This window comes from Coloeus monedula, assembly GCF_965178545.1.
Source record: "Coloeus monedula genome assembly, chromosome: 7".
Classification (NCBI taxonomy): Eukaryota; Metazoa; Chordata; class Aves; order Passeriformes; family Corvidae; genus Coloeus; species Coloeus monedula.
In genome coordinates, this window is record NC_138787.1 from 22,392,694 (window position 1) to 22,536,872 (window position 144,179).

Genomic DNA, 144,179 nt, shown 5'->3' on the forward strand with positions numbered 1-144,179 from the left:
GGCCCGGCTGGGAGCCCAGCCTCCTCACGAGCCGCTTTTCTGACACAAGGTAACTGGTCTGTCCCCCGGCCTCGGTCATTCCCTATTTCGCCAGGGCATATCCAAAAATTCCCGATGCCCAGAGGGATGTCACTTTAGTTAATGATTTGTCAGGCGCTGAGTCCCGTGCCGGGCCGTCCGGCGCTGTGAGGCTGGAGCCCGCTGCTCAGCGCGGGGCAGGAGGTCGCCGGTCATGCCGGCGGCAGCGCTGGCCGCGGTGCCCCCCTCGGGCGAAGGCGCCGAGGCGCAGGGGGGGCAGCGCCCGCCGGCCCCGGCCCCACCGGGTTACGCCGCGGCCTCGGGTCCCGGGCCCGGGCCCGCGCACCTGCCGGGCCCGCCCCGCCCCGCTCCGCCGCCCGGCCTGGCGGAGTAGCCGAAGGGCACCGCTCGGCCCCCGCCCGCCCCGCGCTGCCTCCCCGTCGCAGCGCGGAGCCGGCGGCCGCCCGCCCCCGCCGCCGCCCTCGCACGTGTGCCGGGGAAGGCGCTCGGTGCCGCCCGGGCGGCGCTTCCCCCCGCTCCCCGTCGCCTCCCCCTCCGCAGCGGGAGAGAGAGCAGCCTCCGCCCGGCAGCGCCGGGGCCGCTCGCCGCCGTGCCGCCCCGCCAGGACGTCGCCGCCGCCGATGGCCGCCCCGCTGCCCGGTGCGCACGGCGCAGGGCGGGCGGCGGAGCCCGCTGGCGGCGGCCCCTGCGGCTCCCCCCGGCCGCCCCCCTGGCCCCCCGGGGGGGACCCGCCGCCCTCGCCCCCCGACAGGTAAGGCCGGAGCCCGGCGGGCGCCGCCGCCCTGCCGCTCCCTCGAGGGCCGCCCGCTGCCGTCGGGGGGCGGGCAGCGCCCTGCGGGCGGGACGCGGGGCCGGGGTGCGGCGGCCTGGGGAGGGGGCGAAGCGCAGGAGAGGGGCGGCCTGGCTCTGGACCGGCCCGCGCCTTCCTGGAGCTCAAAAGTTGTTTCCCGGCCCTGCAGACACTTTCCGCCGCTGCGGATGCGTGTGTGTGTCCCACCCCCCAGCCCCTTTTTATTTTTGAGGTTTCCCAGTTTGAGGTGAAAGGAGCCGGCGGTGCCGAGCCTGTCTTGTCAGGCTGAGCCAGCCGCTTCTTTATCCTTGCAGTGTCTTTCTCAGAGTGTTGGTGAGATAAAACCGCTTCACCGGGAGCGGTGCCGCTGTCAGCGGTGTGCACCCCGTTTGTTACCTCTCAGGCTGTTCTTAAAGGCATTGGTCTCTATTCTTAGTAAAGGGAGCTGTGAGCTGGGTTTTTCATGAAGCATCTGATGAGTTTTGGTAGACTGAAGTTTACAAAATCTTAAAATACTGCATTACAGGATTTTTTGCTCCTCCTAAAGCAAAATATCTCTTTAATCATTTTAATGAATGTTTGGTGAGGATTTTCAGTAAGTAAAGCACCTTTATTCTGTATTGTTACCTTATTCTGATGGTTTTCCCTACTTTGTACCAATTACTGTATGAAATCTGGAATGATAATAAAAAAGGTAATAAAGTAAAATGTTAAGCTTGGAGGCATCAACTCACACATGTAGAAAAATCTTATTACGTGTTGGCAGATGCAAATACATCGGGTGCTTTGGGTGCAGGTTTCCAGATGAAATCAAGTAGACAAAGTGCTCTTCAATATTTTATGTGAGAACACCATGCACTGTAATGTACACAGCAGTCTAAACAACCACATCATTAATGTGATACTTTAAACCGCTGCATAACTGAGCTCTTCAGCAACTACACTAGTGATTACCTTCACTACTCCTGCAAATGCTGCTTGGTGAGACTTCTGACACAATCCTGTTTCAGCAGACAGCAACAGCTGAGCCATTTATTTTATGATGGAGCTGCAGAGATTCCAATACAAAACGAACTGAAAACAGAAATGAGTGGATTGCTTTGCACTGTTTTGCCTTGTCAGTTACTTTGATTTGATTCTGGTTGAAAAAAGTTTCCATTTGTTTAAAATACTGTTGTGATGTACTTGGGAAGTTTTGCTGAGAAGTTACATGCATCTACTGTTGTAATATGTGTACATAGGGAATGGCATAAACACAGGGACAACAAAATATTTACTAATGTCCTTAGAAGCCAATATAAATATATCTCTGCTCTTACTCTGCAAAGACTTACGCATATTCAAACAACTTTATATTCAGAGCTGAATACTTGGATTGCTTTCAAGTAGTGTTAGGCACTGTATGTTAATATATTCAGCCTACTGATTAAATAAAATAACTGCAAAAAAAAAAAAAAAAAAAAGGCTAATTGCTGCAACCAGGAAGCATCATGGTATTAGTGCCTTAGTAGTTCATGTATTGTGGTTGGATATTGCAATTTTAACAGCAGCTGTTACAATTATTGCTTGATATTATGTATTCTGTTGAAACAGGAGAAAAAAGAAAGGTGACAGTATTTTGGAGAACCCATCGATTCCAAATCCTTTTCCTGAGCTATGTTGCTCGCCGTTTGCATCAGTTTTGTCAACCAGTCTGTTGCCCAAGGCAACTTCAAGAAAAAAGCAGGTAAGATTTATAAATTATTATTTGACAGTTTCTAAATTGGTTAAATGAAAGCACGAGGAAAAGCTCAGTTACGTATTGAGTTATTTTTCTATTAGAGGTGTTCCGTATTTCTGTAATTTGGTGAAATTTTCTCTGTAGGTCATCAATGATTGTAGAAAATGAGGTTTTGGAATCTGTGACTTAAGACATGACTGTTGTTTCATGGAGTTTGTGTGTGGCTCTGCAGATTTTTCAGTTTTAGTAGAACCAGGGCTAGGCAGGCAGTACTTTATGTCCTTAAATGAGAAGTTAATTTCTTTTTTCCCTTCCTCCCCACCTCCAATTACTGTCATCAGTGTTATAGAACAGAGGATTTTAACAGTCACTGAACAGCTTTTCTGAAGTTCTGATTTTTCCAGGATAATGGAAAAAACCTAAATTGATGGGGAAGGAGCAAATGCTGTGTACCTGGCTATATTTTATACATGTGTGTGTTTATCTGTGTATGGCTGATGCTACTGTATTTCCATAAAGACCTTAAACTGTAAGCCAGGGGAAGATCTGAGTGGGCAGACAGACTTGGCACTACTATTCAGACACACTGTATTTGTTATCCTGAGCAGGGGTAGAGGAGGAAGGGTTTCCAGTTAATGGAGGTTACTGGTGTCAAAGATCAGTTTCAGTCTTTGAAAGCTTACCTGTCTCATTCTCTCTTCTCTTCTTGAGATTGGGAGGAGTTCTGACAAGGAACATCTGTGGGATTAAGAGTACTCCCTCCTTCACACTCTCTGTTTTGGTGGTCTGCAAGATCCCTGTCTTAACAGTTTTAAAGGGATATTGGAGGTGTAAGAACTTAAACTGCTGTTGGTTATTCAGCTTTTAGATTTTCATGAAGAATATGCCTGGAAGTTGAAGTTTCTTGTAGTTGTATTAACTTTTCTGAAGCTAACCTGCCACAGCTGTTTCTGTGCACCTGCCAGAGAACTTTGTTAGCCAGTTGTGGCTAGCACCTTAAGGAGGAACCTTCTCCCCACTTCTCCAGTGAAAAACATCTATGTGTCTGGGAAACTGCACTGATTCTATCTTGCCATATTTTGCACGTACTCCAAGGTGTCTCTCTATAAGCTATGGTGTCTTTCTGGACTACTTTTATTTATTTCAGTTCTTCTCCTACAATAGCAATACTAATCCAAAGCATTTCTGGTCAGGGTGCATCTGAGTGTTGCTAATGCAGTGGGATAAAATTGTGCAAGTTTCGTCTTCTTGGGCAAGGTGGAAGCATTGACTCTCTGCAGAGGCAGGAAAAATGCTGGATTGGTAACATTATCTTTCAGAACAAAAGGACTGAAGATCACATTTTTAAAAAAATAGTTTAAATTAGTCACATTGCAGACTTAAATTGTAGTCATTGTGGTAATCTTTGGACTTGCAGTTGGTAAGCATGATTTAACACACAAAGGTCAACTGCTTTTTGGCCAGTCATATTTAACATTACTGACAGACTTGATCAGTTAAACCAGCTAAGTGTTAGCTTCAGTCTTCCAGAAGCTGAAGTTCATATCTTCACTGACTTCTGGTTCTTCATAAAGGTTCATGTCATACTTTTTGTGGTCATTTCTGCTCATAGTCCGTCCATTTCTCCTGGTTTTTCATTTAAGAATGTAGTGCTCTCTCTGGTAAAAGCACGAACAAGAACAACTGGTTTCCTGACAGAAGTGAGCTAACATAATGCTGCTGTCTGTGGAGGGCCTGACCTGTTTTTCAGCTACCAGAAAAATGGAGAGAAATCTTCCTGTTACTTTTGTGGAGGCATTTTAACAAGACCACGGTTTCTGTCACCTAGGTGTCTGTTTATGGCCACTGCAGGAGAAATGAGACTAGGCCAACCAGAACATTTGTCAGACTCAGCATGACTGTTGTTACATTCTTCATCTAAATTTATTAAAGTTAAGGCCAAATGACAACTGTCAAATTAAACTTTTATATTTGAAATTAAGGTTGAAGTCTTCTAATAGGTTAATAAAATTACTCAGATTTAAGAAGAGAGGGAATGCTAAGCAGGTGTGCAAAGAGAAATGAACCGGCTGTGACTTTGACTTCCCATAGTCACATGTGGGAACTGTGCTCGGAAATGTCGCATTTCCAACCCCTGTCCTTATTTTGTCAAGTTTGTAGCAGCTCTGTGTGCAAATACATATCTGTATACAAATATTTCATGAATATTACTGTTACAATTTGATAGTTTACTAACTCTTAAGAGAAACCAGCTACTCTTAAGAATTTTTTTTTGTGCATAGCGTTGACAGCTGCCAGAATTTTTTCTGTTGCCTCTCTGATGATCTACATATGTTTTCAGTGATTCTTCTTTTAGATTGCTTGCTTTTGATTTAGTTTCTTTTTCTGCTGTGCTTTTAATTTCAAGCATAAGAAAGAAAAATTGCAGAGTGAATTTCTACTTATGTCTTGTAGGTAACTATTATCAAAATGGGTGTTTCTAAAAGAGGAAAAAAAAGATGCCTCTTGTGTCTTGTTTTTCTCTCCAGAAAAGATTTTCTGCTTCTATTGAAGCAAGAAGTTGTCATGAATATCTGCTCTTTTATTCATAGCACTTGTGACATCTGAAATCTTTCTGCTTTGAAATAGATTATTAACATTATTTTGAATTCTTGTTTTTCTAAGCTGAAATTCTTACTGTCCTCTGCTGATCTTTTATCATAAGTCTCTCAAAACGTTGAACATGCTGCTTGAACAGCATGTTTGTGGGGTTGACTCACTGAAAATAAGTTTATAAAAGCAAATTTGTAAAAGCCACGTAGCAGAATAGTGCCTCTGTGCTTGGGAAGTAGTATGTCTATGTCTCTGAACATTATTCAGTCTGCCTTATCAACACAGCTGTCCATCTCCTTTCCCCCCTTGCAGCTAGGAAGAGTTTTGTATTCTATCTTAGAATCACAGAATCATTAAGTTTGGAAAAGACCTTCAAGATCATTGGGTTCAATCTTTGACCAAACACCCCCATGTTCAATTAACCATAGCACCAAATAGTTGTTCTGAATACTGCCAGGGGTGCTTAACAACCCTTTCACTGAAGAAATTCAGAAAAGCTGGCGGCCCGTGGCTTGGACAGGTGCACTCTTCCCTGTGTTAAGAACTGTCTGGATGGTTGTGCTCAGAGTGTGATGGTGAATGGTGCGGCATCCAGTGGGTGTCCGGTCACTAGAGATGTCCCTCAGAGATCAGTGTTGGGCCCAGTCCTCTTTAATATCTTTGCTGATGGTCTGAATGAGGGGACTGAGCCTACCATTAGCAAATTCAACTTCCTGGGAAGTTGGGTCAGGTTTTGATCTGCTGGAGGGTAGGAAGGCCCTGCAGAGAGACCTGGGTCGTCTGGATCGATGGGCCAGATGAATGGCATGATGTTCAACATGACTAAGTCCTGTGTCCTGCACTTGGGTTACAACAACCCCATGCAGCACTACAGGCTGGAGGCAGAGTGGCTGGAAAGTGGCCCAGCAGAAAAGGTCCTGGGGATGCTGGTTGACAGCAGCTGAACATGAGCCAGTGTGTGTGCCCAGGTGGCCAGGAAGGCCAAGGACATCCTGACCTATATCAAGAATAGTGGTTCCAGCAGGACCAGGGAAGTGACTGTACTTGGCAATGGTGAAGCCACACCTTGAGTGCTGTGTCCAGTTCTGGGCTCCTCACTTTAAAAAAGGATGTGGAGATACTGGAGAGTGTCCAGCAAAGGGCAACAAGGCTCATGAAGGGACTAGAGAAGGTGTCTTGTGAGGAGTGGTTGAGGGAGCTGGGTTTGTTTAGTCCCAAGGAGTCTCAGGAGGGACCTCATTGCTCTCTACAGCTCCTGAAGAGAGAGGCTGGAGTGAGGTGGAGGCTGGTCTCTTCTATGGTGCCTGCAGTGAGAGGACACAAAGGAAGTGTTCTTAAGATGAGAGAGGGGAAATTCAGATTAGATAATTGAATTTTTTTTTTCCCTGTTAGGGTGGTCAGGCATTGGAGAAGGTTACCCAGGGAGGTGGTGGAGTCACCATCCCTGGAGGTGTTTCAGAGGCATCTGTGTCTGGTGCTGGGTGATGGTTTAGTGGTTTAGGGGTTACAGTGGTGGTGCTGGGTTGACCATTGGACTGGATGATTATAAAGGTATCTTCCAAACTTGATGATTCTGTGATTCTATGGAATGTGTTCAGATAAACTGAATTTCATGTTCCAGGGTGGAAGACTTTTATCTGAATAGGCCAAAAAAAAACATCTTTCCCCTTGTGTCCAGCACAACATGGTCAGCTTGGTGGATAGTGGGAAATGTTGCCTTCCTCTGAGGAATCAAGCATCTGCTGCTATTAGGTGTAATTCATAAACTCATATGGAAAATCTGATTGTGTCTCAGAGACTGTGTTCTCTTAGAAATGATAAGGAACTGAAAATATAAAACACTGTACTTTTGTCTTAAATTATGATCAAAATAAATATTACTAGGGAAAAATATGAACTGTAGGAAAACTTTCTCTTTCTTATTGTCTTTGGTCAGATAAACTAAGAAAAGATTACTGTAGCTTTATGGAAGCTTAGTTTCTAATGCTTTATGAAAACAAAACCTGAATAATTTGCACTGCAGTGATAGTTCTTGCCCTGCTCAAGGATAAGCCAAAAAGTGTTTCATGACAAAAGTAGTTCAAGGTAATTAGTGCCTTGTTTCTTTAAATTAAATTAGAAGTGCAAAAATAAAGCTCAAGTAAATCTCAAGGTGAAGAACACTCAAATCTGAAATTTTACCTTGCCTCTTTTGTCTTTCTTGATGTTCTAAACAAGTAGATATTTTTATCATGTAGAATCCAAATATACTCCCACAATGTTCTTTCCAGGAAATCAGTTGTATAGAGACCTCAAATACTTGTGATTGTAGTGGAATGTCACTTTGCTTTTTGTATTCATAGAGATTTTCATGTAAAGCTCTTTGACAAAGAAGAGCTAACAGGAACTTTATGTTGAAGAGCAGATTTTTTTTTTTTTAAATGTGTGCTGTTCTAAGTTTATGAATATTGAGCATTGACTGTTGTAATTGGAGTACCATTTTTTTTACAACTATAGTTCATGGTCTTCTTATGTAAGCCTCATTCTTCAAAACTGATTATAATTCTATCAGCAGACATATAGGGCTAAGTCTTTGGTACTTAAATGTTTCCATGACAGATTTTTTGGCTGAAATATCTGTTTACTCTTGACTTTTAAACAATGCAAAAACAAAAAGGTTTTTTTTTTTTTTAAATGCAATGATTCATAAATTTCTACTCAATTTCCAAGGGTTGAGACATCTTTTCCAACCAAAAGAGGGATTACTTGAATTTACTCTGTAATTCCAGTCTTCCTTCCAAGCTGGAGACAATTGCACATATCCTCCTTTATCAGTTCTCTAGTCTTTTCTTCTTTACAGCCTCTAAACATATATCAATTTTCCCCTTAAATTACACAAGAAAGACTTAGAATGTGAAATTCAGAAGGGAAAGGAAAAGGTTCTTCCAACCGGTTATAGATTAACAGTAAAAATATTTTGTGCAGAACCAACGTAAAGAGCTCAATGAGGTCTCTGATATAAGAATTGCAAAAAGGTTTCAGTGGGATTCCTTTTTGTGGTGTTTCCTTTGGTAGTCTGCTCCAGTTTCTGTGCCCCGTTCTTCATTGATATGGCTGTACCTGCCCACCAAGGAAAAATTTACTGATATTTCAGTATATATATTCAGATTGGAATTATTTAGAGACATATTAAAACTTGCTGTTTTAATGCAGGTACCTTTGTACTTTGATCAGTCATCTTAACACTGTGACAGAAAGTCACTTGTCTGCACAGGCAAAATCAGGAGGCAAGGTTGAACAATTTCTCATTTTAGCAATCAGGAATATTGGCTGGTTTATGCAGGAGGTGCCCTATCACAAGCTGTCTGATACATTGGCCTGGGGAAACTTCAGAATAATCACCTGTTTGTTTCTTTCCTTTTTTTGTTTTGTATTTTACTTGATCTTCTTTACATTGCTTCATTTGTTAGTGTATCTTTCTTATAGAGATGAGAAATTAGTTGCTTTCTGTCGAACTTCACATCAACCCTCAATGTTTTCTTTCACATATTAACCTTGAACTTTGTTACTGTCCAAAAACAACCCAGACAATGACTGTAAACATTCCAACTTCACAAAAATAGCATGTCTTCTTTTTTTTTCTTTCTCCTTTCTAATAGGCAAGAAAACAAGGTCACTCTAACTTTTGTGGTTACTAAGATATTGCCTCTGCAAACTTGTTGCTTAATTGGGTAAAATCAGGAAGGTGTTAAGCCTGAAGTTTTACAATTTTTACTTATATACAATAAAAAAAAAATCATCAGTATTGTCAAGGATTTTTGTAGGCATTTTGCCAATGTTTGTCAGATTGGAATGATTTTGATAATCCTTTGGATTTTGATTGTTTTGGATTCATCAGCCTAAAAGTCAAACCTGAAGTTGCTTATCTTTTCTTTTAGGCCCATTTTCTTAGTACAAGAAGCTGCCTCTTCTGTGCCATTTGGGAAGTTCTGTTTTGAACAAGAAACCTCTGTGACATTGCAGTAGATCTAATAACTTGTCTAGAGAAACCTCTGTAAATTTGGAAACCTTGATTTTCCAAAAAGTGAATCTTTAATATTTATCTCTTAGTTTCTGCGTTGACTGTCTGGTGTTTTGGTGCTGTGGTGTCTCTATGTCAATACAAGGTGTCTAGGGCAGATGATGATACAAACAGTATCAGCTTCTTTGAATATACAAGAGACTCTTCAGTTAAAGTCAGGTGAAACTGCAGGGAACTTTTTCTCTAATGCTGCTGAGTCACTTTTGATAATTCAGTTTTATTGAATTTGGCATTAAAAGATTAAACTCCCATGAATGGGGCTTGAATCCTCATAATTTTCATAAGGAAATGAGATGTGATAACTAACTAACTGTTACTTAGTAACACTGTTCTATTTACAATTGCTAACTAACACTGTTCTTATTTACAATTGCTGCCAGGGATGGGTGCTTTTATTTAGGGTTAGACTGGAGAACTGAAAAGTTTGGGTCATTTTGTAGTCTCTCCATACCTGCCATAGACAGATCCATGATTAAAGAAATATTTTATTGACAGATCTTTTTCAAGGTTTCTTCTCATTGATGGCATTGTCAGTAAGTGATGCTGTGGTAAGGAGGGGATGGAAGAGGTCAGTATGGTAACAACAGAACACTATTGACATCTTCCTTTTACAGACCATTGTCTGAACTGTCTTTTGATCAGAACAGATACATGTTCCCCTCTGACTTCCTGGGGGACACAGTCCAGATTAATCAGAGCAGTTTTTAGTAATATTCATAAAATTAGATCAAGCCTTAAGTATTTTTGTGTGGTTTTTTTTCTCCATTTTGTTTTTTTCTCAGTGTTCTTTTCTGGTCTTATAAAACCTCTGTAGTTCTTTTCTGATCTACTTTTGTTGTCTCATTGCCCAGTACTGTAAACACCTGCTTTATATCAGGTACTGCTATTTTTATATCATACACAAGTTTATAGTTGCATAGAGTGAGATTAGGGTAGTCAATGATTAATAGTTAAATTACCTTAAATGCTACAAGTTTGGTAAAGTTGACAACTTAGATGATTCATAATAAAAGTTTACAACCACTTTTGAATGAAAAGGTGTGCAACAGAAGGAGAAAATACAAAGTAGTTTACTGTACATTTTACAGTACTAAAAGATGATAGAATTTTTATGATTTTATCATCATAAAACTTTGTTATTCTAGTGTTGGGGCATTAACTGAAGAATGGAGCTCAAACTCAGATAAATTTTTACTCGGAGTTTTGGTGCAGTTTTTGGCATGTCCTTGGATTGCTGCATTTCTGATGTTCTGAGAGTTATTATCTTCTCAAATAAGAACTTGAGAACTATAGAAACAAGCAGAGGAATATTTCCATCCTGCTTCTGTGCATAAATGTTGACACAATAGGTGTAATTTAGATTTTACATTGAAAAAACCCTGTGCCTCCATATAAACACCACTGTTGAACCTGGTTAGTTTTCACCAGGTGGAATGAACTTGATCGTGCATGTAGAATAGTATTGAATATTTGTGATTGATAAAATAATTTAATATTCTTTATACATTCATCTTTTCTTGTATCTATTTACAATAAGTAACTGAGGACTTACTTGTTCTTTCACATGATAATTCCAGAGCCACTAATACAGTATGGTTGTTCCCTCATGATTTTTGCTTCATGATCTTTTTAACTCTTTGCAGTGGTAATCTTTATGCTGTGCCAGTGTAATTAAGAGATCAAGCTAGAGTTGTAATGAAAACTGGATCAATTGGAGATGTCACTGTTAGGACAGGAAAAGGACTCCTCATTTTTTAAGGTGCCTGCTTATATCATGCTTCACTTTCTGCTTTCAGTTTCCCTATAAGAAAAGGACAGAAATAGAAATAGAAACTGACAATAACCCTGAGATCTCTCACCCGTGTTACCATGTTGTGTAGTAGAGGACAACAGATATCTGTCTTACTCATCTAAGTGATCTGCAGATGTTATCTTTAGGATCATAGTTTTCTGTTGGTGCTTTCACAGCAGGAATGCCGATGCCCAGGCAGTGGAAGGGCATCCTGTTATGGACATTCATGCTGATCTCCTTTTGTGTGTGTGCAGAGGCAGTAACTGGTACAGCTTCCAGTTGGGGATTTCAGGGCTCAGTTTCCAAACTTTTCTAGCGGTTGATTATTCCTATTAAAATGATGGCACATGTATCTCTAGCAAGTGGTGAAATTCAGCAATGATAAGTGGGAGATAATAGTTGACCAATGCCCATATTCTCCTTGTTTGTCTCCATATTTAAAGCTGCTACTTCTAAAGGCATTCACACCTTTATGACTGCTTTTGATTTGGGAATGAACAGAAGGGGAGACCTTCAAGACAGAGTATTTAAGCATGCCTCTCATGTTATAGTCCTGATGGGAGTCACATCAAATGGGAAGATTTAAAAAAAATTCTAATCAGGCCAACAAAAATTTTTCAAGAAGGGCAGTTGTGGAAGGAGAAACTAAGAGGGAGAAGAAATTAGACCTCTGCTCTAGTAACAATGTGAACTTGCTTTTCTCCTGTTTCAGTCACAGAACATTCATTTGCAGCTAATCAGCTCATATTTTAGCCCAATCGTGTACATGATATTTAATACTTAAGTCTCAAGAGAGAAATGTATATCGGTTATCTTAGAGGTGTGCCTGTGCTGCTAATTAGGATACTGATGATGTGTTCCTGCCTGTTTCTGGTATGCTTATACTGCATACTGGTAGGTCTGTCTTTTAGCTTCTTGATATTATACCCACAGGAAATCAAGATACACTAGATTGTCCTGTGATCAGAATGGGATTTTTCAGTTACTGCATTCTTAGGCTATAAATAGCCTTTTTATATTAGTTATGTTATGATAACTCCTGTTGCTGACTACATTAAGACTTGGTGTTTATGGACAGCTGCAAGCTCTTGATAATGGCACAGAAATGGTATCAGCTGTTGAGAAACAAGCTGGAAGTTTGCAAGAATTTATTCTCATAATCGCTAGAATTTACTGCTATGTAGTGAGAGGGAAGGCCATGCCATATGAGGGTTTTTTAAAATAAGTCAGCTGACAGAACTTCATCAGTGTGCTTTTCTATCAGGCTTGAACCTATTGATTACAGAAATAGGCAGCTGAAAAGCTTTCCAAGGAGCATGCAGAAGAACGCTGTAGGATCCCCTAAGTTTGTGAGGAAAATTCGCGAGGATAGAAAACTGCATTATGTTCCTTGTGGCTCAAACTTCTTTGTGAAGTTCCTAGGTACATTATGATGTCTGTGTTGCCTTACAGGTAATGCAGTCTGTTTTAGTGCAACTGAATCTGCACCAGTCCTTATTGACCCTCCAAGAGGGTGTACAGTATGTTCTGTGTGAAGACTAAGACCTATTAGTTTTCTTTGCATTAGGGATGATATGAGTAGAACAACAACAACTCAATCACTTTGAAAACTCTCTTTTTTGGGGTGGTTTTAAAGAAAATAATTATTTGTCAAGTGTATTTAAGTGTACCTGTGCAAAAAACACCCTCTGTGTGTTTCACATATTATTGGGCTCTTCTTCTGGTAAAGAGCTAAAGTGACTGTGCCAGGCAGACAGGAGCACTCTCACAAGGAAGTGCAAATAGCACCACGAATAACTTACCTGATTTATGTTGGTATTGTGTAATAAACTTCTGCCTCAGCTCAGACAAGTATAAAAAATAGCATCAAAGATTTTTATAAACCTTACTGGATTTATATTATCTAGATTTTTTTTCATCTATGGAAGCAAAAGCTGAGTCTGATTTGCTCTTGTTACCTATCAATGCTCATATTCCTGCATACTATCTGGCAAAGCTAGGAATAGATCAGCTCCTGTGACTCCATATTCAGTGCCTTAAGGACATCACTGACCTTCCTCTTCTAGCAGGATATCTCTATTCCATATGTTGTTATAAAACCCTTACTTGGAGTTACTAATTTACTAAGGGCATTTCAATTCTTGCCCACTCCATTTAGTCACGCTTTCTTAAGTGGCAAGAAGTAGAAGTGGTTTATATTTTGAAGTATCTAAAAAGTATCTGCACAATGTTTTCACAACTGTATCTGGTAGCTTAGTGACAAAAATAGGAGTGAAAAGCTGCATAAACATAGTCATTTCACAGAGCTCTCAAGCAAGTGAGCTGGATCTGATTTCCTTCCTGTCCACCAGCACCAGTGAAATTCTTGCAAACCTGCCATGGACAAGTGAAATCTTTTATCTATAGAAAAAAAAAAGTGGTTATATATGTTCCCCTGAAGGCATACTTGGCTTTCAAAGCCTTTCTGTATCTCACATTTATCAATAGAACTCCTCTTGACTTTCACATGGTGAAGTGATTCTGCAAGGCTTGCACTTAGAAGTTGTGTTTTATTCAATTTATTTTCTTAAATGGCTGTTTGTGAAATTTAAGAAAAGAAAATATTCCTTAATGTTAATTTTAGTACTCTTGGGTGCAGCCATATTTGCTGTCAGTAGTATACATAAATTACTGTAGTATTTTTTGTTTAAAACCTTTTCATTATTCGAATATTGGATTTTTATTACCAAGTCAAATTCAGCGCTTAAGGTTTTGGTTACTTTCTGAATGGGTCTTGTCTGTACATCTGATTGGAAAAGATACAATACAGATAATTTCACTGAAGAAAATAAGCCTTTGCTTCACCTTGCAGACAAATAGGTCAATTTTATTCATAGAGCAAAAAGCTGCACATGCTTTCAAGAGCCAAGGACCTTCAGTACCCAGGGGTAAGGAAAAAAGGCTTGGGTTATTTTTGTTTCTTTCCCAGTAAAGTCACTAATGCAAGGCTGCAAGTTCTGCAGTCGCTATTACCCGAACATTTTTTCCTAAGATCCAAGGATAAAAGAGTAGAGGGAGTTTTTTGTCCTGGTGCTGCAAATATATGCATGTGTAATGTTCCTTGAGTAAAATGCCTATGGGATCAGGCTCTGGTACCACAAGTTTTTTTCTGACTCTTACAGCAAAATTTTGGAGCTATATTATAGAATTTTAGAAACATGTTCCCACAGGAAATAAAAACTGTGTGCCTGAAAGGTAAAAACCTAATTGCAAACACTTGACATTTATCATAGCTATCTCTAGTAGAAAAGGATGTTAATTCCAAATGTTACAGAATTAACACTTTAAACTTGATCTCAGAAATACTTTTTTATTTTATCCAAACAATCGTAAGGATCTTGGACTGGAGTTTAAGAGACAAAAATAAAATTAAATAAATACCTTAAACCTAAAGGATTAGTTGCTATGGATCTCTTGCTGCTATAAACTGAATGTAAAAGGAGTCAAAGTTAAAACTGAACCTTTATTTTGAGGCAAGGAAATGGGTAATATCTGCTGTATTTTAATTGGTTTATGGTTTTATTAGAAGCTCTTGTTTCAAAGCTAACAACGAGGATCAAATGTCTATCTAAAGAAATTCTCTTTGTGACTTGGCATCAGTTTCTTATCAGTTTTTTTCCATCCTGTGTGTCTCAGTCAAGGACAACAGGTTTTGAAATTTTAGGAAAATATTTGTCTTTACTTCCTATTCCTTGGCAGTATTTTATTATTATTTGAGAGCTGCTGATGAAATGCCAGTGCAATGCAGGTTTTAGTTTTTGGAGGGAGCTGTATTTTTTGTATTTATGGTCCTTGCTCCTGTTGTTCATCAACACAACTTACTTAAGCCATACTGATTTTAGGATTTCAGGAAGGTGATTTAGCATGAAAAGAGATGCTTTGAATGCATAGATTCGTAAGTATCTTACTGGTGCCAGAGACTTGTTATGTATTTGTCACCTGGAAAACTCAAAACAGAAAATTACATGAAATCAAATTGTTTATTTTTAACTTGTCATTGTACAGTTACTTATTTCTTGGAGATGAGATTCTTTTCTAGATACTTTGGGATTACTAAAGAATGTTCTCATTTCCAATTACAGAGGGAAAAAAACTATAACTACGGTCTAGTGAAATTTAGTATGGATTGTTGTAATATTTACCAAGTCAATTCTGAATACTTCTAGGACCAATACATCAGATTTATTATCAATAATATACTGCGGTGACTGCCTATGAAATAGAGTACCCTGCATATCTGACATGTTATTGTTTAAGATGCTATGAATACTTAATACAAATCATTTTTTCGGAGTATCTGCAATCTTCAACTACAATGAGCAATGTTTCTGATGAGAAATGTTTGTCTGAGAGTTATAAAAGAAATACCCAATATCACAGTTCTAACATCTGTTTAATAAGTTGGTTTACAACAGGAATATTGCTTAGTCATGCTGCATAAAAGCAGAAAAAAATTCTGCTATTAAGTGCATTATGAGACCTTTAAAAAAAGATTATAGCTTGCCTTACCTTTTAAGCAATACAAAATGTTACCTTTTTTGACAAAGGAGGAAAGACAAAAAACAGATTTCCTTTGTCAAACCATGTCAATGAAAACAGATTTGTTATGCAGATATTTGATACATAAAATAATCATGTGAGTGGGGGTGATCAAAGACTTGGGTTCATAAAACAGTCTTAAATGTCACTCCTTGTAACATTTTATGTGCCACTTTTTCAGGCCGTGGTTGCATTGAAAAGGTAGTAATTGCATTACTTAAAGTAAAAGTCGTATTTTTCTTCTGCTTTGAATAAAGATAGTTAAGAATTGTATAATTAAACTCCATGGATTCATTAAATCTATTCTTAAGCTCAGTTACTTTCCTGAAACCCTAAGATCAGAAGTGCTGAAGCATATTTTGTTTGCTGGAAAAAGCCAGGGAAAAAGCCCCAAGACTGTTACCACTCAGTCTTTAATGATTTGCTTTTTGTTTTGACAGTAAAGTCAAAGCTCTGAGTGATAGAAATGCATGTTGTTCTGCTTATTTTTATAGCAAGAGATAGTGTGGGCATTTCCAAGGACAGAACAAAAGTTTTCAAGCTCTTTGGTTGGTTGATTTCTGGTTTGTCCTACCCCGGTGTGTTCTGTCATTGGCTTTGACTAGGACTGAATTCACATAAATGGAATGACATTGCTAGAGCCTTAGTCTTTTCTTTGTGCTAACCGTCCAATATTTAGGTTATGAGGAATTAGGTTTCAAGAAATATTGCTAACTACTTTGTTCTGCTTCATATTATCACCTGGATGAAGGTTGGTGAGTTCTGTGAAAAGCAGACATGAGTTTGTCTTCCAGAAGAGTAACATTGCCTGCAGTTATGCCAATAACTCTGCAGAAAAGGGTATGGCATTTAAATAAGTCTTTTAATTCTGACATTAGTAAGGGTTGATAACAATGTTTAAACATGGCTATATTTATTTTTTAACTTTTAAAAAAATTTCTCTAGTGTAATAATAATGTTTCTTTTCTGATAAATGTAGATTTCAAAAATTTCATTATGTGAAATATGTTTGCTTACAAATATGTGTGTCCATAATTGACTTTTTTTTACCAGTGCTCTTTTCTCTGCTACTGTAATTTTGTACTTTGTGCAGGAAATTATTTTTCTTACAGATTAATGTAGTTTTTAAAGTGTCATGATTCCATTAAAGTATGCCTCTGTTGAAGGCTACGATACTGTTCCTAACAGATGATTGCTGGAGTCTTCTTCCACAGGTTTTTTGCATCAGCCTTAAACATGACATACTTTTCCTCACCTTTTCTGGCTAATGCCTTAATAGTGGATGGCCCATCATGTATTTTGGGAACCAGGGTGACATTGTACAATGTTTTTCCATGGCCACTGTAGCTTGCCTTGTTTTTGTTATCTCAATAAAAAGTGTAAGCAATGCAAAATGATTACATCTGTATGCTCTAGGATTGCCTAGTGTAACTCAATGCGTTGGGGGTATCTGTGAAGTTAAAAATACACACGGAAATGAAGTACAGAAATATTACTCTCTGCTGAGCCAGATATATTAACTTATGAGAAGTTATTTCAAACAAGCTGTAAGTTATTAATTAGTTCGATTTATTTTGTAAATGTGTAGATAATTTTCAAAACTTCATTGCTGCATAATGTGCTTGACTCATTGTTAATGGACTCTTATGTTACTCAGTGGGTTTTAATGTCGCAGCATTGTGAAAAATGAAAGTTCACTGAAATACTACTACAGTATTAAATGGTTCTCATGAGCAGTTGACATGGAATGCAGCATATATTTATGGCATAAGTCCAGTGGGTCTAAAGTAGTATATAAACACAGAACTTCCATTGATTTGGTATATATAGTATTCATTTATATTATTTCATTGTTTGAGCTGGAGCGAGAGCCAGTGAACATACAGTTTTATTGGGATTGATTGGTACGGATTAGATTATACTGCTGTCTTAATAGCATGATAACATACTACTTTTCTGGTATAGCAACTTTTAGATACGTGCAAGGTGTGCTCTTACACAGTGTTATCTAACAATTCGCAATGTTGCTGTTACATGTCTCAAAAAGACTCCTTTAAAAATTGTGGTTTAACTTCTCAGATCTCATCCTCTCAGTATTGTGGTTACCTGCCAGTCCTCTCTTCCTACCCCTAACGCAGATCTCAAATCTTCAGTTGTCATAGTTATTTTATTTTTGTCTGGGTTTTGTTATTGTATATTAGAAGAGGAAGGTCTTTGTTCTTGCAGCATGTAGTTGTGTTAGACTCCTCTGGTATGCACACAGCAGTACTTGGTGCTGTGTGGGAGGAGAGAGGTGTAACTTTGCTCAATCTAGCATTCAGAAGGCTAGGAAACTCATTTTTATCTGTAGTGTATATTTCAATGGATTGATACTTCTTTTTTTGATGTCGAAATATAAGAATCATTCTCTGAGAAAATACGAGAGTTTTTCTCTTTTGACAAATTCACAGTAAGATAATTTTCTGCACATTCTCTCTCTTTTTTTTTTCATGCTGCTATCAAATTAGCTGCCAACAGTTACTGGCTTTACTTCTCTTTATCTATGTGCTTTGTAAGCCCAAAATAAAATTAATGGAAGCAGTAGGAGGAAGCAGCATAGGGTGTTGCTTTAGGTTGGTAGCTATTGGGTTACACACTCTTCCAAAAAATTCTTGAAGGCATGTGTCCTCACTGAGGTCTCACTGTGTGCCAAATTTAATAGGTCTGTTAAGGCTTGTGATAGTTTTATCTGTGCACATAGAATTTCCTTCTGAAAGTATCTTTTTTCCCTTTTCAGAAGGGGCTTTGTTATTTGTGTAGCAATACCTTTATTTCTAGAACTAGAATACTGGAGGAAGAGAAGGTAGAAAGGTAGGCAAGAAAGAGCCATGCTGGTAAGGGGTGACATATATGCATGTGTAAGTTTGTTCTTGTTTCTCATGGACATTAGAATATTTGACTTAAAGTAGTGCAATTTCTAATTTTTGTTGCACTAGAAGGACCTGGAAAACTAGAATTGTTATATTAACACTACATAGTCAAGAGAAACTTAAACATTAGCTCATGAAGTATTGTTTTAGAGTATCAATCATTCCAAATAATTATTTCTTAAATTAATGAAATAGGTAATTGTGTAAGAAGTCTAGTTTAATTACGGTACTGCAAAAATTACAGGTCTTTCTTTTTCCATCTCACAAAAGGTAAAATTTTGCATTGTCAATGTGCTAATCTGACTGTTCTACCAACTTCTTGAACACTTAGGTTTTCTCGTTTTCATTCAAAATGTCTAATATACTTTGTCCAATACTTATCAGAGTTGATGCGTTTTATTCTTAAGTAATATATTTTTAACTAAAGCTACCAGGCCTTGTTTAGATTCCAAGGGGTCTTGTAACACAGATGGGAAAATTACATGCTTAATGAGCATGTGGAATTATGTATATTGAGTGCTATCACAACCAGATTTATGGTATGGATAGACCAGACATATAGTGAATCCAACACAGAGTAAATGTTTTTATCTTTTGTATGAATAACATTGTACTCCTCTAAAAGTACTTAAGAAAAATTAGATTTGAAAGGTCATAATGCATTCAAGACATTGTTTTACAGTCAAAGACCAACCATTTCTTCAATATAAACACTCACAAGTCTATTAGATTTGTTACGTGGTAAGTAGAAGATTTAGGCACCTGATGTTGTATACAAGGCATGTAAACAGAGAACTGTAGTATTTTTCCACAACAGCTGAGAAGTTTGTAGCACACTAGGTCAGATGCTGGTAAAAAGCATCGTGTACACAGTCAATATGTATTGCTGCTGAATAATTTCCAGCAATTTTTGAAGAGATTTTATTGTGTCTTTTAAGTGGAAGAAATATTGATCAGAAAATGAAGATGTGATTTTAGATTGCTCAAATCTAGGACTGGTGTAAGCATGCAAATTTCAAGATTCTCTTGCATCTTTATTCCATCTATGTTTCTGGCCCAAAATCACATGCTGCTTTAATCAACACTTATCCCTCCCTCAAGGAAAAATGGTCACTTAAGCCACATTGTACTGAGAATTGGTAATGTCTGTCTGCAAGGCTAAGAGCATGAAAGTAATTTTTCAGTTTTGCGTTTGGATCCCTGAGATGAAAGGCCAATGTGCTAATCCAGGAATTTTACATAAGGCACTTTAAGTGACATGATAATGGTATCATTAAATGGATACCTTTTATAAAATTATTGGATGCAGACCAAGCATTCATGTATGAAACATCACTTCATAAGGACATTTTGAAAAATAGTAATTTAAAAATGCAAAAGCAACACCAGTGCCCTCTTTTTTCTTTCGTACAATAATAGAAATAAAAGAAGTACAATAATAGAAATAAAAGAAATACAATAATAAATAATATAATCCAAGATCAGGTTGGATGGAGCTTTGAGAAATCTGGTCTAGTGGAAGGTGTCCCTGCCCATGGCAGGGGGATTGGAACTAAATTATCTTTAAGGTCCCTTCCAACCCAAGCCTTTCTAGGATTCTTTGATTCTTTAATACAGTAATAAAATATTTCTATAGTACAGTAATAAAAGGGCAGCATCCTGCAAAGTTTTGAAGACAGCTAAGAGGTTTCTTAGAGATGGAGAGAGTGGGAGATGGACTTGAGTGAGCTTTAAAGGCTTAAGGAACAGTGGTCAGAAAAACTGTTGTGGTTGAGGTGAAATATTTGAATTTAAAGTCTTTATTCAAAATGGAATATTTTCTTTAATGAATTATTGAGGGATCTGAGAGAAGGTAATGGGGAAAATTACAGGTAAATTATTAGGATGGGTGCGACTCAAAATTCAGTGTAGAATTATGTCTTAGATATAAATTACTAGGATAAAGCATCACGATAGGCTACTTCTGTATCTTCAGAGTTTGATACAAATTTAATAAGGGTTTGAGCCAGAAAAAGAGTTGAGGCAATTTGAGAAGGAGGAATATATATGGGAATGGGAAGAGACCCAAACTGCATTCAGAAGAATGGTAGTGTGTTTTTTGAAAGAAGTTTATGTTTAAAATTGCTAGAAGGCCCAGCCAGGATGTAGGCTTACAGAAAGGTCTTGCCACCTTTGTGTATCTAATGTGTGCTAAAATAGCTGCAGTTTATTTGGGGAGATCAGGAATTCCTGCTGTCTCCTAAAACATTAAACTCTGTGAAACTATCTTTGTAAGCATCTACCTGAGATACTTGTTTGAGGGAGCCTGTTAGCTCTGAAAGGATTGATAAACTGCCTAAAATTGAGTCTTCTGTGGTACAGTACTTGCAGATATTAAATTAAGTTACCTACTTGTGACAGAGGATGAGGAGAGGCTAGTGATTCAATTATGGATGAGAGGGAAGAAGGAGGGTGGCAGACCAGCATTTTCTGTCATTGTGGAAGAACTCTGGTTAGGTCCAGGGACTGTTTAGGAGAAAACTACTGACAGGGCCTCCTCAAGGGAAGGTATTGCAGCACTCATCCCCTTCCTTACGATGTAGACCAAATAAATCTAGATCCGATACTGTTCTTAAAAAGAGTTTTAGACCAGTTTTTGCGCTGAATATGTAGTCATTATACTCAAGCAGGCATCTAAAAGTGGATTCTGGTATAGCCATCACATATTGGTTGACCAATCATAGTTCCTGCTTTGACTACCATGAAACCAGTAAAGCTTCCTACTGTTTTTATTGTGTATAAAAATGATCTCACATGCATAAATGAAACCAAAATGGGACTAATTTTAGCAGATCCTATGGTTCAGGTGCAGGCAGGGAAAGGGAGGTTTTTTTCTATCCTTTGACATTCCAGTCTCTTCAAGCAATCAAATTTTTCAGAGTATTTTGTACACTAAATCATCAATGATCTTGAAATTTCAAATGTACAGCACTATGCTGCATAGTTGCCATGAAGGGTAGATAGAGATGTATGTGTGTATGGCAGGGTGAGTAGTAAGTGCACAGAGCTTTTTAAAAAGTCTTTTAAAATCTCAGTGGTTTAATACACTTGGCCATTACTTGTCCTTTGTATAGTTTGACAAGGTTTAGTGGTACAATTAACGTTGCACTTTGTCTCCTCTCTGTCTTCAGTTCTTGAACAGATCTTTGATATGTTTTTCAGTTTCTTCTTGCTTTCTTTGAACATCTAACATTCTTCATATAGTAACCAAGGAAATTGGCAGTGTTTAGTGCCCTACTCTGCTCATAATCCTCTTCTGTGGGCAGAAATCCTTTGGAAAAAAACCCGGCTTTTTCATCAATTGAAGAAAGTGCTTGGCCATTTTCTAGCTCTAGTACTTTAGTCTCCTCTTGAATAAATTAGGCTTCAAGAAGTCAGAACTTGACCTTCAGACTGTGTTATCTAGCCTTGAAGTATATCAAGAGCTATTGCTGAATAGCTATTTCTGCTAAAGTAAACCTCATACTGATTTTGCTGCATTGCTGTATGTGAAGGGAGAAACTCAACAAACAGCACACAAGGTGTTGGTGTGAGTCTTATGCAAAAGATCAAATTTCCCTTATTTATATGTGTGTTACGTGTTACTTTCAATGTGCTATAATACATAAGCAAGTACCTGAAAAATTAGAAAATTTTCTTTACTTTTGATAAACTGAAGCTACATCAGTGAATGCAAAGAAAACTCACTACGTTGAACCAAGGGATTATTCATATTTAAACATGCTATCTTCCTCATTTTCATGCAGTTGCTATAGGTACTGCCCATGCCCCATTCTTCCCCACTCCTTTTTTTTCTGCCTGTTGGTCAGGAACAGAGGCAAAACCAACCCAACGAAACGACAGCTACCTTAATGACCTAAAGAAGTTATGACTGTTTGATCATGTATTTGGTTTGCATGGCACGGTTTTGGTAGCAGGGGGAGGGGGGCTCTACACAGGTGGCTTCTGTGAGAAGCTTCTAGAAAGTTCCCTCTATGTCCAATAGAGCCAAAGCCAGCTGGCTCCAAGGCAGACCTTCATTTCCCAAGGCTGAGCCCATCATCAACAGTGCCTCTGGGATAACATATTTAAGAAGGGGAAAAAGGTTGCTGTGCAACTGCAGCAGAAGAAGAGAGAGAGAACATGTGAGAGGAACAGCCCTGCAGACACCATGGTCAGTGGAGGAGAGAGAGGAGGTGCTCCAAGCACTGGAGCAGAGATTCCCCCACAGCCCATCGTGCCAACCATGGTGAAGCAGCTGTCCCCATGTTGGGACCATGGCAGTGCAGAGATCCACCTGCAGACCCTTGGAGGGGTGCCAGAGCAGGTGGATGTCCAAGGAAGGCTGTGACACCTGTGGAAAGCCCACAGTGCACAGGCTCTGGCAGGACCTGTGGGCCTGTGAGAAGAACCCACACTGCAAGAAGTGCAGAGTGGGAGGAGTCTTCCCCCTGAGGATGCAGAACCAGCAGAGACAACGTGTGCCGTATTGACTGCAACCTGTGTTCCCTGTTCTGCTGCACCAGTGGCAGGGAGGAGGTAGAGAAAATTGGGAATGAAGTTGAAGTCTGGGAGAAGGGAGGGGTGGGGAAAGGTGTTTTAAGATTTAGTTTTATTTGTCCTTGCATTTCTGTGGTTTGATTGATAATAAAACTGGTTTCCCCAAGTTGAGTTTGTTTTGCCTGTGATAGTAATTAGTGAGCGATCTCTCCCTGTCTTTATCTCAACCCACAAGCTTTTCGTTATATTTTCTCTCCTGTGTCCAGCTGAGGAGGGAAGTGATAGAGTGGCTTTGGTGGCCACCAGGTGTCTAGACAATGTCAACCCACCACAGATCAAAACACCTGAACCAATATAATTCTGAGGTAACACTGGAAATTTTAGCCCACTTCCAGTCCATCTAAGTCTCTCACACTAGTGACTTCCTAAAATTTCTGTTTTGATGTTGTCCTTATTCTGTTGCTTTCAACCCTTTATTTATGTTTACATTATTTCAAGGCAACCAGGTTTTCACAGTTTAAAGTAGTTATATAAAAACAAATTTACTCTGCCGCAGTACAGTTTATAATGGGTGCCTTGGGAACAGTACAAAGCAAGGTGAGTCAAACTTCAAGTTACACTTTCCAAGAACACACGTTTCACCTTCTTGACCCAGAGTTGATAGGCTCTTGGCATGTATCTCATATTTCATCATAGTTCTCGTATTTCATCTCCTTTTTCTGGCAAATCCAAATGGCTGTCTTGGACTGCTGATCAATATCTTCACCAAAACTCATGCTTGGGCATCAAAAATGTTAACTTGGAGAGATATCTTTGGTTCCTTTCTTTCCCATGCTTTGCACATCCCTGCAGTTGCAACTTCTTGCAATTTGTGTTTTTGCTGATACCTTTTTTGTTTGGCACCACTAAAATTCATATGAAGGACTGAGATTTGGGAGGAGGTGTTCAGTTGACACCCTTAATACTTTTCCTTTATTTTCTACTAGAATCCTTTTTTTTCCCCCACTATTCTTTATTGCATTCTGATTTCTTCACAATCTTTTCATCACTCTTGTTGCCTATTGTATTACTTCTACTGACAACCTTTGCCCTAACATAGTGTTGTGCTTTTTTCTTAGACCACTGAGACTGCTTTTCTGAACTAGTTAATTCCCTTCTCCAAGAGGTTAGCAATTAAATGATATCTAGACTAAATAGCAATTGGAGCCCTCAGCTTGTCTTGTATTAGCCTGACAGCCAGACTTCAATAACTCATCATAACCATCAGCTGCATATGCAAGCCCTCAATGTTGTCATTTTTCTTTTGGTCCTGTTGACTGTAACTTGTTGGATTGGTGTCTGTCACCGTTTTTTTGGGTATCCTGTTTGACAAGACTTGTAGGATGATCATAACAGAAATAAAATGCATGCATTTATGGTAATATGAACATGGCTTGTGTGTGGGCAAGCGAAGCAGCAGCCAGACAACCCAGCAGACCTCTGAATGTAGGGTATCACAACTTGCGTAGAGATGGGAAATGTGCTGCTGCCTTCTCAGTTTTCCTGTAAGACTGAAGACTGCTCAGTCTACATATCTCATTTTCATTTTAGAACAAATGATTAGAGGTAAACATTATCAAAACAGACTAAATTTCTGAAATTATTACCCCCTTTTTACTACATCACCCACTTACTATCTTCCTATTTCACTTTTTCACTTGTTTTAGTCTGCTGCATTTGGTGACTGTTACATTTTCCCCAACAGTTACAGGGCCTGATTTCCATGCCCAAATGCCCCTCATCTCTTTTTCTGTTCCTTTAGGGGTTTGGATTTGTCCGCAAAATACAGACAAATCTGTAATAACACAACAGTGTATAGTTGAAGGTTGTACGTGGTTTGAGTAGACTTACTAGCTTTACTGCAGGATTTATTCTTTATTTGGATTTTATGCTTTGGCGAGAGGGAACAGTGCTATGTGAATGAAAAAAAAGGTTCACAAGCACTGAGAAATAACATGTTCTGTCAGAATAGCTATCCTACAACAGTTAAACCTTGCTCTTCTATTCCACTGGTGACTAGAAACAGATACCCAGAGACGACAGAACTGGACTGGAAGGATGTTGTAGTCTGACCCAGCAAAGCAAGTTTTTTTGTCTTGTACCGAGTGGCAAAGTATTTCAGCATTGTAAAACAACCATTTATTACAGTGGGTAGCCCTACATGACCTTTACCATGTTGGCTCTGGACATTCCTTGTACCACTCCAGGAATACAGAGAAAATTTCCAAACTGTATCTTCTTTAGCTAAAAATCTAAACTTCTCTTAGTCTTAGAGTCTACGCTATTTTCGTCTCTAGTGACCTGCATGGGAGTACACAGTTGATATAGTTGATGACAAAGGCATTTTTCTCTTTGAAGCTGTGTTACAGTTCAAGCCAAAACTTCTCTTTAAAATGACCAAAGTGAAAGAGAGTTTTAAGGAAAAAATCTGTTCTCCTTTTTTTTCTTATTTAAAAAATCTATTTCAGGACTGCTGCAAAGGAAATAGAAAGCTAATTGGTCTCTTAACAGTGTTATTCAGAGACTTGGTCTTTCTCAGCTTTGCAAGAGATCTGCTCTACTGAGAAACCAGCAACATGGTGTGAAAAACCTGGTAGAAACAATAGGTACTTCTTTTTATAGCTGGTATCTCTTCAGAAACATAGACTGCAGCCAGAACGCGGCAGTAACAGATTTGCTTTCTCTTGTGCTGGAACACAGCATTCTATTTATCTCTGACAACCAAAGGATATGTTGGACAAACTGCACTATTAAATACGGAAAGCCTCATTTAAATAATGTTAGTGCTTTAACATAAATAGGGACAAGCTATTCAAACATGAGGCTGATAACATTTTGCCCTCATCTTGCTTGTACACAGAAAACAAAAACCAGAAGTGTATTTTAGTGGCTTTGTATTTAAATTTTTTTCTCCCTCTATCTTCAGACATGAGTTCTTTGGAAAATAGAGAAGTGTGTGGATAATTTCTACCATATTTCTAGGTTGGGGGATAAAAATACTGTTGCACTGGTAACTCTTCTCATTTTCTGTTCACTTTCTATTTGACAAACTTTGTTTTTTTAAAAAAAGAAATACTGAAGTGCCTTCTTAAGTCAGATTTTTTGAATCCACACTATGATTGTTCCATCTCTCTTTTTAAGTCCAGTTAGCCTAACTGGATATTTTTCCATCTGTCTATGGTAAGTGCATTCTAAATATTCCTATTGTGTATAGTAAAATGTAAACCTATGTATTACTATTAAATATATAAAAGCTCTTTAAAGTTAAGACTTAGCAGGCAGTGTGGAAATGAAGGACTGAAGATAGTAATACTGTAAGTTTACTAATAAGGCTAATAAGCTGATCACCTCCACTAAATTAACTTTTCATGAAGAAAAGTTAATGTGAACATACACTTTTATTAACCTGAATAATCAAGTTTGGTCTGAATATTAATCTCTTTAAGTCAAACAATAAGTTTTTTTAACTTTTATCAGAAAGGGCTTGCTTTGGGGGCAAAATATGAAACCCTTAGGCATGACCAAGACAATTTTTGTACCTTGCTGGTCATTTTCGCAATCTTCTGTGGATTTAATGATAAATAATAAGGTAGCTCTGAGGGAAGATAATGGGTCATAAAGCATGTACATTTAGCCTAAACAACTGAGCTGTATTGGGTGGACTGTATAAGCTGAACTATATGAAAGAGTGTTGTGATTCCAACACTAAGAAGTGGTGATGCTTGGCTTGAGGGACAATAGCTTGTGTACACTTACTCAGTGGTTGGATTACGTTATGGTCTCAAATGAGTTTTGAAATTACTTCCCCTTGTATAAAGAATTTTACCCATGTTTCACAGAAATTTCACCATTAATTATTTTTAGTGGTGAGGAAGGTGTAAAACTCTCTTGCCTTCCTGTTCATCCATATATTGGGTTTAGATTAATTGAAAAGTCATGCATACTGTGCACTGGAGTTGAGAAGGGATGTTGGATTAGCTCTCTTTAACTGGTACTCTTAAGAAGACAGGAATAGGGAATCATTTGCCTTTCCCAGCACCAAGAAGTTTTGCAAATAGCCTTGTGTCAGGTGTTAATGTATGAAGTTAGCATTAATAATGTAATGAAAAGTAACTATGACTTATTTTTATCGTGGCTAGTAAGACATGATAAAAAATGTCTTCCACTCTGATTTAAGGGTTAATATGAGTAAGAGTCTGAAATTACTTGGCTATAGACAGCTATTCTAAAAATGAAATGTGCATTCCAAGTTCATCTTTATTTTGAAGTATCTTTCTTCATAACTGTTTAATTTTCATTATAGCTCTTCTTTTGAAGGTCTTGGGAAAAGTTATTGATACCAATCAGTGTAAACTGCATTACCCCACTGAGATTTTTCAGAATTATGATGATTACTCTAAATCACTCTAGGAACTGCTATAAACAAGATGGAGAAAAGTTTTCATAAATTTAAGAGTAGATTTTCTTCTAGGAAGAGACGGATTCAGGTGATGTTAGTGGATTCTTTCTTACCTGCCTGTGGACAGGCACTGGTGGCTCACAGATTTACAAAGCGATATCCCAAAGTTAATCTGCTGAAATAGCCCTTGGGCTTTTCCACTTTTTCAGATCTGAGCAGATGTTAATACTCAGTGCACATCACGTGAAGTGATAGATGGAGCCTAAGCCTCCATTTCTACTGGTGCTAGGATAGGCTGATGTTTGCCATTTAAGTTTCTTTAAATGTTAGACTGTATAACCTCCTGTTAACTATTTGCTTTTTGATTTCCGTGTTCCCTCTATTTAAACTGACAATTTTATTTCACCTAGAAAGACTAGATCTGGGAGCCTATTCTTCCATATCCATTGTGAATAATTAATACAAATAAATGATTTAGCTGCTCGTGGTGTGTTTATCTTGTATAAGTGCTCCTTTGACAGCTTAATCATTTGACAAGTCTGCTAATTTTCTTTCATTTCTGCTGTTCCATGGAAGTGTATTATTTTAAATTTATGCTGACAATATTTAAATTTCCTCACAACTTCCTAGTTATTTACACACACCTTAACAGCTGTATTTAAAATATCTCTTACACTGCTTTTGTTTGGAGTCCCCATAGTCTGAAAAAAATTTTGGTAAGGTAGATTAACTTGACACTCTCTATTTAAATAAATTGTTTGATCCACACCTAACTTTCCTTATAAATAATGTGCATTCTTTTTAAGGAGTTTATTGTGGGTTTTACCTCTATAGATCTCTTTGTATTTCTCATTCCTTATTTGGTCCTTTGTGATAATGGCTGTTGATGGGGATAAATCTTTCCCTTTTAATCTATTTATTACTGCTATTTCTATTTACAGGATGCTGAACTTCACAGTTTTGATGTTGTTATTTAATTCTTCAGTTATCGTAATTTTTTGGACCAAGGGTCATCTAATTTTCATATAGTTTACAATAATCTCACTTTCTGCTCTAAAAGTAGTTGTACTAGGAGTTAATTTTCCAAAATGTGGCAGTGACTTTCTCTAGACTTTGCCTTTTTGTTCAATTTTATACAGGGAAATGAAATCTTCTATAACTATTTTATTGCTATTTATAGCTATATTTTGTTTCTGTTGACCAGTATTGTAAAATTGAATGTATCAAATTCAGGCTTAAATAATGATATTTGTATTTTAACTTCCCTGTTGTGTCTTTCAAACTCTGTTTCTCTTCAGTTTTACTGACATTGTCTTTGCCGTGATTGCACGTCAGTATTGTCCTCATTCTGCCATTTTCTCCAGTATCACGATGTGATTGTCATAACCTTTGTTTGAAAGAACTTTGCTGGTATATTTTTACACATAGCCTATTACAATTTGGAGATCTGCATAATTTAACCTCCCTTTTTATAACACAACATATTTACACATCTAAAGCAGTAGTTATGTGAGGAGGTATAAGTGCTTTACAAATCTTAACAAGTTCAATCTCTTACCTTGCTGTACAGGAACAGATTTCAGTTCCCCCACCCCATTTTGCAAAAACGAAACTGAGGGACTAATGCTGACTTGCCCAAAGTGAGGTGGCAAGTATGTCCTTTAAAAGTAAGAATTGGACCTTTTTTACCATAGGTAATATAAAGTAATTTTTGTTACTTCTTTGCATTGCTGTTCAATTTCTATTTTTGGTATGATTTTTTCATTCATGGGATTGTCATGGATGGTTGGATTAGGCAGGGCATGGAGCTTGTACCAGGAGTCTGAGGGAAGGGAGTGACTCTGTGGGCTGTGTAATTGTGCCATAGTAAATATAGTGCCACAGAAGATTATTACAGAAAAAAAGTAGAAATGGTTTTAATTGATAATACATGCATACAGTTAACGTGAAATTTAACGAGTTTTTTAATACCTTCTAAAAGAATATTTTGGTCTAAAAAAATTCTTTGTGTTTTGAAGTAACAAATTTATTAATTGCTAGGGAATCTGACCTTGGTCTTTGACTGGAATAAAGGCTGGAAATTAACAATATTTTTGCTCTTTGACATGACATTTTAAAAAAGGTTAGATTATGGAAAAAGTATGAGGTTTTTCTAGGTTGTGGAAGGAAAGGTAGTCAATTTTCCTAGACTTTGCTCTTCCTTCTCTTGCACTTTGGTTTTGTTGCAAGACAGAATATAGATAGGAGCGGTGTTCCTTCTGCCTCTTAAAGCTATACTGTGTTCCAAATGAGAAGCCAAGACGTCTACAGTTAAACATTGTATGTACCTTGCTTTAATGACAGATTTAGATTTCTGCATACTGTGTGAATCCTTTTGGCCTGGAAATCTTCCCTTTGGAGGAAATATTGGAAGCTGGCAGTTTAACTGCAGACTGGGATATTTAAAGGGAAAATCTTGCATTCAGAGCTGATAAAGAAAACAGTAAACTTTACTAACATACTATTTGTTTCTAACAAAAGTAATGAGTTAACCTCTTAAATATTTTTATGAATGCAGAATTTTGCTGATTTTCACTAAAACCGAGACAGATTATTGCTAGAAGTCGTAAACAAGTTCAAAATGCTAGAAATTTCCAAGTACCTCCATTGTAGTTAAAATATACTCCAAATTCCCCTACCCTTTGCCAATACTACTAAGCAAAAAACTTTGTCTAGCAGGCAGCAGGATTGGGAGATGGAGAACAAATGCTGCAGGCAAATAGCCTGGTTGGTGACACTAAAGGGAGGGGTTAGCAGAGTATCAGGCAACATTTCAGAAGTGTGATACCCTGGAGTGTACGACATTTTAAGGCCTGATTTTGCATACAATAACTCTGCATTTAACAAAAATGTGACTGAAATGATAATGAAAGTACAAAAATGTGCAGTGTTTTATTTGGGGGGAGGGGGGAACAATTTTAGAAACCATAAGCTAAAGTTAGGTGCTTTTATCTTTATAAATAAAAGTAGCCTGATTTTTTTTTTAAAGGTGCTGACTACCCACTGTGTCAGTGGCTATACAGAAGCATTAAGAATCATATAAATGTCACGTCATATTGGTGTAGGCACCTAAATATGGAGCCTGTGTGCTAGTGGTTCTTTTTCTGTGGTTCTACCTGGCTTTTTTCACACGTTAGGACTGGTTTGAAATTTTAAATTCCTCAGTGCAGGGCATATGTTTGTGCTGTTTCTGCAGATTGGAACTTCCGAAACAGATGGCATGAAGATTCTGAAGAATCAGACTTGGACATCCTCTCTTGAAAGACTATGGACAGATTATTTAATTATTGTAGTGGAGGTGATGGTTGAGTGTGGAAGAAGACTCGGGGGAGTCCAGCCTTGCTTCTCTTTCTCCTCCCTCCTCCCACACTACTTACCTTATGTGCTCTTTTACTTATCCTTTGAAACAATTTCTGATTTTTTGCTTCTTTAGGTTATTTTTTATTGGAAAAACTACGGTCTTCTTTTTCTTTTCCTTTGTTAAATATTAGATTGTATTTGTCAACATTTATTTTACATTCTGAACTCATTTGATTAGTGAAATACAAACAATAATTTATTTTGAAGCAACAGTTCTTATAAAAATAAGTTTTGGAGGAATAAAGATGCACTGCACATAATTCTGGGATCTTGGCGGATTTTCAGTACACTGAAAAACTGAAAGAGAACATGTAGAAATGCTGTACCTCTTTGCCTGCTCCCCTAGGCAGTGAAAATGATTAATGCTTGTCATGCTGAGCTTGGTGTTTTCCTCTTTTTGGAAGATCTTGGTGCTGCTTATTTCTTACTTCCAGTGACTTAAATAGAAGCTATTGAGGTGTTTCTTTTTTACCCTTGGGAAGAACTGAAGTCATGTATTTATAAACTAGACCGGAAAGAAGATTTTAGTGCTGCTGAGGTAACTTTTTCTGTCTACTGATAGGTATAGTCGAGGGAAGTAAAACAGCTTGCTTTGGAACAAAGTTTGAGAGTGCAGGGTAATGAAGACTGTAAGGAGAGCTTGTTCTCAATTAGCAGCTCTTTTCTTGTGTGCTACTTCTCAGAGAAATTTTTGAGGGGAAAAAAAATGGAAGAAAGTGGAGATGACAGGCCAGCCAAATGCATAGTGAGAACCACTAATAAAAATAAAGTGATCACTCAAGCTTACTTATTTCTATAGGAGGTCAGCATAGCTGCATCTTTAGCATAGCTCTGCCATGCTTTAATTCTTAGAGCATCCTCTGCTTCTAGGAAGAGAAGTATTGCAACAAATTTCCAAGGAAAAATGGGGTTTTGAGTTTATCTTCTTTCATCTGATTCACTCCCCTTGGAATAAGTACATTCCCAGCAATCTTACAAGAGACTTTTCTTCAAACACAGCACAAAGTGCATACTGAGCAACTTCTAATTAAAACAACCCTCAGAGGTCACTCTAACTGATGAGATTTACACCAATTCATTAAGCAAAATGTGTGACAGAAGTTGATAAGAGTCTATTAGGTGACTGTTGTCTTCTGTTGCATCTGAATCCCTTGCAAGGAAGAGAAAAATGTCACAGCATTTGAGTTTTACAAGGTACCATATCACAGCTGTGAGCTGGGGTGATGTGTTACCTTAGACTTGAGCAGGATTTGTTTCTCTACACTGAGAAAGCTGAGTGAGAATACTCACAGAGAATATAAACTGGGTTTTTTTCTCCTTGTTTTTTTGTTGTGTTGTTTTGTTTTGCTTTAGCTGAGCTCCAGTAGTCCAAGGCCACCTCCAAGGCTTCCCACTCCCCGAGGTGAATGGCCACAGGCAGCTCATTATCATGACTTGCATTGCCGTCTTCAGCATTTTAAAAACTCTTTTTCTATTTCTTTGGCAATAAGAGTGAAGTCATCTGCACTGCGACTCTTAACCCTTTTAAAAAGAATTCCTGTTAAAATATCCGTCAAGAGCCTCAGCATGGGCTGTACGTGCTCTTGCTGTAAAACAAGCATATCACTGAACTTGATGAGTGCCTGGGGAAAACTGCAGTTGCTGCTCTGTGCCATAGAGTCCCTAGCCAGCGTGCTCACATGGATTCCCACCCTGGCTTTATTGCAAGAATATTGGGAAACAGAATAGAATATTTCAGCTGGAAGGGACTTAGAACAATCATCAATACTTGGAAAGTTGCTTCAGTTCTTTCCTTTGCTTTCCCCTTCTCTACTGTGTCTCTCCTTTCTGGCATTTCAGTCTGTAAAATCCTTTAGGTTCAGCCTAACAAAGACCTGCTGGAGAGACAATGAAGCTGTCTCTGACCTTCAGTGCTGCCCAGAGCAGGACCTATTTTAAGGTGATGGGACACTGTTTTGTCTAGTCACCCCTACAGCCCTCCAACCCATTCACTCTGCACCCTGCCACACACATCTTTTGATTTCATCTTTGAATCATTGTAAATACTTCAGGAATTTAAATAATTCATGCTGGTTTATCCTGAATGGCCAAACATAATTTCTGTGTGCCTGGAGTAGGACTTTAGGTTGTGTGTGTGGAACCAGACTCTGCTGCAAGCAGGCTGCATTGCTGCTGGTCTCTCTTGCTTAGCAGTGGGAACACTGACAAAGCATAGACATCTTGCAAAACCAACCATAGCCACTCCCCATGGCTGCTTTGGCAGTATTAAATTCACTAGCAATGTGGTCTTTTTGCCTTTTGTATTAAATGGAAGTACTAGGCTGCAGCTTAGGCCCATGGAAACCTTGGATCTTCTTTCTTCGAGGTCTGCCTAATTCCCTTGAAAGACTCAGCTCGAGGTGGTTGATTCGTGAGTAGGGAGAGATTTTCTAGCACTTCAAGAGCATGAATTTAATGTTTGCCATATCCTGAAGATTGGTGTTGTGGCAAGGGTGGCTGCATATCGTGTGGAACTCTTGACCTGTCTACATTTATTAGATGCAATATTAAAGCAAATTATCATGGACTTCATGCTCATTTAATGTGCAGGGCCAAAGTTTGGAACCAAACTGCTGTATCTGTTTAGTTCCACTGACAAAAATAGGTTTTTGGAGAGGAGTAAGGCCATCGGTGTGCTTCAAAATCTCAGTGTAGTTTACAAATGGAGTCCTTTTTCCTTGATCTGCTGTTTGGAAAGCATGAGTGAGAGGACCTGATTTTTAAAAATTATTTTTGGATTTTTTTTCTGTTGGTGGGAGAGATGCAGGTGGCAGGAGATACAGTTGGAGTTCCTTGCTCACTTTCCTACCAACTTCAGCACAAACCAGAGAAGGAGCTGCCTTGACAAGTTAGGGCACAATACATTGCTTGTTGTTTATTAGATGCTTGAAATGAGCATGTATTCAGTAAGTCAGCTGTTAAGAATGACTGACAGTAACAGGCTTGTTGTCTTTACAGTAACGACTTGTATCTTTCTGTTTAATGAGGGCTTTACAATGGTATTTAGGTTTTGTGCATGAATTTCAGGAGAGTTGTGTCTTGCATCCTCATGAATATGGATAAATTCAAAAACTGAGAGGAATATTTTGTCAATTAAAAGCATCTTGGACACCCTTTATATTGAGGATGTGTGTGCAAGAACTCCAGTTCTTGCTTGTCAGAATTTGAAGCCACTCTGTAACATCTCCTGGTTTTATTGTCTACAGGACTGAGAGCATCTCGAGTCCGACTGCCATTCTCTGAACTAACTCCTTTATCAAATCTTTCTACAGTTCTGCAAGCATAGAGTTCTTGAGTTTCACTGTTTATGCTCTGTGGTTTCTTTTTCAGCTTACTTAAGAATGAACAGTTTCACTACATTTATTTATCTCTCCATTAACCTTTTTTTTTAAGCTAATGCACCAGTCTGTCCAGTGGCAAGGGATGTCTGGTAGCCAAATTTAGAAGTGGAATATACTTTGCTTGGATGTTCTGTTCTCAATTATGCCATTGCACTAGAGAGGAATGGCTGCCTTTCTTGTTACATTCTGTGTGTGTGGGTTCTTGCCTCAGTCATGAAGTTGAAAGAGCAACATATATGGAGTAACCAAAGCAAAGATTAAATTTATGGGTAGAGTTTTTGTTTATTGCAGGTAATCAAAGTGTATAGTGAAGATGATACTAGCAGAACTTTGGAAGTACCAAGTGATATAACAGCCAGGGATGTGTGTCAGCTCTTGATATTGAAGAACCACTATGTTGATGACCACAGCTGGACTCTCTTTGAACAACTTACCCACACAGGTTTAGGTAAGACTAATATTATATGGTGGTATGGTGGTAAATAAGGTGTTTGGTTTTCATTTTCACATGGAAGTACAATTCCAATAGGAAGGCTTGGAAACAAAATGATGGGAAGTCTTGTGTGAATTTGTTCTTTTGTAGGGTTGTTGCTTCTGATTATTTTTGAAAGCATAGGTATAAAGTAGATTTTTTCATGGTACATTTGCTTCACACTGCTTGATCTACATCTGTAAGAATGATTTGAAAGACACTAATAGTAGTGAGACATAAATGAGAGTTAAAATTCTCACTGTAAATTCTTCCTTGCTCTACCTTGCTTTTCTTTGGCAGTTCTTCCCCTCTTATGGGTATTTCCTGCTTATCTCTAGAAAGACTTGGATTATTTTCATTGCAAATAAAATCCTGTTTGTTCTCAACACACCTGAGTGAAATCTCTGACATCAGGGACAGAAAGAGGTTACACAATGCTATTTTACCTTTACTATAGGACTCGGTCTTCAGAAATAGTATCAGAGTGGGCTGTCAGTATTTTCCTTCACTACATTCAGTTTGACTAAATTTATGGTGAACTCTGGGGCAGGGCTACTTTAAAAGGAAAACAAAACCCTTCCTCTAAACTTCCAGATAGAACCAATGAACTGTGTTGAAATGATACCATGTGTAGTATTTTAAGTTGCTGATTGCAAGACATTCTGAAATCCCTTCACATCATCAGTGTTCCTCTAGTGTAGTAAAGCCCCTCTTTTTCTATTATACAGTTTAAAATGTGTAATCTCTGGTTGCAAAATATAACTTCTGATCTCTGTTCCTTTTTGAAGTGTATAGGTATACTTTTGCAGTATGAAAAAACATAAGGGAAATTAATTTTAGGGAGAAAGGGGATGTTTGCAGAGATGTAAAATATGCAGAACACAGGAAAGACTTTACTCAGCAAGAGATGAGTGTAGAAGCCCACTGGTAGGATGTAATATTGAACCGAAACTCAAGTTAGTGTTACTTGCTTTTACAGCACTGTGTTTCACTGCTGTATTGTGTATGGTTTTGATAGGAAATTATGTTAGAAAAAATCTACCAGAAGACAAATTCCATAAGAAATATGGTTATAATTTCATCACTCAAAATTTCCATATTATTCTTGAACTTTGGCACTGTACTAGAGCTAAAAAAGATAGTACTTCTGCAACTTCAAGGGCAGTTCCATCTGCTAGTGCAAAGTGTGGCTTGAAAAAGGGGATGTTCTGGATGTCTTCCTGCTTTCTAAAATACATAGAAAGCTCCATGGAGTTCCTAATTCTCAAAAGAGACTGTACTGGTACCTGGTAACTGCGGTGCTGTTTAAAAAAAAAAAGTACACACCACAAACAAAAATCACACACCCTCACAAATATGTCCCCTGGCCGCTTCCTCCCTCCCCCCCAGATATTTAAATATGGCTAAAAGCTATTGTTAGAGTCCCTTTCTCTGAATGTATCTAGGCAATCCAGACTTGTGCATTTGTTGAAAATAAACTTGACTGTGCATCTCTGACTCAATTATGTTTAACAGCTGTAATTTAAGATGAACTACAAAAGCTAAAACTATTTTCTGCCCTTTTATGCTCCTTTATCCTGTGAAGGCAGACACAAACGTTTTTCAAATTTCTTTTCTTGCTTTGTAACATTTCAAAGATATTTGTAACCTTTTGCACTGAATGTAGCAGCTGTAAGATGCTTCCAACTTAGAGTAAGGTCAGAGTTAAATCTGGGCTGAGGCTGTAAATGACTGCTGTAGAAGAAGAGGTAGCAAAATGGCTTTAGTAAACAGTACTGTATAAATAGCAGAAGTGTTTTCTGTATTTTATAGTGTAGCTGGTGTTAGTGTAGTAACTATTGAAGAAGACACCTTTGACAAACCATGCCAGAACAACAGTGACAGTTTCTCCAGCTTTCTGTATTTGCATAGTACACTTTTTGACAAGTAGTGTGTTTTCTTCAATCTGAAGGATTTCTTGGAAGATTTCAATATTTCAATTAGTGAAATTGATTTTCCTAAGATTCTGATATCCTCAAAATTGCTGAAGACCTTAATTCACTATGCAGTTGTCTAACTGTTCCAACTGCTTTCAGTGTAGTTCTAGAAAAAGGTGAATACTTCATTTTAAAAGTAAAATTATTTCCTAGATGATGAGGTTGGCAATTCAGCATTACTGGTCAAGGAAAGAAACAATTTGAGATATCCTCTATATTTTTTTTAGACTACTGAACAATAATGGAATTATTACAATATTGTTAGATCTGGTTTTGTTAGAAAGAATTAACATATTCACCTTGACTTGCTTTAAGTAATTCTTAAGAACTGGATGAGTAACTTGAACAAATATTTTTCAAATGATGAGTTATTTTGGGATTGTTATGTTTGTTATTGTTGTATATTTTAGGATTGTTATGTTTGTTATTGTTGTATATTTTACCCTTATAAATTTGGAAAGTCTTTTTTATCTCATAGGTTAGGTGAATTGGTATTGGAAGGAGAAGTGCTGTGAGCAAATGTGTGTGTCTGTGTAAATTCCAGGATGATGTGGATTAATAATTCATCCATCAATTAGTGAACATTTTCTTTAAAATCCAACAGCTGTCTGAATACTCCTGAATTAGATATAATTGCATGAATCTTAGTGAGCTGAGCACAGTGTTCTACTTTTAATCAAGACAGACATTAATTACATCACTGGATTGTACTTTCATTTCTGTGTGGAGGTATCTGCTGTGAAGGTTTAAAAAGGAAAAAAACCCAACAAAACTCCCACCTAAACCAAAGCATAAACCCACGGTCTCTATATTTCAGTTTTCACAAACATGTATGCCCTTGGTGCAGTGCTCTATTGTTGAGCATTAGGGATGGTTGTGTCCTCACTGCACCCTGCCCACTGCTGCTGCCCTGTCAGCCACGAAGCTCAGCCTTCCTCCCCACGTCCAAAGTTTTGCAGTAGCAGGGGTTCTATTTCAAATATCTGAAGTTCAGCAGTTCTTGCAGCTCTATAAATCAGTATATTTTAGAACTGTGTGTTTCTGGTATGTGTTCTCTTTATCTTAACATTTGAATTCAAACACATTTTTGAACGGTTTTCACAATGTCTAAGATTATTGAAAGCAGCTGAAGTGTGCTAGATTTGGATGATGCCATGTCATGCCTACCACCATGTACCTTGGTGCTGGGAGTCCCGTACTTCCACTGCAATTCCCCTGAGCAGGGCAGGCTCTGAAAACACAACAGTTTTCCATAACTGCTCTCCTTTGTAAGGGAAGTACTATCTTCACCTTGAAATTTTTCCTTTTCTACTGAGAAATTTTTGTGCTGTCTGTAAACAGTTATCTGTTCGCTTCTGCAGCTGAACACACATGTTCTAGGGCTCCTCTTTTGAGTACAGGGTAGTGCCTTGGCTAGGCACATCATCAGTGTCTTTCAGTTACATTTTGATTTCACTCTCTGCATTCTTTCAGGTAGGCTTGTAAAGCACTACCTGTGAAATAGTGCTGAGCAGTGTCTCTATTTTATATTTAGTTTAAATTTTTTCCCCACTGGGTGGTTAGAGAAGAGGCTTTTTGAAATGTGTTCTGTCGTATACTTCAATATTAAATCTTCCATGTGCATTAAATACTTTCCATTCGTTAAGGAGACTGTTTTGGATTGTAACAGGTACTCCTCATGTTAGAGATAGCAGTAATAAAGAGATGATAGAAAGGGAGGTAGAAACTCTCCAGTCTAGCTGGAAGACAAAAATGATCTACCTAAACTGAAGGGCAGCTTTTTCATGTCACCATTTAGGGATTTGATTCCAGGGCTTTTTTTTGGAGGGCACTTAGTGTTTACCTTCAAGAAAGTAAGTTTACTCAGTTACAAAATATTTTTTGATGTGACACCTTAAAAATAAAGAAATAGCAGCATCTTCACCCATCCTTTGAGGTGAGCACAATGTCTTATTTTTCTACCAAGAAGTAAGTCTTGAGGAAATGGTGTTTTCTTAAATGTCACAATGCCAAGCATTTAAGAGTTTTAAATGTCATCCCAGAGGAGCACTTTCTCTCTATAAAACTGAAAGGAAAAAAAATGCTGTTTTTAACTAAGGGCTTCAGTTCTTTACTGTATCCTTTGCCTTTGCATCTGAAGAATGAGTTTTGGAGTAGAGCAACCTGTACAAGGTTTTAAAATGGTTTCTTTTCTTTCACTATTTTTGGGTATTTTTTGTTTTCTAAATTTCTTTATGGTTTTATTTGCTTCATTTAATCTGGTTACAAAATGTGATTTTCATACAGCATCCTTAATCTCTGTCTTTATGGACTCAAGAATTGGTTAAATTCAATGAAGAATGAGTTAAATTCAATGAAAGTTTAACTTTGCTCCACTTTATCTGTAAATCATGAGAGTTCTTTGTCTTCTGCTAGTCATGAGATTGATATTTGCTTTTGCTTTTTTTAAAGATTTTTTTGTTTTTCTTATAGGAAGAGCTATAGAAGACCATGAATTAGTGATGGAAGTCCAGTCAAATTGGGTAATGGAAGAGGAAACCAAACTGTATTTTAGAAAAAATTATGCAAAATATGAGTTTTTTAAAAATCCACTGGTAAGTGCTGATATTGTATCTGTGAAGCTGTGCAATTGCTGTTGCTAAAAAAGTCTTTTTTGTTGAATCCAGATAGTCAGAGTTTAAATTTTTTAGTGTTAACATGAGTCAAAAGGAATAATTGAGGGGGAATATGTGAGATACAGGAATGTATTGTAGTGCATGTAATGATTGGCTGGTCCCCTTGTTACAACTGTAAAATATCCATGTTCATTTCTTATTTTTGGGCGTGATGGGAGCAGCAACGGTTTTAATTTTATTGAAATTTGTACACGGACCTAAATCGAGATAAAATTTTGCAACTCGGTGAACTTTCATCAAGTGACAACATAATATAAAATGAAACAGTGTGAGGAGGGGCACCTGTAGCAAAAATGATTATATTGTTGAAGTTAAAATTGAATGTTCTGGCCCAGGACTGCCCAATTGCAGCTTCTCCCCGCTGTAGCTAAGTGACAACGGACACAAGAGGCCATGAACAGCCATAACCTATTAGGGGTAAGTGAAAGTGAAGCCAAAGTTAGTGTACATAAGGAATGGAAAGAGAGCAGAGATATCTTGTAACTCAGGGATGTTGCCAAAGGTTAATGCTGCTGATTCAGACCTTGGCTGATGGCAAAGGCCATGGAAGCAGTCCTGGCTCAGCAGAAGGGACTTGCCATCTGGTTGCTCCATGGTGTATTTGGACCACTCCTAATGCTGTCTCTTACAAAGCCAGCTTGTTTCAGATGTAAAAAGGAGAAATACCAGAATTGTTTGAGGGCTTAAAAAGTAAAAAGTGAAAGGGAATTCAAGTTATCTATCTGTGAAAAGGATAAAAAGGTAAATATAAAGATAACAAAAAATGTAAGAGTTTTGAGAAGTTTTTTTTTTTTATTCACCTGTGTGTCTCTGGACAAATCATGATAGATTTTTCCCAAATATGGAGATATCTCTGTACCAGTGAAAAATTTTTAAGCTTGAAATGGTCTGCAGTTAGTAAAGAGGCTTTCACAAAATCACAGAATGGGTCAACCTCCCTGCTCAAGCAGAGTTATCCCAGAGCACATGGCACAGGATTGCATCCAGAGGGTTCTTGAATATCTCCACTGACAGAGACCTCACAACCTTTCTAGGAAATCTGTTCCAGTGTGTGGTCACCCACATAGTAAAGAAGTTCTTCCTCATATTCAGGTGGAACTTCCTGTGTATCAGTTTCTGTCTGTTGGCTCCATAGATTAAGTTTATGTATTGTTAACCAGTGAGTGGAACTGGCTGTGGAGCGGGGCAGACCTGCAGCTGCACCAGCTCCAGCAGCTGTAGCTAAGCAGGGTTCTTCTGGGTGTTCTGGTCCCAGCTGTAGCAAGAATGCTTTATCAGAATGAGTTAATATGAATTAACCCTACCAGCAGTTCAATTTCATTGAAAATGGAAATTGCTGGACATTGGGTGCTCAAGCTTGTCCAGGCCTTGAGAAAACATTGTTTGTGATGATCAAACCCTTGTCTGGTTCATATCTACATGACTACACTGAACACCACAGCTACAGATCTGTCCCATAAATTATCCCTTGAACTTTCCTTGATAATGAAACTGGCATTTTAAATCTAGACTTTTAAACCTAACCATGTTGATGTAGTCAGATTTTTTGTCAATTTGTACAATACAAAAAATTGAAGATTAAAAAAAACCTGAGATGACTTTTTCTGTGTTAGCAGATGTTATTCCAAAATATTTTACTGGGTTTCTAGTGTAATGAAAACAATGGAAAACAATACACTTTTCAGCATGTTGGCATATAGCCTCCTTACTCTGTAGCATATTGAATCCCCAGGCAAGTCTTGTATGTCAACAGCAATAGAAATTACTACTAGGGAAAAACCCACTAAGGGCCAAATATTGCAGTGTGATTTACACTGGTGTCTGAAACCCTCTTCCTGAGACTATCAGTGTTTTCTCAAAATTCTAATTTTTTCAGCAAACAATTTGTAGCATGTGTAAAATTTTGGGATGATATTAAGGTAAGCTTAAATTACTGGATCCAGGAACCTGCAGTGTCTTGCACTGCATTGAGAACTTAAATTGCACATCCAAAAGAGATTGAAAGTTTTATTTATTTTTACAGAACTTTGATACAAATTCTTGTCGTTACAGAGCTTTTTTCCAGATCATATGATATCTTTTCCAAGTGAGACCAATGCAGCTCTAAGCCACTCTGGGATATTACAGGTATATAATCCTTGAATGAAGATGAGCCAGCACAGCTCAGAATTTCCCATTATCTGTGTTGTGTGAGCATAGTTCCTTATTGCTGTTGGATCTGTTGCTAGGTTTTGAATAACTCAAGACATGGTTAATAACATTTTTCCTCATGAGATATGAAATGATGTGTTCCTTCCAGGCAGCTATTCTATGTCCACTCTTGGAAACTTGCACATCCTTTAAGAATCAAGAAGCAACAAAACAGAAAAAAATACAGTGAAAACATTAAATACCTTTATTGGGTATTTCAGGTGAAAGACCCTTTTTCTTCCTTAAATAGGTGGAGTGCTGAACAAACGTAGCAGCAGGCTATGGTAGAATACTGAAGAACTGGTGATGTGACACAAATGGATATAAAAAAGAGTTAAATGGTCAAACTTAACAAGTAGGAAATTTAGACTGACTAGTATGATTTGTTAGCTTGAAGGCTACTGTAGCCTTCCAAAAAAATTATGGTAGGTCACTCAGTGTTAGTCATCTTTTAAGCAGACACAGGATTCTAATTTACAGTGGGAATAATGAAATGATAATACAGAATGACCATATCAGGGATCATTGTCTTGCTTTCAAAGAGGGGAAAAATGAGTAATAAAGGTGGAAACATACACATCACTCTTGTTTGCTTGTCATTAGAAAAATTAAATAATAGAAGAGGAACTTTCCCTGGTCTTAGGACAGCAACTCTATGCATGAGTTTTGGGGATAAAGAATGATTGGAAAGGCAGCATGATAACACAGGATATTTGGGGAAGAAGTAAAAGAAACATAGAAATTGCAACTTTAAAAATCTGTACTATAAGGTCTACCTTAGCATCAACCAGTAAATGAAAATAATTTTAAATAACTAATTCTCAAAGCATTTCTACATATTAAATAGTTATATCCTTGTGAAAGTGGATGTTAATCAAGATGTTTAGATTATCCCAAATATAGTAAGAATTTTTGCAAATTAAATTTGACACACTAGATTCTCTAAGTAAATTTACAAACCTAAATGAAATTTTTGCAATTTCAAAACTGCTGCAAGTCCAATGAAAATTGTTTCACTTTTGCCACCTACATAACACAGATTTTGCAGTCTAACGTAAACATTTAATTCAGAAAATTTTGTCCCCTATGTTAATAGAACTTGATATTTTTTGCTCACAAATGTAATTTAGTAGTTCAAAAAAGTAATAGACTTTTATAAGAGAACTGTTTGCCATATATTCTTGTGCAGAACTTCTTTAAACCCATATTGTGAGATCTAGAATATGTTCAAAGCTGGTAGGTAAGATTAAGAATCATTCTAAATGTATCTAGTTACTTCCCATTTTGGTAGCTTGAAAAACATGTTGCAAACTCTCCTCTGTTGCTATTTTGTATTGCATGGTATGTTTAATTGTATTTCATCTAATAAAACTTAATAGGTACAAAGTAGAGAATACCTTGGTGGGTTGTTCAGCCATTGTGCACATTTCAGCAGAAGCGGTTGGGTAAATTGTTTACAGTGAGTCACTATTTCCTTGGAAACTTTCATTAAGACAAGTTAATGGGCTTGCATTATTATTTGTGATGTGCTTGGTTAAGTATCAAAAGAGACATTAGTTTGACAATTCAATGCTTACAAGTGATTAAAAAATCACTTCTGATACTTTTACATCCTTTTGTGGATTGAGCTGTAGGCAGGTAAAATGTTTTTCAGGTATGTTTTTCTTAACTCTCATTGAAAGTGGAAGAGTGAGTATTTTGGCTGATGATTTTGAATCAGAACATCTTTGTAGAACAGAGCCACAAAAATAAAGGAGAGGTTCATCTGTCTCCTAGCCATTTAGCATGTGCTAAGTAAAATTGCTAGTCTGTGTATACCAAAGAGAGAGGTTTAATTGCTGCCATGAAGATCTTTAGCCTACAGAAGTGTGTCACTGTATCGATCAGGGTGTAACTGCTCTGAGACACAGCGCTGTGTGTACATGTCTAATGGTAGGCAGTCTGGGTCATTTGGAACTTGCTTTAGGCTATTTTTGCAAATTGGATGTTTTAAAATATGTCAAAAATGAACATAGTGTGAAAATTCTATTATTAAGAGCCAGGATTTCATTTCTTTAATCTCCCTGCTGTAGCAAGTCCCTCTTTCCCTAACCAGTTTCTCACCTGACTGCCATTCTGGGCTTCAGGCTGAAACAGACCTGCACTGAATTTCAGCCTCTTGTCAATCTCCTGGATGTTGTTTTAATCTCCCCATTCCTTACTCTGTCTTCCATTCTAGGTTTTGTTGGCCTCCCAGTCTTAACCTCTCAAGTGGACTGAAGTCTATAGGAGACAATATTGAGATTCAGAATCAATTCTTCACTAGAATTACTTGGTGCCCCCAAAATTTTTCAGCAGGTTCAGGGTAAAAATCCAGCTCATTCCTAGTAGTATTGGTCTGGATCATGGCTGTAATCACATCTTTGAAGAAATCAGTCATAAAATTCAACATGATTCACAAAGTCTTAGTAAAATGATGGCTTCTTTAACTCTCCAAACCACTGTGTAAATGCTCAAGAAGCATCCACCTTAGCAGATGTCGTTTCTGCTACTGCAGCCATTCTTTCATTGAAAATGTTTAACATGTAGACAAATAAGTTTTATAGTAAGGAATGCAGCTCTCAGTCTTTATTGCATTCAGTGACATCTAGGATTTCTGTGGTTTTCATTATTATTATATTCATCTGAGATAGTGCAATGTTTTTCCCATTCTGTTGTTTTTTCACTTTCTGATTGATTCCATTTGTTGTTTATTTGGTTGGGGGGGTGGGGTGCAACACAAGACTTTTATTTGCTTTGTTTCCCGTTCAGATTGGTTTTAAATGAGTTGGTTTACAGCTAATCAAATGGTAATCTAGTCCTTAGTGCTGTCTATATCACTATCTGCCAGACATGGTGGCTTTTGACACCACTCTGCCTATCAGGATATGTATTTCGCTGTGTGGGGAAGATGGTGCAAGTTTATTTCTGCATGTTGTGTGATCAGTAGTCCCTGTCTGCACCATACTATCATTTAGCTTTCCCCTCTTCTTCCAGTATTAAGGATTTTTCTTATTTTTGTCCTATTATGATTAGTTCTTATCTGCATAAACAGGGATCCATTCCCTCTTATAACAAACTTGTATGTACCTTCATTAAAAAAAAACCCAACAAAACAAAAGAGCAACGAAAAACCCCCAACAAAAACCAACCTGAAACAAAAAACAGCCCAAGGAAATTTTCTTTTCTACTATCATTCATTTTTGGCATTTATTACAGACATTCAGTTCTCACTGAAATATTTTTACTGCTCATCCTTCTGACAGTTAATGGTTTTGACTACAGCTTGTTCATGTTCTATTTTCTCACTCAGTCCTCAGCTGTCTTAGAGAGGAAAAGATGGATTTAAGATTGCCTTTTTCCTAGCATTACTGCTACTTTATTTTAATTGATAGCATGGGTACAACAGTGACTGTCGAAACTTAGCATTGTATTGCTCCTCCACTTTGGTCTGCTGAGTAAGAAAAATGTTTTTCATGACAGCATTTCTGGTTTGAAGCTCTTATGGCAGAAATCCTGGGGAAGACACTTGTGCAGGCAGGAAGCCAACCACTCCTTTCAGCTTCAGCAGAGACATTAAAGCCTAAAGAGATGCTCTTTTGTTTTTGCATACATTGACTCGTTTAGATTTTCCTAAGGCTTTCATTTGACTTTGTTTCTGGATTTTATGCTTTTCCAGTTCAACCTTTATATTTCCCACCTGTAAACCTGTTAGTATGTGGCAAATGGGAAGATTAACAGCCAGAACATGTACCAAGACGAACCCATCTGCTTCAGTGTGGCTAAAATAGCTTAAACTGCATTTGCACACAGCTGTGTGCCAGCAGCACGTGTAGATAGATGTACCTAGGCTTACTGTAATTAAACTGTTCAGGTGAATAGCAGTGTAGCTGCTCATAATGCAGTGCTGGTGGTGGGCTGGGGCACTCCCCTGGCCTGTGGAACCTGCTCGTGTTACTGCATTCACACCAGCTCAGGTTGGTCTGCAGGTGGTACAGTCATGCATCTCACTGCAAGGCAGGAAGATAATAAAAGTCAAAGAAACCTTGTGTATCTTGGTTGGACTGCATTATCTAGTGGCCAGAGAACTCGGTGTGCTTCCAGAATCACGTTCACTTTTTCATTCTGCTGGAATCTAGTACTGGCCAGTCCATCTCTTGCCTTGTAATCTGTTGTTTCACTCCTCAAATAAGATTTTCTGGAAATGGCGGTGGATAGGAGGAAAATTCAGCAATGAAAACTGCAGATATTGACCAGAAAATCCTTTTTTTCATACCTCTTTATAAGACTTGACAGAATTTATGATACCACAGACCAGTCCTGAGGGAAGGTTCCTCAAAGAGCTCAGTAATAACAGATTCCTTTGCATATATGGAAATAGAAGAATTCGGGGTTAATATGTGTAGAGTCATAGTTCTGAGTAGTGTTATTGGAAGAACAGTGATAAAAATGAATGCATTACATGGAATGAGAATAAAGTTAATAACATGGTTGCTCACTTTTAGTGGTACTTTTGCAGACTGAGTAGAACTGTCTAAGCCTCAGCAAGGTAAAAGCTGTGTTGCCCTCTGGCAATGTCTGATGAAATGGCTGAAGAGAAGCCACTGGATGTCTTGGGTGGAGGCAAGAGCTGTCTTGAGGACTGGCCCAGTCTCTCTGGTTTTGGCTCTACTAAAGCTCCTACTTAAGCACCTTTCAGGTGCAGAGACCTTTATTCCCTCTTTTTATGCTAATATCTGCCTGACCTGCATGGTTTTGTGATTCAGAGTTTGTGGTTTGCTGAGATAATTTTAACTCAGATCAGTTCTTTTCTCTGGTTTGTAACATGGTGGGTGAGGGGAGGGATGTAATTTTTTTCTTCTGTTGTTAGCACTGATTAGCAGTTTTATATAAATAGGGTCTGAAGCATGGGATTCTTACACTGGTTTAGTTGCAGAAGTTCGCATATTGCAGAAGTAATGCTCTCATTTCAAACCATATGGTTCCATATAAATATGTAACTTGCTTAGCATACCTTGGAGTTGTGTAACATTCTACATGCCTTAAATCAGAGGTACTGTTAATGGGATTAGATGCAATCATAACTGAATTACTGTGGTGTGATAGTGTATTTAGGAGTTATTCCCCTTAGCCCTGAGTATGTTAATGAAACACAAAGCTGGTTTCAGAGGAAAAGAAAAATGTTTGATTCTTTCTTTCAGATGTTTGTAAGCTCCAGCACATATCCTGAGATTCATGGTTATTTGTATGCAAAGGAACAGGGAAAAAAATCATGGAAAAAACTGTACTTTCTCTTGAGAAGATCTGGCCTGTATTTTTCCACCAAAGGTACATCTAAGGTAAGGGAGGAAAACAAAAAAGAGAGAGCAAGAATTGTGAAGTGAGAGCAAATATGGATGTATTTATCATTTGCTGTAATAATAACAACCAAAATTTATAACCAAATAATTAAACTTGTAGTGATTAAAAAAAAAAATCTAGCTATTATAGATAAAATCTAGAGAGATATGGATATACAAAACTGGGAAGGTGTTGTCTTAGAAACTGTAGTTTCTTTTTGCCTGGTAAGTTTGCTTCATTCTGGTTGATATTTCTCATAACAGAGTACCCTGTTAAAATAAATTTTCAAATACTAGTTAAAATTCTGAAGTATAAGTAGATGTTCTGAAAAAAGGATATAGTAATGAATTATATAAAATAAGAATTTTTACAGGATAACTTTAGGAATTCTCAAAATTTGTCACTGGACAGTTTTTCATTTTACTAGTTCAAATTTTTAATGGTGGTACTTTAAGCTTTATCATATTAAACATTGGAGTTGAGAAACCTTTTACATAAACTACTTAAACCAGCGTTTATTGTTGTTTTGGATTTTCTGTGATTACCTGCCAAAGTTTGCATTGAGCTGGTTTTTATCCTTAGGCAAATTTCTTTTGTTTGCTTCCTTGACATAATTAAGCTTAGCTGGTAGAGATAATGGTTAGAAGTGGTACTGAGTAATAATTATAGCAGTATGTTGTTTTTCAGATTATGAAAGTTTAGTTTGTTTTGATGTTTGAAATGCATACTGCTCTCAAAACTTGTCTCCTCTAATTTTATTATTGCTTGAATCTAGTGGAAGTTTTCTCAGAAATTATATAACTTGTAGTTTGGGGTTTTTTCCTCTCTGGAAGAATAAAAGTTTTAACTAATTTGATTTTTTTTCCCCTCTGCATTATGAAATGAATATTGAGTTGCCTCTTTTTAGATTTCATGATGTCATGGTTAAAACTGCAGTTTGTAAAACTGTATTTTGGAACAGGATAACTGTAACCTTCCAAGTTTCTTATTTGGAGAGGCTGGTTAAAAGTAGTCTAACTGTATTACATTGCTTTTCTTTTTAGGAGCCAAGGCATCTGCAGTTTTTCTGTGAATTCAGCAACAGTGATATGTACATGTCTTTAACAGGCAAAAAGATTTCTGGAGCACCAACAAACTATGGATTCTGCTTTAAGGTACAAGCTTATTATTCTGATACATATTAAAGCAAGCCACAGTTTTTAGGTAAGCTTAAGTTTCTTTAAGGCTTTGAAAGCAATATTCAGCTGTCTATTATAAAATAGGAGAATTAGTGGCTTTTATTTCAACAGGTATTATCTTCAAGATATGCTTTAATGCTAAAAAAATGTGCTGTGGCCTTCTAGCCTAACAAATCAGGAGGAAGCAGAGACCTGAAACAGCTCTGTGCAGATGATGAACAAAGTAGGACCTGTTGGATGACAGCAATTAGGTTACTCAAGGTAATTTTTCTGTGTGGAGTTAACTTCTTGCTTAAGTGTGGTATGTGATATTTTGATGCTGTGAGTAGAGAAGTAACATAATTTTTAGGTTCCCATGCAACAGCAATATCAATTTTTTACTTTGAAAGCTTTTTTTTTTCATCCCAACAAGTAGAGAGAGACCAAATTTCTGGAATCATTTTAGGGGAGGCAATGATGCCTCAGTCCTGAAAATACTTAACATTAAGCATATGCTTCTGTGTAACCATGTTGAATTCAGTGAGATTGCTGAGTACTGTTGAACAAAGCGACAAGAATGTACAAGAATGGAACTTTAATGTTTTTAAAATGTGACTGTTTGTGACAAAATAGGAACGGGCCAGTTAATATATTAAATGGGTAGTATTTAATGCACAAGTGTACATTTATAAAGGCAGCAGCAACAATGATGATGTACATTTCTTTAGCTTTTGTCCCTGGTTTTTAATGGTAAAGTAAAGCCTGTGCTATCTTTTACATCTGAAAAAAAACCTTACTTGGCTTAGGTTTGTAATTTAAAATGCTAACCATGTTATTTTCTGGTTTTAGTATGGGATGCAGCTCTATCAGAATTACATGCAACCATATCAAGGTAGAAGTGGCTGCAGCCCTTTGAATATAACACCTATGGTATGTCCCACAGTAGCTCCATGAATAAATACATGTTTCTGCTGTTGTGCTCTTTTCAAGTAACTTGTGTCAGTTATACTACTGACCTGCTCCTTCAAAACCTTGCATGTGCGAACGCTTGCCAAAATATTTAGGGCTGCCAGGGCTGACTAGAGAGCTAATTAATTAATTTCCTTACTTAGAACAAACCAGTTAAAAGGCTCTTCCCTTAGTAAAGTCTTCAGTATTTTGGGAGTTCATTGGCTTATTACTGTTGAATGGAAAGAAGATTTTGAAAACAAAGCAGCAGAACTGTAAATGCATTAAAAGAGAAGCAAAGTGTTTAAGGTTACACATGCTGATGAATAAGAAGGTTGTAACAAATCCTTTTCAGTATACTTCCTCTTTTAAGTTTTAAAAAAATATAAAATATTTACTTGAGATGAATTTCAGCTGGTGTAATACTGACTGGACTTCAGAGGAAGGCCATAATTTGGCAGATAGTCTGCCCTGTTTTGGAGAAAAAACAGCCTGTACTAGATACTGTGTCCATTTTCTAAGTCAGATAGTTGGGATTGGGTGAGGTTGTCCTTTTCTTAGTATCTTATGTTATCGCAGCTCTTTATGAGTCATTTAATTTCAGACTTTTTCGTGGATGATTTATATCCATTTTGTGGTTTTTGTTGGCTAAATTGGATAAAAATTACTTGTTGCTGAGATCTGTGACAGTGATTTTATGGTGGATTTTTTTAGCTTTTATTACAGTTCTTGCTGATAAAATGCCTAAGAAATGCATTTGCTATCACAGGTATTCACAAAGGTAGTTTTCAGTGACCTTGCTAATAACCATGTCTTATTAAGCATGTGCTTAATATGCTGCCCATGTCTTTGGTTTGTGTCATGTGAAGCTACTGCAATAGCCAGCAGCTGCTCTTATGATGGATCTGGGAGCTGTCACTGATTCTCTCCTCTTTCACTGTTGTGTGCATTTTAGCTCCCATAGCTTCTAACAGGCAGAATCTATACCTGCTGCTAACTGTGGCACTGTTTTTCTACTTGTGTATAAATCATGAGTTAAACAGCAAATTGAATAATCTGGGGATTAAGTGCACATGCTAATGAACATACTTCATAAGGAAGCTGCTTCCACATTTCACATTCCTTAATTTCTCAACCATGTCAGCTACAAAGAGTTCCCTCCATTCTGCTAGAGGCAAACATTTGCTCTTATTTTGCCCTTGTTTTTTTACTTTTGCAAAGTTCTGTACAGGTTACAGTTACTCAGATAGACCTAAGTCCAGTGAACTACAGTATTGCTGTCTTCCATTTCTAGTTATATCCATGCTTGTAACCAAGCAAGAACAAAACAGAGCTGCTCTGGTTTTGGACTGGGAAGCTTTGCTAACCCTACAGAAATCTGGGCCTCTTGTGTCCAGATGTTGCTTTAATTTATGGAGTGCTAGAATGCTCTTTTATTTATTAGATATTCCAGTGCCTGCCAACATTTGAGCCATTGCAATCTTTATACAACCTGATTTTGTAAACCTTGGTTTCTGAGAAACATTTTGGTGATTTTTAGGACTGTTTTGTCAAATTTCAGTGTTCTTATTCAGTTGTTACAAATTTGATCTTCACTGAGAGAAAAAAACCCAAGCATTTTTTTGTAACAGACTGTGCCGGTTTGGACAAATTTGGAAATATATCCTCTGAGAGAGGGCAGATTCCAACCAGCCCTCCCCCACCAGGTTCGGGAAAAAATAGACCCCAAGTCACCCCAAGACACAGATGCTGCTGTTATTGAGTCTGTGATTAGAGTTAGAAGGCATATATTAAAATAGAAGTTATACTCCATAAAAATTGCTATTTTCAATGCTTAAATATGGTAAACTGAATGGAAGTTTATATAGCAAATAAATAAATTTGACATATTTCTAATGAAATATTTTGAATATTTTTTCATTTGATCATTATATATAATAATTTTGTATTTTACCTATTTTTCCCTGTTACTTGGACATCTTAATAACAGTTCCCTGACTTGTTTTGACATGCAGAGGGCTAGTTATAGTTAAAAATATAAATACAGTTTATGGTAAGGTGATGTATTTATCATCCCTTGCAGTAATGCAAAAAGATGATCTGTCCTGCCAGACTGTAAAATTGAGCTTTGCAGCAGCATACTGGAATTACAAATGCTCCCTAGGGTACAACGAGTTTGGCTCTGATGGGAAACACTGCCAATACTTGAAATATCACTTACAAAACATAATGTTTTCTCAGAAGCTCGCTATTAAATGATGAATCTTATAAAAAATGAGAAAACTAAATTTATTTTTCTTTGTTGCAGAGAAGCGTTTCAGAAAATTCTTTAGTAGCAATGGATTTCTCAGGACACAGAAGCAGAATTATAGAAAATCCAACAGAAGCCCTCTCAGTTGCAGTTGAAGAAGGATTAGCATGGCGGGTATAAACACTTTTGATTTATCAGAATAGTATTTTCTGGTTTGGAGGTTTAGTTTTTTGGGTTTTTTTTTAATAAAAGAGCTTTGAAGTCATGTTTTTGCTTCTTTCTCATGCAGAGGAGAGGGTGTCTCCGACTCAACTCACATGGTAGTCCTATTGCCATGTCTAACATGGGTATGTGTGAGTTAATTCCTTGCCAGAGAAACGCAGTAACTGGTTCTTTCAATAAAGGGAAAGTGTTTTTTCACTGCTTTTTTTTTTCTACAGCTATACACAGATCTCAGTCATGGTTTCATCATAAAATCTCTAGAGAAGAGGCTCAGAGACTTATTTTGCAGCATGGACTTGTAGATGGGTAAGTTAATTCTTTGCATAGCTTCTCTGAGACATGTTTCTAACCAACAACTATTTTCATGTGCCTGTTATTGTGGGGAGGTGAAGGCAGGAGGAGTTTGCACTTCCCTAATAGGAATAAAAGTTCGTTTATATAGGGCTATCTGGGGATCAGTTGGTTCCTATTTTATATCATTTGGAAGCAATGAAGTGGTGATCTAAGACTTTGATTCTGTCACTGACTGATTACTTACATCTGTTCAGAGCTAAGCACTTGAGCTGTGCCTTTGCACAGTATTCTCTGGGAACTGTCAACCTTGGCACCACTGTCATTGTATCTCAATTAGTGATGAAAGAATAAAAGGAAGTCTGAAAAAATTATTCTAAGATAATGTGCTGGGACAGACATTGGAAAAAAATATGCTCTTTTCTCATGAATTGACTAAAAATTGTGTCATCCTTTAATAGTAAACAGTAAGTGTTAGGATAAGACTTTAAATTTTAAAATATTTCATTTAAATATTAATTAAAAATGCCAAAGCAAGTAGGTATTCTATGTTCAAATCCTTCTGCTTTTCATTTCTGCATTTTTATCTTTAGTCCTGTATTAAATGTAAGCTTGGGCCTCCTTCATTCAATGAGTAATTCCATAAAAATCTCAGTTTCTTTGAGTCTGTTTCCAGTTAGATACCTGGAACATCAGATTCCTGGTTGAATTCCTTCCGTTTTATATTTTTTAGATAAAGTATGTTGTAGTACTGTTTTCTACATCTACAGAAAGGGCTCCAGGAAAAAAAAAAAGTGAAGGGGAGGAAAGAGAGACAAGCCCAGTCATAATCAGCACAAGGATGGTTAATTGGACTTCCACTTTTGTGAAGAAAGAGCATTACCAAAAGGCCCATGAAAAAGTGCAACTGGTGATTCAGAGAATTTTATGAGGGAGAAGTTGACTGGCGTCATCCAGCATGTCTAAAAAGCTCCTTCCAGCTAACATTTCTGAGATTATGTGAACTACAACCCTTTCTTCATAATAAAGCTTTTAAAGGTTCTTTGACAACTAAAGTAGGTCTATTGTGATTATGTTAGAAAAGAATAAAGGTCTTTTTATCTGAGGGAGAAGAAATGTTGCTTATATGTGTGATAAAACAAGGAAAAAAGTAAGAAAATGTACTTTAAAAGAACTGATGAATGGGAACATAAATCCTCATCAAAGTTATTACATTGTGTATCCTTTAATGTGGATCCTAGTAATTGGGTGTAGAGACCCCATTTTGAATATTTGCAAAGTGGCACATTTTTACAGTGTCATTTTTCTGAATAAAATGAAGCGCCAGTCATTAATGACAAATACATAAAATACTGAATTAATGCACAGGATCTGTGGGATCTGTGGTAGCTGCTGTGAAGAATCGCGTTCGTGTCCGGGGAGGGTGAGAGCCCACTAGGTGGTGGGAGCGAGCCGGTTTGAGCAGAGCCCGCGCTGCCGGCGCTCCGACTGTCCCTGCCCGTGCCGAGCGCTGAGCTGGCAGCAGCCCTCGGAGTGACTGCATTGGTAACGGGGCTCTAACTAGACTGCACAGGGATGGTAATGATTATATGGACTCCAAATGTCTTAATTCCAGATAGCTTCTTACTTCGTAAAAGTAGAACTCTTGAAAACTTTAAGAATGAAATTAGTATTTTGAATCTATGCCGGTAGTCAGTGAAAATCCACTGCAAACCTTTGGCTGTTTTTTTTTATCGCCCTTGAAATTCTTTCTTTTCATGTAGTAGCTGGGCTCTCATTTCTGGTGTGTGGTGGGACAAACAGTTACGATTAGGTGGTCACTAGTGCTCGCTTGATTGATACCTGCAAGTCCATTTTGCCCATTCCCTTTGTGTCCTGAAAGAGGAGCATGCTTGCCTATGGCTGTCCCTCCATTTCCCTTGTTTGGTACATTGGTCAGCTATATCTGTTCCACACCTGCACAGTACAAGCGGTTCGGACTGTCTCCACTGCAAATCTATCAATCAGGTTCTTCCCTGTCCTCCAAAATGTTCTCTGCCAGTATTCCAAATCAGGCGATTCAATGCAAAGTGTCTCATGCTGGTAATCATTCTTTGCTTGTACCAAATTATTCTACCAGGACTATGGCAAAAAAAAAAAAAAGTTATGTTTGTCCACGTTCTGACTGGAATAATGTATCAGTGAATAAGTTGCAGTGGCACTGTTGGCCATTCAGTGTCATGATTTCAATAATGATTCCATAAAGCAAGCAGTGTGTAGCTCTGTCTTGTTGGGAATTTTGCTACTGTGCAGAAATGAGAGTGCATTTATGAGGATTGGCCAGATGTGAAAAACATTCTGTGTGTCTTGCATTACCTGTTCTGTCAGATTCCTGTTTAACTACCTTTTGATTTTTCTTATAATGCTTGTGATTTAGAAAACTCAAGTTTTCTCAAGTCAGAGTCCAAAGAAAAATTTTGTTCAAAGCACAAACTTTGAGGGTGCTTTTCTGTCTGAAGAGATGTATTGTAATTCTATGCAGTGTAAAAACCAACGCCTACAGTGTCATTTATTCTGAGAATGCATGTTTTTCACATAATAGACAAGGTGAAGAAGAATTTAAGAGTAAGTATTCCCAGTGACATATTTGCAAAGAAATACTGATTAAAAGCCTAACTTATGTAATTGATATTATTTATGCTTTTCACTAGTACTTACTGTAACAAATTTAGAACAGTTTTAACTGGATATTTACAAAAGGATTTCAAATGGTCTTACTTTGAAATTTTTCAATCTCTTCTAGGGTATTCCTGGTACGTGATAGCCAAAGTAACCCCAAAACATTTGTATTGTCACTGAGTCATGGATTAAAAATAAAACATTTTCAAATTGTACCAGTAAGTAAGTTTTTTCAGTTTACAAATGGAGTTGTAAAACCAAACAATTGAATAACTGTGATAGAATATTGATGGATTTTTTCTTCTTTTGCTGTTTTGTAGAAGATGTAAACATCATACCTGTATCATAAATACCGAATATTACTAAATATAATTAGTATTCTTTAGCAGATTTGAACATTTTTGAGCTTTGCTGTTTGATTTGTTCTAAAGCTTGACTAGTGTTATGAAATCCTAAAAAGTTTCTTGAAAAACTAAACAAATCTATTTCAACTGGAATAGAAGCAACCCTGATGACATGGAAATCGTGTATTAACAGAGTTCATGTTTCCTTTTAAATTTTCAGTATGTACACAACTCCTTAGTCATCTCTTTTGGACTGCCTAAGATGTGTGTCCGTATCTCACTGACTCTTCTGTTCAGGATAGTATCAATATTTGTAGTCAAACATATTTTGTTGACTTCTCTTCTTGTTACTGTGGTATAGTCATGTCCAGGTCTTCTTCAGGGGAACAAAACAAAAAAAAATCCTTATTTAGTCCAGCTGTTTTATAGGTAAGCTGAAATTTCCTAAGCTGAAATCATATTTCTGTTAATTTTTATTTAACGTACTGTCCAGTTCTCCTGCCAGAATGGTGAGCCATCCCCATTGCTTCCACTCTCTCACAAGGTGGTTTATGTGGGTTTCTTTACATGCTGCTTCTCTTGAGATGAGAAACACTTGAGCATTTTGTGTTTTGGCCGCAGATACTTGACATAACTGAGCAGACCCAGAGCTTTTTCATCTCTCTTTACAAGAACCTTTCTTCCAGACCACATAATACTCTAGCCCTCCATGTATCTTCCTGCTGAAGTTTCTGGCAGATTCCACTATTTCTCAGTAGAAATTAGTTAAGTGGCACTTTTTTTTCTGTTTTTGATCTGTTGATACCCTATGATCATTCACTAAATTTCTGTATGCCTTACCTAGGGCTTGTAGCTGATATCCTCCCCTAAAAAAAGTTCCTGTAGAATAAAATGGAAGGAATTATTTGAGAGGACGAAAGAAGTGGATCAGTGTTAGCTAGAAGAACTGTCCAGGATTTTGTTGTGTTTAGGTACAGACAATGGAGGAGTCCTTCATCCAAAAGTGATAGCTATGCCCTGGATTCCATGGGATCATCAACATATAACCATGGTAAGAATCCCAGGTGTAAGATCTCTATGCATCTATTGACTGTAGTTGCTTCTAGTATTTACATTGGTATAACTGCTGTGTGGCTTAGAAAACCTTCTGAACTCCATACAAAGAGTGTATGGTTCTACTTTATTGGGATGTCCTTTAACTCTCAAATTTAAGAGACAATTTTCTTTCCCTATCAGGAAACAGACCCTCTCTTCTAACCACAGATGTAGCAGGAAGTTATAGTTATCTTCAGTTTCCTCTGAAATGGATGATTCTCTTCTTTCCTTCAAAAGATTGTGCTAAAACCTTGCTCTCCTGTTGTGGGATCTTTGGAGGCACTAGGAATTCTTTGTTTTGATATCATTGTCTATAGACTTGGGTCATATTTTCCATGCTGTTCATCGAGAAGACCTGTACCATTTCATTGTGAAACTTGACTTACTTGAAGGAAACATTTTTGAATTGTTTTTTAAGTAAAGCAATTTCTCCTATGCTAGTAACCAGAAAAAATAAATCTGTGATGAGAACAGCTTAATCCAGAGAGAGTATGTCAGCATGGAAGCTGTTTGTCCCACAAATATCCGCATATTTCAGTTCCTTTCTGTCAGTTTCTGGTTGCATTCAGTACCCTCATTCCATTCTCAATACCCTGACTTAAACATGCTCTGTTTTTGCTAGAACAGTGCTCTTTAAAGATTTCAGAAAATTGTTGTTTGAGGGAGGAAGGGCTTTAGTTCCAGTTGCTGCTGATCTAAATGTAGTATTCATTTTCTAAGAAACAAGGCATTTTGTATTACTGTAGTAACTCCATAGCTTATTAGTTGGAGATCAAAAATTCTCTTTGAATTTCAAATTCTACTTTTCTTCTAAGCTCTTACTTGTTTCCAGCCATTGTGAAGGCAAACTTTCCTACAAAATGTAAATAAATAAATGTCATTTAGAAAGCAGTTTTACAGGTAAAAACAATTCAATCTCTAAATACATTATTTTTCTCTTGTATTTTAGGTTGCTTCATGTTATGCTGCACTTAAAAATGTCTCCTTTTAGATAGGGTGTGCACCCTGCTAGTTCATGCCTCACCCATGTTAACAGGTGCCTCATGTTAACACTGGTAACCTGTGCAACAGGTATTGCAGGTGGGTAGTAGGGAATTGATTGTAAAAAGTTCAAAAGGAAACCTTTGGGATACTTTTGGGATCCTGTACTGTGAAAATTGAAGAGCTTGTTAGTTTCAAGGTATTTTTCAGCCTTTATACTCTGAGCTGATGCAAGTTCACTTCAGTGTATTCTATCCTGAAATTTTGTCCATATGAAAGATGAAGAGTTGATACACAGTTCTGGGACTGTCTTTTTCTAATAAATGTTCTCTCATAACAGCCTTCTTGGCTTGCAGAAGGTGCTAGGTTCTTGGGCAACAGAACTTCGATGTGAGTTTTTACTTTGCAAAATATTGATAGCTTTAGAATTAGCAATCTGTCTGGTATTTATTTCAAGGTTTGGAATTAACTTGTTAGGAGGATAACAGACATTTGAATTGTTAACTCTCCTCGCCTGTGTTGGAAGGAAAATTGCATGCATAAAGAAAGTCCAATGAATGATAATCCATTTTCAGGTTCTTGGCTGGAGCACAGTAGTTTACACATTCACACATTGGTAATTCCTTAACTAGCAGTGTTTGACCTGGTTTGACCAAAATCTGAGAATAAAGAAATTACAAACTACTTCCAGACATGGTAGAAAGGGGTAGAATAACCAGGAGTCATAAGCAGTTCAACAGCTGTTTCAGATAAAACATCTTAATTACAGGTAAGACAGCTAATTATATCTTCTCCCTTCCTCTGTATTCAAGTAGGGTAGTTGCATCTTCCCCTAGCACACCATCTGCTACTCTGTGCTAGCCCTACTTCAGGATCCTCTGTTCACTACTTTTCCAATCTTATAAAATATCTTTTTTCCCCTTTTCTTTTTAAAAATAGTTTAAATATGTTTTTTCACCCTATATTTACATGAATACCAATTAGTCACTATTTCACTAATCCTCTTGATATTAGACAAATCAGCAGTAGAGGAACTAAATCAAGAAATTATATAGTCAGCAGTGCAATACAAATTATGCAAGAGCTAACATTCAGTAACTTAGAAGAGGGAAATACTGATTGCAAATTTTTAAGCATCTAAAAGTCAAAAGGAATGGTATCTATTGAAGTTTCTTCTTTCTCTTCTGTGTCTGTGCTAATACGAGTGTTTGGAGCTGCAGCAATTCTTCCTCCTGCAACCAAGAACATACTACTAGAGCAAGCATGTTACTCTTGTGATGGGCAGTGTCTTGTGTAGCTAATACCACCCAGCACACCGCTGCACTGGTGTGTAGCCTCATCACACCTTACAAAAGTGATAGAAAATCACGGAAGTGAATGGAACAAAGGTTGAAATCCATGAGTAACTTCAAACTTGGTTGTTTCATGTCACTCTGTAAGAACTCAGGGTTCATATTAACTCCATCTATAATTCCAAAGCAAAGGCATGGAGTAGTATTGTTAGTGCAGAAAGAGTATTCCTATACTGATTTAACTGTTCTTTCCTTTAAGGTGTGTACTTGAAGTCAAATAACACAAAAAACCGTTTTTCTGTTGTTTATTTTTTGTGTAAATGATCACTGTATTTTTCCTGCTCATGGTATTCATAAGATTATGAATACATTGGTCTGTAAGGACACGTGTCAAACACGTATTCCAGTCAGAAAGAAATACCATAGCAAAAGAGGATTTTACTGAATCTTGTTTTTCCATTTTTACAGTTGGAAGATGATGGGAAGCTGTTCTATACCCTTGATGATGGTCATACCAGATTTACTGATCTCATCCAGCTAGTGGAATTCTACCAACTTAATAAAGGAGTGCTGCCTTGCAAGTTAAAACACTATTGTGCGCGAATTGCTCTTTAACCAAAGCGTTTGTTGTTTCATCTGAGGGAGAGGAAGATACTAGTATACTTTTTCCCCTAAAGGAAATTTGTATAGCAAAAAGGGGGAAAAATCCCATTACATTGTAAAGATTCTATGTTTAAGCTGCAAAAAAAATTTATATTCTATGTAGATAAGAACTTTGCTTTGTGATTGTCACAGCAAAATTAACTTTATGGTTTTGAAAAACCATTCTTTCCAATGTAATTCTTTGGTGTTGTCTTGGACTTTCTGGGTTTTATTTTCAACTGAAAACACCTTTGAAAAATATTGTGTAACTCCTGCAAAAATATAACTGAAAGAAGGTCTTTGTTCTTAGGTTTAAAATTAACTTTTTTCTCTATGAATGGTTCTCATAATTTCTGTTCATCACATAAAAGAATAACATTTACTGTGGCAAGGATAAGAAGCTGAACTGCACATTTTATTTGTAAATAAAATGAATAAATATTTTGCACTATATTTTTGAATGCTACTTTGAGGATTATCATATCCAAAAAGTGAAAAATCATTAAAACCACTTATAACTGCTCAGTTGTATTGAGTTGTGCTGTTCTTGTAATATTTTAAAGGATTTTCTTCTCTAATCTAATGACTAAATCTACATCTTTATACAGAGCTGGACTGTCAGTTACTTGGCTGTGAAATGTATAAACATGCATAAATTATTATGTAGTGCATAATGTGGTTCAGTGTATACCTATAATCTCTGGCACAAAGAGAGGCAGAAAGACTTGTTGAGTACTGTGGATCTCTGCACAGTTGAGGAGGGAATTGATTTCAATTGCCCTTAAAAATAAAGGTAATGTTATAATAGTTGCAAATTAACAATAATTTACAATACTTATGAATAAAGGTAAATCCAGTGGACTTTACTCTGCTGAAAACCTCATGAAAGTGTATTTGCAGTGAGTTCCTAGCTTATTTTATTATTTATTGCATAAAAAAACTCAATGTAGCTACCAATGAAGCAGTCTTTACAGCTTACCAAGTGTCTAACATTCCAGCTAAAAAGAACCGTGCTAGTAGACCAGGTCAAATTTTGGACCACAGCATTAGAAGTCATTTTTGATAATTTGAAAGAGAGTTGATACTGCTGCATCCTTGAACAAAAAGTTGAGTGGAATGGTACTTGGACTGAAAGAGGCATCCCCATCCTGATGCTTTGCTGTCCAAGAGATTTGATCTTCTTGTGATGGCTCAAGAAGTTGTCCTGGGTATCTTTACATAGGGTAAAGGCTGGAGTAAAAGTGGTGTTTGAAGATGGGCTGTCACACTGAATCCAGCTCCCCCTTCCTGTGCTTGCTTGGGTTCCCTGACTGTCAGGCATAGCAGCTGTTGTGCTGTAGGAGGTGGTGGGAGAGAAGGTAAAGGAGGCCTGGGCGAGGGATGGAGCCAGTGGGCCCTGAGGCACAGCGGGGCCAGGATGTGTCAGCTGACAAGGTCATGGAGATGGAAGCATTAGAACAGTATGGTAACTGTAGCCTGTGGTTTTGTTATTGTGTGTCTCTGGAAGGCAAGCATAATAACATAATACTGTGATACTTAATTTACCGACTTGATCCACACATCACTGACCTTTTCCTCTGGTATGCAAATGCAGTTTTTAAAGCTCATTAAAAAAGCAACTCTTCCTAATGTGTACCAAAGATGCAACATATGTGGTGCCTAAGCTCATTACATTAGGAAAGCCTTGTAAAACTCTTTACAGTCTAATAAATTTAACTCTTAAACCTCAAACCTAATTTCAAATTATACTCTAAAAAAATAATTTTAATTAAAACCTCTTCAGGTTGAGTTTAATAATGTGATTGCTTCTCAGGTAGCTTTATTTCAGATGTTGGTATAGAATAAGAACAAACATTCTCTGCATCCTTTTTCTTTTAATCATCTCTTGACAAATGCGTTGTCTATTGTAGTCCATTTCTACTTGGACATGTGAAAGCTTTGCTGTAAGTTTTATTTTATTTGTATGCATGCTTGACAGAGAAGCCAATTCAGCTCAGTGAGTGAGTACCTGCTACCTTTGGACCTATAAGAAAAGAAAAGAGAATGTAGGGATTATGTCACATGGTGGAGAGACATGACCATCAAGAAGCTTTGCCTGCTTTTTCAGTTTTTGTCTCACAAGTGAAATTGAAAAAAATGAAAAACCAAAATAATAATAATAAAAAAACCCAAGTAAAAGGAAGTATTTCTTAATGAGCATGGGATTTGGACATTTGAAATTTTTTAACTGTCAAGTTCAAAACTTTCTTACACTGCAAAGCATTTCCTCCTGCATTTTGACAGCTCCCTTAATTAAAATCTAAACTGAAATGTTGCTGAGAATACATAATCTCTTTATATAAATGTGTATACCTTTCCTGAACTCCGTCGTTGTTTGTGACTATGCCAGAAAAAAACAAGCCCATAAAACTAATAAAATCTAGTTTGGTGTTTAAATGACTTCACAGGCTACCTCCTTGTTTAAATATTACTGAAGAAACAAACATGAAGGAGGTAGTCTTAATGTGTAAAAGCAAAGACCCAAACACCACCCCTCAAAAGAAAAAATATTCTGATATCCCAGACTTCTTCCAGATGTACTAAATGGTACAAGTGGTTGATACGTGACGTTCAAGATCCTTGCTAGCAACCTGTCAGAAAAAACAGCAGGGAATTTCTATGATGAGATCACCCATGAGATGTCTGACCATAAAGTTCTTTGGGGGTGTAGGCAATGCTATTTAGACAGAATTTCAGTGTGTTAACTGTCACTTCTAATTAGGAATACTACACTTAGTGCCCACCTTCACAAAGAGAATTGGCTAATCAGGAACTGTTAACAGCTCAGGAAGAAATCAGTACTATTTTGGGCAAGCCGGTCTATCTGTCTCCAACATTTGCTTCTCTACAAAATGTGGACAAAGTTATATCTATGTTATATCTACCTCACAGAGTGTTAAGGGCAGAATTTTTTTTTTTTTTTAACAGAACAATAGAAAGTGGTGTTATTTGCAAAATGTTTTTTTTTTAATACTTAAAGAAATGGTATGTATTTACCTTGATGGAAAGTCAGTGTGAGAGCACCTGAGGCATGGTATTTGAAAAACTCTTCATGCTTTCTTCAGTTTTAAAATGTTATGCTTCTGTGAGTGTTTATGTGTAGTGCACTGCCAGGAAGAGAGAACTGAGCTTGCCATGCAGAGGTACCAGAAGCAGCATAAGTGCACAAGCCTAGCTTGCTATCTGGGGTAATTAGCCCTGCAGGGGTATGCTCTGTGAGATGAGAGCTATTGCAGAGATTGTGCTAAAGCTCAGCATTGTATTTGTTGGTATGCCCTTTGTGCCTTAGTTTCCAATCTTAAAATCTTGGCTCAAAGGAGATTAAAAGTTAATTCACTGCTGTTTCATAACGCATATATATACACGGCCGGAATTAAGGTTGCATGGGCAGCATTAAATGACATTTTTAAACTTCTGAGTGTTTTTACTTAACAATCTTATTAAGTCACTTAATGAATTATTTGAAATGTAGTAAGTCTTCGAGCCATCCAACTAAATGTTTTGAAAGAGAGCTTTAACCCATTAAATAAAAGAGGATTATGTATGTAACTAGCTACAAGTGGGATCTTTCAAGGATAATTGAATTTCTGTCAAATGTTGTCTGTTACATCCTGGTTTAAGAATGGTAGCATTTTGTGCTTCCCTGGGGGTAGAATTATTCTATAGTGAGCTTGGGGTATCTCAAGTTAAAATCAGCTTATTTCAAGAGAATAGCCTTTTTTTTAAAGTTGTAACATTGTTTAAAAGCTACTCATCTTCATCTAAACAGAAGCCACTCATTCACCGATTAGTCTTAACTGTTTAAACCTATTTATTAGCTGTGGTTTGCAAATCCATCTAGCATTTGTCTTTAAGAAAAATCTAGTTTTTGTTACCTTTATTAAATTAGTTTAGAAAAATACAAAGCAATTTACAGCTTACACCAGTGTTTCTGTTTGATTAGAAAAATTATTATTTTTATTACTGTTCCAGTATTTCAAAGTACTATTCTAGTACTCACACTGTAATGCATTCCATTTTTAATTTCAACGTTGTAGCTGAAATCATCGAAGATGGGACATACCCCATTACTTGAATATACTTGCAAGCTTTCAGAGGTTAAACACTTATGGTCTATGCATAATCAATGTGTATGGTAGTGCAATTAATGTTAACTTTAATGAAATGCATGAATATTTAAAACTTAATGAATTTGACTTTACAGCACGCTTTACAGCCTGGCTCACATATGTGAACAGTATTGACTGTTGGCCTCTGGATGTCAGCAGTGTATCACAAAATTCCTGTAATCAGCCGCTGTTTTCATGCTTCCTCCCAGAACTGTCTGTGACTTGTGGTCTCTGCCCACCTCCAGAACACCCAGTGCTTTTTCCTCTTATAAATTATTCACTTACTCTGTACCAATTAGTTCTACCAGTTGCTAGGTTTGTTATCAAGTTAAGCTTCAAGACAAGAACCTGAACTCAATGAGTGATTAAAAATTTATTAGCAGAGATGATTAAATATGCAGATAGTCTGTGAAGCTTGTTCTTGAAACCATTATATTACTTTTTTAATACTAATGATTTGTATAATTAATTTTATAAAAGCCTGAAAGTCTTTTAAAAAAATTCAGAGTAGGACATAAAAGGGAAGAGATTAAATGCAGAGGAGGCAGTGAACCTGAGCATTAAAACAGCTCATTCACATGTATAGGCAATAAAGTGATTTCCTTACAGGAATAGTTTGTGGTTTTTCTTCCCCTCTGCTAAGTTGATTATTTTATTAATCTTCTAAGCAATTTGGGAAAACTCTTACCAACTAGTGAGTCGTATTTTCAAAATAGAACTTGATGTGATTAACACTGATAATACAGATGATTCCCCTAAACTTTACATTTAAAACTATCAAGATGCATTCCTGGGACGTCTAAGCACGTGCTGGACTTAAGCATGTGAGGAGCCCTAGGGCTTCCATGGGAAGGAAGGTACAGGTGCATTAATGCCACAGGGTGCCACTGGGCAGCGTGGCCAGTGCCAGGTGAAGTTTCCAAGGGAGGGGTTGCCCTCACACCATGTTTCTGAGGGGGTGTGGGCGGTGAGCCACTCACGGCTGTGCCCGTGGCAGCAGCCAGGCCTGTTTGGGGTGTGGGCAGCAGGGCCTCTCCAGAGCCCGCCGTGAGGGGGAGCAGCCTGGTGCTGTTGGACCTGCTGGGGGAAAGAAAACAAATGACTTTACTGCCCCTTAAGGGCGTAGCTGGAGTGGAAGTCAGTCCTGGGGCCAGGCTTCTTGCCTTCCCATGTTCCTGAGAGAAGCGAGTCCTCAAGGCAGTAGCTATGGCTGCGGGGAGTGCAGGTGGATGGTGCCCGGCAAGGGTGCTGACATGGAACAGTTCTTGGCATCTGCTGGTACGTGCAGTGGGGTGTGAGTTGGTTTGTGGTACCTCTGTGAGAGGGTTTGGGAGGTAATGAGACGTGGCCACACACTGGGAGCTGAAGTGGGCTGGGGACATGAGGGAGGCTTAGGCATGAGCTGTGGGCTGCCATCCCGGCAGGGCAGGCAGGGTGGGGCAGGCAGCACAACTCAGCACTCTGCAGCAGGGACAGCCCAAGCTCTCTGTTCTCCCCCTCTCCTTCCAGCTCTCCCTGGTGCAGTGCCACCAAAGACCAAGGCTGATAACCCCTCAGGCACACCACAGGAGTGAGTTGCTGTGGATGAGGCTTGAAGGAAGGTGGAGGCCTGCCCCAGCTTCTCCTGGGAGGCCTGGAAGAGGAGGGTGCGAGCAGCCCAGCCGCCTGGAAAAGCAGCAGCTGCCCCTCAGGTGATGCTGATGAGCCCCACCAGCTGGAAACTGTCAGAGTTAATGAGTTGCCCTTAATAAATATGTGGGGTCTGGGTTTGGATAGTAGGTGTGTCATATGTTGAGGTTTGTATGAATAGTGAGTGAACTTGTTTATTTTTTTAAGACTGAGGTTTTGAGATGGGAAGGGAAAATGAGTGGAGGGTATCATGTATATGTTCTGTTGCCCCTTTTAGTTTCTCTCTTCTTTTTATAAATTAGAGTGCCTTTGTTCTCAAGTACTACGCTCTATGTAGTAGTATTTAGGCCTCAGTTCCATGAAGTGCAGTGTGTGTTTCTAGCCCTGATTGTAGAAGGAAACAGAACTGTAGCTCAGACTTCACTAGAGTGAGACCCAACAACAGTGTTGCATTGCTGTGCCCACTGAGCTTGCATGGCTAGGAGCTCAGTGAGGAGGATAAGTGTAAGTAAAAATGATTGTTCTTTAGGTAAAATAGAAGGTGTGACTCTTTGATGGTGAGAAATTAAGACTGTGACCTAGGAGCTGCCTTAGCAGAATGCAGTCTCAAGAAGCATTGCTGCAGTGCTCTTGGAGATGCACTGACTTGGATGTTCAACTGTCCTTGCTCCTTTTTCTTGCTCTGAGATAACTCAAAACACCACTTTTGACAGAGATACTTCAGCTTCTTCTATAGCAGTCACCTGCTTGGGGACAGGGAAGAAGCAGAGGAAAAAGCATTAGCTAGAGCAAGAATGTTGATAGAAAAAAGTTGAGAGCGCATTGACCGAGGTGCTTCCTGCTTTTCTCCTTGTGGCTGAAGCTGAACAAAGGATGAGTGCTTGGTCTCCCATTCCTGAATAAGGCATGGAATGCTATGTTGCTATGTGAGGTCATAAGTTTAGACTGGTTTTTAATGTCAATGAAAACTTTCTAAAATGAAAAGAATCCTTAAACGGTGGGAAATGAAATATATAATTTCAAATCCCTTTGTAATGTGAGAGAATGCAGGTGGGAGAAAAAAAGCACATGAAGCTTTCACAGGTTGGGGTTGGGGTTTTTTTGGTTTTTTTTTTTTTGTTAATTTGTAGTTTGATGTGGTAATTTTTTAACAAAAAAGCTTGTTCTGCTAAATAATGTGGAACTTTGCAATTGCCAAATCTGCAGTCTATGCTAAATGTTTAAGTTCTGGGAAATAACTCATGGAAAAATATCTTCTGATGATGGATGTGAGGTCAACTATGCAAACTAAAATATTTTTTCCCCAGTTACATGGTATAGGGCTGTGGTGCTCAGACCATATGCATAGCTAGTTATTTTTAGGCATTTAAGGAGAATGTAAAGGAGGTGATATGTGTAGGAGGGTGGAAGGGTACTGGGAGAATTTTAAGAGATGCTAACACTTGGAACAACAATAGCTATGCCGTTGGAGTGATTTTTCCTAACCTGTGCACGTCATGTCTGGAGGGGTTTGCTTCTGTACTGAACAATTAATGAAGTCCTCATTTCTGAAATGATGCATGTACTTTGTGTGCTGTGCATAATGCTATGGATTTCAGTATGCTTAAGATAATGTGTGTAAGTGTTGGCAGGATCAGAGTCAAAGATGTCAAAAATAACTTGGAGGGCTTGTGGAAATTCACAAAGTGTAATAAGGTGATACTTCAATTGGTGCTGAAGTGGAAATTGTAGCTGGTATTATATTTAATGATGGACTGTGGTCACTGGGTTCACTGTGACTGAACAATATCCATCTCTATTTTTGAGGTAAATGAAGAGCAGTATATGAGGTTGAACTAAAAATTAAGAATGGTTTTCTCTTGTACATTGATATTGCTGTTTATGCTTATTATCCTGTATTGTGTGTGCATAAGAAAAAAAAAAAACCCTCTCAAAAAACCCAACCAAACCTCCCCCATTCTGGCCCTTAGCTTTCCTGCAGGTAAGAGCTTGCAGTAGGAATCTATATATGAAGTGGCTTTGGCCTTGTGAAAGTGTAAGATGTATGACACTTTTTCTTTAAAAGTTCTTCATCCCTCATCACTATAGAACTAAAAACCATTAGAGGAATGATCTAATTGTTTCTGTTTCTTTGCTAGAAATAAAACTAATGTGCTAATCTAGAGTACCAGCAGTACAGGTGGTGCTTAAAAGGGCTTTCCCCATGGAAAAGAAGTACACCTGAATTGTATTACCCTTTGGTAAAGATAATGGAAGTTTGTTGCAAACAAATTCTAGGTTGTTCTGTGGTGAAGTGAAATGCTTATTTGTCTGCAGGAATATGTGTTCTACTTCTGCTTCTACTTCCACTTGAAATAAGGCCATATCACTCAGCATGGATTTAGAAACACAGGGAAGAATGAAGATGCTTTTGCCATCACATTTATCCAAGGAGTTGCAAGACTGTTAACTATTGATGTTCTTCTCGGCTTTCAACTTATGTTGTGTTCTGTATATAATTATTTCTAATTATATTTTATTAGTTGCAAAAATTAAACTCTCAAGTATTTTTTTTCCAGTTATTTATTTTCCTAGATATTTTCCTATAGAAAAGAGGTTTGTGAGTTCTCTGAGCAAATTTTTGGTGTAATCTGGAAGCAGCATTATTTCTGTATCTACAGTTGCTTAATCTAGCGCTGAAAGCATGGTATTTAATGGATCCATGCACATGTACTGTTTAGGATGTTTGCAAAGTTGTAACAGTAGGAGAAATGTGTATTTGATCTTATTCAGACTCTTCACAAATAAATGTGGTGGTGGAGAAATTCTGCTATATTAGGTTATACAGACAAAAAAACCCCCATCAGTCTTGAGGTAACTGACCATCTTTATAGTGGTGTGGTTTGCTTTTTAGTATATCAGAGTGCTTGCGGGGAGCACAAGAGAAGAAAAACTAAACAAATAGGGATCTCCTAAGAAGAGAACAGTGATGATGGATCTGGAGGAAACAAGTTCCAAGTAACAGCTAGAGAACTATGGCAGTTTAGCCAAGTGATCTGTGGCAGTTTGAACCCTGAAAAGCAGAAAAGTGAATGAGAAGATGAAATGGAATACATTTGAAAAGAACAGCTACTTCAGCTGCAGGGGCAGGGGAAGAGTCTTAATCTATTTGTCCCATAATTGAGACATTCTTTCAGGGATGTGTGTGAATCTGAAAATTCTCACCAGTTCTGTCAGTGACTTGTGGAGTCACATGAAGCAGTTCTGAGTAAGTGAAGCACTGGTATTTTTACTGGATAATTTTCAAACCATCACTCAGCCATATGTTGTAGGGGAGATTTCGTTCTGAGGGGTTTGTGTGTATTATCTGAATCTAAACATCTTATGCTCTGCCTAACAGAATCAGTATAAACTGGAGACAGGTGGAAAGATGGTGAGACAAAGAAGTGAGGTGTACACTTTGTGTGGGTTGCAATTATGAGGCCTGAGCAAAGATGAAGAGTCTAGTAAGAAGTCTTATTTCTATTTACTAATATGGCGTCATTTGGTTATGGTATGTAATTGTAATTAAAATGCAGCTGTCTTGTGACTCTTTTCTGGCTTAGGCTTCTTATGCTGAAGATATGGATCTACACTTGTTAGGAGTTAGCTTTGACAATTGTTACTTGAAAGTTTCATTGGAAGCTGACTTTGAAGTGTTGAAGTATTTGAATGTGCTGTGAAGTTTACTTTTAAACTTTACTGTGATATCTCTGCTGAAGAGTAGCTTAGATATTTTTAAAAAAAGTAGAAAGGTGGAAATCACATATGTAAGCATGTTAACTTCTTATTAAAAGAAATCATTCCAGGAGACCTCATTAAGCCAGGACGATATTCTAAAAGTGAATATGCATGTTGACAGCTACACCCATAAATTTGAAAACTGCAAACATGTTCAGCATAAAAGCCATTTTTGAAAAAAGCTGTTGCTCTGCCCTTGTACTAATTTAAGAATTTTTCATTCATTCTGATTTTTATAGTTTCTTTTCACATATATAACTGGGACAGTTTAAAAGTGCTTTATAGAATCTTTCATGATGTCCCAGACTTCATAATGCAGATGATTATTTTTAAAAATGCACGCTTTACATACAGGCTCAAAGTATCAAATAAGCTCAATAATTCCGTTCTTTTCTTTTTTAAACAAACAAAATAACCTGTCTATAAACTGTACCTCTGTACAGTGCTCTTGCAAAGAATTTCTGTGTCCCAGGAATCATAATGTGAGTTTAGAGTGCTTGGCTCTAGCAGTAGGTTGGGTGAAGAGGTTCTTGTGTTCTATTCCTGCTCTATCTGGACATATAATAGTCCTCACAGGCAGCACAAGATCATCTCAAACAATCTCTTCTTTTGGTGCCTTTCTGCCAGAGGACATTCAAGGTACACCCATATTTAAGATGGTTTCAGTAAGGTAGGGATTTCATATCAATGCAGTTGGTAGAAGTGTAACTGGTACAGAGGGAGACAAGTATTCTGCCTGTGGATGTAGATTCTCAGGCAAAATAAACAATCAGTCCTGACCTCAGGTTTGTTTTCTCACTGGTGTGGGAGGAAGGAGGAGGAACAAATCACTTGGTCTGCTTTGTGTGGGTGGAACCAAGATGTTATTTAGAAGATAGAATAATTTTAAGTGAAGATCAGTAATGAGAAATCCCACCAGAAAGAGCACAGGAAGATGGCAGAAAGTCATTAGGTGATGGAGAGGATCTGAGCAAGGGACAAGACCATGGGTTGAAATGGTTCTTGGGCATTAAGAAACACAAAATATGATTTTTTTTTTTTTTTTTTAAGGGAGGTTGGTCCCTTTTTTTGAGTAGGTAGGTATTTTTGTGGTTACTTTTCATATCTAAAATGTGTGTGTACAACCTAATTACTTGTATTTTGTCATATTTAGCAAATAGCTTCTAGGTTCTACATGATAATATTTTGTTTGCTTGAGAAGGATTTGCAATTCATGCTTAAATGTATGTTGCCTCAGATCTTCTGACAAACAGCCAGGACTATGTTGTTTCCCCTACTACTTAAATTAAAATGCTTTTCATAGAAAATATACTTCTCTGAATTTCTATCTGTGCAGTGATGTAATAAGGAACAGGAGAGAGAGAAATTGTGCCAAAAATAATTTGATGACACTTGAGATGAATCAGTACCTTGCCAACGGAAACAGTATTTATGAGAGAGATTTTGATACATCGACTGACCTCTGTCATAGTGTGGTGGTTCAAAACTTTTGATAGGTAAATAGTATGTTTACACTGATGATAAATGAAAGACAGAGATAGTACTACCTTCAAGGATTCACATTAATATGTGCATGTTCATATATTGAGAGGACTCCACTTAAGACTTTGTCTTCACAGCCAAAAACCCCAGTTTTGCTACAGAAAGGCTGTCAGGTACTTTGCACTGCAGAAAATAAATCTGCACAGAGTAAAGGAAGCCATAAAAACTACAGAGTTCCTGGACAGTACTGACACAGAATCTTTCTAAGGAAATTAATTGCTGACATAGTTGTGCTGTTTCTTGCCTTCTCCATTCTAACTGAATGCAAGCTCCTCAAACAGGCTTTTATTAGTGAATATTAGTGGAAACCATCTGGTAAAGTAGAATCTGTACAAAGTACTTCTTTATGTCTAATTAGTCTCAAACAGATTTTCATCTCTCATTATACTATACGTTATTTGTGGGTAGTGGGAAGAAGAAGAATAAGAGTAAATTGATATCTCAATCTAGTGTATCAGTAGCAGTTTTCAGTGAATCCCAGCATATTACTACTTTCCTGTGTATTGAATTAGACTGCTGCCTCAATTTTATTATTTGTAATGCATTCTGGTATCTTTGATATGAGCAGGGCAGGGAAACAACCCTCAGTCTGAGTGGGTTGTTGTTTCTTTCTTTCTTTGTTTTGTTTGGTTGGTTTTTTAATGTTTTTTGTTTTGTTTTTGTGGGGTTTTTTGTTTTTGTTTTAAATTTTTTGGGGGTTTTTTTGTATAATAAAAAGTCTAAACCAAACTTTATTCATCCAAATTACAGTGTCCAAAGAAGGGCCATGAAGATGGTGAAGGATCTGGAGGGGGAAGCCTTTTAAGGAGCAGCAGAGGTCAACCTGGAGAAGGGGAGACCTCATTTCAGTCTTCAACATCTTCATGTGGGGAGGTGGAGAGACAAGGAGTGATCTCTTCACTCTTTTGACCAGTGACAGGACCTGAGGGAATGGCGTGAACCTGAATCAGGGGTGGTTTAGGCTGAATATCAGGGAAATGTTTGTCACCCAGGGGGCAATTGGGCACTGGAACAGGCTCCCCAGGGAAGTGGTCACAGTGCCAAGCCTGACAGAGTTCACGAAGCCTTTGGAAAATACTCTTGGGCACATGGTGTGACTCTTGGGGAGGGTTCTGTGCAGGGCTGAGAGCTGGACTTGATGATCCTGATGGATCCCTTCCAACTCAGCTTATTCTGTGATTTTATGCATAGGAGATTCTTTATATAGTAGAAACCCAAGAAAAAAATGATGCTTCAAAGAGTAGTGGCTTTTGCACATTGTTCTCAACTGACATTTCCAGAATCATATCATGACTACACCATGGACTTCTGATAGGAAATCTCAAATATTACTGTCCAGTTTTTGAACTTGGGATAGACACAATGACAGCTCTAGACAAGGGCAACTAACAGGTTAGGAAAAAGAGTAGTGGCAGAGAAAGGTTGAGAATGATGCTGTATGAGGATAAACAGCACTGGCCCTGAAGAAGGGGAAAAAAAGCACTGTAGCCTACAGCCAGAAACGCATTAGTCTGACCTAAACGTTTCTGCATTGCCTGGTGTTTGTGCTGGAAAAACATCTTTAGAAGGAAGAACAATAAAGGCTTATCATATCAAGTTGATGAATGTGGAATAAATATAGTGTTTACAATTTTTTGTGGAAGATTTTCAGATTTCCTCTGCTGACCAAAAAAGAGTAGAATTTTCTGCAGAGGTAATAGAGAGCAGGAGTACATGAAACTGTGAAAAAGAGTACCAAAGAAGTAGGTGCCTGCAGTGAGGTGTCTTGCACTTAAAAATTGAGATATCTGCCACTTCATTTACTGCTGATCCTGGTGACAGATGGAAAAGAATCATGCTGCTGTGGTACACTGAGGTCAGAGGAGGTGTGCTTTTAGTCATTTGCTTTTTACTGAACATTAGCCAAACTATTTTTAAGATGGCAAACTCAAAAATAATTCCATGAGCATGTTCAAGTGTTAGACTCTTGGTACCCAGCAGGACATCTTCTGAAGTATAACCTATGTACTCTGTATGTACTAACAGAGCATAGCTGTGTACCAAATATATTAGTGTGCTATTAGTACATTTAATGTTATTCAGCTGTGACTATTATGTGCAGATGTTTTTATTATTATAATTCAAAGCATATTATGTCTTTGGGTAAGCATTCATAGTTGTTTTTTTTTCCTGCCGCATAGAGGAGTTAGTCAAATAAGTAAACAGTGATGGTTTTATACAGGCCAACAGATCTTTAAGTCACGCATTATACCTAGACAAATATCTTCTCATGTAATGGTTTGGTGTATTTTTTTTGTTGTTGGGGTGTTTTTTTTTTGTTGTGTGTGGAATTTTTTGTTTTGTTTTGGGGGGTTTTTTATTGTTTGGTTTTGGTTTTTATGTGGTTTGTTTTTTTTTTTTTTTTGTGCAACACAAGCTGCCCTTGTATCAGAGAAGAAAATAGATGGAACATGGGAACTGAGCAAATATGATCATATGGCAGCATATCCTAACATATTCTTCTGGATTCTGCTGTGGAAATAATAGCAGTTAACTTTATGTTATAAAATAGGTTCTATATCTAGGTCCACTTTCTTAAGAATAGTTTAAAAAAACATAAACCTTTTAGTATTGATTTCATATCTAGTCAAAGCTACCTAGATGTGTACAGTTCCTTGTTAAACCTTTTCCAGTTAGCTTACTTTAATTTTTCAGTAATTTGGTTTATAACTGGAGGTATAGGCCCATGCAGATTAGTTAAAGGCTATTATTTCTTTTGGGTCAAAGAATAATTTTGATGTATCCTCTCTCCTGTGAAACCTTCTGCCCCAAACTCCTGCATCTGGAAAACAGTTAATAATTGTTTGAGGTAGAAATGCAAGCTGACTGGTTCTACAGCAGAGATGGAGAAAGCACAGTGGAGCCCTAAGAAATGAGATTAAACAATTTGAAAAGTGGAGTACCCTTTGCCTTTGGAAACAGCTACTTTGAGAGTAAGAGTTTCTCCTCACCTCATCCCCAAATAGTGGGTAAGACAGAGATGCTCATTATGATTTATGTTACTGTCTCCAAATTAAGTCAAATGGACTCAACACTCTCTTCCTACTAGTGGTCAATTTTAAATGCTCTTAGGGGGAATAGGAAATAACAGCTATATGGGAGAACCCGCCCTTTTGGGTCTCCTTTTGTAACCAGTCTGTCATTAGAGACCTTCTTTCTGTGGACTGCATCTTGTCTGTTCTTAATTAGTCATAACTGGACCACAAACTGTTGGCAGCTATTTGGTCCCATTTATACTCTTGACTTCCACCCCCTCTGAGGCAAAGAGTTGCAGTTCTCATTATGTGGAGAAAGTTCTTTGTGTCTTTTTAAACATGCTTCTCAATATGTTTACCAGATGTTTATAAGCAACAAGTAGTGAACAGGTGATGTGCTTTACTTTGGCAACTGTTACCTTATAGACATGGGTGAAACTCTCTGCTGGGAAAGAGACCAGTTGAAGAGTTGAATTGTCTCCCTTTTGAATGTTTTATGTATTCCTCTTGGCTCTTTAATGAGGTAATCAGAGCTGCATTTAAAAGAAAAGGTTTGTGAGTATTTGGATTTACAAAGTCATGTAATATTTTGATTTTTTGTTTGTTTTCCCTTGGTTTTTTTCTTCTTTGGTTTTTAATGCTGTTTATTTTTTCTGACCTCTGAGAATTGTGTTTTTGTAGTGGTAGTGTCTAACTGCTGACCAGTCATTGCATATGCATGCCTCAGGGTTATTCTTCCCCATTACTTTGAATTTAATGACACTTTTTTATCTCCCATTTAAAAAGAAAAAACTTGTTACTGCAGAAGTAGATTACGGATATACACAAGAGAGATGATGTCATTCTGCCTGCTGTGTTGCCTGGTGTTATCCTTGGTGTTGTCTGATATAACTTGAGTATTTTAGAAGAAAAGACATAAAATTGGGGTCGTCAGTGTTCGGAAGAAGTCCAGTGAGGCAGCAAAGATAGGACACTGTTGGATATCAAGGAAGAGGGAAAATAAATAGGATTTTTTTGAGACAACTGGCTGGGCTGGCTTTCTAAGTCAAGAAAGGTACTGATCCTGAAAAGAAAGGCCGACAAATCTAGGACTCTAACCAAGTGAGTGGATGAATGAAGCAGTATGAACTTTGTCTGGAAGGAGAGTGGCGCAAGAGATGGCTTGATTACAGAGAAGTTTGAAAGTAGAAACTTCTTTTTTTCTAATTTGGTTCATTGAATCATTTGTGTACACTTTTACAAATGACCAGTAAATTAAAGTTCTGAAAATTGCCATTTGTAACTATTCCAAACTGCCAGTTTGAATGGTCTGTGAAGATATCTTTCCATCCACTCCACTTCCCCTGCCACTTTCACTTAAGATTGGATCGTGATGGATAGCATCATTTTGTCACATTGTGGCACTTTATAAATAACATAATGCAGTGATGTACAGTGCACTGACAATTGCAGTTTTAGTAGCTATTGGGAAAGCTAAAAATGAACATTTTCCATAATCTAGGTAGTTTACTTTGGCGGCTCAGCTTTCTGCACATCTCCAGAATGTATTCCCATAAGATATTAAAAAAGATGTATATGTTTTTATTATATTGTGTATACACTTTGGTAGGTGTAAAATAAGTTTACATTTTAAATGGATTTGTGCTACTATCAGAGAAAAGCAAAACAAAATAAATTGATGCCAGGGGAAATGTCAGGCATGCAACACAGATTTGTTAAATAAACATTACTGTGTGGCATTAGCTAATGTTATTACTTTGTTTCCCTAGTGGCTCTTTTTTTGATTATCTGCATTTCTAAAGACTGTGCACATTTCATACACAGTAAGAACAGGGTACAAGGATTCTACTTACAAGAAGAGCCTTGCAAAAATACAGAATATGATGGCATTCTTTTATTTACAGCTCTGCAAAAGCCAGGGTTTTTTAGTAAATTTTTGTTGTGGAAGGGATGATGTGAAGAAATTTAAATATTGAACTTATTGAAACTTTATGGGAACTGTATGTAGGAAAACTTACAAAGTGAAATAGAATTTCAAGGATGTAAATGAGAGTAAAAAGTATATAATGCTTTTTCTGAATATCTTTTAGATTAGAAACCAAAATGAAAGTCTTAATTTGGAATTTGTTTAAAGCACTGTGCAAGGGATAGCATAGATAGGCTTGTAACTGTGGAAGGTGATTTCATAACTTTCACTTGGTCTTTTACACATAAATTCTTCTTATCCATAGAACAGGGCTGTTGAACCCAATAAGCAGTGTAGATAATGCTCATAAATAGTGTAAATTTAGGAAATCTTGTGAAAAATTCTGTGTATGGGAAATCCCTCCTTCTCTGGACAATTCATATCCAACACCAGAGACTGGAGTACCTGCAGTTGCACTGCATAGCTTATTCAAACAAGCCGGATTATTAGCAACAATTCATAGTAATACCGGGTTGGTCTGGTTATGTATTTGCTGTTGCAATATTAGATTGCATAATATATGTATGTTTATCTGAAGAGTATAATGCTTATTTTTGGGGTTTGCATAATCAGCATATTTCAAGCAAATCTGATGCAGATAAGTGACCAGGATAAAAAAGAATATCAAAGCTGAATGTTCTTACCATCTGTTCAGTTTATTTCATATACCATTTTGCTGGTCTTGATCCAAGTCCAAATGGTCTTGTATCCATACTACAGCTGACATCAGCTGGCCTGTCTTTTGGCTGTTGCTAGAGAAGAGGGAAGTCTGAGGCAAGAGAACTGATCTTGACACGTTGTCTAAAGTATCTAGAGGGGAAAGTTTGCACTGACATTACCTTTACCAGGAAGAGAAATTCATTTGGACTCAAATAAGTAGTCTGCATGCCTGTGTAATTGTCAGTGCTTGTTTAATGCATTATTTCCTCCCTTGTTGAATGTTGATTTGAATGCAGGACTTGAAGGTGTATTAAGTTTGCTGATGACACTAAATTAGGAGGAGCTGTTGACTCCCTTGAGGGCAAAGAGTTCCTGCCAAGAAATCTTGACAAATTGGAGAGATGGGCAATCACCAGGCTGTATGCAGCTTAATAAGGGTGAGTGCTGGATTCTGCAGTGCTGGACCTGGCATGGGGCAACCTGTACAACCCTGTGTACGTTACAGATCAGGCACAGCATCACCAGCTGGGCAAGGGAGGGGATTGTCCTGCTCTGCATCAGTGCGGTCTTACCTTGGATATTATGTGCGGTTTTGGGTACCACAATATAAGAACAATATAAAGCTACTAGAGGGTGTCCAAAAGAGGGCTATGAGGATGGTGAATGGTCTAGAGGGGAAGTTGTATGAGAAGCAGCTGAAGCCACTTGGTTTTTTCGCTTGGACAGGGGAGACTTCATTGCAGTCTTTAGCATCCTCATGAGGGCAAGTTCAGGGACAGGGGCTGATGTCTCCCTGGTAACCAGCAATAGAACCCAAGGGAATGGCCTGAAGTTGTCAGGGGAGGTTTAGGCTGGATATTAGAAAAAAGTCCTCCACACAGAGGGTGCTTGGGTACTGGAATAGGCTCCCCAAGGAAGTGGTTCACAGCACCAAGCCTGACAGCTTCAGAGTTTGGACAATGCTCATTTGGACAATGTTCTCAGGCACATGGTGTGATTTTTGGGGATGTACAGAACTGGAAGTTGAACTTGATGATCCTTGTTGGTCTCTTCTAACTCAGGATATTCTATGACTTTGTAATCTAAATGCTAATTGAGTATAATTAAGTGGTTTTGATTATTAAGTAGGGAACAAGAGAAAAATTATGTGTAAGGAAAAATACTGACTTCTCTCTTGACCAATCCATCAGGTATAGCCTACAATAGAATCTTTAGTTGATTTAATGGAGTAGCTTGTAGAAGTGGCAAAGAGAAATAACAGAAGATTTCTATTTATCTCTCTTGATGAATAAGAATGTAGACCTAGGGTTTTGTGGGGGTTTTTTTGATTGTATTTTTGATGTATGTATAGTATGACTTTCTATCTATCAGACTCAGTCTTGTGGCTTCTGCTGCCCTCCCTTTGTGAAAAGAGGGCTGACAAGGCATTAGTCTACCCTCTTGCTGGCTCCTGTTTTTGACTTTCTGATCGTTGCATTGTTTCCTTCCCTAATATAATCATATCTTGTATGGGTAAAAACAAAGAATGGTCTTTCTGGTTTCCTTCCTAGTGCCTGCCACACCTGAGGGATCTGCTGCTGCCAAGGAAATGGTGTGGCTTGGATCTGACTTCTCCAGATCCCGGTACGTTCAGATCAAACATGTTTTCTGAGTACTTAACCAAAATATAACAATGATCATTTCAGTATGTGCAAATTAAATATAATCAAAAACCTTGTAACTTTGCCAGAACAGGTGGAATTTCTGTGTACGTTAGGACAAATCACTTTCCCAAATTCCATGTTTATTTCCTGTTCTCCAAGATTGAAGTTGATTTCTTGTTTCTTTATTTTTCTCCATGAATTAAAAACATTGAAGCAAGAAATGATCCCTCTGGAGAAAAATGTAATTTCAGAAAAGGTGTGTTCTGGTGAAGGTATGATTTTGTGTTGGAGAATGAGGCATGTTTAACTACAAATATTCTGTGTCTTTATTAACCATGTTCCATGGTGTATATATATGCTAGAAACTTGCTGGAGAGAAACCCTCCCTTCCTGGGGCATGTGGCAGGCCTGGATGGACAGCTGTGTCAGAGGTTCGTGGTACATCATACTGAACATGTACTGGGTTATTTTTAAATGAAAACCTCAAAACACTCCTGAGCTTTAGCCAGATGAAGATTACAGTTGGTATATTATTCATTAATTTAGGAGATGGATCAGCTCCTAAATTATTCTTCCTTTGTTGCATAAAACTGAAAGAGAAGAAATTCAACACGTTTTGCTGTAGGTATAAAACTGATTGCCTGCGCTGTAATTTCTAGGCTGGTTTTCAACTCTCTTTTTAAAAATGAACTATAAAAATAACCCTTCTTTTCTGTTATTGTTAACCCTATTAATGGATTCTATCACCTAGTGGAAGGACTTTAATCCCATCATCCACCTTTTCTCGTAATTTTCCTGAAATCTATCATTTGCAGCATGTGGCAATGGAGACTCTTAAATAGTCACATATATTTATCCTTAAGAAGCAGGTTTTGCTGGGGTTCATGCTTGAGTCCGTTTTTCTTATCTTCCTCAAAATGGCCAAAGTTAACTGATTTGAAAGGGCCTCATTTTAAATTACATTCATTCAGTGAAAACAGAAATTAACACTTAGAGACATCTATATGCTAATGATTGTAGCTCAGGGAATACCCTTCTAACCTTTTCAAAAGGAGTTGGTAAAAAGCCATTTCACTTGAAAGCAACTTAGTAAAAATGGTAGATTAATTAAATACAATAAAATTTCCCTAAAATCTTTATCCCATTTATCACTTATCATTATTTTTCCTTTTTACACATGGTACCTTAGCTCTAAACTGAATGTTCCAGGATGCATTTATTAAAACTGTTTTTCTAGTGACATCTATTAGATGCTGAAAAACAGAGGTTAATAATGTCATGAGTTTTAGGGATGGCATGCAAACAGAGGTGAAAAAGAGCCTCATCTATCACAGTACATAAGATACTAAGTGTATGAATTTTGGAAAAAGGGTCAAAAATGTGTAGAGGAAAGATTTCCTATAGCCCTTCCAGATGCTAAGAAATGAACTGAATGGGAAGGTCCCAAGCTTTCAGATCCTTTACAGGCTGTGTCCACATCCATTAGTGCGTTTCCTGTAAATGGAGAATATGACTATGTTGCTGCTTATAGGCAAATTTATTATAGATGCAGTTTGTGTTTGTTCTTGGCTCAGTTTGTAGGAGAATTCCTGAAGAGGATAAATAGAGGGTTGTACATATTAAGTGCCTTGTGCACACAGGTATGCTGCCTCGTAGTACCTATGTTACCATAGTACCTGTGTTGCCTTACTGCAACATTTCTTAGATGAGGTCATTTCTGTATATAGAGGCCTTGCAGGTCCTTGAATCATGTTGCTATTTGGGAGAAAAAGAAAAGCTTGTGGAAACAGTCTTTGTTGTTCTTAAACTGACTACTGTTCATGTTGCGCTTGTTCTTAGAGGAAAAATTTCTAAGCAAAAGGCCTAAAAAGCTAATGCCTGATGCTTCTTTGAAGCTACCCGTCTGATTAGTCTTGTAGATCCTGATATGAAGTCAAACCAGGGTCAAATGAAGTATTAAGCCCTGGAGTAAGATGTGTCTGCCCTAGGCTAGAAGCAATTTGCAACTCATACTTGGTTTAAATTTAATAGCAGTAAAAATCCTATTGAAACAAAATGTGGCAATTATCGCACTTGAAATTCCAGTGCGGGAGAGACTGGAGGAAGGTCATGGATCTGTACTCAGTTTACTGATGAAAAAGTGATGTGAAGATCCAAAAGGATCATAAGCTTTAGTAATACTTAGTTAAGCAGGTGTTACAGAACAACTTTCTTTCCCCCCAAAAGAGAGGCCTAGGAACCTTCCTGGCTGGCTGAGCAGTGCGGCTGCAAGCCCAAAGGAGGCAGATGTAAAAGACTGCATTCAGCTCTCCCTCAAGAGAGAGAATCAAATACCCTGGGCAACCAGACAAGAGAAGATAGGTGGTGACGGTCCTTGACCAGAGAGGGACATTTGTGACTTGGGGATTGAGGGTGACATTTTTCTGCAGGAATTGATGGAGAAAGCTAAAAGACTGGGTGATAGCTACCTCCTATAGAGCAAAGGAAGATAGAGTGGGAATCTTTTGACTTAGAGTTTCTAACAGGTAATATATGATTTAAAAGGAGTAACTGTGCCTTGAACACACACCAGAAGAGTATGTGGGGTGTGAGAGAATGTCTTGTGCAGGCTTTATTAGCAGCTCAACTGTACCCTAGTTTTTTAGTGTTATCAGAAAAGTAATGATCTACACTGCTGTGTTTTTGTCCCCCTGGTCTGCAGAAAGACAGTTTTTAAGCAGCTGTTGCTTAATGCCATGAAAAGCTAACATGACCTGGGATCAGAGCAGTTATGAACAACGGGATCTTTGTTTTTCACTGTTCTGAGTAGGAACTGTTCTCTGCTCTTATGACTTCAACTTTCCCCTGGGTTTTAATCAAAAAGATGTCTCTTCTAAAACTCCTCAAAAAGGGGAGAAACATCTCACTTGAGCTAGCAGGTTTTAGTGTGTGTGCAATAAGGCACATATTTACAATGCTAAACTGTCTTTCAGTCTGTTGTTCCTCCACTTCACCCAGAAGCCAAAACAACTTCTAAAATTGCCATTCTACACCTAATCAATTTTGGAAGCAGCACTTAATTCAGTGGCTGCCAGGAAGAAATGCCTTTCTGCACTGTTATGGCTCTGGATAAAGCATGATAAATCAAACAATTTCCTTAGCCAATATGAGACCGTGTCCTTTTTTGGGCAGTTGATACTGTGGGTTCTAGGTTGGTCTAGCTAAATAAAAGCCCAGTGTGCCCCACTGGGCCTCTTTCTCTGAGCTGTTAGATATTGCTTGTCTTCAGGTTATGGTTTATGAAAGTAGACCCACGTATAAATCCCTCTGGCATAGTAATAGGGATTTGCAGGTGTTAGCAAGAAAGATCCTGCAAGTTGAGCAGATACATGTTTAAAGCCATGGAAAACTAGACTGGGGGACTTTCATTGATCCTGTTTGCTGGACGCATCAGTAAACTAGTTGTTTGGTTTGCTATGGTATTGAAAATGTAGTTAGCTGAGAGAGTTATCTGTCTTTTGAAGGTTGTATTCCCTGCAGAAAGATCAAAACTGACTGAAGTTGATACTGTTTATGTTAATGAAGATATTTTTAAATGGATAGCTATAGTATAGTTATGAATTGTCATGGTTACAACAACAGAAAGAAAAAGCCCATCAGAAACCTCCTGCATAAAAATAACAGTGTAAAATTTCAGTAATTTGAGAGTTTATTATAAAAACAAAACAAGCCTCTTTTGCTGAAGTCTTATTTTCAGTTGGTGATTCTCTGTTTTACTGTACTTGCACAGTTGCCGTGTAGGCCTCTAGGTCCAGAACACACATAGACTATATCATGATAGGGAGAAAAATGCTGTGGTGGCTTGTTATAACTACCAGCTGATGTTATTTTTTGATGAAATGATGAATTTAATTGGAATGCTATTTGTAAGGCTTTTTTGAAGGGTCTCACTAGGATAAGATTGCATTGTCTGTGTCACTAACAGTGGCAGAAAAAAAATCTTCAAAGTACTCCACCATTCCCCTTTATCATTTTGGGACACTATGCAAATTGGTACTTCAGTTGTAATGTATGAATTTGGTACATCTTGGTAGTTAAGCTGTTGAAAAAACATACCAATGCCTTTTAATCACCCATTCTAGATGCAGTACTTAAGCCCTTATGCATCCTTTTGTAAATCAAGCATTAATCATCATGTGAAATTCTTTCATTGCCTGAATGAATATAGATATGAGTGAAAAACTATGATGATTATGTTTAACAGTATAATGACAGTGCAAGTGTCACTAGTGTAAGATTTCATCCACATTCAGAAGAAGCAAAAAAGATAAATTGAGTTTTTGGTGTGGTGGAGTTTTCTTGGGTATTCTCCCTCATCTTTGAGATTGTAATTGGAGTTGAAAGTAATTTCCCTGCTTTCATATATTTTTTTTTCCCCCTGTGAAACTTAATGTAGAATTTTCTATTGTAAATGCTTCTGTATTTTTAAAAATTTTTCTTTAAAATATAAACCCAGCTTTTTGTTGCTAGTACTAGCAGACTTCTGATACTGCTTCTAAGCAAGTATAAGAATCTATTTTTTCCCTCTGCATCTTGGTTAAAGAAACATCCATGTTAAATTACACATAATTTTAGCTGATCCACTTGAAAATAAAAACAATTAATTCTCTTTGCTTCGTTGTATGTAAAACTATAAAATCCAAGAAGAATTTGCTTGCTATAAGCTGGTCATTTAGAATACAAGTGGAACGGAAATCAGCTTGGACAGGGTGATGTATGCTGGAACCAAAAATGAGCATGCAGTTAACAAAACAAGGAGAGCAAAAAGGATTTCCTGCATGCATAAGCAAAGCATGTACTTTACAAAATGTAAGTGAAGGAAAATGTGAGTTCAATGAACTTCTGTGTAGCCTGCTTAGTTCCTTTCTATTCTGTCTCTGCTGGTAGAAATTTATTTATCTTTGCACTAGATTTTAGGTATTCTGTTCCTATAATAAGAGCATAACAGAGCCATGTAAGGACAAGGAGAAACTCTCTCAGGAGGAAAGAAGGACACAAGGCCAGCTTTGAAGGTTTGGGTCTCCCATGCTGCAGCCAGGCACAGAGCCAAACATCCCATTGATACCTAGTGCATCACATGTAGAGGTGACATTGGGTTTGTAATCCAGCCACAACAACATTAGTTAATGACATACTGAATTAGAGCGATCTGTAATTTTAATAAGTGTTTTATGGAAATAGGTCTTTTAGTGAAGTTCAAGGGATTTAGTGTTTTCATACAGGAGGTTGTGATGAGTTACATAAGAAAAGCAAAGAACAAGGATGCCCAGGTTTGGATTTTCACATATGCTGTATATAGTCATGTGATTGTGTGGGTATTTGCACTAGCTTTGTGTTGGTGTATTATCATGGGTACTTTAGTCTTGAGGCTTTTTGGCCAAGCTGTAACTTCGGAGTGTTCCCTTTGGAGTTCTCACTCTCCCTATCCTATTTCCCCTTCCCTAAATTCTCTAAAACAAACCTGAGAGTTCTAGCATTTACATTTAGGCATGTGAGGAGATGCTTCTTGCTGACACTGCTTGTGGTAGAGCTTGCTAACTAGGAATCATCGTTAAAGGAAAAGGCAGGTTGTAGCAAACATAAATTGCCTTTTCTTCCCCCCTCTTCTTTGATACAGCTTTTAGACTCTGTAAACCACACTGGGTTTACTATTGGTATAAAACTTCAGAGGTTTGTGTCCACCTGCCCCTTTCCTGTTTTCCTCCAACCCTACTCCCTCAGGTACTTGTTGTGGGCAATTTGGAGATTACCATGTGTAGTCCATTCAATATGATCTCTCCAAGCCTACATAACTGAACAGTACCTGACCAAAAGGAAGCATAATCCATTGGATATTTACAAATACTTCCTGCTAACCATAACAGCCTCCTCAAATGAATCAACAAATCTAATTTTTCACATTCTTCTGTTTAAATTTAATCTCAGCTAAAATCAGAGGCTAACAGGTAATCTGATGTTTTGAGTGGGCAAAAGTACTTGCATCATTTAGGACCTTGCTGATATCTGCCAGTGTTCTGTGTGTTCTGTGCCTCACAGGATAAAGCTGAAAACAGCTATTCTGTATTTTTTGTTTCATGTTCCCAACCCCATTTAGTTCTTTAGCATTAGAATAACTCTCGGACATGAATTTACTTGTGACCAAAGAGGGCAAAATCTGTTCCTTGTCTTTGCTAAAAATAAGGTATTGAGTACCTGGTGAGGAGTTCAGGCATGGCGAAGTAAAATGCACCATGGGGTTGCTAACTGTGAAATATCACAGGTATATGCAAAAAACTTTCACATACTTTTTGAAATCAGAGGGAAAACTTGATTTTTATAATTAAAGATACAAATCCTATTGACATCTCATAATTCCCTGATCCTAACCTGACAGTGCTCACTCAATTTAACCTTGGAATTCTGTTATCTGCCAGTGAGTCTCAAGATGTCAAGTGTTCAAAAGAAGGATGCATAAACATGCAAGATGGTTCACACGGAAATATTTGAAATAGTGAACTCATCCTTCTTTGCAATCTATTCTAGTTTTTTCTTTGATTCTGTCATTTATGGTGAAAGTAATTTTTACTGTTTGGAGGATGAAGAGAATCTTTTATCTATGTAAAATGAAGGTAACTTTTAGAGCTATACATGTAATGGGCCATGTGATATCCTAGCACTTTAAGCTCCAGCTTGTCTATGTTGAAAAGCAAACCAGAGGTTTTTTTGAACAGTTTTATACGTCTTGCACCCTGCTAGACAGGAAAACCATACTAATTTTTCCCTTCAAATAGAGAATTACTTTAAAGTCTGTTGTCTCAAGGTGATAATGTATATAGAAAAATGGATCCTTAAAACACACCTCTCCTGGCCTACAGATAAGCTCTCTATTACCAGACAAAGACAGCTCTGTATTTTGTATTTTAGTATTATACAGTTTAGTAGTATACAGTTTTTAATAGAGCTGTGGATGCACTGAAGTTAGAAAGTTCAGTTTATTTGGTTCTACTCTGTGATTCAAACTAAGGTTTAATGCCCCTCTTGGATAATTTTTCTAGCATTGGACAGGATGTGGTATAATACACCTTTATGCACTAACACAAAGTGCTTCTTTGGAAGCCACTCAGGATACAGAAATGAACATATACCCTGAAAAATAAAGTACATATTTTGTGGTTAATGTTTTACAGTTAATATACTTGTTGTAACTATATGGCGAAACACATACTCTTTTGTACATCATGCAGTGGAGCATACTCTGCTAACAATGTGGAGTTTCCCCCATGGCATGTCTTGGAAGTACTGTTGGTGGTGTGACCTGAGGTGTTACTGTCATTCTGAATCTGCCCTGGCATTGTGCTGAGGTGGTGCAATTTATGCCAACATATGCATATAGTAAACAGCATTCCTGCACTTTGAGACAAGACGAAAAGAACAGTCTTAGGGAAAAACTGAAGGGAAACAAACTGAACTGGAATAGCCAGGAGAATGGTTTTTAAAATACTATGGGGCTTGGGAAATGTGTTCCTGACAGTTCAGACAGTTCACACTGATATTACCATTAGTTGTAAAGATCACCCAGTGTGATGGTAAAAACATCTGCTCTAATTACATTAGGAAAATGTTCTCCAACATCTTTGCTCTATATTTTGGAAGTTTCTTTGTGCTTTTTAGGATAAGAAGCATAGGTGGTAAATTTCTCATCTTGGTGGAGAAATGAGAAAATATACCAATAGGTTCTTGCAAGTGATATCTCTGGCAAAGACACTACTATTAAATATATAGGATGAAATTATTATTTTCAGCTGTTTAAAGCTCTGCTTCTGTGTAGCAGTCGTGAACTTTTGGTGGTCTTGTATCATTTTGTAAAGTGTGGGAACTGACAGCATAATGCAGACAGTTCCAAAAAGGTAATATGCTTGCTAACTTTAAAACTCCATAATAAATGTAATTACTTTTTTTTTGGGGGGGGGGCTGAAGCAGGGTTTGTTTTGTTTTGCTTATGTTCTGCCTGTGGTATGAATATTAGCTGCCTATGGCATTAAAATTAGGACCTAAAGTGTTGTTATTAGTCTCAACACAAAGGCCAAAGGATTAGTTTTCTTGTGCAAACCCTCAACCCTTTGGATTAATCTTAAGAGGTTATCTTAAAATTGGTTCTCCCTGTTTGCAATTTGGGGAGACTCTTTTCCTTCATTTAGCTGTAAGGCTTTCTTAAGGGGGAGGATGTTAGCCTTCCCACTTATCCTAGACATATTTCTGTATTACTGCAGGTAACAGGTCCAGCATTGAGTTCCAAAAGGTGAAAATAGCCCTAGATCTGGGAAAAAAAATTCAGAAGTATCATATATATTTACAATACACCTTTTTTTTTTTTTTCTTTCTCAACTGAAATTCTTTGGAAAATGCTCTCTACATTCTACCTATGATGCCTATGATAATTTGGACAGAAAACTTTAATTAATTTGTTAAGATTTTTATTATTTTTCTCTCTGTTCATTATTTTTTTCTTAGTCTGTGAGTGTTCTCTATTTTCATTATCAAATTGCTTGTTGGCTATTTTTGTCAAACAAGAACCCTGAAACCATCGCACTGGAGTGCTGAGCCTATCTGCCCATTCTGTCAACAGGATGAAAGTGAATCTCAAGCTTTTTTAATTACAAGGATAACATGTTCGCTCATCTAATAATGAAGATGGTTAGCAATTTTAAATTTTAATAATCAATTACTGAAAGTAATTCTCCATTAAACCACAAGAGAGCCATTAAATCTCAAAAGATGGAACATGCTGTATGTAACAGTAGCAAAATTTCTATTTTTAAATATCATTAGGGAATATCTGATTTTCATTTCTCTGCTTTTCTTTTACCTTTTTCCTCATGCAGACCATCTAATTTTCAGCAGGAAGACAGCACATGATCTTATAAATAATAAAAGAAAATCCTTGCAAGACTTGAGCCAGTGTCTGAAATATGTGCTAAAAATCTAATTTGTTTCAATCCAGCATATTTTGACTGAATAATAAGTAAAGTGACTAATTAATATCTTAATACACTGAGGGCTAGGTGGCATAGTGGACTTTGGTATACTTTCCTTTCACCACAGGAAACCTGAGTTCAGATATTATTGGCATTGCAGGTGCTGAACAGAGTTCGGTGGTGTCTCTTTTACTGCTGGTAAAGCTACTATCTAAAACCATAACATTAAGCACTACTGGCAGCTTCAAATATAAGCATGTTGAGAGCTGGAAAGCAGGGATACTACAGCTCTCAGACAGCTTGGTGTGCTTCTGTGAGAGTGCCTATCCCATGACAAGCAAGTTGGCCACCATAAATCAGTAATTGCTTCCAGCAGAAATAAAATAACGCCAAAGTACTGAGGTGGGAGGAAGCAATAGGTTTGGCTTTTCTTATCTGAAAAATAACCATTTTTCTTTCTGGAGTTTTTAAAATTGAAGACTACAGAAGTGATTTGGAGTGGTTGATTGATATTGGACTAGATTTTAAAACATGCTGTGCTTTAGTATATATGGTAAAGCATGATCAATTTATACCTTGAGTTACTTTGTATGGGGAAAAGACTCAAAACAGTTTGAGGGAAAAACAAGGATACAACTTCAAAATGATACTTAGTCTCCAGATATATTAGACACTGATACTACAGAGCACATGCACCTTTCCAGAAGACAATAGTGTGTATTAAGACTTAAAAGATTCAGCTTGATTCTTTGAACCCTGTGACTGAATTATCCTGTCTCTGTATGTCCGATGGCCCAACACTGGAGCAATATGTACAGTTGACAGACTCTTCATGTCAGTTGGTGTCAGTTTCCTGTACTCAGCAGGGAAGATCTGCATCTCTGATGGCTTGGCTTAGATCTGAATGTGATAACATCTGCAGAAACTTTATCAATCTTTTCAAAGGAGCTAAGGTACCTTAGGAGACTTAGTTTTTCTGGAAATAAGGTGGAAGAAGGTTTAAGTTTTGTTTGGTTTGGGTTTTTTGGTTTGGGTTTTTTTGGCGGGGGGACTGGGGAGTGGTTGTGTTTGTTTGGGTTTCTTTTAACCCATAGCTGTGTACCACCAAAATATGGAAAAATGCGTGTTTTACTTGTTGTAAAGCCTGCTGCTGCAGCCATGGTAAGTTTGGTTTAGGGATTGCAGAGGAGAGAATTGTCTTAACATAGAACTTTGCATCAGTCTTGATGCTATTATCATTGCCTGAGATTCACCTTGTTCTTAGCTTGTGTTTTTGTTGATCTAGAAAAATAATTGCAAAAAACTGTGGTGCTCTCCTATGTCTTCTTCCAGAACATCAGGTTAAAAATACAAATTGACTCTCGAGGTAAAATTTCTGCATATCTGAAGGCTAAGCAAGGTAATAATGGTATAATGTTAGCTTTTTGGTTAGTTCTAACACATTTTATTCCCCATCTCAAACTCTTTGATAAGACTGCCTCTGTACAAGCTTATTTCTTATCAGGATCCAATGGGAGGGACAAACAAGCTTTTAAACACAAAGTCAGTCTGAGTCTGAAATAGAAGCAAAAACCCTTCAAAATTAAATAGAGGTGGAGAACAATTGCTCTGAGCTTAACTTGATTATGTTCATCAATTAGGCAATTTGAAAGAAAAGGTGATTGGACCTGTGGAGCAAAGGGGAAGTATTAACAAGGAGAGGAGTGACAAGGTCACTAACCTTCATGGCACAGAGAGAGAGATAGATAATTAGCATTTGTGAAACATTAAGGCAATATTTGGGGGTAGAGGGTTAGTGAATAAACTGTAATATTCCCAAAACACTGTTGTCACTGTAGAGCTATAAATGTTAGTTCTTGTCTGGTCTCTTATATATTTCTTCATCTCTTTCTCAATTCAGGGCTGAGAAGTTAGATATAGAATGGTTCTTTTGTGGAAAAATACTCTGCAGTAATTAACAGTATTTCTATCCCTTTTATGTGGTCTCAGTTCACAGTGGTGGTTAGGAATTAACTGACCCTGTGGATAGCTTCGTTAGAGGCATAAGTAATTTTAGCAAGTAGTTTCAGGTGTAGTTATGGGAATTAATGGGTGTTTTCTGTCTTGACTTCTCTGTGATTGCTGACTTCCATTAGGTAAAGGACGGCTTGTGGGATATTTGATTCCAGTGATGGCTTTTACTTTAAAAGCAGAAACTTTTACTGTGAGTGAATTTCTTGACGTGAGATCTTCTCCTAGTGTAAGTTGTAATATCTTAATGAAATTTTAAGAAAGTCTGGTAGATGACAATTTAGGCGATAGATGTTCTGGGCGGCCCTTAATCTTGAGAATGTACATAGTACATTTTTGGAGAAGCCACTTGTCTCCTAGAAAAGTTAGGAAAGTCCCAAGGGTCTGTGAGAACGGAATATCTGCAAGGTGTCCTTAGGTTGCTCAAGGTATTCTGAAACCAAGTGAGGCATTGTGTGAGAGGCTCTTTGTTCACATTTTTGATGTGTTTGAAGGCCTGGGGCTTTTGTGGAGTAGGTCTGCAGGGTCTTTTAGTGGTTCTGAAGCTTGGGTAGATTGTCTTTTTGGTGCTATTGTTTTAGAAACTGTTAGAGGGATTAGATTATCTTCCCTTCCAAATTAATTGAATGGAACTTAGAGTAATAGCTCTCAACTTAAAAGTTTCCAAGAACAGAAGTCCTTCTTCAGGTGTTTTGACTTGTTTCTGTCTTCTCACCTTTGTTAAAATCCAATTCTATGTAGTTTGATTCAAGTGAAGTTTCCAAGGAAGGGTCATTTCTTTTACTTACAACTGTGGAACATCATGAGTACAGAAGCACCACTGTCATTGAGTAGAGTTATAAAAATATATTTGGACACACAGATCTTCACTTGAGTTTTTATTCTTGTGCATATGCTCAGGGAAATTATGCTTCTGGATGTTCTGGTTGTAACAGTGGTAATGCTGTCACACTGTTAGTGTGCCTGAAGAATTGCTATGTGCTGTTCTTTCTGGTTGGTTTGGTTTGTTTCTTTGAGTTTGTTGTTTTGTTGTTCTTGTTTTCTTTTTTTCTTTCACCACAGCCTTTACTGTTTAACCCTTCTTGTTTTCTTCTTCTGAAATACTTGTCTCCCCTCTCTGGTATACTTGAAAGTGTTTGGGGTTTTTTAATTTATTTTTTAGTTTTTGCTCAAACTGTGTTTTTTCTGTCTGTACTTTTAAAAACTTGAAATTTATTACATCTAATGTCCTCTATCTTCCATGCAGCTTCCCTGTTGGCTCTGGTAACCTGCTTCTTTTGATCTCTTCAACCTTGTTCTAAGATCCTTTCAGTGCTTTCTTCTGTTTCATTTTCACTGTAGAGTGAACATAATTTTTGGAGTACAGAGAGAAGCTTTTAAATGTACGCTTACACATTGCAAAGGCAGGAATCCTAGAAATACTTACCTATCACACAGAAAAGCAAAACACAGCAAAGTTTAGCAGAGCTTCATGTCAATAAGTGTTGCCCAGCCAGTGGCAGTACAATCACAGCATCTCCCCAGAGGTATTTGGGAGAGCATTATGCCAGGCTACAGGCGGGAATGATTAAATGTTTTTTTAATGATGTGTGAATGGAGATGTAGCAAGTGACCAAGTATGTCAGTTGCTGTCCAGGACTGCTCATGAAGTGTGGTGTAGAGAAGTTTTCTCATGCCAAGAGATAAACAGTGCAAATTCAGTTTAATTGCAGCTGTTTACAGTAGTATGTAAATATAAAAGGGGAAACCCCCAAACCTACATATGCAACAACATAGCCTGTTTGTATTAGCTAAAAAGGGACAACTTTTTGTTTAGATGTGACTAGGACTTTCTCTATGAAGATATAAACTTTCCTTGTCTGATTTCCTTCTACTTTATTCAAATAGATGGGATTACGTTTTGTGTAATAAGCCTGATGGCCTCTAAGAAAAAAAAAAATCCTTAGCGAAGTAAAGCCTTTATCTTCAAGAACCTAATAACTCTGACTAAAGCAATGCTAAAGTCTAGCTGTTCTTCCCATCCAATCCTAATTACTTACAGTAACAAACCCAAGAGGACTTTATCTGAAGGAAGAAATCTTGTTGGGGATATATGTGTGGGAGAAACTGACTTTTGGAGATGAGTTAAAAAAATAACCTGTTTTGTAGTTACACACAATGAAATATTAGACATGGAGATATAAAAGCAAGCAGCAAGAGGGAAGTGGAGCCTTCAATATTAGCAAGAGGGTGGAATTAGGAAAATGGATTGCAACAAATGTTTATGGAAGTGTTCTACAATAAGATTGAAGTTGCATGAATACGCACAGTTTTTAAGTCTTACCAAAGATTGATGCTATTGTATGTTCAGCTGACATAAGACTTCTTTATAGCTTAAGCAGAATTTAAATAATTTTGGTGGGGGACAGGATTGGAGGAATGGGAAGCAGGGAAGAGCTGATTTGGATGTTCTGAGATGGATGCAGTTGCTGGGGGAGCAGGTTTCATTCTGCAGTTCTATCTTCCCAGGATATCCAAATGTATCTATCCCTCACCATTTTCTCAGAATGTGTATTAATTCTGCATTAGGCACCTGCTTGTTTCCACTCCTACACTGGCTTTGTCAGCATTAGCTCTGGCATCTATCTGTTCTGCTGAGAAGATGGACAGTGTTGTGTCTTATTACAGGGAGAGGAAGGGTTGATCCCAAAGGGAGCTGAGAGATAGAAAAATTTTCTTGCCACTACTGCTAGTAGAATTTGGGGTCAGGAATTGCTTGGTAGCTTCTCCTTGAAGTGAAGACTCCAGTGTATGTTCAGTCCTTTCTCTTGGTTGGAACAAGAATCCCCTTTCCATGTCCTGGGGCAAGTGCCTATGGGTCAGCAGGGTGGATGGTTTTTCATTTAGAAGTTGAGTGGGCATTGCAAGAGTGTGTTGCACTCAGTGAATGTGATTTATTGAATAAAGCAACTAAAACATCCCACAGCTTTTCTCTCCTCTGTTTCCAAGGGAAGTGCTCTGAAAATAAACATAAATTTTTATCAGTACCATCCGCTGCCTTCCCCTTTGGCCCTCATAATATATGCTCAAGTGTACTTGCATACTGCAATGCAATACTTGCATTGCTGCATGTTCTGTACTTCTCTCTACATCCCTGTTTCTTCTCCCACCCCCAAATTCTGGATTTAATAAATTGCTGGTGTTCTTACTTTATTCAGATGAAGGTCCAATCTGCAATGAAGACATGTAAAATTTCTGTACCATAAAATTAAAACATTTAGAACATTTGTTGTTTATTTCTCTTAGCGACTTAATGAAAAGTGCTCATTGAGTTTGAGTCCAGGGATCAGCTTGTGTGAGACTTTTTCCTAAGTCTGCTTTAACATTTTAATTTAACTAGAAGAATTACCCCTTTGACAGTGCAGGACTTTATTTTTTCATATACACTTGCATAACACACTTCAGGTCTTGAAGACAAGATGCAAATTTGAGGTCCTGGACCACTTGTGGTCATTAAAGTCTTAGTGGAGCTCTTTGCAAGCGGAAGAAAGTTAAGGCCAATGCCCTGCCCAGACGCCAGCTTCAGTAACTACACTTTCTCTTCCTAAAAGTATCTTTTCTGTTTACAAATGGAAAATCTGCACTTTATATTCTTCCCAAAATTACTGCTTGGTGATGCTGAGTACTATAAAAATGTTCAGCATGGACCAGAGGGGGTTAAGCATAGACTCAGGCAGTCACCATTTACTTCTCTCTGTAGAGCTGTCCACCTTGTGCTAAACACATGCACAGACACAAAGAGCTGAAAGGAGTTCTGTGTAATTCATAGTTCAAGTTTGCATCTCAGCAGGTATTGTTTCATGATGAAAACATTTCTTGGAGGGTTTTTGCTATTTGTCTCATGTTTCAAGAGGAGTTCAAAGTACTTTAAAAATGTTTGCTACTCTTTTCTATAAATTTTTTTTCCCTCATTATTGCCATAAAAGGAAGAAAAAATGTCCAGGAAATATTTAGATATTTTCTGATACTACTCTGTTTCCTCTAGTCCTTTTTCACGTGAACAACCATCAAAATATAATCATGGAGCACCAAATGCCATTCTTGTGTGATCTTTCTATTCAATAATGCTATAATAGAAATTGTTCAATGTTTCTCATGGTGTACTGCCTTCCAGCAGGCTGTTGCTAGTACACATGTATTTTGATGAGAAGTCGACTGGACGCTTACATTTGTGGGTAGGGAAAGGATAAGAATATATGGGAGGTGATAAAATTGCTTCATTCAGCAGTTTTGCATTTAAAGGCAGCCCTAAGTAAACAGCAGATTATATTAATTTCAAGTTAAATTTGTATATTGAATATCTTTTGAGGTGTGTAGCTAATGATTAGGCACTGAAGCATCTGCACAAGAGTGTAGCTGTGTAGTGCTCGTGAGCAGAGTTGGGCAGAAGTTCACGTGGTGTGCTGGGATGTGCCAAGGGAGTGCAGTTTATCTGAAGAACTTGATAAATGTTTTAGAACTTCTCTAACCTGGTTGGTCTAGTTTGTTTTGCCATTTTGCTAATGAATTCCCTGCACACTGTAGCCTTATAAATAAAACCAACTTCACTATAAGATGAAACTAGCTTTCTCTTTAAAACCACATACTACAATAAAAATAGAACGTAATACACCAGAAATAGTACTAAAGTTTGTCCCCTATGTGTGTAATCAGCAGAGCCTACTGAAACACGTTTCACTGTATTAAATATCTAAAATAAGAAAAATAAATTTTCAAATTCTACAATCCTGGTATAATGATTACCACACATATATAATAAAAAAAACCACATGACATTTGTCAGTCTGATTGTAATAAGACATAATGTTTTACTACCAGATTGCAGTTTTGTTAAGTAAAACTTGCAAATCACAACACCACAAATTTGGAAATGCAGCTTTAGCATTGTTCTGTGTTCAATAATTAAATACAAAATGCAAGGAGTTGCCTTCTTGACTTTCAAATCATACTTTTGCCACATCCAAAATGAAACACAACTGCAGGGTACTAATAAAAGTAGGCATGACTAGGCAAGGTAATTTCCTCCTGCATTAATCTTAAAATCTTTAAGAGTCATCAGAGTTTTATTTCACTGGTTCTGGTTTAAATGGCTGAGTTTAACAGCACATTAAAACTTGCACTGGGGATCAATTTCAAACAAATGCTCCCTTTGCAGTTGTGCCTGTATGAAGAAAAACAGTCTGTTGATCAGAAATTCAGTGTACTTTAAACAGCTTTTGAAGTGACTCTCCTGTAAGTTTAAAGTGGGTTGGGTGCTTGATGTCCCCTCATTTGCTAAGGAGCTCTTTAATTTTAACAGCAAGTACTCAGGACAGTGTTTCCTTCTGCTTTGACAGTCCCTGAGCACAGAAGGGATGAGTAGCTCCCAGGGAGCAGATTGTAAGTAGCCACAACCAAGGTCCTGCTGTGCAGTAGATCACTCATAAGCAATTTTCTTTTCTTCTAAGTGACAGTGGCTAGCTCAGATTCCTAAGGAATCAAACACACTTCTGATTTGCAAATTTACTGTTCATCTCTTATGGGCTCCCTTTTGCTGGAGGATGATGGGGTATAAAGGACCCTAATTTAATTTCTTGAATTAAGGAAAACTCTGAAGTGGGCTCTTTTCCATGTCTAGCCTTTGTCTCAGGGAGGAGATGACCTGATTTCTGCTACAGCTGAAAATAAAATAAGGCAAAGAGCGATTGTGTCATGCAACTCTTATTCATTTCTGTAATCCTAGTATGGATAACTGCATATCCTAGTCAGTGGAAAGGAGGGCAAGACAACTCTGTTGTGGGATTGTGGGTGTCATCTTATGCCTTCACAGTTGGAGATTATCTAGGCAATGAAATCAATAGATAAGAATAAATTCTTGTGACAGCAATGGCACTTCTATGTATGTAGTTCTAGTGAAATATTTACAGCTACATATGTGGGGTAAATATAATCACAGTCTAACCTTTATAATTTCTGAATTGTGTTATCTGATGTCTGGAAGCAATATTTGAACCAGGAGGCCAAGCATACTTAAATTTGACTTCTGCTGCTTAGCAGTAAGTATAATAATTTCATGCTTATGTTTAATTTTAAGTGATTTTTAGCTGACATCAGTGCAGAAGCACTCAAGTATTTTTTGGGGAAAATAAAATAGCTTTTGCTAAGTCTTGCATTGCCTTTTAGTCCTGACTAAGCTAATTTAGCGACTGGTGGTGCTTATGTGGCAGGTACCTCTGTAACAACATGATAGATGTCTTTATTAGGGCCATTTCTCATAAAAAAGCACAGGAGAAAATTTATACAGCTCCTATCCTTGGGAGGAACTTGAAGTCTGGTCTGAGATGCTTTTTTTTAAACTTTTTCTGTTTTGTATTTCATGGATTAGTCTCTCTGCTCCAAGGCTTCCAAGTGTTGTATCTTTTATCAATCACAAGCATCCCTGCTCACCTCCTGCATTCAGCTGACTCCAGGCAAAGTCCATTTATTTTTACTAGTTTCTCATAGGTTAGTAAAGGGTCAATTTTGTGAGCAGCAAAGAGGTGGCTTTATATTTCTCTTCTGGATTCCCCACTACATTAGACATACTTAGCTTTTTCTTTCTAACTTGGAAGTAGTGGGATTATTAGAAGAATGAAGTAGAGAAATTTCTTCAGGGTCTACCACCTACAATTTGTAGGTGTGTTCTTCCATCAGAAATACTTAGCCACCATCTGCAGCAGTTACCTTAGCAATAATACTACCCTAGTTAGCCAAAATGTGCCAGTGTTCATACCAGCTTCCTCCTTAGTTCTGACAGCAGCAAGCATTGCCTCTGCCAGCCTCTGGCAACCTTACCAATTGGAGCTGTTCATTTTTCAGTCACTACAATAAGTCATCAGTGATTATTTTCCAGACAACTTTCAAATATGCATATTAGGTAATTAAATTTGCAATAAATGTCACTCTGTTATGCTAATGTTAAATATGCAACCCTTTCCTTGTCCTCCTGTATTAAGCCTTTTCTAAACTGATGCGTCAATAACAAATTTTTTCCTGGTGTTCTAGATCAACAGTTATTTTCTGAGCTGTGACGTAAAAAAAGTGAACTCACCTCATTTGTACTTTATACGAAAGAAATTTAACATCTTCAGAAGTCAGTTAATTGCAGTCAGGTGTAGCTTCTAACATTATTTTTCTCCTTTAGTACCCCTCAGAGATATATACTTATGTTTCTTCTAATTCAGTCCTTTTGAATCTATCATGATGCTAGACTAATAAACTTTTAATGTTGAAAAGAGTATGAAATTATTAAGAGAATATCTTGTACCCAGAAAATCTAATTACAAATAATAAAGTTTCAAAAATATAGAAATATTTCCTTTTAACTGTCAGTTTTTCTCTTCAAATATTTTTTGAGGAGAAAATTGTTCTTATTGGGGTTGGGGTGGATCAGAGCTCAGTCCTTTCAAATAGCAGTTTCTGAGGGCCATTTCTCTTTAGGTTTCCTGGTATAAGACTCTGACATTATTTTTAGTATTATTTAATTCGCAGGTCTTATGTCATAAATGCTAGACTTCAACAGTTGTTCAAAGGGAACCAGACCACATATGTCATCAGTTTTCATGGTGGACTTAACAGTGTTAGGTTAACAGTTGAATTCTATGTTCTTAAATGTGTTTTCCAACCTAAATTATAGAATGGCTTAGGTTGGAAGAGACCTTAAAAATCATCTAGATAGCCTAACTGAATCTGTGATTCATTAGCGCTCTACCAAGTCCTGCCTGCTTCTGCCATTCCACCTTAAATTGCTTATTAGAAGCAATAACATTGTATTGATAACTTTTTTTCTCCTTTAGCCCTTCTTATTACAGAATTTTAATGAATGGGCAAAATTCTGAGCCAGGATAATTGGAACCGGAAAACTTTCTTTGCTAAGATGGTGGTTAGTAATTTTTGGGTACTATGGAGTTAAGCTGGGCCTAAATAATCTTCAGAGAATTTTTTCTGTGTTTCATGTATTTTCTTGTCCCAAAAAATGAAAGTGAAATAATTTTTCTTCCTCTTGACTAAAACTATTTCTGAAAAGCAAACTTTTCCTTTACGGCATAGTTCCTAAAACAGTGCTTACTAGCACATTTGATAAAGCCTGGGATGATCCTAGTAACATATTTTTGACAGTGGTATTCCCTGATGTAAGTCTTTCTTTGCCCTGGCAAGCTTATGGACTTAAGTAGCAACCATGGTACAAATTTCTTTTCAGCTGTCAGTGAGGGCCCCCTTAGACACAACAGAACAGGTGGGAGCAGGTAAATAGGCATTCGGTAGAATGAAAGCATAACAGAGTTGTTGCACTTGTTTATCTGTTTTCTAAGATGAAATTCCCTATTTTATGTGTACATTTTGGATGTTCTAGAAGACTTTCCTTGCCTGGAATATGTAGCATAAGATGTTACATTTGTTTGCCTATGGAAAGTACATACGACTGGGAGAGAAAGTGACCATATATTTCGAAACTGTGCTGTCGTACATGTGCATCAGGGCGCAGAGCTCATGTAGTGTGTGCAGTCTCAAGCCTTTCCATTTCCTGATTGTGAGCTCTTTCCAGCACAGCTGTAATGGCAAATTCCGCATCCCTGCGAGTTTTCAACTTGCTCATCCAAATATGCTCAGACGTCTTTCATGTGGCCCTTTTGATGTAATCTCATATAAGGCGATCCCTATGATCCCTATTTTTAAAACAAAGCAACTTTAAAATGAATATTGCAGCAGAGCCACTTTATTTAAGCAAATCAACCTCCTGACTTGGGGAATGAAATGTCAAATGACTAAGCCCCACTTCTGGAAGTTTACAGCACAAGTTTTGACCGTGTTTAAACTGGAACAGAGATAAGGTGATTATATGCTGTCTTGATGTCTTCCTCAGGACAGGAAATAGAACAGAATAGGTTTTTGTGAAGAAAGATGCTGAATATACTAGTTTTTCATATTAATATAATTTGGAGCAGACAACTGTCCCAAAAGAAAAATTCTTTATGAAGATAGTTTGCTTTGTTGTATGAGTTTAATATGCAGAGGAATAAATTAATTTAGTGCACCTAACAGCTACAATACAAAAATACAAAACTCTAGAGCGACTTTAAAAAAAAAACTGTTGTTGTTGGATTTACCCAACCTTGCAAGATGAGCTTATAAAGAAAGCATAGTTACCAGTGCTATAGAATTTTATTGTTTACAAAAACCCCCACAAAACCCCATAAAAACAAAATAAAGCCTATATCTTTTACTTTTCTTGTTATAATTTTTTTTTTTGCCTTACTTTGAAATATTGCAAAAATTTGCATGATGACATGAGTCCTCATTTCCAGTGGCTCCCAAAGGAAGCTCTGTGACATAACAGAATTTACATGAAGTTAGTCAGTCACAAGAGATTTAAGGTGAGATTTAAAGGGCTTCCAAGTTGTCTTTACAGTCCACACAATTGTGTGTTTGGACCTGCAGGTGTATATGCCCTTAAAGGGCACAGTATAGCTGTTATGACACTGGATGTGGAAATACCTGACGTTTAGGGGTCTCATTTGTGTTATGAAACCTCTACTTTGACATGTGGCTGACAGAGATTTACTGATAGCATAAACCATGGGATCTACTGATTTCTTTTATTTAAAGACACCTATAAGGTGGCCATCTTAGTCAGCCAGTAAGAAATCCTGATTACAAGCAGTATTGAAGCACTGCATTAATCTTTCAGTTTTTGAACATATACCTCTATGTGATATTTATAACCTTAAGTTTTCTCTTGGCGTTTGAACATGGGAGCTGTTTCTTTACAAAAAGCAAAATGTAATATTCTTTTCTTGAAAGGAATTTCTTTCCATTGGTGTGAGGTGTTCAGCAGAAGGATCACCAGTCTGACTGCCAGAGGCTTGAACCTATATCAGATCCAAACCCCTGTCTCCTTTTTTGGCAAGAAACTGTTATACTATATCTATATATATCTTTCTATATCTATAACTGTTATACTATATAGTATATCACTGTTATACTATATCTTGTTAGCTCTTCCCTTCCTTCTTTGCAGAAAAAAAAGGTGTTAGCCTGAAGGTCGTAAGCAGGATTCCTGATGGGGTATTCTGCTAGGAAAAGGGAATCTGTGCTCTGCTTCCAGGGACTGCTTGTGTTTTACTCATTAACGGTTTCATACAAAGTACATGAAATCTCATTCATAAATGCAGCTTCCCAGTGAGCTGTATGAATACATGGTTGTTCAGTGCTCAAGAATGAGATTCTGGGTGTATTTAGAAGCAGAACAAGTGTCTAAGTTCTCCATAGTCCAATGAATGTCATGAAGAAATACCTGAACTGCAGGCTAAAAAAGTGAAACCGTAATATCTGTGGCTACCCTGGCTGAACTAATCATCACATCTCAAGAAAGCGAAGATGATCAGATTGCTTCTAATGTTTGAGATGCCCTGGGATTATGGGCTGTTGCCAGTTTAAGTGTAGGCTGTGTCAAAATGTAGGTACTTGATGCTGTTTCGGTCTTGGAACGTTGAACATATCTGCGTTTGACCAGAAGATATACTATGGGAAATCTGCGTGCTTCTGAAGTGACAGCTGGAGATCAGATAAAATATTCAAGGGTTCCTACAAAAATACCTGTAATGGGATACAACTGAATCTCATTCCTGGGTGAGCTTTGGACACCTATGGAATTAAGCAAACATCTAAATGTTGGTACTGCTGGATTTATGAACATGAATCTGTCCTGTCCCGCGCCAGCATGAAGTACATGAGCATGATTTACTGAAATGGAATGGAAAGGATAGGCTGGACTTGCTGGCAGATGGCTGAGCTGTCTCCTGGGGAGGTAAGAGGTATGAATTTGAACCCTGTCAGACAAAAGAAGTAATTGATACCTTGCCTCAATTTAATAACACACTTGAGCGTCTGCTCAAAAGCTCCTATTGCCAGTGTCTGCGTTGCAGAGTGGATGCTCTTCATGGTGCAACTTGCGGTCTTACTCCCTGAATGTCAATGGAATCCTGGATTTACTGTGGACTTAAGGTTCTCCCCAATGGAACCCTACTGAAGACCTTGCTCCAGCCTGCAATCAGAATACAGCTACGTGTGTCTGGGTTCCAGTAGGAAGAGGAGATAATTGATGGACTGAGATTGTTTCACTTGGTTACACCATGGTGCTGATAATGCCAAGGTTACAGGCTTGATCACTGTATGAGCCATTTGATGATGCTTGTGGGTCCTTTCCAATTAAGAATATTCTGATTCTGTGACTTGCAGTACATGATCAGCTAAAATGTTGAATACTTATGAAATCCTGCTGTGCTTCACCCACAAATATTTTTGTCTGTGAATATACATACCTAAGTGGTGTGTGGACAGATCAGATTTGTTTAACCTAGTCTATGCTCAACTTACAGTGCAATATCTTTGTGAGCAGGGGTGCAGGTTTCCATCCTTCTTCAATGATTTAGTGTAACTGAACCATAATGAAGTTCCCTTCATAGAACAGAATGTTATTTTCTACTTGCTGTGTGTTTTGCTCCAAACTACTCAACTTTGAGCTCTTTGGAGGACAGTCAAACCTTTGCTATATGTATGGAAAGGTCTTTACATGGCAAAGACTCCTGTGTTCCTGGTGCTTGGGGGCTAGTTTGAAATGAAAAGTAATGTTGTAGTTTTCCAGCGAGAATGGGAGGGAATAATAAAGCTTCTTGGCAGATTTATGGTAAAATTAATCTAAATATTTAATTGTAAGAAATGTAAATTTTCTACTATACTTTGTATTGCAGTGATAGGTACAGTTTTCTCAAGGTGGAATCGTATAACTTGTAAATTTTCAGGGTGATCCCTTTATTATATTTTTGTTTGTTTGTTAAATCAAAGGTGGAAATTATAACGAAAAAAGCTTCAAATGTCTTTCTTGTGTTTTTAGCTCCCTAGTACTGTATGAACAGCTCATTTGAGTAATAGCTATAAATATATAGTGGCAGACAAACTGTACAAATGAACTCGGAGCTATATATATATAAGAATGTTTTGCACAGGTTAAAGGAGAAAAAGGAACATTTTCCGGTGATATCAAAATACAGCTTGATTGAAGATATGCAGAGGAGTACAAGCACACATGATTATTGCTTGAGCTTATGAAAATGGAGCTCTTAATATCTGTTCTAACCTCCATTAGGAATATTATAGATCTGCAGTCTGCATCTATATTGGTTATTTAACAGTGATAGTGCATATTGTAATTGATCTAGATAAAGATGTTAGTGTAAAGTATGGCAGATGTGCTTAAACCTCATGTCCCCATGTAGTCATATTGGCCAATGATGGTTAATCTTTCTTTGAGATAAAATGTGCAACTCCACATTGTAGCTTTGTATAACTTTTAAGTGCAAAACTCCTATGCATCTTTATTTAAAGTGACAGAGCTTGTATCAAATAATAAAGATAATTAAGTGCTGAAACTGAAAACTATGTCCAAGTGAAGAATTCTGCTGATTTTGCGTGCATGATTGTTTACAGATTTTGTTCTCCATTTGCTCCCAAAGAATACACTTAAACACTCAATCAATGAATAACCTACAGCAGTTTGTTGTAGATTCAATAATGGGGAATGGTGCATTGTAGCAGGATAGTCAGATATACCCATAGGAAGTGTCAGTGGTCAAAATGCTTCCATTGCCAGAAGGTAGTCTGAAAATGGTCTAGAAATTCAATACAGCATTGACCCTACATTGTATACATGATCTGCAGTCTGTTTCTCAATCTTATTTGAAGTTTAAAACCCAGCCATTTTAATCCTAGGATTCAAAATATATGTACAAATTTATATTCTGCATTAAAACTCTTTTTCTTTTTCTAAAGCTGTAAGTTTGAGGTATTAATGTTTTGGTTTTTTTTTTTTTCCCTCTCTTTCTATATAGAATCTTCTTGGCCTTTTTTAGCATAAACATATTTCATAACAGTGAAGTTTCTGAAACTACAGTCTTAGAAAATTTATGCACACTACTCTTCATTGTCAGATATCTCTACCTGATACCAAATGTTTTGGAAATGCATAATGATACCAAATTATAGAAGATGTGTGTTTCTAGGCTGATTGAAAAGCTTTAGCTCCTGTTGATATGAGAAACTGTCTTGATATGAGAAACAATTCTGCCTTTTAACATAGAAGTATATTTAAACATTTGAAATTGAAACAAAAAGTGTGAATGAAATTTTAAAAATATAAATTGAAGATTATATTTCTTACACAAGATTATACATTAATTTTATTATAAAAAACTAAACTTGTTTTGATCTATGCAAATTTTTATTCTCTGTTTTTATTTTAATTTTTTTTTTTAGAGCAGCAGTATTAATTTTCTTAATAATCCCACCTGGGGCCCTGCCTACTCCCTATGCCCAAATGGATCCTATGCTGCAACTTGGATGGAACAAAAACTTTCTGCTAATTTACATATCACCTTGCTCCAGTCTACTGCTTATTCTAGGTAAGTCCGATGCTTTTATTGTGCAGTGTGTTTCTTGTTTTCTAGATTGCCAGTGAAAATCTTGCTAAACATGTGCTGCCTTACCCTGTGATTCAGACTGATGCATATTAAAGTGAGTGTTTCTAATAAATACTTGGAAAAAGTCATTGCATTTAGTGCCTTGAGTTATGCATATGACCATAAAGTGAGATTACACCACTTGCAATTTTTAATGTACAGTGTCACAGGCTGGCTTTCAAAAATGAGCACACAGCTCTAGCATTTGCTTCCCAAGTAAAATCTACTTGTCCTATTAAAATATCAGCCATCAACTTTTTGGTTTAATTCAGATTTTTAAGAAGACCTTCCTCCCTTGAGGTTGTATGTATGATGAAATATTTAAACTGTATCTTATTTAAGAGATGCAAATAAAACCTTTCAGCTTTTTCTGAAGCCTAGAAGTGTTTTGTTTTGCCAGCTGGCTATGAAAGTTCAGTGCATAAAATGTTAGGAGCCTGACTTTCTTCTGTCTTGTAGATCTTTGAAAAATTGGTTTATGGCGTGTCATACATCATGTATCTAAGACATATGGGAATAGTTAGAGATTAAGGTAAATAGACAAATTGAACTGCTTTAAATCATTTTTCCCTGTTTCACTTTTATGAAAGAGTTTATGAACAAAAGTTGACATTAAGCAATCACAATAGGCTATTCTATATGTTTTAGACAGTGGTAAAGACTTTAGTGTCAGAAAGTGTTGCATCACTGATGCTTCTATCAATTTGATTGGTGTCCAAGTTTTAAAAATGTTACTTTGTCAAGTCATAACCTTTTCTGAGTCTTTCATTTGTCATTGTTTTGATGATTATATCTTAAGGAAAAAAAAAGAAAAATGTTCTGTGCATCAGGAATCATATCATAGTTCATAAGGCTTATCAATTTCTTGGATAAAATTAGCATTTTTTTGTCTTATGTAATATGATTGCTTAGATGTTTTGGTGTAAGGTTTCATTTTAAAGACAAGGATTAGAAATTTTGCTCAAGAAAAGTTTGTTAGAAATGCGTTTTAATGAAATGTCAGTTTGGCTTGCAAAGTCATTAATGAGAAGACTTATTCACACATAGCTACCACACTCTGACTGTTACTGTTAATAGTAGTGCAGCGACCTGGGGGCTTTCAGACCAACGGAAAAAAGTCAGGTGACAAAGCAAGGTAATTCCGAGTATGAATTTGATATAAGCAGGCAAGAATTTTTTTTTTTTTAAGTCTTAAATAGCCCAACAAATTGGGGCTATTCTCTAGATGCCAAATAACTGAGAGGGAATGGATCTGTTTTGCCTATTTGTGTTCTTTGAGTCTCTGCAGAAACTTAAGAAAAGAGAAACAAAAAGGAGTGTGCCCTAAGAATACCATCCATGGTTTAAAGTGTTGTTTCCTTCACTTTGCAATTTCAGAGCAATTATTTCTATTGTCATTCTAAAGGCGTGGGAGCTTGGCTGGGTGTTCAAGATGTTGCTAAGATTAATTGACCATATCTAAATATTTCTCTGTATTTATAAGAAGCTTTAGGTGAGAAACAACCAAGCTACACTATTTTATTTTATTCAGATCCTTGGGGGCAATTTAGTGATCTTAAATTAAAACACCCTTCCAACTGTCTACTAAATAATGAGTGTTATGTTTTCACAAGTATTGTATTTACTCCTTTACAGTATTTAGTTATATTAGTTAGTTGATTTTAGGGAGATTATTGCTACACATAATTTGTAGGCCTTGCATTTTTATTGGTTTAGTACTAGTCTTATAGCTAATTTGGTTTATTTTTGCTGGATGCAGTAATAGGCATAACATCAGTGATTTCTCTGATGATACTAGAAACCAGTGTTTTCTATCAATCTGTTTGTAAACCAAAAAAGTTTCAGAATATCTATTTGTTTGCAAAAGGTAATTTTATTCTTAATACAGATCAGGGACAAAAGCATAGAAACAAAATAAGATTTAATGCTAGGAATGCTCTTTTCTGTAGCAAGGCAATAATGCTGCTTTGTTGCTATTTTTAGTGGGCCACTGATTGTTTTGAATTAGAGAATGTATTTAGGACTGTTTTTATGCACTGTGTAAAAACCAGGCACTGTTTATTTTCAGTTCTATGGGTATAAGTGCAATTTTTAGTCTCTTTGGTAGGAAAGTGCTTGTTTCCTGAAATCTGTTGCTATCTTTCCTGTCTATCAAATTAGCTATAAAAATAAGGTAACTGAACAAACCCCTACACTATTAAAGGAATTCTTGGGTGAGTTATATTCCTTAAATTAATGGAGAAATGACTCTTTATTTTCCTGATTAAATTTGTGTAATAAACTTGATTATTGAACTACATTGTAATGTTTTGTGTAAAAAAAGATATTTTAGCACAATTTGCTGCTAAGGCAACGTCTCTTTCTCTCTTTTTCTTAGTACTTTGTATAGAAAGAGTGCCGGTAAACTTAGCCTGACACCCAAATGTTGCTCACTTTAAGCAAGGGAGCTTTGACACTTCAATCACAAGAGGGAGCTGTTGGAGCTAAAACTGCTAGAACTGCGTACCTACGCATTGCCGTTTTAATCGATACCGCTCAGTTCTAAATATTTAATGCAATACATTAACAATTATTAGTTTCCACCATCACACTCTCTGACTACCTCTGACATGCATTTTCTAAGAGAAGTATGAAAACAATAATTAAAGTGAATAAACCTATACATTGGCAGTAATATATTTGGAGTGTGTGTGGGAACAACACCCAATCTTTTCTCCTTATGTTGGTGACAAGCTTAAATCTGCTTCAAAGCAAATAGTCTTGTCAAGCGATGAAACATGACTTTCGTTATAGAAACCTTTGTTATTCATTTATGTTGTTGTGTATCAGAAGTCTGAGGGTCCAACTTTTCTACTGTCTCTGCTAGGAAATTGAGTGCACACATGAATGTCATATGTTGAAGAATGTCAGTTTATATGAAAATTGAAGAATTATCGGTGTTTCCCCTGCAGTTATGCACAAAGGCATCATTGTCAGTTGCTTTTCTTAGGCCTTCCCTGTAGGCATGATCAGACTCAAGCAGACAGCTATTTTCCTTTAATTTTCCACAGCAAGTCAGTAATGCTTATGATTATTGTGAAGTCAGGAAAAGTTTAGTTTCATCAAGTGACATGTAGTGTTGCAATTAGTTACTTAAGCACTTCTTATAAAATTTTCTACTACAGTATCTGGCTTGTCAGATGCAGCTAAATATTAGCATCTCGTATTAAACAGGAGGGTGAAAACTCCTAGCAGAAAGCCCAGCTGACAGCTCTCAACATGAGCTGAATGATCACTCACAATTGTAATCGATTCTGTAAGTACTGAACACAAACCCCCAGGCAATTGAGGAAAATAGGATGATGAAGGACTGCAAACTAATACGTTACACATCTTCATTGATTAGTCATTGATTAACCATTATTTTTCTGAATGACAAACAGCTAGTGGTAAAGTAACTGAAGCTGATGATTTATTTACATGTTAGACAGAAGATGACTTCTTTATTCAGCTGATTGTAAGCTAATGTGAAATCAGAGCACAGCAACAATCTAAGAATAAAGACAGGTTTATAATAATTTTTCCCTTTTTGACAGCATTCCTAGATGAAAAAATGTTTTTACTGGGAAAAAATTTAACTAGACTTTAAGCAGCACATAAAATTCTAATGCAGATTATCTGCATGGTACCTGTAGTATAACTACATTTAAAGAGATCATTTTATAGACTTGGTATTTACAAGAACATTGATCTGTGTTTATTGAACTTTTAATTTAATTCTCTGTTTTGTCCAGTGCCTTATTGGCAATTAAACACAGCTGCAGAAATGGCAGAATAATGGTTTGCAATATACCCACTATCTTTATTATTCTGAAAATATCTCTAAACCCTAGCTTTGAACACCCCATGGAATTAGGAATCACATAATTAGGAAACAGTCTATGCATTTGGAGATCAGGAGTTTTTTTAATATATATCAAACATCTAATTATTATCACGTCCTACCAATACAGTATAAAGTAAATCTGATTGCAGTGGAGTAGGGAGGGTGTTGGACTAAGGTTTCTGCCAGTCCAGAGGACTTGTGTTGAGGGACCAGATGACATTTTCCCCTTCTGGTGTGTTTTTTTTGTTTTTGTGGGGGGCTTTTTTTGTTTGTTTGGAATTTTTTTTTGCGTGTGTGTATGTTTTGGTTTTTTTGGGGGGTAGGGGTTTGTGTTTTGCTTTTTTTTTAAACATTTTTCTTTCCTGAAGAGATAAAAAAATCTATTCAATCATTTTAAGAAAAGAGGCCTTGGATACTGTCTGTTTGAGATTCCCTGGTACAGTCTACTCTAGCTATGGAAGTATTGTGGACAATGCCTGTTATTTATTAGTGACAAATCATTAGAAATCTTCACTTTTGTCTATCACAGCATCAATTCTGATAAACTTCATGTAAGCATGTGGGTATGTGTTTTCATAGGAATTATGGTCCAGACTAACAGTAATTAGTGTGCACTTAATTTAGAGTGCTAGTTATCTGCGATGTGTATTAACCACTTATTGGAGACAGTTTCAGTAAAAGATGTATGCTTTCAGGAAATTTGAATGTAGAACAACTATTTAAGGGAAATTCATCACCGTTGCAAGATTTAAAGGTAAAAGTATAACTAAGTTTGTTTATAAACACATAAACTAAGTAAAGAAAGATGGCAGTATACCATAGTACTGCAGTTAAAGTGCAGATGGGCTTGATAGTACCTTTAATAACTGTTCTATTTTTATCCAAAAAATTGTGCAATTCCGTTGTCTTCTGGTTCTAATAGTTTTTAAAATCTGTAAATTAATACAACTTCTTAAACATCAAATTCCCTCCCCCATTTTATGGTGAAAACTTACTGTAGAATCTTATGTTCTGTATGTGACTTAGAGAGGCTTACTTACAAGTGGATAACAACTGATGTCCAGCTGGTATCTTCTGAGCATGTTTAGTATGAACCTCTGCTAAACTGTTAGCTTTATGTTGAAATGTTTGTCAGCTGGAGCTAAGCCTGATCTTATTTCAGGGTCTGAGCATTTTTCACATTAAAAAAATAAACCTCTGTGCTCTTTGTGTTCAGGTTTGTAACTTGCTTACAAAAGATCTCCAGGACAGTGATGAATTTATGCTATTATTACTTTTGACTTTCTGCCAAGAAAGTTGAACCAGTTTGCCTCTTGGCACAGCAAGTCATCCCCTAGTTTCAGGACTGGGTTTTACTGGGCAGCAGAAGCATTTCACCGGGCACCAAGTTGCTACTGGCCAGGCAGCTCCAAGTTATGAGCATACCCATTTGACACGTCTTAATTATAAATCTCTACCTCCTCATGGTTAATCAGCCCTGTGCATTTCCAAGGAACCTGCAGCAGTCCTGCTCTCCCAAGCACTGCCTCGTGCTACATGATGAGCATTCACAACTGAACACTGCTGATTGCTTTCACAAGTCTGCAAAATAACAAACGAAAAATTCTTTTGCAGTAAAACCTCAGGGAAAAGCCTCTAGGACAAAGCATGAAAATACTCACTTCCATTGCTCTTATGTGCATTTTCAATACATATTTCTGGTTCCTTGTGTAAAAGTGAGTAAGAAATCCAACGAATCCTTATGGAATTTTGTGTGTCATACTCTGTTTGTGTTACCCATTTAAATTGCCAATTAAGGGCACTATTCACATGAGCAAGAGTTTGATGTGGCCTACTATGTAATGCTGGTACATACTTTGTAATTGAAGAAAAGAAAGAAATGTTTTGGATTTTGCTTCTCATTCTGACTCCAGATATGTTATCACAACTACACATGGGGTACAATATGTCTCAGTGTCTTCAAGCATATTTAATATCTTTAAATTTTTAAATGAAAATGTAGCTGTCAATTTTAAACTAATTTGGATGGACAGCAATAAAATGCAAACCTCACTTCAAATTAGAATTTTCAGTGAGGATTTCTAATGGAAAGTAATTGCTGACAATAGGAAATGACAAATTACTAATTACTTAGTTCAATTAGACTTTTGTGCCTTTGGTCCTAAGTGGCAAGCATACAGCAAATCTTGCACTTTTATAACAATTAATGACACTAAAACTATTTAAACTGCCAACAGATGTGAGTAAGAAGACATGAATTGAAACTTACTTAATTTACATACTATCCCAATTTTATACCAAGTAAATGGTGTTTAATTTTTATGTTACAATTAAATATCACTGGCATAGTGTGATTTCTGCAGAACTTCTCAGAATAAAATAGTTTTACTGAAATGCTAGTGCTAATGCTTTTTTTCCTCTTATCACAGCACTATTTATCTTAAAGTGACTCTAAAAAATACGGTGGCGGTGAATGGAAAATGATTTTTTTGTAGAGTTTGTGCTTCCTAAGGAGTTTTTCTAAACTGGGCAGTAGAATTGCATCAACCTGACCACTGTGATGCAAGATTTCAAATTCTACTTCTAATTTAAGGTGATTACAAAAATTAGTCCAATTCATACCATTCAGAAGCAGTCAAACATTCTATGTATTTAATTCTCAGTCTTTAATAACAAGGTTTCAGAATTTTTGTGTTAGATACTGTTTCTTGATTCATGCTATGCTGACTTAGGCCTTTTGCTAGCAAAGACTAGGGTCTTCATTCTTTCTCATATTTTGCAGTTTAACTCTTCTGAATTGCTTTCAGCTACATTTCCACTGAATATGAAGAGTGGCAAACTGATAATGACTGCAATGGTTTTTGTGTAGTCATTAATGTATTTATACACACGTATGTCTTCTCTGTGAATTTTACCATAATTTCTACACTTCGAAACTTCTAACACAGGATGCCTAAAGTTAAATGCTCAAATTAGCCTTTTACGCCTTGGGATTGGGTAGCCTCTTTTTAAAGGATTCCATGTGATAGTTGTGACTTCTTAAGGTGTTTAACAGTTTTGAGAACTCACCACTTATGTTTGAATATATGAATGCCTACCTAATATTTCACAGCAATATATTTTTCATCAACCAAAGAAGAAAAATATACCAAATTGTGGAGTGATTAATCCAACAAAACTCTGTTTGACTTTACAGATTATTTCGCAAAAGCCTATTTCGAAACTTCTTCCCATAGCTTTCTTTTTGTTTTGCCTAAAGGCAACATTTAAAAGAATTCATTAATCTAATAGTGATTTATGATAACTTAATTTTCCAGAGAAATCTTCTGGTCCTTTTTTTTTTTTTTTTTTTGTAGCAAGATATAAGGAAATAGAGGGTTTTGTAGCAATGGATGTTCTGCAGAAAAGATGTATAGAGAGAAGATAATATGCTTAATGTGGGAATAGAAATAGGAGTGGCTTTATAAAATATAAAAGAGAAGGCTACAAGAAAATTAAAATGTAGACCCCAAATCAGGAAAGATTTATAGAAGCGCCTGCATTTAGTTGCAAGAAAAAGAAGGTTTTTAGTAAGGTGCATTGTACAGGTGCATAATTTTGGCTCACAAAAGAATATCGGTGCTGATAATGTTACAAGAACCTTAATGCAGCATACTTCAAGACAGACCAAGTATGAGATAATATACAATTATGGCATTTCTTCCTTGCTGTGCTTTTATCTAAGGTCTTGGCAAAGGACTGCCAATTGATCATCACTTTATTTAGTCTTCTTACACTTCATGGAGTACGGCAAACAATATAATAAAATTCTCCTAGATTTGAAACATTAGGTATCAGGAAAGCTGAACTGAATGGATGTAGAGGGTGTATGTTACACAAGAGGGTTATACCACGTAACTCTGTACTTGAAGAACTAGCTCTTCACTTGGATTATGTTAGTGCAGTTTTGTTAGCAGAGATGCTTCAATATAGATCACTTAGGTCTAGCAATTTCTGTTGAGCTGTACTGTGCTATAATCCTCTAAAAAGCAACCACCTAACATAAGCACTTGGTGAAATTTGTGGCAAAAGGATTTCTCTAAGTGCATTTCCCAGGGAGATTGTCCTTTTTTGGTTTTTGTTTTGTTTTGGTTTTTTTGGTTTGGGGGATTTTTTGGGTGTTTTTTGTTATAGTATTTTTATTTAGTTTGATTACTAATTTTCCAGTAACTGGGGAAATTATACTATTACTTCAGAATAAAGGTTCTAACTGAATTGAATTGACAGCAGTAGTTCTGGTCTAACTTATGTTGTTTCACCACAGCTGTAGTTTTCTCTTCCCAAAAGCTCAGTGAACTTTAGAGCTTGAAATACAAGAGAGACCATACCTCATAATAGAGGAGAAAGGAAAAGCATAGGCTTTTCCCCATAGGGGGTAGGGAGCCTGGGCAGGGACGGAGGAAAGAATGAGCTTCACAAATCAGAAAGGGAAAAAAATGTGGCATTGGTATTGTATTTAGAAAGAGATAATGTGGAAAAGAGGTGAGAGAAGGGACAGAAGTATACCTGGAGCAAGAAGGACAGGAAAAAAGAGAAAAATCCAGAAGTGGCCTAATTAGAAGATAAAAGGAGAGAGACAGATGATAGGGCATAGGGTAGGGGGGGGAGCAAAAGAAGGGTCAAAAGTATCAGGCAAAAAAAATAATGAAGCTAAGGAAAATTAGCAGGACAGATATAAGGCTAAGAATATGGTATCTTCATTCATGCCACAATGAATCATGAGAGTAGAATGTTTAGGCTGATTTAATCATCTGCAGAGTGTATAATTTCCTTTATAGCTCCATCATAATTATTGAGGCACTGCAATAGATGAAATATGCAAACCTAGTCATGTTTAATTGTAGTTTGAATGAAATGTATGGGTATATGGGTACATACAACTGAAGAGATACCTGTGTCTCTAGTGATACATTAGCATGGAAGCTAGATTCTTAATGACAGTATCATGTCAACTAAAAAGTACTGAGAGAATGACAGTTTACTTCAGTGGCAATATATTGGTTTAGTAGTAAAATATACTGGGTTAAGCTGAGTTTTTAAAATGGATTAATACTATTATCATTGTACACATTTTCTTTAGCAAAATATTAATTTTTTCATAATAAAAAGGTATTTTTGTAGGAATTGGGAAATATAAACACCAAAAGTCTTTTAGGATTTAATAAGAAAATACAGAATGTTCAAAATTGCCATAATCTCTTAGCACCTGTGGCCCAGAATATTTCAGAATTCCATTTGCCATTATAGAAACTCTTAGTTGTCTGACATGATTATTCTGATGTACTTTTCTCCAAAGTGACAAACAACATGAATGGATTTGTACCAAGACCTTTTGCAGATAATTTTCTATTATCATAGCAGTGAAAATTAACAATACAGAATGATGCTGTAAATATTTTCTAGCATATGGAAGTAAGCATGCTGCTAATCTATTAGTTGGCTTATTATTCTTCATCATGTAAATTACACATTTCCATTTTATTTATAAGCCTAATGACTCTTAACAAGAGCAGCTCTTCTGAAAAGTTCTGATAAAGGTAGATCTCTTTCTTTCCTTTTTTTTTTTTTTTAAATTCAATGACAGATGCTCTAATATTCCAGTGTTTCTGAACAGTTAAATAAATTGCCTTACCACTCAACCACCCCCTCTTATTTTTTTAAAGAGGAAATCTGAAGAGCAAAAAGAAAAATTGGTATAATTTAGAACTAAGACCCTGATTCAGCAAAAATCAGCTTGACTCATGCACTGGGCAAGGCTGCTGAAGTCCTGAAAAATAGTTTTTCATAGCTCCATGTGCAGTGGAGGACAGATAGCTGTTTTTCTAAATGGGTCCAGCCATCTTAAATATGCTTAAATAAAATGGTTTTTTTAAGAAAAATTCATCTATGTAATAACATTAAATAATGGTTCATTTTTAAGAACAGATTTTTTTTTCCCAGAGTAACAGTTGTCTTGTATTTGTATTTGGGAGATCTGAAAATCACATTTGTTAATGAATTAAAAGTTTGTAAGACTTCATGCATTTGTTTAAAAAATTGTTATGAAGGATGACAGCTTTTCGAAGAAAAAGAGCAACCACAAAATAAAAATGTGAAAATAGGGCAAAATGTGGTATATTTTACAACTATATTAAGGATAAAGCACTGCCATGAGTAAAAGTCAAAACTGAATATAAACCTTGGAGGAAAGCTTTGAAGTATAACTGTATGGAAGAATAATAGAGTAAAGAGAACAACAAGCTTTTGGAACAAACATTGTTAGGAGGAAGTATTTTAAGAATTGATAGATTTTTATTTTCAGATAGGTTTTTTTTTTTTGGGATGCTTTTTTCTTTTCTAGGTTAGGTAGAAGGTAATGTCTGGAAGCTGGTGTACCAATACAATCAGAAAAATTTGAAATTATGGATATGGATTTTGATATTGCTTTTTAGAGGTTCTGCTGCTGCTGTAGACAAAGTGTATAAGGCCAAATGCCTTCTTAAGAAAACAGAGTATAGCATATATTGGTGCATGTAAAAGATTATAGATATATCTTCATATGTGTATCTTCACTGAACAGACTGTGGTCAAGAGCTAAAATGGGAATACCTAATTTTTGGCCTATCACAAAGCATTGACCCTTGGAAATCAAGTACTTATGTGCCATTTATATTGGCAGATGTCTGGAGTGGTTGTGAGTAAAATTTTACCTCGATACTGCAGAACTGGAGAAAGAAGCTAATGACTGATGCTAAAGCAGACTAAGGAAATGTGTTTTGTAGTCAGTCATTCACAGAAGTTAAGGTCACATTTCTTCTTGAAAATTCCTATTTTGGCAAAATAAAGCAAAACTGAAACTCACATGCTCTTCTCCATGATTTTTTTCCATTAATTAGGAGGGGGCATACAGACATGAATAGAAAATTGTCTCCCTCATGTTAGGTTCTCAAATAACTGTTATTGCCAGACTAAAGATGTCAAAAATCAGTTATTTCCAAAATCATGAACTTGTCCAATCTCATGGCTTTTGTGGTAGTGTGAGCTGAGCTTATATTGCCCAGTATTTTTATTTTTCCCTTTTTTTTTTTTTTATTTTTAAGCAAAAATGGAGTTTAGAATCAGGTGTTTTTCTAATAAAAGCCTGGTCTGTTTTAAGAGCTTAATGCTAGGAGCACTGGACATGGCAATGCTGAAAGTCTTTACCTCTTGATGTGGCACATACTGTAATTCATCATGAGGAAGTAAGAGTGAGTAAAGCTTCTTAAGTCTGGGCTGTGCTTTTCTAAAGAGCATTGCCTACTGATGTCCCAGAGAGGTGGAATCAGCTGTCAGGCTGTCTCAGAGCCTTATGGCCCTACCAGAAAAATGGATTTGTGTGGCATTAAGTTGTTCTTGCCCCCATTAGGGTGCATCAGTACAGCAGCGAAAACCTGCTTTTAAACTTCTCTTGTGTTTGATCCCCTGACTTACGTTCTCTCACTGTTGTAAATTGCTTCTTTTGGGGAAGGAGAATGGCTGGCCAACTCTGTATTTGTAGCTCTTAGTAACAGGTATGTTACATTTCCTTCCGTGACTTGTCTTTTTTTCTTTTCTTAAAAAGAAGTCTCATACCGCATCTTTTTTCCTTTGTTTTACTGTGGGGAAATACCAATTAATAGATTTAGAAATGGCTGGTAACTTTAATAGCAGAGAGTGGCTGAGCTTTTCTTTTTTAACTTGCAAAAATCTAATCTAATATCATTGGCAGAGAGGTGTGTTAGTTCGCCTTGACTGTGTTTGCTACAATTCAATGCTGGGTTCTGCTCCTCATTATGCTAGAGTAAGTCTAATGCAAGTCTTGTGACATCCATTGTCCCTGGGGATTTACCACAGGAACAACAAGGCAGAGTCGAGGAAGAATTAAGCCCTTACCCTGAGATAGTGAGTGCATGGTATCTGGCTCCATGTCCTGCTACTTGCCAAGTCTGATGGGCTTTGGAAGAAAGAAGCAGCTTTCGGATCCTGAGTTTCCTCCTTTTTTCCTTTATTTCCTCCTTCATCTTCCTTTCCAAAAATCTCCACATTCTTTCAGTAAAAATACTCACAACTTAGCGATAGTCCTTAATTGCTTTTGATCATGTGTTATTTTCCCTAGCTGTATTCAACTGGTTTTTTTGCTGGGAAAGGTTGGCTCATGTAGTGTATCTGCATATTCCACCATTCTCTTATTCTAGGAAAAGATTAGAAAGTCGTGAGATGACAGGAACTTCTATTAGGCTGCAAAGAGTAGGATCTGTTATGTTCCTGCACTGAGAAGAATAATTTTGTCAAATTTTTTTTTTCCTCTCGAAGGTGAGATAGCTTTAGGACCCGCAGTCTGTCACTGCAATCTACCTTTTGTACCAGGGGAGTGTGAGTGCTGGTACACGCTAAGCCTGGGGGAAAGCAGCTCTTGTGGTACAAGCAGTCTTTCCAGTTTTTCTATATCCTTGCTTAGTCATGAAAGGTAACTTAACACTGACTTTAGTATGATCCACAGGGTTTTGGCAGTAGTTTATTGATTTTTGTGTTTTATTTTTTATTTACTTCTCTGAATTCCATATGGCTTTCGATTTAGTTCTACTGGAAAAGGACAAAGAAAAATCCCACTCTCCGGTATGTCAAAAACTATACTTTGACTCAGTAGGGAATGATAAGGTAAAGGGTGAAAGACATTTTTCTACAGGCCTACAGAACACTGTAGCTGTTTCAATAATTCACATAACCACTGGTTATTATAAACCATTGTCTTGCAGCAGGATGTGGAGTGTATACAATTGGAATGAGAGGACAGATCCTGCCTTCGTAACTGACTGTCCCCCATTTACCTACTACAGTTAGAGAATTCCTTTCTTTATTTGTCAATTAATTCATCCTACCTTATATTAATGTTAGTACTCAAAAAAATGTGGATTTTTTTTTTTTCTCCCCTTCTTCTTGAGAAGGCTGATTTTCTTTCAGGACTTGTTGTCCTTCCTCTGTTACTGAAACAGCTTTCAGTTTCCAGGCTACCTAGCTGAAAGACTGTTTGTGGCTATAAAAGAGCCAACCCAGGGCTCAGTACATGGATCTGAGGAGGATTACTAAGGATTCTAGGGCATTTTGCCTCTGTCCAAAATTACTTTAAGGCATTGGTGTCAGATAGCTTGGCTGTGTCTGATGGATCAAGGGGACGGAGTGAGAGTGAGAAAGAGAGGTGAAAGGGATAAGGAAAGGATTGAGGACAAAAGGAAGATCAGAAAGCAGTCTGGGTAGTGAAGGGAGAGACAGGAACAATATCTTACTTGTGAACTTCTATTTCTAACTCTTTGAATACCAAAGGCTATCGAGAGCATTTCTTCAGACATATTGACACAAGCTGGAGACAGGTGACTGGTTTTAAAATTCATTGCTGATTGTGAAGCATCTATATAATTTTAAAATTTCTATATTTGATAGTCTTTGAAAGTAGGAAGGTGTATATTCTTATTGTGAGTCATACATAAAAATGAATCGAGTGTTTTTCACTGTGGGCCTATTTCCTTTCAATTTCATTCATTTTGACAATTCTTGGCAGAAGCTGTTCAAGAATCATTCAAACCCACAATAAGCAGTGTTGGAGGTCAGGACTGCAGCGTGTTTGCAGAGATGCATGTTAAGAGGAGCATCCTGACCGTGGTGTGCGTGGCTGCGGGTGCTGAACAGGCTGCCTGCCATGAGCCCCAGTGCCTGCTACTGGAACTTGTGTTAAAGTCAGCCGGGGAGCTGCTACCAGTGCATCTGCACTGTCATGCTGATGTCCGAGTCTCACTTGCTGCTTTTGCCAGTATCTGGTGCTGTGACCTTAGAGGCAATGTGGGTAATTCTCTGTGTTTTCTGCAGAAGTATGACTTAGAGTAATTTTACAAAGGCCCAAACAGGAGCCCCAGAGTTGTGAAGTTTCCCCCAGCCCCTGTTCTTTTGAATAAAACCAAGGCATAATTGTTCTAATATAAGTGTGCATGCACTGGTTTATAAATATGACCAATTTCCTTATCTCATTGCCCATCTATGGATATAGAGCCAGGAGAGAAGGTAAATTTTATCCAGGTACAAGAATGTCTTTCTATGAATCTACAGGTGCTACTTACAATCTCTGGTTCACCTGAGACAGAACGATGGTGGTAGTCGTGAGGGTTGGCAATGGAAAAGCCACAGTTATATCTAATTATTTTTGGTGCTTAGACAGCAGGGTCACCTAGAAATATCTACAAGGTCTAAATAGACTGTGTCAACAAGAACCAATCTCTTAGACAGGAGCATTTGCAGCACACTGGGGAGAAGAATGTGAACTTTGGTATTGTGGGACAAAATTTTTCCTTGTGTCTTTTGGATTTGGTCTGTGTATTTACTATTCTCTGTGTATTTTGCTAATTGAATTCATACATGTAGGTTTTTTCCTGCTCTGCCTATCATTGTAGCCCTTTCTTAATCTTCTATAACAAAAAGCATGGCAAAGAAATTGGTATTGTAGGAGTATTTTACTTCATCCTGCAACTTTCAGTGTTTTGCCTGAAATGTATGAAGTTATTGTGCAATCCAGAATTTTTGTTTGTAAAAGATGATGATAAAAAACCTCAGAACTTGTGAACAACAGTTTTTATTTTTAGCCCAGGAAATAAGATTGGGGGGAATCAGCAAACCATATAAACCTGTAGATTGGAAGTTTTTTATTTGCATTTATAAGAAGGTATAAAGTGATAAATACGTCCTGATGGAAAAATAATGAAGATACTATTAAGTTTACTTTCAGAAGTAAATGGTTGTTTCCCATGAAGGCCTGATGATCCAAATTTGGGTCACACTTGGCTCATAGCTGCAGAAAATGCATATGAATTTATATCTGAATTAGATTTGGGGGAAGGGGGAAAAACCCACATTAGTATCTGAAACGTTGTAAAACTCTCTCCTGAGATAGAGATATGTCTAAGTACAAAGTATATACGTACATATAGTTATGATTGCTTGTGTTCGTTTGATTTACCAGCTAAGAATTGGGAACAAAGTAATAAACAAAGCTGTGCACAGGGTTTTTTTCTAAGCTTTTTGTTGTTGTTGTTGTTCATTCCCCTGTATTTTGTCAAACTGCAGTTTCATTGCTGGATAGTATGGTAAAAAGATTCATTGTAAGAGTTATCTAACATTGGTGGTGTTGATGAATAGTTGCAATTAATACATTCCCTTAATTAGTCTGATACCCAGAAGATGCACCTGGCAGGTCATTTTAATACTACAATTGATTTATTGCTGCTAGAAATTATTTTACCAGCTATCTTCAGAGAGCACAATTAGAGAGGATTTCATTTTTTTTAATGCATTTTCACTGAGGAATAAACATAAAAGGTCTATGTAATTCAGAACAAAGCAGCTATAATGTACTAATGGTTTATGGATTTTATTAATATTCAGCTAACATTAGACTCAATTTTAGAGAACAGCAACCTATTTTCTATATGAAGTATCTATTTTTAGTGTGAGAGTGTTTTATTTAAAAAAAACAAAATAAACCCATGATATTTTAAATTAATTACTATTCTCATGTATGGGAAATCTTAAAAATGGTGTAATGGTAAGAACGTATCAATAGATGCTGCATGTGATAGACATGTCAGATGCACTAAGATTTAGGAAAAACTATATATAAATTATGTATATGTGTTATATTTTTTGAATCATGATGAAGTCCCTTTAAACAAAGACATCTTTCTGAGGTTACTATAACAATGTAACTGAATCAGTGTCAGCTTAGCCTGTCATAAAAGTATCAACTTCTACTTTCGTATTTCTAAATCTGCTGTTAAAATTGGTCTTGAAATTAGCTTGTTCTGCCTTTTTTTTTCCCTTCACCTTACTGTATTTTTCTCCATCTTTAGTGCTGCAGCAGACAGCATGGCTGCCTTTTGTTAGCCTCTGTGCACTAATATCACTGACACTACTGTGGAAACATCCAGCAGGCTCCCTTTCTACATCATAGGGAAAAAAAAAGTTGTTCCTTCAGTAACAACCTGTTAATTCCTAAGTTTTTTAAAAGCTACTTTTTTCATCTATATTTGAAATGAAAAAATGTTTTCCCTGATGGGGGGTGGTGGCAGGGGCAGTGGGGACAGACACAACTGTTCCGAGTTTGGACTGTCTGTTGCTTGTATGCTCAAAGTTTTAAGTAAAATCATGCGGAATTTGTTCATGCAGCAAGTGCAAGGTTGCCCTTTATGTTTTAGGCTACTCTAGATTCACCTAAGCTTTATCTGTCTTCCAAATATCTTCGACTCTCCCTGGGACTTGAGGGGCCAAACGTGATATGCCAAGTGCATCTCCGTAATCTTTAGCATGGTGTTAGGATGTGGGGACACAAACTGTTCTCTCAGCCTTGGCATCTGGAGTTGAGTGATCTGGATTTGGAAGCAAGAGTCTATTTTTTTTCAAAAGCTCTAGCAGAATAACTCCTGACCTCGCAATAAATGTGCGAGAAAATAATTATAGTTCAGTAATTATGGGTGGTATTTAGCCTGATGTGTTATTTTACATCACTTCAGAGTGCATGCAAGGTGCCATATAGAAAAAAATAAGAAAGCATTCCCCTTCACCTTTGAATCTTCTGATCCATTTTCAGTATGACCTAAAAAATGGCATTGAGCTCCAAAATAAAGTAGGAAATTGTTACTAAACAAGGACGTTATTTATAGCACAGTTAAGACTTGGTTCAAGCCTGCCTGAACTCAAGGTCCAAGTCTGGGATCTCTGCTTTGAAAAGATGTAGCCCAGAATGATGGATATTCTCTGTTATTATGACTAAAATGTTCTGGGCAAATACATATTATTTTTAACTAGAGTTACTGGTGAGTCTATGAGGAATGCTTGACCAAGAATCTCTCAGCAACTTTGCAGACAACCTGTCCTGAGGGCCAGGCAAATACAGTGGGTGAAATGGAGAGACTTCTTGCTAGCAATGTGGGTTTGAACAACTCCTAAGGGAAGGAGGAGGGCATTTTGGAGGTGACAATAAAATTGTGATAGCAAGAGATTGTCTACAAGGCATGCTGTAAGTAATGTCAAGACTTTCAAGCACTATCTTGGGGGACCCGGTGAAAACATTCAAAGTTGTACCTGTGTCACAGCCAGATCAAAAGGACCATCCGCTGTCTGTGGTGTTTTTGAGACTCAGGAAGAGGGAAATGCTTGACATTCATCAGGGAGTCCAGAGTGGAAGAAGATGAAATGATCAGTGGTTATGAGTGACTTTAAGGAGTTTCGGCTAAACAGAAATCACTTCCTTTCAGTTTAGATGACAGGGAAGCTGATGGATATTAGACGTACTCTGAATAACAAGGTCAGAATATGGATGCTGTACACAGGAGGCACAGGTTAAAGTCGAAAAATAATTAAAAAATGAGTTAAGTTATAAGGTAAAGTAGCATGGAAATAATACCTCTGGATGTTTAGGTTTTGCTTTTTTTTTCCACAGCAAAAAATTCTGCTGGGGCATTTTCTTTAATTTTGTTTTTCCTTTTATTTTTTTTTTCCCCCTGGCTCAGATTCTCGTTAGATTTGATACCTAAGGTGTAAAAAAAAGCCTTTGGATGCCATATATTCTGGAAGCTGTTTGTTGAAAACTGTCTCACCAAGTATTTCTGTTGTGAAAACACTGTGCAATCTTTTAATCTTTGTGGAGGGCCCAGGGGCTTTTCTACAATTAGGACTTAAACTAGTTGATTGGAAATAGTGTATAATGGTGTGTAAATATAATTTAGCTTTAGTTTTTCAAGGCCTAAAACTACTTAATGAAACATGTATGAAAAAGTATTAAAAAATAACATCTTATTCAAAATATTTAATATAAACCAAAAAGAGCACAAGCATTTCCAGTTGCAAAGTTAACATCAACATATATGTGGTGTGGTGTTTTGTTTAGGTTTTTTTATTTTTTTTATTTTTTTTTTTTAGTTTCTCAGGGATTTTAGTGAAGATTTAAAATTATCATAGATATCGGTGCAGTTTGTTTGCTCCCCACAAAAGCAGAGATGATTTTTATTGACCAATCTTTGATCCAGGAGATTAAAGAAAGTACTGTAAGAGCAGTGAAAAGGATAACACCGTGGGGGTCAATAGGCTTACTGCTACTTGGAAATGAAAGTGAAGCATTCCATTGGGAGAGGAGGTAATTTAGCATTCTTACTGGGAACTTTTCCCTTTCTTTTTCTTTAAATTTTATTTTTAAGAGAAGAAAAATTATTCATCTTACTTACAGGTTTCTCCATGACTTAATACCATGGCCATAATATGAGGTCATTTTGAGGGCACTAGATTCACCCACCATAATTCGGCACAATGCTTTTTAGCCCAAATGGCCTGGCTGTCACATACTCACTTCTTGATTGAAATGTTTCTAGTAGACTTTTGGAATGCAGTCTGAGGGCTTAGTGACTCAATATTTTCAACATGAATACATTTTCTATCTCATAGAAAGTTTCTGTGAACTACTGCAGAGTTAATGTGTCTCTGTTGTTTCTGGAAGTGCTGTGAACTTTTCACAAATCTGGTAAAATTGCACGAGTCAAAAGGAAATTAAAGTCCTAGCTTGATAAAGTTTTATTTTTTATGGCATCATCATCATCGTGGCCCTTTTTTATGAGGATATCAAAATGCCTGCTGGAAAGAAAATTTTTCTTCTTGAAATAGCTGTTAATATCCCTTTCTTTTCCTGATGTGTGTTGTTTTGCCTGTGTTGTTTTCTTTTTTTTCCTTTCTTGTCCAGGCAGTAAAATTTTTGTCTTCCTTTCCATTGCAGAGAATAAGTGCAGGAAGAACAACAGCTGGTATGACTTTGATTGGGGATGCACTGAAGTGCTTTTGTTTACAGAATATTCAGAGACACGTGAGGCCTGGCACAGTACTTCTGTCACGCTTCTTCCCGTCTTTGAAAAATTGCCAAAGAAATCTGACTGAAAATTGGCCAGTTGTATTTATTTTGCTGTTTGCCAGATGCAGGTTTGCAGGCTTAGGGCATTTTAACATTTTTTTTAGTTTCCTGCTGGCAAATAATAGATTATTAACTGATTTTAGGAGGAAAGGGGGCCCAGAAAGTTCTCAGAAAGCTTCTTGTGTCCTATGAATCTATGCAAGATACTGCTTATTGCACATCCAGTCATTTCACTCAGGAGACTGATTTGCTTTGTCATAAGGAATATCCATAGTTAATTTAGCTGGTCACAGCTTGTGAAACTTGGCTTTTTTGCTGGTGCAATGTAAAGTAAACATTCCTTTACTCCAAAATCAGAAGACACCTGTCTCTGCTTCTAACAGTCTCCCGAACCACTAACGAAAAGGTAATTCTACCAAGAGCAGGCAGAATGCCCATGGACCTAGCAGAAATTGTGACTCTTATTAATTAATGTATTTATTTATTTACTTTTAGGAATTTCCTGCAGACCAGTCACTTTAGGTATTTTGGTAGTCATATAAGAAATAGACTTAAACCAATTATTGAAATTCATGAAATATTGAGATAAAATGCCTATTACATTTGCAACTAGGTGACGTGAGTTTTTTACAGTTCATTTACTATTTGCAAGTAGTTCTTCGCAACATTAGCTATATTCTTGAAATTCTGTGCTAAACCATATTTTTTTATATACCTGGTTCATGTTAGTTTTTCTATACAAAATCATCACCAGCCCTGTTTTTATTCACTATTTGGTCATGGCTGGGTGTGGGTGTTCTTGGGTTTTGTTTGCTTTTTTATGCATCCCTGACCTTGACTATTCAGGAACTTGTAGTACTTCATTTCATTAATAAGCACTGATGTGTCAAAGAGTGTTTTCAATTAGAGCATGGTGTGAAAATCAAGCTTTCTGAAAGCTTACAATCCATATTTACTCCCTTCTCTTACTAATTTTTAGATTCTGTGCTCTAAACTTACACCTTTTTTCCAATTCTTTTTCTGCAGGGTAACTTGCATGTTTTCCCTCTTTAGCAATGTAAAACTAAAAGTATAGACTTGACTGAATTCTAAAGCTTCAGAAATAAGAAGAGAAGTAGAATGAATCCCAAATGTACTATGGAAAAACAGAGCCCTTTTGATATAGAAGGACTCACCTTTTGGAATGCTGCTGTCTTGGGGTGACGTTCAGTGAATCTGGCACTGCTGCCAGTAGTATATTCAGGAGCAGGAAAGACCCCAAGTGTAGCAACAAAGGTTAAGGCTTTTATTGAAAATATTAGAAGTGAAATGACTTCTGTACTCAATGCTGTGTTTTGGCATAATGGACAGGAAGTGGTATTAAATTTGTCTGCCCTGAAATCACAATATTTTTGTATTTTCTCCAGCATCTAAGGGTTTTTTAAAAAAGGTCTTGGCTTTGGTTGCTTGGGGTTTTTTGTTTGTTTGTTTGGGTTTTTTCCTGTTGTTTTTTTCTTTGTTTGTTTGGGTCTTTTGTTGTTTTTTTTAAATTTTATTTTGGAGACAAGTTGTATATGAAAGCTTATGAATCTGTATAAGATTTCTGCTGTGTTCACAATTAACGGGCATGTTTTTAAGATAATTTGTTACTTGGAGTAGGTTTTGTCAACATTAGGCATGTTCCTGAAATTCTAGTGTGATCCACAGATATTCAAAAAAGAAAAATTAAAAGTAAGTCGTGCAGATTTTTCTGGGTAACTTTATTACTAATCTCTGTTTGGTGCAAAAATAAACAAGCTCTTTTTTTACTACATTTTGAATTTAAGACATATAGATTTTTATTGCTGCAAAGTGTAGGGTTTTGTCTATGACAAACTGAAGGATATACTGGGTAATATAAAAAATGTCCATTTTTGTTTTCCAATTCAAAACTACATGACTTAATTTAAGCAATACAGAAGAGAGATTAGAACGTTAAATTGAGCTAACTGAATATTGTCAGGAATTGTGAAAGACATAGAAAGTAAGTGAAGGACATCATTGAAAACAAACAAAAAACTAGGTGGAAAATATGGCATGCTGGATTCTTTCTTCTGTGTTTTTTGTTACAGTGAAACCTTTAGGTACCGAAAGTTTGCTGATTCTAAGTGCCGAAAGCAGTTGACTTAAATTCTGTCCTGGGAATTTGCAGTCTAGTTAGTTTTGGTTATTGTCTTTCAACTTGCATGCTTCCACTCAGGGATATGAGTTTGGTTGTCATACTTCATTTAATCATAGTTTTTTTATATTTAATCATTAGATTTTCACCAAAAGTATATCCTCAAGGGAATGAGAGATATTATAAAAAGGTCAAACCAAAGTGATCAGGACTTAGTTTAGAAATCTATGCTTATTATTGCAGTTGGCATGAAACTTCAAAGGCTAAGGTGGGGAGTTTGGATGTTTGGTTTTTTTTGAAATCTTTCCCCAGTCTCTAATTTTCAGAGGTATTTCTTTTTCAAGCAGACCTTACTTCTAAGTTTTCCCGAGCTTTTTGGCAGGTATAGCACTGTGTGTGTTTGGCAATTTGGTATTCACATTTCAGTATACCACATTCTGTACAAGGTGGTGAAGAATAAAAGGAGTATCTTTGAATGATCTGCAGGATTATGATCAATTAAATTCTGTCAGATTTGATACACAGTATAGAATATATTAATATAGTAAATATACCTTGGAGTTACCTTAGTGGAGTGGGCATGAGGTTGGGGAGGAGTGTTGCTGCTCCAAAACTGAGTCCTTTAGGCTGTCAACTTCAACCAAATTAAAAAATGTGTGCCAGCCTTAAGTTGGCACGCTTGAGTTCACTTCACTCCAGTCAATGAGGCACCTTAGCGCAGTAAGCACAATAGAGACAAAGAGATGCCTTGCAACTGACACAGAGAGAAAAGAGTCCTTTGAGATGAAATGTTAACATAAGAAGTGAAAATGGTTTGTGGTAGTCTCAAGCTGGCTCTTTTGGGTTCACTTTCCTATAGTTACTGAACTATAGTGCTGTACCTTAACAGAGGAGTCTCAATAAAATTAGAAAGATATCCTAAAAAGGACAGAAGACGAGAGAGAGTAAAAGAGAGTGAGAGAGATGGAGAGTTCTTTTGATAAGGAGCTTAACAAAAGTGGAAAAAATGGTTTATGTGAATGTTAGTTTTCATGGCAGTCTCAAGCTGACACTTGGGCTCCCTTTATTACAGTCAGTAAGCTACTTTAGCAAACAAAGGAGAATGGAGGGAAGCATGGCTGGAAACAACAGAGAAAGGGAGAGAAAAAGAGACATCTTTGACAGCATCTAACACAACATGAAATCTCTGCCTCTGTGTTTCCATTTTTGAAATGTTTTTTGTAAGGCAGAGAGAAACACAAATAGTTGAATCTTTGTGAAGATACTTTATAGATAATGAAACAAATGCTGAGATATTAAATTTGCTTAAGCAACATAGCAGCTTGATTGTGCTCAATTGGGCAAGAGCTGTGAATTCCCTTCTTATCTCTCTAAAAACACTTTTTTCCAGCATGCTGCTTTCAGAAATAATAAATAGCATTCAATCTAGGAAATTCTACAGTAATGTTGAATTAATTTAAAATCCTCTTTATGTATAGAAATGTGTGGAAAAAAATAACTAGAGTTAGAGGTGCGGATTTTTAAAATATGATACTCAGTAGTGCTGAAAACTAAATGGATGCTGGCTTATGTTAGCATAGGGTGGTGGAAGAGTGAGTCTGCCTTTCTAAACAGGTGAAAGAAAATTTCTTTCTTTTCTCTGCAGTCCTTTGATTTCAGTTATTCAATTCAGTCTAATATTTCAAATTTTAGGTATTGGAGTTACAACCTTTCAGGTCTCCGTCTCATTGGAAAGGAAATACATTTGATTAGCTTCCACAAATTTAAGCTTTTCAAGGAAAATATGAAAGTAAAGAAGATTTCAGGCCTTTTGTACCTGTTAGGTTAAATATATGAGGTAAACGAAACCATACCCATCAAAGCTGTAATTAAAAGACCCATGAAAATTGGCATATTTTGAACATCATCTATTCACCATGAAATGGGCCATTAGGTATCTGGCTGACAAATGTTTTCATTCTGAACCTAATGTGCACTGCTCATACGTCATCTGCAAATTCTGTGGAGGCACACTTTGGAAAGGAAGGGAAGTCACAGTCGCAAATTATTCTTGCCCTCCATTAGGCAAATTGTCAACTTTGTAGAATCAATAGAAGATTCTTTATAATATACAAATTGGTATGTAGCCATGAGAAAAAGCAATGGGACAGCCAAGGATGGAACTTAATTAGAGAGCAGAACTTGCTTTTAACAATATTGGCTATAATGAAGATGCAGTGCTAAGCAAACAACATTGAAGCTTTCAACTTCTTCATAATTTTGTAATGTAAAATCCATGGCACTCCAACTCTACTCGGTTTTTTCATGAAATTTCTCTATGGAGAGAAAATATACTTTTCATAGCTAAATGTAAATCTATCAAACAAGATGATTAAGTTTATAGACGTATTCTATACTGACATACTATTCAATACTATAGTCTGCACTAAATAGATTAACAAACGCAGTATTTGCAGGTGGACAGGAGAGTAGGAAAAAAGTGACTGAACAAATTTGTCTGTTTTTTGTAAATTGTTCATTTGAGCTTTATGCTCTCTTTCATATTGCATGATTGTTCATTGAAGTCGTGATACCTTTTCTGCTCTCTAATGAGCTAGTCTGAAATGTTTGAACATCAGATTAACAAGTAAAAATATCCATTATTTAATAGATAAAATTTAATTCACAATAAGAGTCATGAAACTGCTGCATTTCAAAATTTTTTCATTAATATCCTTCTGTAGATCAAATATTCAAAAACAACTTGGAAGATACCAGAAAATCTACTGATATTGCTGACTCTTATTGGAAAAGTATTTACTATTTTCAATAATATTCAATGAAAACTTGCATTTTTCCCTGACACTGGCATTTATGTTACTTTGTAATGATGGCTCTTTGAAAGCCTCTGTTAAATGCTGGAGATAGTGGAGGATTGAATTCTATGATTAGATTATAGCCAAGAATTAAAATAACCTTGTATCTGGAATCTACAGAAGATGGTGTTTTGTCTATCTGCAACCTGGCCAATATTAGAACATAGAGAGCAGGTGGACAAAAATTAGTGAAGACGACAACATTTCTTTCAGCAGGGAAAGTGCATTCTTGTGTTTCAGATTAACAGTGATTCTTTAGTTTTAAAGCTGACTGTGATGTTCTCCAGGGGCTGCCATATATCCGTAGGGCTAGGGAGCAGCACTTGTGACCAGTCTTCTCTTGTTTGTCTTGTTACTAATCCTTTAATTTGTGACAACACTCTGGACTGACTTTGTATCAGCTCATTTAGTGCTGAAAAATGAAACCATTTAACTTGTGCTGGATGAAGAAACAAGAGTGGGAACTATACAACTATTCAAAAACGAAAAGAATAGAACCAAAAAGGAGAAAATTGGAGAACAGTGAAACAAAAGAACAGGAGATAAAAGGAGGCTAGAGAAGGAAAGCAAAAAGCTGGTTATTACAAGACAAAGAGAAATTCTTTAGTCAAGCCTGGCAGTACTGGTCCTGCATTCTGGAGTTCCATAAATTGTTCTCTACATTTTTATTTATACTAATTTTGACCTGATGAATTACTCAGTTCCCAAATTTAGGTGATTTGAGAGAGCAGATCCAAAGCCATCAAGTTATTAACTACCTGTAATATGAAAATAATCAATTTTAATTGGTAATGGTAAAAACAGGTGGAAAGAGTAACCTTTTAGCATTAAATTAAAATAATTTTTTTTTCTGACTTGCTAATGTGGTGGTTTGTGTGTGAGAGAGAGACAGACTGACATCCAGTTGCTTGGACTACAGAGACTACTGTGAACAAACATGCAGCATACTAAATGGTCACCTCAAGAACCAGCACTTCTGTTTAGCATTATTGTGTGCCATCCAGTTTTGTAAGCTGTGGAAAGACAGATCCCCAGACATTTCATGTAAATTATGTTAATGATTACTGTCCACTCTCTGTCAACACCAGTACTGGTAGTGCTACCTTTGCATCATGAAATCAATTCTTCCTTTGCTTCTAGTCTCTTTGTAATGAGCCTTAAGGTGAAATCACATCAGAAAGCAGCCTCTCCCTCTCCTTCTGCTGTATATTTTGAATGATGATTTTTTTCTGATGTGAAGGCTCTAGATCTTCAAATTGGATTTGCTGTCAATGTGTCCTTTTCCAAGAAAGTGATTGTGCTTGTCAAAGACACAGTTTTAGTGTCTAGGTGAAATGGATAAAATTCCAGGGGTTTAAGGTACCTCCTCTTGACTGCTTTGCTTTTCATTTTATGATCAACTGTATCTCCCAAGAGAAAGTACATTGAGTTACTGTTGATGCATATATTATGTTAGGGGTGATGCCTAGAAAACTACTTTTCTCCTACTTGTAAGGAAGGAAAGAGAGGACTATGGATAAGAGTCAGGAGTGATAGAACTAAAAGACCCATTTTTGTTTCACCTCATACTAGTATAATGGAGAGGGAATATCTGTCTGGTAACTCAGGTCTGCTGCAGGATAGTTCATTTTTGGCTAGGACATAATCAAGCTGTCTTATGTGTTGCAGTTGCTTGTCTGTGTCTCTATCATGCTACTGTATAATGTCCAACCTGAATTAATACAGCTGGAGCAGATGCTAAATGACTGTATCCAAGTCACTTGTGTCCTATTTTACACTTCACTTCATGATCTGTGTGAGGCTCTGTGAACATTTGATATTCATTTTAGAGTCTCAGCATATGCCCTCACATTTATAGGCTATAAATACACGATCAACTACTCTGTTGATATTGGCATTACTTCTCTCAGCTGCATATGTGAAAGAAAGCATTTGGAAATAACTTTTATGACTAAATGTGCTTACATGAATGACTACTAAAGAGTCTAAAATGTTGTTTCATGTAACACTCTACCAATGGGCAGAAAAAAGAAACTAGGGAGCTTACTAAAGTTATTGGATACTTCATGTAAACTTCAGTGAGAGTCCCATGCCCATGCACTCTATTCACAGCCCTTGAAACAAAATCTCCAAATGTGTGTATGGAACTCTTTTATTACTGCATAACTTCCTGTAGGAAAAAGAATGATTTATAAAGCCTTTCAATATTGTCTTTCTTTTAAGAAAGAGTCCTTTTGTCTGTGGTAGAAAGCAAGAAACTATGTTATTTTCTATGTGTTCCCACTGGATAGTCAAACACCCTACACTTATCTATTGTTTATTCTGCAGTTCTTTGATAAACAGCTCTTCTTCCCTTCCTGTTTCCTTGTGTCCGACGTAAAAGGTTTGTCAAAATGCTAGTTTCAGATCTCTGTCCCCCTCCTGCTCCGCTAAACACACGATATATCATTTTGGATTATTGGAAAGTCTCCATAAAGATTTTTTTCTTCATTATTAGTAATCATTGCAATAAAATGGGGAGTTTAGGCCTCTCTGAGCAGACTTCTGTAAAAACACTTTAGCAAGCAGGCAGTTACCCTATTTTTCAGTTGTTTTTAGGCTGCAGCTTCCTTTTGCAGTTTAATGCTATGTGCTTTCTACAGTGGTTGTAGCATAGCTTGGTCACCCAAAGTGAGATTTGTATTGTGGGGTAGTAGTAAGGCACAGTATAAATATGAAGAAATTACTTTGCCATTTTGTTTCTCAGAATGTTTCAGAAAATGGGTTTTAATACTGGCAACCTCTCTGAAGTACTGTCAGGATTAATAGAGTGCTGAAGAATGCTATTTATGTAAACAAGGTAGATCATGTTATGCATCAAAGGCCTCCTCTTAAAGGAGCATGTGATTAATCTTACATGAGTAGCTGTGCTGATTCCAGTAGGTTATGGTATTGGTGCACAGCAATATCCAGCTGCATACAATCAGGTTATTTGTGACATTACTTTTCACATGAATTCTTTCTTCCTCTGTCTCTTTAAGAAATTGAATCTTCATTGACTTACAGCTGACTGTATTGGATTCATAAAATAGTCTTTCACTTCTCTCTGGGTATATGCTGTATCATGAATTGTCTCCTTAGAGACAGCAGGCCACCTCATTATGGTTACAATAGACAAATTCCTAAGCATGTGGTCTGCTTTTATGGCCTTGACTTGTACATCTTTTACCTTAGAGACTTGCCACTCATGTTGACACAGATTTGTTGTGTGTGATGAAGTGATAAAATCAATGAAGAGGACACATGTGCTTCTCTAGCTTTCAGAAAGACTTTGTTATTTATTGTTTATTGTTGTAAGTTAAATCTACTCAACAATTTTCTGCAAAGGTACATTTACTTTTTGGATTTGTTTTATTCTGTCCGCAGCTTAGAAGTGGCTCTTAGTGCATACTGTCCATGTTAGCTTTGTAGAAGTTCCACTGCAAAATAGAGTGAATAGAAATGAATATGTCTTGGCAAGAACAATACCCAAGGGGTGTGGGAGAAGCATTAAATAAACAATTTTAGAAAAATAAGCAACCTGAATGCCAAGCATTCCTGTGTTATTCCTGTTATATTTCTGCCCCCCAAGATACATTGTTATTTCAAAAGATAGAGAGGCCCAAAAAATTAATTTAATTTTAATTGCTGTTTTAAAACCTACTGGTAACCAGAAAATTGTTACTATGGCAGGGGCTGAAGGAGAATATGTTTTCTGAGGAAGCTTAAAGTTGGTGATACTCATAATTCCAGGCAGCTGAGAATAGTACACAGCAGTTGGATTTGTCAATGCCGAAAGTAAATTTATTAAAAAAAAAAAATCTAGAATAGGCTGAATTATAGAAACTATGCTACAGGCAGGAGCAGTATGGCCATAGAGAATTTTGCCAACCAGCCTTTAATAGAACTGAAGTTCAGTTGTATGTAAGTTAAGATTTGAAAAGAACTTCTATGGAAAGTGTATTTCTTTTAAAATTCATTATTACACAAGTATTTTTAGGATGAGAAATCCTATACTATTGCAAGTATTTGTAGGATTAAGTATCTCAGTCCATAGTTTTTTGTTTTACATGTTCCTTGAGTAACCATTTTCCCTGGTTTCTCAGACCTAAGAAACAATGGGACAAGTTATTTGGAAGCATCTGTAGTCAACCTACGTTGGTGAGAGTCTCATTGATTTGGTGAAATAAGAGCACCGGTTACCATTTTGTTGTTATTTGCAAATATTTTAAAGTTTTTTATAGAATAAGGACATTCTCAGCAGTTGTAAATTGCTGGACTTTTCTCAAATATTCTCCTACTTAAGCAGAAAGAGTGACATTAGGCAAATTACTTTTCTTTTTCTTGCTCCTCGCATATAGCTCAACTTAATCCATATGACCTGCGGAGTCCATTCAAATATAATTTGATGAAAGACTGAAAAAAAAAATGGAAAAATCTGATTAAAGTGATTTTTGAGAATCCGAATCTGACTGACAGACCACAGTGTAGACGACTGGCTGGTGTATTTAGAAGGTTTTGTTGATAAACATACAAGAGATTATACTTGAAATAGTCTGTTAAAAGACTGTTGGGAAGAAATAAGCATAAGGGTGAAAAACTGGCTCAAACTTGGAATCAGGAAAACAGAAGAAAATCAAAATTTGAGAGACAAATTAAGAAGTTCAAACTGCTGGAAGACTGACATCTGCCTTGATTCAGGGCATCTGACCACTGGATTTTAAGATAGTGTGATAGAACACAACGGTGCTCTGTCTGACCTCTCTCTACCCTAGGACACGTTACATCTTGTTTTTATCATCTTTGATTAACCAGTAATTTTTCAGTTGAGGACCTTGCTGAGGTACAAATGCAGACAACTGCAATGGATTGTCTTGCCAAGGGCTGAGTATGGTGGGGTCTGAGGCAGCATGCAGGAGTGTGATGCAGGACATGACTACGTGAGGGAGCAAGATGGTTTGGTGCTCAGAAAACTGCATTTGTCATCTCCTTGGGTAGATTTTTTTTTTAATGTATTTAAAATTAATCTTACTCTAAAGGCTGTTCTTTCCTGCCTACTGGCCAGATAAAATTTATCAGGAACTTTACATTGAAAAGGTCAGTAATGAGTACCATTCAGAGGGATAGATCAGAAGTGAAACCCAGGATCTAAGGTGCTTTTTCCAGAAAACAGCATGCAATCACTCTACCAGCCCAGGCTGTTGGTCTCTGGTAAGACACTGCCATCAGAAGCTTTCCCCCCACTCTATGGAAAGATTATGCAGAGATTTTCAAATAATTTCATTTTAAAATATTCATTGTCTAAGTTTTTTGACAGCAGATAAGTCCTGGTGAAAAAAGGGTAGATATAGGTTAGGAGGCAAATTAATATTCTAATGAATGAATTAACACTAACTACGTGTTTTTTTCATTTGCATCATCTTAGAGAATGTGTAGATCTTTACAACACCAAGCCTTAAAAGCTTGCTAGCTTTTAACTTGCTGTAGATGGCCCTGCTGAATCTAGTGAGACTATCTGGCAGCATGTGAAGTTAGGCATGTGCATACATCATTTGTAAAGTCAAGACATATTTTTAAATTAGTGACTAGAATACAGAGGCTGTGGCTCTTGATAGTGACCCCCTGTGCTCTACTCCAGTAAGAAAAGTTACTTTGTCTATGAATTTCTAATAAGTTCTGAGAATAGAAATTCTGAGGTGCTCAAACCAAACACACTATGAATTTCAGGGCTTCCAAAATAAGGCAAAACATTTCTTAAATAAGTCACCCCCCTCCACCCCCATCCCTCAGCTGTGTGAAACATTTGAAAAGGAATATGTGCGTGCTGTTTAGTGTGCTGTAAGACTATAAGAGGGATGTGGTTATTCTCCATTGATTCACTTAATTATCTACAGAATTACAAAATATTAGAACACAAATATCTTGTTTTATATTTGTCAAGCACCATGAGGATTTGGGGAGGGGGCAGGGAACCCACAAAAGCAAAACCCAAATCAGCACTAAAATGGGTCTAACCCTATTCTCAGCATTGTGTGCCTTGGCTCTTCAATATTCTGCAGCATTATCCAGTGCTTTTAGAATGATTTACTTATCAATGTATTTTGAAATGGCATTGTTTTTTGGTTGGGTTTTTTTTTCATTGTCTCTAGAAACAGTTTTATTTGAATACTCATGTTTACTTACTGAAGTGCATTTCACTTGGAATGGAAATGCAAAACATTAGTGCAGGCTTTGTGAAATTTACCACTTCTCTGATATGTGAAAAGTACTTGAGATAAGGACATCTTTTCAGTAGTTGTAGGCAGGAGCGGGGATGTGGGGGGAAAACCATAAGCTCTTCAAACAAATATAGCCTGCTTATTTGTCAGTGTTGTCTATATTTAACAGCCTCACTGATTCTGTATGCTTTTTGTTAGAGATTAATTCTACTGATTTGTCCAAAGATAATAATTCCTAGCTGTGCTAAACTATTTTTTTTTGCTCTGCTTCTTTTTTTTGTCAGTAAACAAGAATGAAAAACTAACATACCAAGGGAGCTAAGCTATGAAGGGCTGTGCAAAACTAGAACAGGTACAAAATCTTAGGTTTTTACTTCATCAAAAAATTATTTAGCTAAATTACTTGATGTTTCCTCCATTGGGAGTTTGGTACAATCACACTCTGATTTTTCAATATCTCTGTTGTATAAATTAGCCAGGCCCTAAATCACTACATTTTGTTTAAATTGTAAACGGAAATGGCATTTAAAATCTACAAAGCATTAAAACTGCTAACGGATTACTTACATCATTGGCTTATAACCTTTTTGATTTGTTGATCCCCAAGTACTTTTCAGCAGAGGCATGTATCTCTGTGCAGCAAAAGTTAACTTACTGCAGTCGGCTTCCTTTTCACAGCAAGGTCGTGTGAACCCAAAGAGTCTGCAGACCACATGTTGAAAACTATTGATCTACATTATTTATATATGACTTGTTCACTGCTGATGTGTTCCTGCTTTTGAGATGACTCAGTAACACCATGCAGTAGTTTTCAGGAAGGAATGGGGAGAAGAAAATATAACCCTTAAAAGGGGAAGTTTAGATTGATAAAATATTTCCACAATTCAAGAATTAGAACTTCTTCTTGCCAGTAATGATACAATCTCCAAAAATTAAGAATGGATGTCTGTTTTACACGTGGTATGCTACAATACTTTGTTGGCATCATGGAATCACTGCAATCACTGCAGCCGGACAAATTGGTTCAATGCTTATTAAAAGGATGGGAATTCCATTGCTTTGTGGCTGCCAGACACTGGATTCCTTGTGCATGAAACTGTTTTATTAAAGATATTTAGATTATGTCTTCCAGCTGACTAAAACTGTCATCCCAGGCATGTATCACACTCACTTCTACTTTGTGCCTTCATTGAATTCTAACACTGTAAGTAATGGATTCGATCTTGAGATGAACAAAGCAGTTCCCTGCCCCTTAAATTGAAGGCATAGGGTTTTGGGGATAAGATCCATTCCTGTTTTGTGCTCAACAACAAGCAAGTTGAAATTCAACAGCAGCATAACATAGTTGTAAGTTCTATTTGCCAGCTTTAAAAATGTTTCTTATTGAAATTTCTGCTAGGCAACAAGCTGACTTCATGTTGAAGATATGAGTTGTGGTCATACTGGTAATATTTAAAGCATGAGATACTTCTCGTAATGGTGAATATTTAGAACTGAAAGTAGATGGGGAGATACAGTGCCTGGTGCTATTGTGTGCAGCTGGGGAGGTGCTTACACCTCCCAGATGAATTGGCTTCACTGGTGAGCAGTTATACAGCAAACAAGTGACCTGGGGGTCTTTGATGGTTTCATCTTTTTTTAAGTAGTCAAATAAAGAAAATATTTCTAAACATTTCAGTATGAATAGCAAATATTAGGATGTTAAATTAACACTTTTCTTCTCCTGATATTCATGTGAGCAAGCAGGTAATTCTCTTGGTGTGTAATCTTAGAAACATTCAGTAATGTAAGAGAGACTTAGTTTCACTTGATAATGAAGGTGTTGTTTTTCTCGAGTATATTGCTTCTTGAGCTATTTTTATGCTCACACTTCCTAGTGTACCATGTTGTGACATGAAATTTTTTAAATGTTGAGCAAACCCGTTTTTTTTTTCTTTGTTCTTTGGTCACTTTCTATAAATTGATTTTTTTTTTTATCTGGCTTCAGAACATGATAAAAATGACTAATTTTGAGGCATAATGACATTTTATGGAAGGGGTATGTATAGGTAAAATGCTTATATCTTGCATATTTTTAAGTATTATTTATACTAACAGAAGTTGTTGTATAAAATGAAGGTATTTGTCCTAGAAAAGACCAGATGATTTGTTTATAACCATAGCATAGTTATGGAAAATTATTTTTTAAAATATTGGATTTCTATGTTTTATTAATATATCACATAAGCTTCTCTGAGCACCTTGTTGCATAAGCTGCCTGTCTGTAGGCCACACTCTCTAACAGAAGTGTCTGTATAAGCAGTTGTTCTGAAATGCTGATTCTGTTATTTGATTTGGGATTAAACAGTCTGTTGCAAGCCATCTGTTTCCCTATGCATGTGTCCTTGAAAGGTTAGATTTCCACAGATACTGCCCGATGACTTTAGCCAGTGCTTGAAAGATCAGAATTAGCTGAGACATATGCCACTGAAATTATCTGTCTTATCCTAGAGGACAGGCTGTTTTTCAACATCAGTGCCCATGTCGGAGAAAAGTTTACTCTCTCTTATTGCTGCTGATTTAGAACCCCACTGCTTTTGGCCAAATGCCATGAGACTTAGGAACACATCCTTTAAGGGTATTTGAAGAGTTGATGCTCAGTGAGTGCATGAAAAGTTCCATATCTTTCTAAGCTGCAGCTCTCCTGCTGAACTGGTTTCTCCAATAGATGCTTCATCACTCGTGTCTAACTCACACTGCTGCTATTACCCAAGCAGCATCACTGTGGCCATTAGGATCAGAAGACTGGTGTGGGTCCAGAGATTCTTTGGAGACTTAAAGAAGTCTTACATAAGACTGTACCTTGCTGTTGTGCAATGTTGTTGGTTTTTGTATTTTGTTTTTTTTTGTGTGCCTGTTCATGCATCAGCCTGTGGGTGCTGGATATGAGGGTGATGCGCATATGACTACTAAAAGACTAGTGCCATGGTAGTCATTTAACCCTGTCAGTTTGATTTCAGTGTTAAAAGAAGCTCAGGTTGGAGAGCAAGTGCTTGAAGGCAGTGTGGAAGCTAGCATGCGAGAAGCTGCCTCTGGACACTGTTTACACAGGTATAATTTTTGTGGTTGCTTAAACTTGGGATTCTTAAGATGTAACTTTGTCATAAGCCGTACAGGGCCTCCCAGGTCTGTACCAGCCCTCTAAAAGCGATCTAGAAAGCCACTCACAAAATGCCACTTCTAGATCCTAAGTCCTCTATTTCAGCTCAGCCAGAAAACAATTCAGGTTTTCTCCTACTTTGGTATTCCACAGGCATAAGGATTTCAGGGCTGGTTTCATACCACAGTCTGTAATATTTTGTTATGCCTTGCACTACAAACCAATTATCCATTAAACATGTCAGAGTTCAATGGTGTTTTTCAGCCAACGTGATAGGCAGTTTTGTGCAAAGTTATTTATTTTTACTGTTGAATGTGTTAGTTTCAAGTCCTGCTTGAGATCCTAATTTCTGAAAGTTCTGGGGGGTATGGATTCATAATGGGGTATTGTTGAACTGGTAAGTCCTATTGAAACTTACTTCATTTTTTGGTGGATTTTTTTGTTCTTTATTTTAGACTGGTTTTGAAATGTTTTTGCTTTTACTCAACAGTCTGACTACAGAACTACTGAAGTTTCTATAATTCTGGCTGGAAACTTGCCAACTTAGGCATTACACACATGGCAAATCTGAATTCATACACACAAACCAGATGATTGGTCAAGTTAACGTTTGCAAACCACCCTGTTTATTTACACAAATGTAGTTTTTATGTGTGTAAAACTGATGTGTTTGCAATTTTGTGGGTTGTATTAAGGCAAGCTTGCTATAAATGTATCTCCTAAAATTTAGTTTTTGATTAAAAATACTTGCTAGGCAATCCTCCTGATAGAGTTTCCCAATTTACATTTCCAGGTGAAAAGGAGGCTTTAAAACCTTTAAAAGCAGCCATGGAAACAGAAGCTCCACAGAGCTAGGCAGTGACATAGGGCATTACATCTAAGAGGCACATTTAAGGGGAAGCTTGTCAAGAGCAGAAAATGATGCTTGCTCTCTCTCTCTTACTGCAGAATACTGGACTGCTGACATGATCCATTGCTAGAAATATTAGGATATGAGAAAAGTGAGAAATTTTCATGTAAAAGAAAAATCTTTTTTTTCCTCCCTTCTTCCTCTTAGGAAGTATTGAGCAACTCCTGTAAGCAATAATTTCACCTTCAAATAATCAGTGAAAGAGAATTGAAATGTTAGTGAAACCCAAGAGATTTATTTTAAATACTATGCAACACAACCCATGATTATATTTGTAACACAACATATGAAATACATTTTGAATTATGTAATCCTAGGATTTAGTAATTCCTGTAGAATACCTGGGTGTGAATAAGCTTGTCTGCAAGTGTTGGGTTGCAATTCAGTCAAACCAAATGAAAATTTTGCATTGTTGACTTGCAGAAAATGTTTGCTCTTGTTTACATCTGCTAAGTCTCTATTTAAAAAATTTAGCATTTCTGTAAATATCTGATTTTGGTATCCATAGATGTTGCTAATCCTTGATGGACTACTATATTAACTGCATAATGAGTAGTAGAGATGGATATGAGCTTTTCCATTTTTTGAGGGATGCATGATTTTTTTACAGAATTCCATTGCAAGCACTGTTTATGAGCTGCATGTAGGTAGCTTTCCTGTTAGTTAAAATTGCAAGAAAGCATTCTATTAGTAGTCAGGCTTTTTTCTTCAGGCTCTTTAGGATCTTGAATGCAGTGTGATGCTATTTCCTCCATACATCACAACATTGGGGTTAAAATGTACATAATTTGCGGTTAGTTAATAAATATCCCCAACAATATTTCACAGAAGGCAGCTAAATTTTGTAGTGTACATTCTTACAGAAATAGTAAAATTTAATTTTGGAGATTCTTAAGTTTTTCCTAAAAATTCTGCATTTAGACAGAATTTGAGAACAAAATGGACTGCTTTTCTCCACCTTCTAAACTTCCACAATGCTGTACAACAAAGAACTTGTTCTAGACAATGTCCTGCCTGTAGGAACATGAGGGAACCTTATGTAGTAGTGACAGTTTTATTCTTCTTTTCTGAATGCACATTCCCAATTGAATGCCAGAATTAAAATATATCCTGCATTATTGAGGTATTGTGTTTCAAGGATTTCGATGGTCACCTTGTAAGTCTGAAAAAATGCTTGGCAAATGAAAGAAGCAGGAAACGGCTTGCTACAGACAGGAGATCTAGTGGCTTATCTTTTTTTGTTGCTGATGGAAAACATCAAAACCTTTCCTCCTTCTCCCCCCTCTCCCTCCCCCCCACCCAGGATACTAGTACATTGAAGGCTTAATTTAGAGAAGCTTGATTAATCTAGAGAAAAGGATACATTTCCAAGCAAAACCAGTACTCCCAAGAAGAAACTTAAAATGTTAAAAAAACCAGTTCTTTGAAGAGTCCTTTCATTTGTGCTGTGTTCCAACAGAAAAATGATTCTACTCATCTTTTCTGTCCTCATGATTCTTTTCCTGTCATCCTGGATTTAGTGGAATAAACTGTTTCACCTCTTATGCCTTAGAGCTCATTCTAATTTAGTTGAACTTGATTTCTAAAATTTCAGCACATTAGATTGGAGTTTTCTCTGGTATCTCTTTTTGCCTCTTCCTAGTTTTTTTCTAAAGCAATTTCTGCTAATTTGGGAAAGTAAGAAAAATGAAAAAGAGATGATGTTTTGCTAAGTGCTAGATAGACATAAATTCTGTAGGAAAAATTTGTATTTGTGCAGCAAGTCTACATGAAATTTGTCTGTATGCCTGACTTGGTGGTCCAAAATGGGAAAGAAAACTTTTACGAGACTTTTGTATAGGGATTAAGTCCTCCTCAAAGAATATGCAGGCTGCTGGGGAATATTGTAGTTTAAACTTTTTGTGTGAGTTAAGTCAACTTAAAAAGGTGATGTACCAATACCAAACTGGTAATTGACTTTAAGACGATATAAACTTATTCTTTCTTGAGTTTCTTTAGCAAACAGAATATAACAGGAATAAAGATCATTAAGTCTTATATAGATCTTTTTGTTCTTTTAATATTGCATTTTTTATTCTATCTTGTTCCACTACCATTTATATGCAACACTGAAAAAATATTTCTAGACAGATTTGCTGTAAAGCACTTGCTTCCTCTCTGTTTTCTGGAGATATTTTCATCAATATTTTTTCAAGTTTAGTCTTAATATTTTTTGTGTGTTTTAATCTCTGCACTTGATTTATTGAGTGAATGGAAGGAAATGTGACTCACCATTCTATCCTTTTGCACCTTGCTTATTTCTGTCAGTAGGGAGAATAGAAATGATCTTTCTAAATTCTGTATTTGTTATTCTGTTGTTCTATTTGTGAAATGATCTTTAAGAATATTCAGTAGCTACCTTCAAAATTAAGCAGCTTAGAATATGTTGAAAAGATTCTTTTATGGCACAAAGAAGCATCAGAAAGATTTTCTTTGAAAAGATTCTCTACCTTGAATTTAATTTACAATTAATTCCAAGGAAAAAGAAGAAAAATCAATTCCAGGCAAAAATCCAGCAGCCTGAGACTTTTAAAGTATTTTGCAGGGGGAGTGAATTGCTTAGTATCAAGAACAATTTGTTGCTACTATTTCCACAGTTTTGGTAACCAGCCGGAAACATTATCCTTGCATTTGTTCTATGTTCCCTTCAAGCAATGCTTATGGCTTAGAACTATTTCCCAGCTGTTGCTCATCTTCTCAAAAGGTGGCTACGTATGATGTTTGTCACTATTTTTTTGGTGTGTTTTAGTTTCCTCAGCCTTCGTGGCCCCCTGCCTCTTGACATGTAGCGCAAGCACTGCTGGATGACCCAATGTTTTAACTCTCAGTGACTGGGAACTGCCCTGTGAGAAAGGCTCATAAACTGAAAGCAATCCTATTTACTGCCATTTCTAGATTCATAGATTGCTTGCAGCTTGTTAGTGCTCTCACAACACTTAAGACCAGACACCGACGCTACTATAGGTTTTTCTTGATGTTTCTTGGGTAGGGTTGGTCTTGTATGAATGCTTACAGTGTTTCATCTGATATAATGGGATTAGACCTGAGGGTGACTATATCAGAGTTCCTGACAGGTTTCTGCAATATATTGTGCATGAACAGGTCCAATATATTTTTTTTCCTTCTGGATTAGTAGATTTACAAGCATTATTTTTGTTCCTGCTGTGCCAAATTCTGAAGGTAAAACTCTTCATTTGCTATGAAAATAGTTATTATTTGTTAATTTTTTTTCTTTCCGTTGCCTGTTTTACTTATAGGTTGCTCTCTCTGTCAGCATTTTTATTCTGTTTGTGCTTTGCAGTTCGTTGAAGGGGTAGATGTATATTCTGAAAATAAACTTGAATCTATTAAAGTGGCTAACATACAGTGATGTCTCTGTTTTGTAAATTGAGTTCAGGCATAGGCTATCTATCTCTTTGGCAGCAGTGGAGGTGCCTTTTTGCTTGAATTTTACTGTTTAAGCTTTTAGAGTTGCTTTCGAAGGTGGAAGAGGGGTCAGGGTAGCATCAGATTCACACATTACTGTCTTTGCTGAATTTATATGAATGACCTCCTTTGAAGATTGAAGAATGTGGCACGAGTATGCATAAAGCCTCTCAGACTTTGAGGAATGTGATCTTTTGTCTTTTGTGCATGATCTTCTATTTGGCTGTTGATATGTTTTGCTATCCAGGGATGATGAACTTGGATACATTTGATTAAAGAAAGAAATTAAAATGCGGTCACCTCCACTTAGCATCACTGCACCTTTGCTTGAAGGCTCTCTAATATTGCTAAAATTACTGTGAGGTTAATCTTTGTTTTGTTTTATTATGTTTTAGCCATGTCATCCAGCTCTGGCACTGGACCAACCTACATGGGCTACTGCCTCTTTCTCATCTGTCTCTTCCTTCAGCAGGCAGTGTAGAGTAGTCTCATTCAGAGAAGTTTATCCAGTGGGCACCAGCATATTTAAAAATATTTTCTGCTTTTCTTGGGGAATCATAGTACGTAAAGGACAATCAGCTTTACTCATGAAATTGCAGGCACCAAGGAGGATTTAATGCAAAAGCAAGTGCATCCCATTATCTCTTTCTCATTCTGCATATCAGAGCTAAAGCCATGAGAAACTAAATTCTGCACTTATGGCCTAATCCAGTGGGTCTTCTGATCCTTAGTATCTTTAGAGCAATGAAAACAAAGGACCAGAGTTCTCTGTTTTCTTCTTACTGGAAATCAATGACATGTCTGAGTAGGAAATAAAGTTAGGGCACAAAGGGCAAGTGTATTTTTTCTTTACCTAATTATCCTTTTGCCTTTATTTCTGATGATTCTCCCCCACCCCACACAACTGAACCAAAATACCTCACATATGGCCTTCTCTGCTGCTGGAGAAGTGGTAGCATTTTTCCCAATGGGTAAGTGACATATAGGAGTGATTTTATTTGTTATAAATAATAAACAAGTTCTGATTTTGTTAAGGTGTTTGGTTGTTTGGGTTTTTTTTTGGTTTGTGGAGTTTTGTTTGTTTGGGTTTTTTTTGCTTTTTTTTTTCTTTTGTTTGTTTGTTTTGGGTTTTTTTGGGGGAGGAGGAGAGGAGGAGGTTTGTGTGTGGGGTTTGGTTTTTTGTTTTTTTTTTCTTTTTTTTAATTTGGAAAGAAGGCTCACAAGTTTATTGTTCATTCTTAGAGCATTTGACCATACTATTAATATCCTTCTCAAGTGCTTGCTGGTTTCTTTAAATTCTCTGTTTAACCTATCCATGTTTGAATAAACAATTCCCATAAAACTATTACTAAAAAGTATAGATTGTGCATAAAACCCACTCTCTCATCCTGTGCCATAAGAATTTATAATGATGGAAAACTTGTGATATTTTATCTATCAAAATATATTTACCAGGAAATATATTACCAGGAAAATCAAATTTTGAGAAGTGGTAATGATTATTGAATTCTCTGTCTCAAATAGAAATCTGGATGAAATGAAGAGCTCCTGTTGACTCAAATATGCATTGAGCCAAAATTTTCCATTTAGGTGTGTGGGAAACCCTCTGAATTTGTAAATCCTGTTAAGAGTAGGAAGAGCACTGTAATCTTAAATCTATGCAAATAGTTGTGCTTTCTTCTTGATACTGTCGTATCTTGAAAAAAGACATACATAGTACTGATCTTAGTCGTCAGATAAAATATGAAAGAGCCTAAGCCTACAGAGAATTGAAAAAAGACATTTTTCTGGGGTGTGTTCTATATTTCTCAATTTCTCTTTTTCTGGCTCCCACTGTCCTTGGTTGGCTTCTCCATTCAGCTGGGGAGCTCTCAGATGGAATTACTTCCTCAGCTGAAGTGCCCTACTAGCCAGCCAGCACCTGCATGGCTTGAATCACTGTTGCTTATATCATGGAGGAGGAAATCATTCCATCATACCTGTGAATCTGTGAGAGTAAAATTTATTTTTCCCCTTCCTATGAAAGCATAGGTAATTCTGGGCATTTTTCTTTTATTAAAAAAATTGCAAAATGAGAATAGAATACGTATGAGAAAATAAGGGGCATTTCTTTCATTATTTTGTAAATTTCAGGGTTCTTAAGAAATTCTTGTTCAATTTTTTTTTTTGCTTATAAGCAAACATGAACATTTTGAGGCAGCTCTGATGCACAGCTAGCAGCTTGCAAAACATATACAATATGGGCAGCAAGATAAGGTGAAGGCTCATTAACTTAAGAAACTATTATCAGATGCCTGGAATTTAAGTAGAAAAGCACAGCAATCACTTTATTTGAAAGTATGAAACATACACAAACATATGCATATATGATATGCAATTTATTTATGTATATCTCTATGTATATTCTCATGTGTGAATATGAAAATATTTTAAGCATTACATTTTTATAAGCTCTTGTTATGCCTGTGTTGAAAATCACTATTTGATGTTTTTCCATACTTGCATCTTTTTTTGCTTTTACGTTAAAATTAATTCTTTTTGTCTTGAGGGATAAAGATAGGACTTCTTCCTTAATGCAGTTCCAATAGAAGATAACTTCATGCTTATAACAGCTTGTCAGTCTGAGAACTGTTAAAATAAGGCTGAAAGAAAGAAAAGCTCCATTTACTGTGGAAACCCCTAGTGGGATGAAAACTATAGTTCATTTCTTTAGATAACAAAAGACACTTCCCTGTCCTCCTCACTAGCAACTTCTTTTTTTTTCTTTTTTTTTTTTTTTTGACACAAAAGGCAGAATGAGGGGGCAAGCAATACCTTAATTATAACTGCGTTTCCCCAAGAATTTTACCCTACTTTGCTTGCTCTGGCTTAGCAGGACATCCTGCTCTGTCTTACTTCTGTAATAAGAAATATGAGTAAAGGGTTAATTTTTCCCATTTGGATGCTGTGTGCAGTGCTGGAAGAAGGACAGCAATATGCAATGCAACTTTGACCTGCTCATTGTTCTGTAATGTCATTGGCTGGTTATTCCCGTGCGCTTTCACAGCCTCAGCAACTTGTACTGTGGCAAGGAAAGGTGGTCAGTGACCAGTCAAACACAGAATTGAAAAGACATTAAAAAAAATTACAAGTTATTTTAAGCCTCAAAATTGATGTATCATTCTTTTATAAAGGCAAGAAAAGGATGTGGCATTCACCTGTTTTTATAAGTTTGTTTTGGGAGGAGGAGTAAAGTTAACATGACGTTTACTGAGTTAGGGGTGAATCTTGCTTTACAAAAATATAAGTACCTTGTATATATATGTGTGTCTGTATTGTTGTCATTGTTGAATATGTGCATTTTGTCATCTCCTTCAATGTTATAAAATGAAGTTAACATCTTGTGTCTGCTGAAATAATTGTCATATTTCCTGGGGAAAAAAATAGTCTGTTTTGTCTCTTTTAACAATCTATATATCATTAAGTTCTTCAACATTCTTGCTGCTACTGCTCCTTTTTTTGTTCTCTTTTAATGTTGGTGTCATTGCCATGAAGGGGTAGGATAAAACATACACTAAGATCAAGGTTAGAGGGTGGAGAATTTTGTTCTAACACCTCTGTTCTGAGGACTGAGCAATGATCAGGAAGGGTTATTCTTAATCTTCTAAAAAGGGCATTATACACCAGAGAATGGGTGAGTATGAAGCCCAAAATGCAGCAGTGGAAATGGAAGTAACCCTCCAACTTCACTTTAATAACCAGAGTATGTGCAGACATAGGTTTACCATCATATATGTGTGTGTGTGTATATATATATATATATATATATGCTCAAGTAGTGTGTGATTTTTAATGGCAGAATCTACAAACAGAGAATTTCTGTAAATTCTTCGTATGGAAGGAGTTAGGAGAAAATGGTTGATGGCTAAGGAAAACCTCAAAGGAGGAGTATAGGTTTCTCCTGGTCTGATACTGAAGGACTATGTTCCACTTCTGAAATGCAAATTTTAAAGTCATCTATGTGCTTTATGTATTGCTTATTCCATAGTGTCAACAAGAGGAATGCTATCCTGGGCTGCATGTCAGTGACTGAAAGGGAATCTAGTGGTGAAGATATGAGACAAAACCCCAAGTTCTCCAGTAACTGTCTGTAACAAATGCAAATGACATGCACCATAAAGGAAGAAGTGTGCATAGCACATGGTGTACCAGACTGGATCAGTAACCTGTTCCTCCATGAAGTAGCACTTACATGCTACAGTCTTAGGAATAAGAGTGTCCTTTTTCTTTGCAAAGTTCACTTAGGTGGTTGATCACAATATGAGGCTCATAAACACGCTAGCTTAGTACTGACTATAGAAATCAATTGGAGGACAACTTTCAGCTGGGGGAAAGTTAAGGAGAATAGCAAAGAAGGTTGCATCGGTTGTCACAATTTTCCACTCTCAAAATCAAATTATTTTGTGTGAAATATCACAGGGATTTGCCAAGGTATTTTGGGTGCATGTACTTATGCCTCAGATACGCTTCGGTTTATCTGTCAACTTTGCAGATTCCATGAAGCCTTCATTCTTTTGGAAGATTTCAGGTATGATTTAGCCTGGACACCATAAAAAAAGATTGCATTTTGTAAGGAAAGATAATAGCTAGAAAGCAATTAAGTTTTATATCCCTTATCTTTTGAAAAGTCTCTTTCTAATATTGTTGTCAGAAAATGTTTCTCTGTGTCTAAAAAGCTACATTGGCACTGAGCTAGTCATGGTGTAATATAGAGTCCAAACATATAGTCATTTGAGTTAATTTTAAAGAAGTGAGATGGAATAAAAGAAGTCAGCCACTCCCATCCCTTTGTCAACATAAATTTTTGCTGTTTGCTTGATTCACATTTAAATGTACGAAAAGAAAAATCTTCAGTCATGG

At 37.0% G+C, this 144,179-nt stretch overlaps 1 protein-coding gene across 2 annotated transcripts; it reads left to right on the forward strand.

The window, feature by feature from the left end:
* Positions 1-659: 659 nt before the first annotated feature.
* On the forward strand, positions 660-58,740 carry GRB14 (growth factor receptor bound protein 14; the record flags this gene model as incomplete). Of its 2 annotated transcripts, XM_082284969.1 has the most annotated exons (14): positions 660-790; positions 2,423-2,555; positions 34,507-34,663; positions 39,136-39,257; positions 41,391-41,465; positions 46,748-46,885; positions 47,930-48,040; positions 48,230-48,325; positions 48,893-48,973; positions 51,300-51,416; positions 51,532-51,589; positions 51,683-51,770; positions 54,538-54,631; positions 58,594-58,740. In XM_082284969.1, 14 exons carry the CDS (start codon positions 660-662, stop codon positions 58,738-58,740), a joined length of 1,548 nt encoding a protein of 515 aa, XP_082141095.1. The 2 variants fall into 2 exon arrangements, with proteins under 2 accessions (XP_082141095.1, XP_082141096.1); XM_082284970.1 differs by lacking the exons at positions 660-790; positions 2,423-2,555 and adding an exon at positions 16,349-16,411.
* Positions 58,741-144,179: the final 85,439 nt, after the last annotated feature.